Source organism: Lemur catta, chromosome 18 (assembly GCF_020740605.2).
Source record: "Lemur catta isolate mLemCat1 chromosome 18, mLemCat1.pri, whole genome shotgun sequence".
In the NCBI taxonomy this organism is placed as follows: Eukaryota; Metazoa; Chordata; class Mammalia; order Primates; family Lemuridae; genus Lemur; species Lemur catta.
In genome coordinates this window covers 8,661,988-8,801,376 of record NC_059145.1, presented here as the reverse complement: position 1 = coordinate 8,801,376, position 139,389 = coordinate 8,661,988, and the positions used below count along the sequence as shown (strand labels likewise).

Here is a 139,389-nt window from a genome sequence, read left to right as displayed (position 1 = left end):
GGGAAGACAGCGACGTGAAGGCAGGTTTGGAATAATGCATCCACAAGCTAAGGAATACCAAAGAATTTATAAGCTTTGGTTGTGGTTTTTAAAGAAAGAAGAAAAAAAGGAATAGCAAAGATTACCAGCAAACCACCTGAAGCAAAGAGGAGGCAAGGAAGAGTCCGTCTCCTACAGGTTTCAGAGGGAGCAGGGCCTTGCCAACACCTTGATTTCAAACCTCTAGCCTCCAGAATTTTGAGGCAATAAGTTCTGTTATTGTGAGCCTCTCCGTCTGTGGTCCTTAGTTGTGGCAGCCTGAGCAAGTTAATGCACCCCTAAAGCCCAGCTCAGACCCCGAGAGGATTCAAGGAACATAGCCTCACGACACACAGCCGAGACTCCAGTTGTAGTAAGGCTGGGCCAGCTAAAGGGAAGCAATTTTGCTTCCCGTATGTTTTCCGCTGGTCTGTCTTAAAAGTTTAGAATCAGCCTGCTGCTTGCTGACATAGCTTTGGGGCACAAGATTAGAAAATGGTGTTGAGGAAAAACAGATCAAGAGTCCAGAATAGGCCAACTGCAGACAGCTGATAACAAGACCCACCAGATGAGCTATTGTTTGCTGATAATCAGTGGGCAAGTCAGGATGACTGGCACAAAGCTTGCTGTCTGCCACAAGCAGGCTTTACCCCTTCCCTTTATAAGTTGCTTTGTAAGCAGAGGAGAGGAGATGGTCTTTGAGACAATACTCTGCCATCTTCTCAGGCTGCCAGCGCTTGAGTAAACCTCCTTTCCTTCACCAACACTCGCCTCTCGTGTTTGGTTCTTGAGTGGCGAGCAGCCAGACCTGCATTTGGCAACACAGGAGGGATGATCCCTTGTTATTACATAATGGTTTATCCTGAGTGGAAGATGAAAAACGTATAGTGAAAAACCTTCCTTTTATTCTTTTCTTTAAACTTCTTGTTAAGAAAATATTGTCATGCAGCTTAAACAACCACTATTGTTTCACTATACTTGTTTAATCTGTCATTCCCAGGCCTCCCCTTTTTATTTGCTAGAGTATTTGCAAATAAATCCCAGACAGCATGTCCTTTTATCCCCCAATATCTAAGGCTGCATCTTTAAAATAAGAACATTTTATATTCAGCTATCATCTAGCACATCTAACAAAATTAACCTAAATTCCTGAATGTCATTCCTAATATCCAGCCCATATCCTAGTGTCCTTGAGATAGTAGAAAGTGTCTCTCTACAGTTAGTTTGTTCAAATTTAAATAGGTGTCCTCATTATATTATGTTGTTCTATCATTGGTGCATATTTTAAGTCCCTTTTAATTTCCAGTAGCCCCCTCTCTTCATCCTGTCATTGAAGAATGAGATCGGTAGTCTTGTAAAATGTCTCGCTGTCTGGATTTGGCTGATCGTTTCCTCATCATGTCATTTAACCTGTTCCTCTATCCCCACATTTCTGTGGAGTGAAATATCTGAAGTCTTAGTTAGATTGAGATTCAATTTTTTGAAAGCCTGCTTCATAGGTGGTGCTGACTCTTATTGCATTATATCAGGAGGCGTGTATCATCTGATGTCTATATCTTGGCATTCTGGCAGTGAACAATAGTTGCCTGCACAATACCCATTCTCAGACAATATCTATTTTTCAGGAATAGAACCACAATTTTATCTTGGGAAGAAATGTGCCTGAAAAAAAGTCTGCCTTTATCAGCTTCAGTTGCAGAGAGAGAAGATCAATTTGATATGAGTGGAGTCACTGTGTTAGATTTACAGGAAAACCACTTCTGTCCTTCCTCCTCTTTCCTGTAGATGAGATACTGAAGTTTTAGAAGCCATCCTGGACCATGAGGCAACTTTGGGGATGGAAGCCAAGTGCTAAGGATGGTGAAACCATTAGATGAAAGGAGCCTGTGTCTCTGAGGACCAGGAAGTAACCATGCTGGTCTTGGACTGCCTGCTTTTCAACTACTTTTATATGAGAGAAAAAATAAACTTCTATCTTATTTAATGACTGGTTCCTCATTTCTGTTCTCTGTTACCAGCAGCAAACCCAATTTCTAACTAATATGTACCTTATAAAAAGAACATATGGATTGATTTACAGCTCTCTTTTGGGCTCCCCAAAACACATAGGTAGAGATGAATGTTTGGGCATAGGTAGTTTATTTTGAGAGGTGATCCCAGGAAATACAGAGAAGGAGGGGGCTGGAAGAAACAAATAGAGAAGAAGGAAAAATCAAAAAGTCAACCCAGAGTGCACTGCAGAGATGATTATCACTGTGGGAAAATGGACTCTATCCTGTTGGGAACCCCTGAGGAACCATGTACAATTTTCCCCCAAATTGTCTTCTCAAGACACAGGAAGAGAAAATATGTTTCCATTAGCTCCCATCCCCCATTGGTCAAGAGTTGGCCCAGGGTGTTCACTTCTGGGCACTTGTTGGTGTGTGCATGCACCATAAAGGCTGGTCAACTCCAGCAGGCATCCCCAGAAGAAGGGACAGAAAGGCCCCAGCACTCAGAACAAAAGAAACTGGACCCAGCTGGAGCAAAATGCGGGCAGGCTACATCAGCAAGCAGCTGGTTTCCACCAGAGCGGAAAGGAAGGCTGAGAGGACATGAGACAGAGCATAAAAAGTGTCTGACCTGGAGCCTGACAAAAAGAAGGAAACCCTAATTCAGATGCAATAAGACACCAGAGATGAAAGGATCCATGTTAGAGAGGAAATTCTAACGGAACAAGGAGGGGGACAAATCAAGGAAGACTCCCAGGGTTCTAGCTTGAGAACAAGTGGCTGATGACTCTATCTACTGAGGCAAGGAAGATAGGAAGAGAAGTTGCTTGAGTAGATAAAGAGAGATTGAGTGTTCATATTTAGTTCTGTTCAGTTTGAGATATCTGGAGGATATCCATGTGACCATGTCTACAGGCGGCTGAAAATCCAGTCCTGGTGTCAAAGGTTGAGGCTGGCCACAAAGGTCTGGAATCATCAGAGTGCAGCTGTCAGTTGAAGGAATTTCCCAGAGAGAGGAGGTAGCTCCTGGAGTGAAAGAGTAGGATGCGAGAATCTAGAGATGGCTCCCGTGGTGCACCTGAGACCCGAGAGACTCTCCAGCCCTATATTTGGTGACAGAGCTGAATAGCATGGAGAAGAAAGGCAGATTCTTGACCAGTCAGGACACTTGAAATCCAAAGCTCTTGAAGTTGAGAGATTGGCAAGATCAGGTCTTTTTTCTACACTCTTCATCTGCCATCTTCTCAGAGATGACACAGAGTCAATGCCACCATTAGCCACCTGGAGCCTTGAACCTTACAGTTCCACAGCTGTGACTCTGTCATGGATGGATGCATGGACACAGAAGTTCCTGGAAGGAATGTATGGGATTTTCAACCCAGAAGGAGATGTGGGGGAAGAGTTTGCCAAGCTGCTAGACTGCCATAGAGAAGGATATGATTTGCCACTGGCAAGAGATGCTGAGGGACTCAAGAATCAACTGGAAAGAACTCTGATGGACTCCAGACATGCTAAGATGGGGTAGAGTTACCCAGTCTCCTCTACATGCTGAGACTCTAAGAGGTGTGCAATTATTGTTCCTTTACTAGATATTGTTTTACTGATAATAATGCAACAATGATAGCAGCCATTTACTAGGGGTCAGAGCTGTGCAAGCATTATCTTGTTAAATCTTCACAGCAAGCCTCAGAGGTAGATATAATTTTTCCGCACTTGCAAATGGAAAAGCTAAGGCTTATACATAGGGCAACCAGCTGTCTTGGTTCTTTGCTACTAGAGGTAAAATGGCTTGCATAAGGTCATACCACTACTTACAGGTCAAATGAGTTGCATAGGGTCATACCTCTACTTAGAGGTGAGGTGACTTGCAAAGAGTCACACAACAAGTAACACATGGAGCCAGAATTTGAACTCAGGTCTGCATGATTCCTGGTAGTGTTTTTTTGTTTGTTTGTTTGTTTTTTTGAGACAGAGTCTCACTTTGTTGCCCAGGCTAGAGTGAGTGCCGTGGCGTCAGCCTAGCTCACAGCAACCTCAAACTCCTGGGCTTAAGCGATCCTACTGCCTCAGCCTCCCGAGTAGCTGGGACTACAGGCATGCACCACCATGCCCGGCTAATTTTTTCTATATATATTTTTAGTTGTCCAGATAATTTTTATTTCTATTTTTAGTAGAGACGGGGTCTCACTCAGGCTGGTCTCAAACTCCTGACCTTGAGCGATTCACCCGCCTTGGCCTCCCAGAGGGCTAGGATTACAGGCGTGAGCCACCGCGCCCGGCCCTGGTAGTGTTACTAGCCCCAGTAACGTGCAACCATTGTCAGTGAATTGGTTAATTTATGTACAAATGTATATATTTCTTTAAATCAATTTTATTGAACTTCAACCTCATAAAGAGTATCTAGAAAAAAACTACAGCTAACATCATACTTAGTGGTAAAAGTTTGAATGCTTTCCGTCTAAGTTTGGGAACAATGCAAAGATGTCCTCTCTCCCTACCCTTATTCAATATTGTATTGGAAGTGCTAGCCAGTGCAATAAGACAAGAAAAATAAATACAGTGCATACAGACTGGGCGGGGGGAGAAATAAAATTGTTTTGAGTTGCAGACAACATGATTGTCTACATTTTTTAAAAATCTCAAATAATCTACAAAAAATTGCTAGAACTATTAAGATATAAAAGATTACATACTGTATTACCATATGATTTCACCACCATTTTCTGTTATCTGTAGATTTTTTCAGATACTACTTATCAGATTTTAAAAGTTCCCTTTATTTCTAGTTTTATGAGCATTCTTATTATGAACAGTTATTAAATTGTGTTTGCTTTTTTTGCATCTATCAGGATGATCACAAAATTTTATTCCCTTTTTCTGTTAATGGAGGGAATTACATCAATTGATTTGTGGCTATTAAGTCAATATCATATTCCTGGGTTTAACCCATTTGGTCATGATGGGTTATACAACCGTTTTTGTATATTACTGGATTTTATTTGTTAATTTTTGTTTGGGATTTTTGCGTCTCTGTTCATGAGACTTTAACTTTTTTGAATGGGACTGTAATGTCCATGTTAGAAAAATATAGTTAATCATCTGTTTATAACTTTTCTTATTTTCTAACATAAACATTTAAAGCTACATACATTCAGCCCTCTGTATCCATGGGTTCCCCATCCATGGACTCAACCAACTGCAGACTGAACATATTCACCAAAAAAAAAAAAAAAGACAGTTGTATCTGTACTGAACATGTGCAGACATTTTTCCTTGTTGTTATTTCCTAAATGGTACAGTATAATAATTATTTACATAGCATTCACATTATATTAGGTACCATAAGTAACCTAGAGATGATTTAAAGTATACAGGAGGATGTGCATAGGTTATAGGCAAATACTAAGCCATTTTATACAAGGGACTTGAGCATCTGAGGATTTTGGCATCTGCAGGGCATCCTGGAACCAATCACCCACAGATACTGAGGGATGATTATTTTTCTCTAAACACTGCTTTAGCTTCATCTCAGAAATTTTGTTATTTTGTATTTTTATTTTCATTCAGTTCCAATTAATTTCTAATAACCATTGTGATTTCTTCATTGACTCATAAGTTATTTATTTAATTTCCAAACCTTTGGGGATTTTTAATTATTGTTCTATTTTAGTGGACTATGTTCTATTATTGCTATATTCTAATTATTGATTTCTAGTTTTTGTTTGTTTTTTGAGGGTCTCACTTTGATGCTGGGGTTAGAGCGCAGTGGCATCATCACAGGTCACTGCAACCTCATACTCCTGGGCTCAAGTGATCCTCCTGCCTTGGCCTCCCAAAATGCTAGGATTACAGACGTGAGCCACCATGCCCAGCCTGATTTCGAGTTTAATTCTGATCTGAATAATACCAATTCTACACAATTCATTCCAAAAAACAGAACAATTGGAAACCAAAATTAACAAAATAATACCATTTAAAATAACTCCAAAAAATGAAGTACTTATGTATAACTCTAACAAAACATATATAGGATCTGTGAACTAAAAATTTCAAAGCAGTTATGAAAGAAATCAAAGAAAATCTTTAAAAATGGGGACACATATTATGCTCATGAATTGGAAGACTCAACATAGTCACCACCAGACTAATCTATAGATTTAACACAATTCCAATCAAAATTTTAGCAGGCCTTTTTACAAATAGAGAGAAGTTGATTTTAAAATTTACATGGAAAGGCAAAGGAACTAGAATGGCCCAAATAAGATTGAAAAGGAAGAAAAAGTTGGTGGAATTACACTACCTAATTTTATAGTAGGGAAGAGAGTGTGATATTGGCAAACGGACAGACACATAGTTCAATGGAATAGAATGGAAAGTTCAAGAATTGACCTACACAAATATGGCCAATTAATTTTTGGCAAAGGGGCAAAGGCAATTCAATGGCATTGGAACAATTTTTCAACAAATGGTTTTAAGATAATTGATCCTCTATATCCAAAACAAACAAACTCAACCTAAAACTCATGCCTTATACAAAACCTAAGTTTAAAAAATGATCATAGATCTAAATGTAAAATGTAAAACTATGAAACAGATTAGAGAAAGATAAAATCTTTGTGACCTGAAGTCAGGTGTGAAGAGTTCTTAGACATGGCACTACCATAAAAGAAAAAAATTGACAAATTGAGGTTGGGCACAGTGGCTCACACCTGTTATCTTAGCACTTAGGGAGGCTGAGGCAGGAGGATAGTTTGAGGCCAAGAGTTCAAGACCAGCCTGAGCAACATAGTGAGACCCCATCTCTACAAAAAATTAAGAAATTAGCTAGGCATGGTGGCATGCACCTGTAGTCCCAGCTACTGGGGAGGCTGAGGCAGGAGGATCACTTGAGCCCAGGAGTTTGAGGTTTCAGTGAGCTATGATGACGCCACTGCACTCTAGCCCAGGCAACACAGTAAAACTTCGTCTCAAAAAAACTCCAAAAAAATCAACCAACAAACAAAAAAACCAAAACAGTAAAAATACAAACTCAATTTAAAAATGGGCAAAAGACTTGAATAGATACTTCACCAAAGAGGACATGCAGGTGGCAAATAAGCACATGATAAGATGTTTAACATCGTTAGTCATTAGGGAAATGAAAACTTTAAAACCACAGTGAGATACCACTGTACATCTACGGCAATGGCTAAAGTAAAAATTGTCAAAAACACCGACTGCTGGTCAGGGTGCAGGATGTGGAGTCAATGAAGTACTACTCAGCAGTAAAACGGACCAGACTACAGCCACATGCAACCCATGGATGAGTCTCAAAAACAGTATGCCACGTGCAAGAAACCAGATGTAAAAGGTACACACTGCGTGACTCCATTTACATGGTATTCTCACAAAGACAAACCTGCAGGGATGGAGAACAGGTCAGTGGTCACCTGGGGTTGGGGTTGGAGGAGGGTGTGACTACAAAGGGATTAGAGGGAGTTTTTTGGAGGTGGTGTTGATAAAACTATTCTGTCTGTCTCTCTCTCTTTTTTCTTTTTTTGAGACAGAGTTTCACTCTGTTGCCCAGGCTAGAGTGCAGTGGCGTCAGCCTAGCTCACAGCAACCTCAAACTCCTGGGCTCAAGTGACCCATCCTCCTGCCTCAGCCTCCCGAGTAGCTGGGACTACAGGTGCACACCACCACGCCCAGCTAATTCTGTATCTTGATTGTGGTGGTGGTTAAATGAATGTATACGGGTGTTAAAACTCAGACCTATGTGACAAAAAATAGTAACAATCAATTTTACTTCATGTACATTTTTTAAAAATATATACTCTGGTCAAACAATGCACCTTGTGTGATATTACTCCTTTGAAATTTGTTGAGACTTGCTTTGTGGCCCAGGATGCGGGTTATTTTGGTAATGTTCCCAGTGCACATGAAAACAATGTGTCTTATTTGTGTGTTGTGTTCTATAAATGTCAAGTAGGTCAAGTTGGAAAATAGTGTTGTATAACTCTTCTGTGTCTTCACTGAGCTATTTTGGCTGCTTATTCTACCAGTTGTTGAGAGAAGTGTGTTAAAATTCTGTCTATGATGGTGGCTTTATCTATTTCTCCTTTTATAATGGTGAAGTTTCATTTAACATATTTTGGACTTATTAGCTGCATGCAAGTTTAGGGTTTTTAAAAAATTATTCCTATTGAATCGACTCTTATGAAATATGCCCCACACCAGCTTTCTTTTCGTTGGCATTTACGTGGTGTGTCTTTTCATAAACTTTTATTTTCAACTTTTCATTTTCTTTATATTTAGAATGTGTCTCTTATAAACAGCATATAATTTAGGTTTTTTAAGTTAATTTTTCCTCTTGCGTCCCCACTACTTTCTGATTTCCATCAGCATAGATCACTTTTGTCTGTCTTTGGATTTTATCTAGACGGAGCCATGCAGTAAATACTCATTTATGCCTGCCTTCTTTCATTTAATATAACTGAGTTCTTTTTAGATATTTATGAGTATATCAATAGTTAATTCTTTTTTATTGTTAGGTGATATCCCATTGTATGAATATACCATGGTTTATTTACCCATTCTCCTTTTGATGAACATTTGCGTTATTTCCCTTTGGGGGCTATTTAAATAAAGTTGCTATAAACAGATTTGAGAAGTCTGTGTGTGGACATACACTTTCATTTCTATTGTATACATATCTAGGAATGAAATCACTAGGTCATAGGGTAGATGTACATTTAACCGTACAGACAATTCTCCAAAGTGGTGGTAACATTTAACATTCTCCCAGGGCAGTGTATGAGAGTTCTAGTTGTACATCCTTGCCAAGATTTAATGTTGCTTGTCTTTTCTTAGCCATTCTAGTAAGTGTGAAGTGGTATCTCCTTGCAGTTTACTTTGCACTTTGCTGATAATTAAAAATGTTAAGGCTGGGCATGGTGGCTCATGCCTGTCATCCCAGCTACTCATGAGGGTGAGGTGGGACCATCGCTTGAGCTCAGGAATTCGAATTAGTTAAGTATCTTTTCCATGTATTGGCTATTAATATATCTTCTTTTGTGATGTGTTTCCTTTAATTTTTGCCTATTATTCTTGGATTGTTCACTTTTTAATTGTTGACTTGTAGGAATACTTTATATATTAAGGTTACAAATACTTGTCAGATACATGAGTTGCAGGTATTTTTCGCAGTCTATGGCTGGTCTGTTCATTATTGTACTGCTGTATTTTGATGAGCAGAAATTTTTAACTTTGATGAAGTCCGACTTATCCATTTTTCTATATAGTTAGTGCTTTTCATATTCTCTCCAAGAAATCTTTGCCTCCCTCAGGGCCTTGTATTTTCTTCCAGAAGCTTTCTGATTCTGAATTGTATGTTTAGATCTGTGACCACTTCAAAGTTTTGTGTATAGAGTAAAATAGGGGTTCAGGTTTTGTTTTATTTCATACAGATGACCAATTGCTCCTGCAACATTTGTTAAAAAGACTTTCCTTTGTTTGTTCACATGTAGGAATAGAAAAAAAAAGACTTTCCTTTGCCTGTTAAATTAACTTGACACCTTGGTTGAAAAGTCAATTGACTGCATATGTGTTGGTCTACTTCTGGGCTCTGTATTCTGTTCCATTGATCTATTGCTCAATCCTTATACCACTACCACATTATTTTGTTTACTGTAGCTTTATATTCAGTTTGAAATCAGTATAGGTTTTTCCTTTTTTTTTTTTTTGAGATTGCTTTGGTTATTCCAGATCCTTTGGATTTCCATATAAATTTCAGAATCAGCTTGCCCATTTCTTCAAAAATGCCTGCTGGAATTTCATAGAGATAGGTTGAACCTGTAAATCAGTGTAGGGAGAATAGACATCCTATCCATAAACACAGAATATCTCACCCTTTATTGGCGTCTCTTTAATTTATCATCAATATTTTGTTGTTTCCTATGTGGAAGTCTTGCATATCTTGTTAGGTTGATTAGGAATACACCATTGACATTTAATATAATTAACAACAATAACTGTGTTGAAGACTACCATCTTGCCAGTCTGTTTTCTGCTTGTCCCATATGTCCTTTTTCCTTTATTCCTCTTTCTCATTTTCCTTTCATTTATCAATCACTTTTTACCATTCCTCTTTTCTATATTAGCTTTTTAGTTGTACTGTCTTTTACTATTCTTTTAGTACTTTTGTTATCAAAACTGTAAGAGGGGCTGGGCATGGTGGCTCACACCTGTAATCCTAGCAATCTGGGAGGCCAAGGTGGGAGGATCGCTCAAGGTCAGGAATTCAAAACCAGCCTGAGCAAGAGCGAGACCCTGTCTCTACTAAAATTAGAAAGAAATTAACTGGACAACTAAAAATATGTATAGAAAAAATTAGCTGGGCATGGTGGCACATGCCTGTAGTCCCAGCTACTTGGGAGGCTGAGGCAGGAGGATCGCTTAAGCCCAGGAGTTTGAGGTTGCTGTGAGCTAGGCTGACGCCATGGCACTCTAGGCCGAGCAACAGAGCCAGACTCTGTCTCAAAAAAAAAAACAAAACCGTAAGAGGGTTTTGGTCTAGGTCCAGTTGCTCATTGCACAAAGATCCCATTATCGAGACAATGAGGATTGCCAAAGAAGAAAGAAATTTTTTATATGACAGACATCTTACCAGAATCAATAAAGCTGCTTCAAATCTCTCTCCTACTAAGGGAGATCATGGGCTTTTTACCACATTAACTGCCATGTGAGCTGTATTTAACTCATGTTAGTTATGAGCCTGGGGCCTCAAGAAGCATCAGTAACTCACATGTCTCTTCACCTTGGGAGCTGAGAACTATTTTTCAAGTTGCATATAACTCACTTACAGAAAACAATAAAAAATAACATTTTTCATTAAATTAGAAAGGACGATTTTGTTTTAAACATTTGTATTCTATTTTTGTAATAAAACACCATGGCCCCAAGGAAAAAAATTTTTTTTCTAGTGTGGCAGTAAATGTGTTAAAGGAGTGGTTACATGCTGGGGCAGGTTGTTGTGTAACTAACAAGGGGCTACATGCATTGAGGGCTGGTTGTGCGGAATGGCGAACCTTGGCATCAGGAAGTCTGCCCAGGGGCCTTCAAAATCTGTGCTCCTTTGTCGTGCAGAAAATCCACCATTTCTGAGGAAACAACCCTAAAGGTCAAGTAGTAGTTAAGGGAGAGTATTATATAGGGGTCACTGAAATTTGTTCAATGTGTTACTGAAAGTTCGGTACTTGTCTCCGAGGCCAAATCAGCAAGAACAAGAACGAGAACAAGTGGTTTGAGGAAAAGGAAAGAGACATTTATTAACTTGCCAGCAAATGAGGAGGGTAGCAGACTAGCATCTCAAAAGACCACCATCCTGCCTTTAAGCAGAGATACAGAACTTTTTAAAGGGGCGGTTTTGGCAGTTGGGCTCTGGTCTATGTGACTGTGTCACATGTCATGGCTTTGGGCTATTGTTGTTTAACTATAATTGGTGGTTTCAGTTAACCTTATCTCCAGTGAAGACGGGACAATTCTGTTGAGATATCTCCTGTGGTTTAAGATATTAGCAAACAAGGCTGGGCGCGGTGGCTCACGCTAGTAATCCTAGCATTCTGGGAGGCTGAGATGGGTGGATTGCTCAAGGTCAGGAGTTCGAGACCAGCCTGAACAAGAGCGAGACCCCATCTCTACTAAAAATAGAAAGAAATTATCTGGCCAACTAAAATATATATATAGAAAAAATTAGCTGGACATGGTGGCAAATGCCTGTAGTCCCAGCTACTCGGGAGGCTGAGGCAGAAGGATTGCTTGAGCCCAGGAGTTTGAGGTTGCTGTGAGCTAGGCTGATGCCACGGCACTCACTCTAGCCTGGGCAACAGAGCAAGACTCTGTCTCAAAAAAAAAAAAAAAAAAAAAGATACTAGCAAACAAACAGCAAAGAACATATTCTTTTTTTTTTTTTTTTTTAAGACAGAATCTCGCCCGGTTGCTCAGGCTAGAGTGCCATGGCGTCAGCCTAGCTCACAGCAACCTCAAACTCCTGGGCTCAGGCAATCCTCCTGTGTCAGCCTCTCAAGCAGCTGGGACTACAGGCATGTGCCACCATGCCCGGCTAATTTTTTCTATATATTTTTAGTTGGCCAGATAATTTCTTTCTATTTTTAGTAGAGACGGGGGTCTCGCTCTTGCTCAGGCTGGTCTCGAACTCCTGACCTCAAGTGATTCTCCTGCCTCGGCCTCCCAGAGTACTAGGATTACAGACATGAGTCACCACGCCCAGCCAGCAAAGAACAATTTCCTGCCCCTTTGATTAATGGCCTCAGGCAGGAATGCAGGCTTTAATTCCCAAAAAGGGTGAGGGATTGTTATAGCCCACTGCATAGAGAAGAGCCCATAAACTGAGACAATCAGGCTTGCAATAGAGAAAGGGTTTAATTCCACATAGTGCTCAGTGGGGAGATGGGAGGAATTTCTGAAATCCACCCCCCCCGAGAATTTGGGAGATGGGGTTTTTAAAGACAGTTTGGTGGGCAAAGGATTAAGCAATTGTGTTTGTTAATTGGTTAGGTTAAGGGCAAAATTATAGGGGTGTAGAAATCATCGTCTTGTGTTGAGTTAGTTCCTGGGTTGGGGTCACAATTCCAGCTGAGTTGGTTTATTGGTATGGGCCGCTGGTCTGGGTGGGTCAGCCAGGCCGCTGGAATGTGGGGCCTGGGAGATAGCTCAGAAACTGCCTTTAGGTTTCAAAACAGTGATGTTATCCATAGAGACAGTTAATAATCTTTTTTTTTAAGATATAAAAGTAAAATTTATTTTATCCTTTAGAAAGAGAGAATGAGAAAAAGAGGGGGGGAGGGGCAGAGGGGAAGAGAGCTGGGAGACAGGGCGGCGTCCCATAGAAAGAGAAGGGGATGCCAGCAGTGAGGTGGACAAAGAGGAAATAGTCACTGTGTGGGGTCACTAGCAGGCAGTTGTGAGACGTCAAGTTGTCCATCTTTCTTGTTTCTTCTGTTCCTGGAGACTTGGTTATCTCTGAGATGCAGTCAGGCCTGTCACAGGGGATGTGGGTTTTGCCCCTGAGATGTGGTTTTGGGCAGGAAACTAAGACCTGGAGTTTACCCTGCTGGTGTCTATCCAGGAGAAAGTTAAGAATCTTTATGATCACCAGCTTTGTGGCTCCAGAGTAGCAACTATAGAGGATTACAGAGAACAAACAGGGGGACAGCGACTGATTATCATTATTTTCAGCTAGGCCTTCACCTTCATAGAGTTTTAGGCCCTTATCTCAGTTCTCACCTTGCACCTCTTTGTTGATTTGTAAAGGGTGGTTCCAGTTTTAAAGAGACAACTAGTAAAACATTTGCTTTCCCTTTTCCAGGCCTTTACCTCTGTTACTATGGGGGGGCACTTACACCTCCTCCAGGGATCACAACAGGACCCTTGATTTATTCCATTTATTTCAAATCTGTACTTCGCAATTCTTCATTCAATGTGAGAATCGGATAACAGTTTAACTCATTTAATGCTTTTCTCACTCTCTGTGTGACTTTGTCATATATTTTACTTGCACAAGTGTTAGAAATCCCACAAGATATTGTTATTATTGCTGTTGTTTTAAGCAATCAATCCTTGTTTCTTTTCATCCACCTATTTACCCTTTCTTATGCTTTTCAGTCCTTTCTGTAGTTTTATGCTTCCTTCTGGGATTCACTTTCCTGCAGCCTGTGAACTAAAATAAAATCTTAAGCCCCTCAGCCAACTGAATGGAACCACTGTTGGCCAAGGGGACCCCAGAAATACCCTAAAGCTGAGTTGCTGGCCCTTAGCAGGCAGGTCTGGCACGCTTCATCACGCCTATCCCTCCTTGGAGACGTCCTTCGTAGCTCGTTCACAGGCTAAGGCTGCGCAAGGCAAAGCTTGTGCCACACCTGCAGGTCACCCATTTGCTTACTGGATCACTGCAGTCTGGGTACATGTCAGGTGGCATGTCTCTGATTAACAGACTACCTTATCTTAATTTAAAACATTCCAAGCCTTTCGGGAACCGGGGCCTCCTGATTTCAAGATTGTTCTTTTTAAGCACCAGTGCAGGCAAGAAAAGCTTCATCTTTCCCTGTTGCATCTTTTTTAATAAAAGGATTTGTTCTGTAAAATTTGAACTCAGTCAAAAGACCTGAAAGGCCACAGATTCCCCACCCCCTGCTAGACAAAGCTTCATTTCTTTAACCAATTACAAATCAAAGAATCTTTAAATCCACCTATAACCTGTAATTCCCAGCTTCAAGATGTCCTACCTGATCAGGCAAAAACAATGTATGCCTTCCATGTACTGATTTATGATGCTAAGAAGCCAAACTCTGTAAAATAATTTAAAAGACATCTATTCCGAGCCAAATTCAAAGACCCTGACTTGGAGCCACGCCCAAGAAGCCTCGAGCAAGTGGACTTGCTGTGGCTGGGTTACAGTTTGGTTTTATACATTTCAGGGAAACAGGGGTTACAGATAAAGTCGTAAATCAATACGTGGGAGGCATACGTTGGTTTGGCCCAAAAAGGTGGGCCATCTCAAAGGGGGGAGGGGCTTGCAGGTTATAGGTGGCTTTAAAGATTCTTTGACTTGTAATTGGTTAAAGACATGAAGCTTTGGCCGGGCGTGGTGGCTCACGCCTGTAATCCTAGCACTCTGGGAGGCCGAGGCGGCCGGAGTGTTTGAGCTCAGGAGCTCCAGACCAGCCTGAGCAAGAGCGAGACCCCGTCTTTACTGAAAATAGAAAGAAATTATATGGACAGCTAAAAATATATATAGAAAAATTAGCTGGGCATGGTGGCGCATGCCTGTAGTCCCAGCTACTGGGGAGGCTGAGGCAGGAGGATCACTTGAGCCCAGGAGTTCGAGGTTGCTGTGAGCTAGGGTGACGCCACAGCACTCTAGCCCGGGCAACAGAGTGAGACTCTGTCTCAAAAAAAAAAAAAAAAAGACATGAAGCTTTGTCTAAAGGCTTGGAATATCTTAAGATAAGGAGGTCTGTTAATCAGAGACAAGCCACCAGACATATAATTTGTTGTGTAAATTGAGGACCTGCAGGTTTTTCTTGCATAGCTTTAGGCCTATTAATGAGTTGCAAAGGATGTCCCCAAGAAAGGAGGGGGCATGATGAGGCCTGTCTGACCTCTCCCCTTGTGGCAGGCAATTGAGTTTTAGGATATCCCCTTGGCCAAGAGGGGGCCCATTCAGTCAGCTGGTGGGGGGGAGCCTTAAGATTTTATTTATTTATTTTGGAGACAGAGTCTCACTCTTTTTGCCCGGGCTAGAGTGCCATGGCATCAGCCTAGCTCACAGCAACCTCAAACTCCTGGGCTCAAGCAATCCTTCTGCCTCAGCCTTCCAAGTAGCTGGGACTACAGGCATGCACCACCACCGTGCCCAGCTAATTTTTTCTATATATTTTTAGTTGTCCAGATCATTTCTTTCTATTTTTAGTAGAGACAGGGTCTCGCTCTTGCTCAGGCTGGTCTTGAGCTCCTGAGCTCAAGGGACCCGCCCACCTCAGCCTCCCAGAGTGCTAGGATTACAGGCGTGAGCCACCGCGCCCGGCCTAAGATTTTATTTTAGTTCACAATGATATTATGTGTAATTCCTGTCTCCCTGAAATGTATGAAACCAAACTGTAACCCAAGCACTGCAAAACCACGTGCTGAAGGCTTCTTGGGCCTGGCTGTCTGGGCCATGGTCACACATACTCAGCTCAGAATAAACCTTTTCAAACTATTTTACAGAGTTTGGGTTCTTTTCCACTGACGAGCCTGAAAAACTCCTTTAAATATTTCTTATGGTTCAAGATTGCTGGAAATTAATTCTCTCAGATTTTTCTGGTCAGAAAACATCTTTATTTTGTCTTCATTTCTTACACAGCTTCATTGGGATATTGTTCACATACCATACAATTCACTCATGTCAGTGTACAATTCAGTGGTGTTTAGTGTATTCACAAAATTGTGCAACACAACCAGCTTTGGAACATTTTCATCACCCCCCGCCCCCCAAAAAAACCCTCTTCAGCTGTCATCTGTCAGTCTTCCTATTCCTTGCCCCCCGGCCCTTTGCACTCTCTAATCTACTTTCTGACTCTATAGATTTGCCTACATTTTATACCAATGGAATTATACAATATTCAGTCTTTTGAGACTGGCTTCTTTCACTTAGCATAAAGTTTTCAAGTTTCATTGATATTGTTGCATGTATCAATACTTCGTTTCTTTTAATATATATATTTGAATTTTTATTGAGGCATAGAATCCTTATATTAAATTGAACAAATCTCAAGTGTACATCTTGATTATTTTTTCATAGGTATATAACTATGTAACCACCACTGAGATCAAGACATAAAACATGTCCACGACCCCAAAGGATTGCCATTCTTTCAGAGAAAACTCCTATTCTGACTTTTAACACCATAAATAAGTTTGTCTTTTTATAACAGCTTTATTGAGATATAATTCATATAATAGACAATTCACCTATTTAAAGTATACAATGTAACAGTTTTTAGTATATTCACAGAGTTGTGCAACCATTATCACAACTTTAGAACATTTTCACTAGCCCACTGAGACACCATCATTTCTTCTGTGTTCTGTTGGTTACACAGGGCAACCCTGACAGATGTGGGAGTGCGCTGCTCAAGTGCACGCACACCCTGAAACTCTGAGGCAGCCCTAGCAGACAGGGAGTGGAGGGGAAGGTCCTGAATTGAATGAGGTTTCATTTCATCTCTATAATAAAATGGAGACTTTTAGTAGAAATTGTATTTAGTAATTTCTTTGAGAATAAAGACCTTGACATTGATATTACAAAATAAGAACTATTCATTTACAGCAAAACTTGCTGAGAAGGTATTCAACAGAATGCTGTGTTTTTTCACAGCTGGTTCCAACCCTTTGCTACTCAAAATGTGAGCCATATGCCAAAAGCCATGCCATCATCTGGGAGTTTATAAGAAATTCAGGGCTGGGCATGGTGGCTCACGCCTGTAATCCTAGCACTTGGGAGGCCGAGGCAGGAGGATCATGTGAGTTCAGGAGTTCGAGACCAGCCTGAGCAAGAGTGAGACCCCGTCTCTACTAAAAATAGAAAGAAATTATACGGACAGCTAAAAATATATATAGAAAAATTAGCCGGGCATGGTGGCGCATGCCTGTAGTCCCAGCTACTCAGGAGGCTGAGGCAGTAGGATTGCTTGAGCCCAGGAGTTTGAGGTTGCTGTGAGCTAGGCTGACACCATGGCACTCTAGCCTGGGAAAGAGAGCGAGACTCTGTCAAAAAAAATAAATAAATAAGCGAAAAAAAAAAAAGAAATGCAGAAGCTCAGGTGCCATCCCAGACCTTATGAATCAAAATCTATTTTTTAAAGGATAATGCCATTATTTTTATTTAATTTGAGGCATGAAAAATTAAACACACCTGCATTTAAATTAAGGTGAAAAAAGGATAACAGTGCCTATAAAGTACTCTATGGTCATCACATTGATGGTGTTAACCGGGCCACAAGGTCTGGTGAGACACTTATCCTCTGCTACAGGGACAAGCACGCCAAGCAGATAGCACAGACATAGATAGACCAGTTTCCCCAAGTGCAGAAAAGAAACATGGCTAAGGTTCTATAATCCAATCACCCATTTTTCATGACTGCTGTCAACCTGCCCACAAGTGTGACTGCATCATCCTTTTCATCTAAAAAGGAAAAACTCTGTTTTCTTCTATACTATATTCACATAATACTTCTGACACTAAACGTGTGCAGTTTTTTCCCCATACCAACCAATTCTCCAACTCTGCGGACACCAACTGGGTATCCCACAAACAATTCAACTATGACACTAACTACCTGGAGTTAGTGCAGACCCCACAGGTTAAGGGCTCAGTCTCACAAGACTGCACCCCACTTCAAACACCAGTCACAACTAGTGGGTCCCCAGGTTACCAACACTTCTGTCCAACTTGGCTACAAATGGGGGTTCCCACAACCCACTCCTCAGGTTTGATAACTTGCTACGATGACACAGATGGGAGAGGGGCTGGCGGTTCAGTTAATAATCTACCATGCCATGTAGATTGAAATGCCAGTCTAGACCCTGGTGACCTTTGATTCCAAAGGGCCTCTGTATCCTTGACCATATTTTCTTGATCTTTTCTTTCCAGTATCACATCTGTACCCCTCTGATTGGGGTCTGTAGCATTGGGGTCTGCTAAACACAAAAACTAGATATGAGCATTTTTTAGTTTGATTATATGCCTAGTACACAGCCTTATATGGCAGGTGGCTAAATATTTGCTGAAAGGAAGTGAATCTTGAAAATATACAAGCTTTATTCAAAAAAGAAACAAAAATAGAAAATGAAAAAGCTAAAGAAATTATATACAAGAAAACTTTAGGAATAGCCTCTATACCCTATCATTGGTCTGTTCAAAAGCTCACAAGAGCCTCAGGTTGTAACATAACAGGTAAGTCCTCCCCCTCGGACCTCAGATAGTCTCCAGCAGTGTCATAAAATATTCAATAATAGGTGAAACTTCTTGTCAACTTTCAAAGTCATGAACTCCTTTATGTCAGCTTCCACTATAAAATAATGACCTTTGGTATCTTGTGTTTCTTCGTCAATAAATCTATGATAGAGATTTCTGGCCACCGAATTCATAGACTTTTTTGGTTGATATAGGATCTTATATTTATTAATTACTGCCTTATTGATTTCTTTAATAACATTAATTTGACAACAGGTTAATGGGATTTCATGTATGCAGGAATACCATTAAACTCATCACAGGTTATAAACGGCATTTCTTTAATACTTCTTTGTTCTTTTGGGGGCTTCTTTATGGGTGCAGGTTCCTCAACATTGACTGGTTCTTCAGGGTCAAGATCTGATGCCTTAACAGAGCTTTGGGTTATTGTTCTGGAGGCAAAGGGGAGGGAATGTTTTCTTTGAGATGTTCCAATCTTTGTAATCTTCTTCAGAGACTCACAGAGTTCCTTGAGTAAACTGTTGGTATGTCCCTGATACTGAATTTTCAATTCCAATTTATTTAGATGTTCATTTACTACAACAATCTCATCTCCGAATTTATTTAATATAGTCTTCAAGGTAGGTTCTTTGTTAGGTCCAGAGCCGAGAGGGAGACACACGAAGCCTGACGTATAGCAAAATGCTGTTTATTTGAGCATCTGGGTGCAGATGGGTAGAGGCCAAAAAGAACATCCACGCTGAGGGAAGGGAGAGCCTTGGGTTTTACAGAGGGTTTTTCTGAGGGGAGTGAGCAACTAGGTGAGAACAGCCGCTGTGATAAATTCTTTTCAAACAACTGGGAGGGATAAGCATCATCCTTATCAGGAGGGATAAGGAAAGTAAGTTCCCCTCTTGCATTCCATTCCTTTATCTTCTTAGGGGTCTAGCAAGGCTATGTGCCTAATACACACCTAGTAAGGGGAGAGTGGTGGGTTTTATGGGAGGTTTGGAAGGAAGTTTGGGGAGAGTGAATTCTTGAAGCCTAACATTCTTGACCACAGTTTCTTCCTTTTTTTTTTTTTTTTTTTTGAGACAGAGTCTCACTCTGTTGCCTGGGCTAGAGTGCTCACAGCAACCTCAAACTCCTGGGCTCGAGCAATCCTTCTGCCTCAGCCTCCCGAGTAGCTGGGACTACAGGCATGTGCCACCATGCCCAGCTAATTTTTTCTATATATTTTTAGTTGTCCAGATCATTTCTTTCTATTTTTAGTAGAGTCGGGGTCTCGCTCTTGCTCAGGCTGGTCTCAAACTCCTGAACTCAAACGATCCACCCGCCTCAGCCTCCCAGAGAGCTAGGATTACAGGCGTGAGCCACTGCGCCCGGTCCCTCACTGCCTTAAATACCTTGTTCAGGGGAGTCTGTGGCCTAATCAATTTCTCTAGGGTTTCTCTCCATGAGAAATAAACCTGGGAAAACAGAGAGTAAGATGGGAACATAGAACGAGTTTGTAGGAATGGGCTGAGAGAAAAGTAATCATAGGAGAACATGGCCTCAAAAACATAAGCTGAACTCTGAGCACCTGTCAGAAGACAGCACAGCCCTTTAGGTAGCTGCATATCCCCATCTGAGCTAAAAATAATTGAGATTCAGATGATTCTGGATATGTTTGGCATACTCTTTTGCCTGGAAAACCCAACAATCTTGCTCTTTTCACTACTCTACTACTATTTAGCCCCCTAAATGCTTAGAGTCTGGCAATCTGCAGTGGGGGTGTTAGTTGCCAATGAGTTCTCCGCCTTCAGAGTGTGTCAGAATCACCGGACTCCAGCAAGTTGAATCTGATTGGTTTGGCCTAGGGTGGGGTCTAGGAATCTGTCACATAAACAAACTCTCCAATCAGTTTGATATAAGCATCCATGTTTCAGAGAAAATTATTTTTCACTCATCAAGAATGTATTAAATCTGTACTGAGCACTAGGCCCTTCCCATAAGTCAGCTCATTAAGAGGAGGAAGAGGGTCTTATTGATCCCTGCATCCTGGCTCAAAACAAGACTTGTCACAGCATAGCACACTCGAGAATGTTTGCTAAGTAAATGAACCAAGGTTCCCACACAATTAACTACAACACCATAGCTACAACACTGCCCAGCCAGGAAGAATTATTTTTAAATGACTCTAAAACATAGAGATTTAATGGGACATCCTTAATGGTATATGGTCATGCGTCACGTATTAGTCCATTTTGCACTGCTGTAAAGAAATGCCTGGGTAATTTATACAGAAAAGAGGTTTATTCAGCTAACAGTTCCGCAGACTTCACAGGAAGCATGGCACTCAGGGAGCTTCCAATCAAGGTGGAAGGTGAAGGGGGAGCAGGCTTGTCACATGGTCAGAGTGGAACAAAAGAGGGAAGAGGTGGTGCCAGGCTCTTTTAAACAACCAGCTCTCATGACGGCACCACTGCACTCTATCCCAGGCAATAGAGTGAGATCCTGTCCAAAAAAAAACAAAAAACAAAACAAAAACACCCCAGCTCTCTAGTAAACTAAAAAAGTGAGAATTTGGGCCGGGCGCGGTGGCTCACGCCTGTAATCCTAGCCCTCTGGGAGGCCGAGGCAGATGGATCGCTCAAGGTCAGCAGTTCGAGACCAGCCTGAGCAAGAGCGAAACCCTGTCTCTACTAAAAATAGAAATAAAAATTATCTGGACAACTAAAAATATATATAGGAAAAAATTAGCCGGGCATGATGGCACATGCCTGTAGTCCCAGCTACTCGGGAGGCTGAGGCAGTAGGATCGCTTAAGCCCAGGAGTTTGAGGTTGCTGTGAGCTAGGCTGACGCCACGGCACTCACTCTAGCCCGGGCAACAAAGTGAGACTCTGTCTCAAAAAAAAAAAAAAAGTGAGAATTTGCCCATTATCGAGGGCACCAAATTGTTCGTGAGGATCTGCCCCCATAACCCAAACACCTCCCACCAGGCCCCACATTCAACACTGGGGATCAAATTTCAACATGAGGTTTGCAGGGGCCAAACATCCAAACCCCATCGTGTCACTTAATGATGGAGATGGGTTCTGAGAAACGTGTCATTAGCTGATTTGGTCATTGCGTGATATCATAGAGTGCGCTTACACAAACCTAGATGGTATAGCCTATTGCTTCTTGGCTATGAACCTGTACAGCATGTGACTATACTGAATACTATAGGCGATTGTAACACAAATCAATAGGCAATGGGAATTTTTCAATTCTGTTATAATTTAATGGGACCACCATCATATATTAGGTCAGTTGTTGACCAAAACATCGTTATGTGATGTATCTAAAGAAAACAAGTACAAAGCAAACAAAACTGAATTTAGTAATCATAATATTAGTAATAATCTTGGCGTTGTTATTTTAGAACTAGTGTTATAGTAAGATAAACTAAATAAGTACTATGTTAATGACCTTAGGACATGAGATTTTCAGGATAAGAGAAAATATAAATACAAAATCATACATTAACAAAAAACATCTTGAATTGGAAACATCAGTATAAACCCATGATGTAATTCTCTTTCAAAAACAAAACTATTTCTTAGATATGTCCCCTTAGAATGTATTTCTTAGCTATGTCCCCTGAAAAGGCCTAGAAACAAGGATCATCAATACAACGAGCACACCCAGCACCAAGCTTGTGGTCTCTGCATAACATTTCCTACTAAAAGGAATCCGGAATCAGGCCTCCTTAAGAAATGGCTGATTTCAGGTCTGAAAGAGGAAACGAGTAAGATGAACCTGGAACATCTTGTCATATCAGAAAGGAATAAAGCTATCAAAGACTACAGACGTCAAGACAGAAAGATATAAGCCAACTTGAAGGGGCTCCCTTGGAACTAATACGGGGCAATTTTTTAAAAAATGTTTATTGAAATGTAATCATATACCAGATGATTCATTCTTTTAAAATCTACAATGAAGTGGTTTTTAGTATATTCACAATGTTGTGCCACCATCATTATTATCTCATTTCAGGACATTTTCATCGCCAAATGGGGCAATTTTATCTATTTGTTTGCTTAACATTTTTTTTTTTTTTTTGAGACAGAGTCTCACTCTGTTGCCTGGGCTAGAGTGAGTGCCCAGGCGTCAGCCTAGCTCACAGCAACCTCAAACTCCTGGGCTCAAGCGATCCTTCTGCCTCAGCCTCCCAAGTAGCTGGGACCACGGGCATGTGCCACCATGCCCATCTAATTTTTTCTACATATATTTTTAGCTGTCCATATAATTTCTTTTCATTTTTAGTAGAGACGGGGTCTCGCTCTTGCTCAGGCTGGTCTCGAACTCCTGAGCTCAAACGATCCTCCCACCTCCACCTCCCAGAGTGCTAGGATTACAGGCGTGAGCCACCACGCCTGGCCTGTTTAACATTTTAACAGGAAAATTTTAATGTATGCAAAAGTAAGCAGAATAGTTTAATGAATATATGTATACCCATCACCCAACTTCACCATTACCAATTTAAGCATACCCCCACTTATGGTCTTGCCTCCTGTATGATTTTGAAGCAAGTTCCACCCCATTTACATTTCAGAAAGAATAATGATGGCAATGGATTGAAATACATAAAACACATTAAAATCTGAGTTCATTATGATGCTAAAAAAAAATCCTCCTTGGTCATATTGCAAGAATGAAGGGAAAGGATTAAGAGTTTAGCTTGCCTTGACAATACTCTGTATTTCAGAGTAATCAAATAGTTGACAAGGTTTTCTTTTCTTTTAAGAGATGGGGTCTGGAGAGCAGTGGTGCCATTATAGCACACTGCAGCCTCCAGGGCTCAAGCCATCCTCCTGCCTTAAGCCATCCTCCTGCCTCAGCCTCCCAAGTATCTAGGACTAGAGGTGTGCACCTCTATGCCCAGCTAATTTAAAAAAATTTTTTTTGTAGAGACAGGGTCTCACTGTGTTGCTCAGGCTAGTCTCAAACGTGTAGACCTTGTTTGGATCAAGAGTCTGAGACCAGCCTGGGCAAAATAGCGAGACCTCATCTCTACAATAAATAAAAAAGGCATGGTGGCTAGGTAGGTTAGGTATGTTTATAGCCTTGTGGGTTTTTTGGTTTTTGTGTTTTTTTAAGGACTAGCATCTGTTAGCGATAAATTCTTGAGTATTCACAGATGAAATAATGGGATGTCTGGGATTTGCTTTAAAATAATGCCCGGGATGTTGAGGGAATCATTGCACAAGATAGACTGGCAGGACCGATTGAGTGTTGTTGGAACCAGTTAATGGCTACGTGAGGGTTCTTTATACTACTGTCTCCATTTTGTCAATGTTTTAAATATTCTATTAAGAAAAAAGGAAAAAAAGTAAGGGCCTTTTCATAACAGAATTTCAAACCGGTCATTTTACCTCCCTGACTCTCTGTTTCTTCCTCGATAAAATAGTTCGATGATACAATGCATTATCCTGACAGGGACCTTGTGAGGAGCAGTGTGAGAAAAGTGCTTTATGAAATGCTCTTCTATTTATTAGATACTACTGTTATTATGGTTGCCAATACTAACATATTGTCCCCAAGCGTTCCCCAAGCTTTCCTCCTCCTCTCTCTGCAATGGTTTATCCCTCTCTTCTTCTGGTTCTTTCCAATGGTTCTTTCCTCCCAGTTCCGCACTACCCCCCCCGGGAGCCAATGGTTTAGCCCGGCTTCCCCAGGGGAAACCCCGTGAGGCGGAGCACGCTGTGTGTGAGAGTGGCGGGGACACCCATTCCGGAGACCACTTGGATCGCTCCGCGCCGGAGGTGGGCCGGGAATCGTGGGCAGTGCGTGAGTCCCGGGCTCCGATTGGCCAGGGCAGGAGTAAACATCCGGCGGGATGGGGCGGGGCCGGAAGTGGAAAAAGAAGGCGGTGGCTGAGGCGGTTCGCGAGGTTCCGGAGCTGGAGTCTGTCCCGCCAGGTGCCATGGGCCGGCCTGAGGTTCACTGAGGGGACGCGGGCTGGGCCATGGCCGGCACTCGGGCCGCTGCCTCGGTGGGGTCCTCGGCATCTTCCGGCAATCCGCCGCCGCAGGAGCCGGGGCTCGGGGAGCTGCTGGAGGAGTTCTCCCGGACTCAGTATCGGGCCAAGGACGGCAGTGGGACCGGCGGCTCTAAGGTGAACCGAGAGGCGCGGTGAGCTGGAGAAGGCCCCTGACAGAGGAAAGACTGAGGTCAAGGGTCGGAGGAGTGTAGGAGTAGGACTTTCCTGCTGAGGAAGGGGAGAGTTCCTGGAGAGGGGTGTTCTCCAGGTTCTGGAACCGGAGAGTAAGGGTCGGGCTTGAAGACCATAAAAGGAGGAACTAGGGACAGAGTGAGCCCAGCAAAGCGGCTCTTTTTGTTTGAGGCGGGGTGTTTGGAGGTCAGGGATCAGAGCTGAGGGGCCAGGTTCAAAGATTAGAAAGGAAGAACTAAGGAAGCGTTGTTCTCCTGCTTCAGTTGTTTTAGGAGGGGTCGTGTCTGGGCAAAAGCCCCCAAATCTAAGTAAAACTAGAGAGACGATTCCTCTGGGCCAGATGTCAGAATGGAGTCAAGAGATGAACCCAGTCCAGTGGATTGCCTCCTCATAAGGTTGCTGCATGACTTGGGCCCATCCTTTTCCTTCCCCTGTAGAACAGGAAGACAACCCACACTGCCTCTCAGTTCCTTATCAAAAGCAAGTTTCTGATCCTCTTTCCTCCCCGTGGGATTCCCCCTCAGTCGTCTTCTCGCCAGACCTGGAAGGCTTCTGGTGTGGTCAGACCACTCTCACCCTAAGCACTGGCTGGCAGTCCAGTGGGAATCGTAGTGACCCTGCCATTTCTTATTCCCCACATGGATTTGGGAGCTTTAGCATCAGGTTTTCCGGTGGGATTCTGCTCCATCCTGTGTCACAAAACTGATTTGGCTGCAGAGGTTACCTGTGCTGGAATATGCTATAGTTGGCATCTGCTAGTCTTTAGGTAATACAGGGAAGACTTCAGTAAGGCTGAAGGTCCCTCACTGTCCAAATGACCAAGTATTTTTCAGAGCGTCATCTGGGGTACTTTTTAAAAATAAAGATTCCTTAGTCCCACCCAGTCCTACTGAGTCAGAATTTCTGGGGGTGGAAACTTGGAATTTGCATTTCTAATAGGCTTCATAATGATACTCATGTGCCTTCAAATTTGAAGATTCCTAATTTAAGGCACTGTGAGTTTTATCCTCCCCATTGGTCTTTAGAGTACAGAAGGGCCTTTTGAGTCAGTGGTTTTTTTTTTCTTTCTTTTCTTTTTTTTTTTTTTTTTTTGAGACAGAGTCTCGCTCTGTTGCCAGGCTAGAGTGCTGTGGCGTCAGCCCAGCTCACAGCAACCTCAAACTCCTGGGCTCAAGCGATCCTCCTGCCTCAGCCTCACGAGTAGCTGGTATTACAGGCATGTGCCAGCATGCCCAGCTAATTTTTTCTATTTTAGTTGTCTGGTTAATTTCTTTTTATTTTTAGTAGAGATGGGGGGGGGTTTCTCGCTCTTGGTCAGGCTGGTCTCGAACTCCTGACCTCAAGTGATACTCCCACCTTGGCCTCCCAGAGAGCTAGGTTTACAGCTGTGAGCCACCATTCCCGGCTGAGTCAGTGGTTTTTCTGGACCCCTCTTTCATCTTATACATACTCCTAAAGATTAGGGTTGTCATAAGTTACACCTGATTTTCACTGAAGCTGGCCTTAATCCCTCTCCAGCCTCCTGATCTCTTGCAAACTTCTTGAGATGTTATAGGTCTTTTGCCTCTTTTCTAGTGGGTTTTCCTCTGAACTGTGAACAAAACAAGATCAATTTTAGGGGGAGTTGTTTTTTCTATTTATAAGCAAATGGTGGCATATAAAGAGACCGCTTTGTTTTCAGCTGTTACTGATTGCACTGACTGGAGTATCTAGGTACTAGTGTGTAGCTAGAGAATGGGGATGAATCTGGCACCAAGGAAAAATTATGGATTAATGCCAGTTACAGTAACCTAGAGCAAGAGTTCTTAACATTTTATGGGCTGTGGACCCCTTTCAATCTAATGAAAGCTGTAATCCTCTCCCCTGAGTGCTCAACACCCACAGTTTCAGATGCAGTGCTGAGGAGGTCAGAGTCCTTCCTGAAGCAGACCACGTATGGGTTAATGAACTGCATGTAGGACCTGGGACTCAGCATCATATGTCTTCTCAGCATTGAATAATAGTCATAGAGGCATGTCATTCCTAGGGACCTCTCCAGGTCATGCAGTGTCTAATTCTCACCCTCAGAACCCCAGAATCTTCTTTATGTTCAGGTCTCCTCCTCTGTGCAGGTTGAGCGCATTGAGAAGAGATGTCTGGAGCTGTTTGGCCGAGACTACTGTTTCAGCGTGATTCCAAACGTGAATGGAGATATCTGTGGCCACTACCCCCGGCACATCGTGTTCCTGGAGTATGAAAGTTCTGAGAAGGAGAAAGATACGTGAGCATCATGCGACCATAGTGTGCCTGTCTGGGGAGGCCTAACAGGGCAGACGCACTTTCCCCATTTGTTAAGTTTTATTGGCATCTTTATTTATTTCAGGATTGGACAAGTTAGGTTGGTAAAGTGGCACCTCATAGGATGAGGTGTTGAGAGTCACAGCCCTGGATTTCTCTGTCACTTCCACCCTAGAACTCATTGTCCTAAGACAGCTGACTTCACACTTCACCTTTCTGAATGAACATCAGTGTTCTTTTTTTAGAGTGTGGGTGAGAGGTATGCTGTGTTAAGACAGGCTTAAGAGTGGTTGCCACATGTATCACTTAAGAGCCCTAAGGTCTAGAATCCGGACTGCTTGAGTTTACATCTTGGCTGCCCCACTTACTGGCTGTGTAACTGATGCTGGACAAGTCATTTAACTTCTTTGTCCTTAGTCTTCTCATTGATAATTCTCTATTTCGTGTTAATTAGTCCTTTAAGGACTAATGAAAATTCTAGAATAATGTCTAGTGCAGTCCTGATGATAAATGTTGCTGATACAGGCCTGTGACATGTTAATTGTAAGAATTAGAAATAAAAGGTACCATGTATTGAGAGCCTACAAAGCCTGGTTGCTTTCTGTGGGATAACAGTTCATACCAGAGCAAACACCAAGCATCTGGTGCAGGGTGTGGCCCTTAGGTAGTTAGTAAATGGTGGTAGTTGTTTGACACTAATAGGTAATCACAGCATTGAGGCCCCAGGAAATACTTCATGTTGATCCCCAAGTTTGTTCCCCTAGTCTCTCTGCTTGCTGCTGATTTTTTTTTTTTTTTGGGACAGAGTCTCGCTTTGTTGCCCGGGCTAGAGTGAGTGCCGTGGCTTCAGCCTAGCTCACAGCAACCTCAAACTCCTGGGTTTCAGCGATCCTACTGCCTCAGCCTCCCGGGTAGCTGGGACTACAGGCATGTGCCACCATGCCTTGCTAATTTTTTCCATATATATTTTAGTTGGCCAGATAATTTCTTTCTATTTTTTTAGTAGAGACTGGGTCTCAGTCTTGCTCAGGCTGTTCTCAAACTCCTGACCTTGAGCGATCCACCGGCTTCGGCCTCCCAGAGGGCTAGGATTACAAGCGTGAGCCACCACGCCCCCGGCCCTTGCTGCTGATTTTAAGGAAATTCCAGGAGCTCTTGTCAACAATATCTGTGAAATCCTGGTCCTGTGGATGGAATGTTGTGATGAGTACTACAGCAGAGTCAGGCTGCAAAGTTCAGCAGCCCCTTGCTACTGCAAGGCTGTCAGTGCACCCAGTAACTTGTTAGCAACTCAGATTCTAAGGCTCCAGAGCCACTGAATTAGAGTCACAGTGTAACAAGATACCCAGGTGATTCCAGTGCACTTTAACTGCTGTAGGCAAACCAGGGAGAATAGTTAATTCCGCCTGGGGTGTGTGTGTCTTTTTACTTAAGTTAAAAGCCAGAGCCTTTTGACCTGGCATTGGAGGGATTAGAAGAGTTTCCCTGAAATGTCCTTAGGGACCAAGTATTAATAGTATAGGTTTTTTTTTTGTTTTTTTTTTTTGAGACAGAGTCTCTCTTTGTTGCCCAGGCTAGAGTGAGTGCCGTGGCATCAGCCTAACTCACACCAACCTCAAACTCCTCGGCTTAAGCGATCCTCCTGCCTCAGCCTCCCGAGTAGCTGGGACTACAGGCATGCGCCACCATGCCTGGCTAATATTTTCTATATATATATTTAGTTGGCCATATAATTTCTTTCTATTTTTAATAGAGATGGGGTCTCGCTCTTGCTCAGGCTGGTCTGGAACTCCTGAGCTTGAGAGATCCACCCGCCTGGGTCTCCCAGAGTGCTAGGATTACAGGTGTGAGCCACCGCACCCGGCCTTTTTAAAAATTTTTTTATAATACTTTTTTATACATTTATTTATTTATTTATTTATTTAAAAACATTTTTTTTTTTTTTTCTGAAGACAGATTCCTATAGTATAGGGTTTTTTTTTTTGAGACAGAGTCTTGCTCTGTTGCCCGGGCTAGAGTGCCATGGCGTCAACCTTGCTCACAGCAACCTCAAACTCCTGGGCTCAAGTGATCCTCCTGCCTCAGCCTCCCGAGTAGCCGGGACTACAGACATGCACCACCATGCCCAGCTAATTTTTTCTGTATATATTTTTAGCTGTCCGTATAATTTCTTTCTATTTTTAGTAGAGACGGGGTCTCGCTCTTGTTCAGGCTGGTCTCGAACTCCATAGCTCAAATGATCCACCCGCCTCGGCCTCCCAGAGTGCTAGGATTACAGGTGTGAGCCACCGCGCCTGGACTAGTACAGGGACTTGATCATCAGGCCAAGGAGTGTGGCCTTGTGGATTGTGTGTGGGTGTCAATGTGCCAGTATCCCCTGAGCACTTATTAAAATTATAGATTCTAGGGCCCCTCCTGGACCTTCTGAATCAGAATTTCTAGAATCTACATTCTCAGAGCGTTCCCTAGATGTCTTGCATATGCTATAGCTTAAGAACTGCTGTTGGCAGCCACTGGCAGCCAGAGAAGGCTTACAAGCAGGAACAACCAGATCAGAGGAGTTTGAGGACTGAGCCTTAGTTTCCTCATCTGTAAAGTGAGGAGTGCCCATCTCACAAGGTTATAATGGGGTTCCCTAAGAAAATGAATGCAATGACTCTTGTACGTGGGTCTTAAAAATTGTATGACATTTTCAGTTGTATAACCTAAGAACTCCAGGGCTTTCTAAGCCTAAAAAATTGAGCTTTTTTGTGACTCCATTATTTATAGTATTTATCTCTTCCTAACTTTTCCTTCCAGAGTTAGGTAAACTTACCTTCTGTAAATCTTTAAGCTAAAGTTTCTAAACAAAGAATTCTTTTTTTTGCCTTACCCTTCCTTTTCCACCCTCTTCAGTGCTGGCTGGTGGTGTTACCTCTGTGTCCGTATGGCATTCTGATATTAGGCTCAGTTGTAGTCACAGTAGTTCTTCTCTACCTTGACTTTGTAAGTGAATCATCTGGGATCTTGTTACAATGCAGAATCTGATTCAGTAGATCTGGGATGGGGCCCAAGATTCGGCATTTTCTAATAAGCTCCCAGCTGATGCCAACCACCCTTTAGTAACGGTACATTGAGGAACTCGGTCTTGGTTGCTTCACAGAAGCTTTTCCTGGAAGGAAACAAGTTCAGTGTTGATCCTTTAAAGAGAAGAAAACTAACATTTGTTGAGTGCCTGCCGTTTGGCAGGTGTTAGGGTTTCATCCACTAGTTTACTTAAGTCCTGCAACCCACTCAGTAAAGAAGACAGTATCACCCCCATTTTACAAAGTCAAAGCCCAGAGAAGTATCTTGCCTTTGCCCAAGATCACTGAGGGGTTCAGTGGAGTGGGGTTAAAAGCCCGGTTTCCTGACTCTATCCACCTGTCTGCCTTTTCTTCCTTCTACCACCACGGCTCCCCTGCCTTGTCTAGTAGGACCTCATATCTCAGGCCACTGTGGAACATCCTTAACCTTAGAGAAGTTATTGGAGTTTGTTTTTACTTTCACTCTTTGCAAGGCCTTGAAGTGGTATCGAAGTGATACTGAGTGGGTGATGCCTATTTGTTGAAGGAAAGGGAGCTTTGGTATGTTTGGGTGGGAAGCGATAGAATTTTTTGCCTCTTTACATAACTTTCTTGGGTGTTACTGATGACACTAATTGGACTGAGTTTAAAAAGGTAGAACTGGGGCTGTGAGTGGTGGCTCACGCCTGTAATCCTAGCACTCTGGGAGGCCAAGGTGGGTGTATCGTTTGAGCTCAGGAGTTCAAAACCAGCCTGAGCAAGAGCAAGACCCCGTCTCTACTAAAAAAATAAAAAGAAATTAGCTGGACAACTAAAAATATATATAGAAAAAACTAGCCGGGCATGGTGGTGCATGGCTGTAGCCCCAGCTACTTGGGAGGCTGAGGCAGTAGGATTGCTTGAGCCCAGGAGTTTGAGGTTGCTGTGAGCTAGGCTGACGCCACAGCACTCTAGCCCAGGCAACAAAGTGAGACTCTGTTTCAAAAAAAAAAAAGGTAGAACTGGATTCAGGAAGTGGTTTTGTCCTGTTAATGACCTCCCCAATTCTGCCCATCATCTGGGAATAGAAGCCTGGACAAGGATCAATGAACAGCAAGACATATTTGTCAACAAGTGTTCATTGACTTGTTGCTACGTGGTAGACCCCGGGGATCCGGGTGGAAGCCAGGTAAATGAAGTCTTCACCTTTAGTGGGTAACAGAGACTAATAAATAAGCTATAACAGTATAACAAAAGCCAGAATTAGGGGAAGTACAGTTGAGGCATTAGGAGACAGTGGTTTTAAACCATGGGCTCAGTGGCTGCCCACCAGGACTTAAAATCTCAACTGCCCTGCATACCTGTTCTGTGGCTTTGGGATAGTGATTTCTGTTTTGGGTTTTGTCATCTTTTTTTTTTTCCTCCCAGAAACAGGGTTTCAGCTTGCTATGCTGCCCAGGCTGGTCTTAAACTCCTGGCCTCAAGCGAGCTTCCCAAATAGCTGGGAGTATAGGTGCACACCACCACAGCCAGCTTGGGATAGTGATTTCATCTCACCTGCCTCATCTGTAAAATAGGGCTGATAAGGACTAACTGAGATAATGTGGCTGTTAGCCCTGCTTTGTCCCTCGTATCTGTTAAGTAGCAGCAGTAACATCTATCTCAGGAAGTTTTGGGCACACTTAGTATGAAAAACCAACCTAGTTTGGGAAGTGTAGGTGCTGGTCTGGGAAAGCTTCCCTTTGGAAGTTATGTGAGAATGGCATTTTCTTCTTTATTTGAAAATAGTTTTGTGTGTAATGCTCATAAAGATAAAATCCAGTCAAATAGTGCAATTAAATATCAAAGCAGGGTGCCATGGTACATGCCTATAGTCCTAGTTACTCAGGAGGCCAAGATGGGAGGATCACTTACACCCAGGAGTTCGAGACCAGCCTGGGCAACATAGGAAGACCCTGTCTCTAAAAAGAAAAAAAAATTAGCCGGATGCAGTAACTTGTGCCTGTAGTCCTAGCAACTTGGGAGGCTGAGGCAGGAGGATCACTTGAAGCCCAGGAGTTTGAGGCTGCAGTGAGCTGTGATTACACCAGTGCACTCCAGCCTGGATGACCATGTCTCTACAATAAATTAATTAAAATAAATATCAGAAGAACCTGATAACATCTTGCCAGAAATTTTCATGCATAAATTACAAACATAAATATGTAATCCAATGTTTATTCATACAAATATGAGTACCATGACAGACACAGTTCAGTGCTTAGAAGTGCAATAAAAGGATCATAAGGACAGGTAATAAAAATGGGAACTAGTGAGAGAATAGAAACTGAATTGGTTCTTTGAGTAGGGGGAACCAGAAAAGTAAACAACTACCAAGCCTAACAAGGAAAGGTGTGTCTTTACATTAAAAGACAGCTCAGAGCCCCTTGGAAGGAAATGTTGGCATGTTCTTCACCTTGCTTTTGAGGAGAGTTTGCCAAATAAAACGATTTAGGCTGAGAGAAGCATGCAGTTTTAAGGCATTTAGGGTCCACAGTGAGCTACTGGCTTGAAGCTAAGTGAGAGTTGGTTGCAACAGATGGTGCTGACCAGATGTGTGAAAATGGCCTGGGGCCACTAGTAGGTGGGGAAAAAGCTACTATATGTGTCCCCTATTTTATATTCTTGTGGAGTCTGAGTTTAATTGGGCATGATGGCATGCTCCTGTCGTCCCAGCTACTTGGGAAGCTGAGGCAGGAGGATTGCTTGAACCCAGGAGTACAAGTCCAGCCTGGTTAACATAGTGAGACCCCATCTCTTAAAGAAATGAAGTCAATTGTCTCATAATTAAGTGCCTTTTTATTTCCTAGAGAAACTGAAAAGGCAGCAGCACTCTGGTTCTCAGTGAGGTGTGTGTATTCAGGGCTGGCTGGTGGCCCTGCTATGGCCTTTTTATTTTTTTTATTTTTATTTTTTATTTTTTTGAGACAGACTCTCACTCTGTTGCCTGGGCTAGAGTGCCGTGGTGTCAGCCTAGCTCACAGCAACCTCAAACTCCTGACCTTAGGCGATCCTACTGCCTCAGCCTCCTGAGTAGCTGTGACTACAGGCATGCGCCACCATGCCTGGCTAATTTTTCTATATATATTTTTAGCTGTCCGTATAATTTCTTTCTATTTTTAGTAGAGATGGGGTCTCGCTTTTGCTCAGGCTGGTCTTTAACTGCTGAACTCAGATGATCCTTCTACCTCGGCCTCCCAGAGTGCTAGGATTATAGGTGTGAGCCACCATGCCTGGCAGAAAAAAATTTTAATTGCAAAAATTACATCTTAACAGAAAAATACACCTTGGGAAGCTTTTAAGTCCTTACCCCTTTGTTCTCTTTCCAAGATCATCAAACTATTGGTCCTAGTTTTTATTTGCAGACCCCTTTTTAACTTCAATTTCAGATACCCTTCTGGTAGTAGTTATTCTCAAAATGCATCTACTGACATTTATAGATATATTTTTACTAAGAATTCAGCAGTTTTTAAGCTTTGTACAGTTAACCCTTAAAATGCATTGAACTGTGAGGATCCACTTACACGTGGATTTTTTTTTTTTTAACCAGAAGCTGATTGAAGATACAGTACTGCAGGAATAAGGTGTTTTCTTTGTTGTATGACTCATTTAAAGCTGGTAGTTTAAGCCCTGAGGAAAGCTGTAGTGGGAGTGTTGGAAGATTTGCTTCGGTAGACCTTGTTTCCTGTTCTTGTCCCCAGTTCCCTGGTTTGGCATCGCATTTCATGGTTTCTCCTCCTTTTTGCTCCCCTATCATTAGCTATCCTCTTGTTACACTGTTGCTTTCGTCCTCTTCTCGGTCCTCCAAAGAACCATTGGCTCCAGAATGGCCCATGTGCAACTTCAGGTAGGACAGGCTTGGTTGCCTGTCACACAGTGTCAAGTGTGGCACTGGACCCAACTGGGAGAGTCTGAGGGAGTTTAGGGTCTCGGGGTCTTGCACACAATGGGGCAGAGTGAAAACATTACTGAACGTGGCTCACGGAGCACAGCTGGGTCTGGAGTTTTCGAGGTAGTCTGCCATTATATGTATGAAGACGGGGAGAATGTCATGAAATACAATAACTGAAAAACTGCTGTTAAACGTATAGAATCCAAGTTCTTCTAGAACTGGAATAGTATGTGCTGGACAGGGCTCCCTGTATCCACTTCTTTCTCCTTTTATTCTCCACTCTGCAGTCAGCAGCATAATCTTTTAACACCGTGAATTTGATTTAGTCACCTCCTGCTTAAAACCATTTTAAGTTTAAGAAGACAGTGTCTAGTAGCCTTTTTCTTTTGCAGCAGGAGTGGAGGAAGTGAAGTAGGGGAACGTGGCAAGATGGGCCATGTTGGAAACACACACGCCTAGGAGATGTAGTGAGAGTTTTATGGAAGTGCTTGACTAGCTGGGCTAGATGCAGGAACTCCATTGGTGAACAGGATGACGTCCTGGCTCTTAGAGATAGACATGGAGAAAGAATACTACAAGAAAGAAAAAGAGCTATGGAGGGGGACATTCAAAGGGGATCATTCTAGGCTACTATGGGGAATCTGGGAGGGCCTCTATGAGGAAATGTCATTTGAAACTGAAGGATGATTAGGGAGAAGAGGGGTTGGGCCTAGCTTTGGGGCAGAGGCAACAGCTTGTGCCAAGGCCTGGAAGTAGGGAAAGCACGTGTGGCTGGCGGGATGGAGAGTATGCCGGTGTGGCTGGACGTGAAGCTGACAAGGGTGGACAGGGCAGAGAATGCATTCTTTTCAACTTTATTCCTCCTGCTCCATGCCTGGTGCACAGTAGTCCTTGAATGTTTGTATGATTGGAGCACATGTGGGTGTGGACTGGGTGAGGAAGTGGTTGGGGCTGGGAGATGGCTGGTGGACTGTGTAGATGGAGGGAAGAAGCAAGGGCCCTGAGAGTCGCACACTTGGATGTCTCCAGAGACCAGCCAAGCTCTTTCCCTAACAGTGTCAGCTGCTGTTCAGCTTCATCTTATTGTTTCCATGTGGGAACATGGGATCACTTTTTCTCTCAGATATTTCCAGTTTTTAGGAGAAGCTGGAAGTTGAAATTTATGTGAACTCTCAAAATTTTTAAATGTTGACAGCTAATTCACAAAAATTTCAGTACATTCTCTGGGTGAAACAATATGTGTGGGCTGCCAGTTTGAGACCTGACCTTAGTAAGTTAAATCCACAGATTGGGTTATGTAGGAGATTCAGCATGAGTGGGGAAGGGCAAGTGGTAGAGGACAGAAGGCAGTCGTCAGGAAGGAGGATTCCAGAATGTGGAGATTTTTGAGCAAGGTGGCACAGCTTGGTTTCATTCCTGAGCTCCAGTTTCATTTGTTCAGCTACCTGCTGGGCATCTTCAGAGGAATATCCTGTGGTATTTGCTCGAAGATAAGCATCTAAAGTGAATGCTGCAATTTTTCTTAACCTGCTCCTCTTCAGGTGTTACTTAATTTCTCGTAGTAGTACTTTTTTCTTCCTGGGTACACTGGCTCAAAACAAAGAGCTATTTAAGAATTTTCCTACCGTAGTACTCTGTTTCCAATATATCATTGGGTCCTTTTGACCTTGTTTCTGTATTAAGTTTCATTCATCCTGTTCTCTTACAATTTTTTGCCCTCTTCCTAAGTTTATTACTATAGCTCCTACTACTTCCACAGTGCCTCCACTTCACTTGGCTGATCTCTGGAGACTTCTTGGTGTGACCTCTCAGGGCCCTCGTTTTTTCTTTCTATTTACATGGTCCCCTGGTTATCTCTTGGCCTCACCTGCCTCGCTGTTCAGACCCACGTGTGTTCTACTCATACAAACACTTAAAGACTTTTAAAAAAAAAGAAAGAAAATACAGTATTGGTAGGATGTGAAACTCGAATATATAGAGGGCCAACATTTCATATACACGTGTTCTACAGGGCCAACTGTGGGACTTGTGTATACTTGGATTTTGGTATACTCAGGGGTCTTGTATACCTATGTATACGAAGGGGTAACTATGTTTTTATTAACCCCAACAGCATCCGAGTACATTTAAAAAGGTACCACAGATGTGTGGGAGTTGCTGATTTATTCCTTCTGAAACACTATTTGTGTGCATGTGTACATGAGGAGCTGTACAGTAACACACAGATCCCTAGAAGGATTAGGATGTGGAAGGGATTAAATTGCCTCTAGGACTTGGCCTGAAAGCTCAACTCTTTTAAGGAAGGAACATTAGCGTCTTGCCTCTGTTCTACTCAGTTACCCTGCATAGTGGAGAAAGCTTCCTGCTCTAACTTTCCTGCCGCTTGTTTCTCCTGCTACCAGAGATTCTGACGGGCTAAGGTGAGGCCTTTGCTAGGAGTTGGGACGCGGGTCTGTGAGAGTAGACCCTTATTTTAGGGAAGCATGATTTGTTATGGGTGTGACTTGTTGGGCTCATTTTGAAACATGACTCTTTCATGTTCAAGGAGCTCCCTTACCGAATCTGGTGCTTTAACTACTGTGCTTCCCAGTGCCACAAGTAGCTTCTCTTTTACCTCCTTTGCCCCAGTGTTCCCTGCCCTGTTGGCTATTTGGACTGTGAAGATGGTTGGAATGTTCAGATATCAGAAACTTAGAGCCATGTAAACCATGAGACTTCATCTCATCTTGCCCCTAAAAGATAATAAAAATGGCCCTATTATTTCCAGAGGGTCTCCCCAAGGCAACAGGTCTTTCCCTGGGAGACCTGGATACCCTAGACATAATTGAAATTCAGTTCTATATATTCTGAGTTTTATATCCTATGTCTTCAGTTTAGCTTGCTTTTTTTCTATTTTAAATGTTCAGAAATCAGGGTGACTTAAATCTTAATACTTATAATTAGCCCTTTGATCTAGAATTTAGGAATTATAGCATTTATTAAATTTCAAATGAGTATTGTTACACATGTATACAGACCTAGAATGGGGTCTATGTGAAGAAACACATGTACACAAAATGCCCACTTAGAAGTCCGCCTGACCTGCCTCTCTTACCTATGTGTTAGGTTTGAGAGCACCGTGCAGGTGAGCAAGTTGCAAGACCTCATCAACCGAAGCAAGATGGCCAGGTGCAGAGGACGGTTTGTTTGCCCAGTAATCCTGTTCAAGGGCAAGGTAAGGCCCATACCATAGTCTCACACTCTGAGACTCTCTTCTAGGGTAACAGAATTAATGCAAAGTGTAGGGTCTTTTTGTTCTTGGCATTTACCAGGCAAGGGGTGGGTGGTTACTGGGTACCTGGTGCTATGGGAAACAGGCCAGAAAAACAGACTAATTCTGATTGAAGGATGATTGTAGGTAGGGAAGGGATAGTCACACCAGAGTACCACAGTATCTGTGTTCTGGAGCTAGACAGCCTGGGTTCAGATCCTAGCTCTGTTACGTCCTGCTTGTGCAGGGCCTCAGTTTCCTCTTCAATAAAAAGGGTATAATAGGCCAGGTGCCATGGCTCACGCCTGTAATCCTAGCACTCTGGGAGGCCGAGGTGGGAGGATCACTCGAGTTCAGGCGTTCAAGACCAGCTTGAGCCAGAGCAAGACCCTGTCTCTACTGAAAATAGAAAGCAATTAGCCAGACAACTAAAAATATATAGAAAAAAAAATTAGCCAGGCATGGTGGCACATGCCTGTAGTCCCAGCTACTCGAGAGGCTGAGGCAGAAGGATTGTTTGAGCCCAGGAGTTTGAGGTTGCTGTGAACTAGCCATGGCACTCTAGCCCAGGCAACAGAGCAAGACTCAGTCTCAAAAAAAATAAAATAAGTGAGGATAATAATCATACCTATTTCAAAGGTTTTTGGAGTAGATTAAATCAAGTGAGTTAATACACTGTTCTTTCAATCATATAATTCACCAAGTAATTACTGAGCATGTATTATATACCAGGCACGACTTCAGGCCTTGAGATACATCAGCATGCAAAGCACAAAAATACAAGCTCCATGTGGGTCAGGACAAAAATCCTTACCCTCACAGAGCAAATGGGGGCTATTGTTAATTAGGATCCCCAGTATGGCCTCATTTTTACCTGTCTTGTTTTCTTTTGGTGTAAAGGATGTTCCCATTTTATTGCAGATGAAATGAAGGCTCAAAGTGGTTAAATAACTGCCCCAAGTTTATTTTACATAGCAAGAGTGCTGGAATTTGAACCTTTCTGCACCATAATTTAGAGTTGCATGGTGTGGTGTAGGAGGAACTCACCAAAGAGAGCAATGGTGTGATTGACAGACTGACCAAAGGCCTCAAGAGAGCAGGACATGGCTTGAGAGTGTTGGAGGACAAGCAGGATGCTGATTGACAGGAAGGGGAGGAGAGTGTTCCAAGTAGGTGATACAGCATTGGAAAAGGCACCGAGGGGGGACGAAAGATGGCCAGGAGGCCTCCCTCACTGGAGCAGAGGGTACGAGTCAGGGCAGAGGATGGAGGGGGTTGAATGAAGGAGGCTGAACATCTATCAAGGAGTTTGTGTTTCCCATTGTGATTTTTGAGCAGAGAAACAAAGAATGCAAGTAGCATTTTGGAGAAAATTGGAACAGAAGTGGACTAAAGTACAGGGACCCCAGAAAAGGGGAGGAAAGCAGGGGTGCAGCTTCACCTTTAGCAGATCTCTGAGTGCCTTAGCAGTGGAGGAGAGGGCAGGGCAGAGTGGAGGCAAGTTTGAGTGTTGTCTCAGTTCCTGGTGTACCTTTCTTTTGTAAAGGTGGGAGAAGGGTAATTCAGAAAGGGAAGTAGGAAAGGAGACTCTGCCAAAGGCTTTCTTGGGCAGATCAGTTTTAGGGAAAAGTATGTATGGAAGTTAGGTCCCAGAAAATGATCTTCTTAAAGCAGTTTGATACCCCTTTGGAAAGTTTTCACATTCCTGGAAGTTATTGGAGTTCCAGTGTAAAGCACAGTGTTTGTCACTAGAAGTTGCATTGGAAATACTTCAAGCAATGTTTCCCAAAGTGTGTTCCATAGAACAGCTGTTTAAGGATGCACTTTTGAAAAGCATTCCCTGTCAAATAAGAATGAAAAGTACTGCATACTGGATTCAGCCTAACCTCCAATTCATAAAGTACACTAATGTGTATGTTAACATAGTTGAGGCTTTGAGAAGTCCTGTAGTAGAGAGGCCTGTGTAGCTTTGTCAAGTCTGGTGCTTCTCCTTTGTCTGTAGACCATGCATAAGGAACTTTGCTGAATGCATTTGGGAAATGCCACACTAAACAGCTTCAGATTCTTGGGGCTTAGTCTAGTAGGGAAGTTGTTCGGCAGATTGTTAGCTCATGCATCCTAGGCTGGCCTGTGAGGAAACAGCCCTGGGCCAACTGATTGCAAAGGGATGGTGATGAGTTGTTTCGAGGGGTTGGTGTGAGGAAGTTTTGGCATTTCTGAATGTTCAGGAGGGCTTTGCTGTTAATCCTGCTTTCTTCTCCCTTTGTGCCTTCCCTACCAGGTAGGTGATGCCGTTTCATACCTCTGGGCCTTCCCTGGCTCAGTCAGTGCTCACTCACTCAATACCTGCTTGCATACACTTTATTCTTATTGTGTATTTAAATGTCTGTCTGTCTCCTCTGCTGTCCTCCTGGCACCTAGCAGAGTGCCTGTCATGTAAATCCATGCTCAGGAGGAAGATGCTGCTCTGGATAAAAGCAGGAGTAGGCTGGCTGGCCACATGCTAGGTTCTGGGTGACAGATTTAGTACATGATAGTCCTTGCCCCCAAGGAGCTCAAGTAGTGGAGAAGGCAGATGTGTGACCAGGCAGTTGGACGGATATTAGGTAAAAAGGGCAGGAGAGGGGCTACTGTTGTGAACTGGGAGCCTGGTCCTCAAGCATGTGGCTCACAGCAGGCACTTGGGACCTAGTGAGACGGTGGCAGTCTTGTTACCAATATTGCTTTAGGGGCACCTACCTCTGCCAACTTGGGGAAGGGAGGAAGATGTGTTAAGAAATGCTTGGTTCCTGCATCCTTCAAAACTCAGTTCAGTGTGGCCAGTGCAACTGAGGAACTAAATGTAATGTTTTATTTCATTTCAATTTAAATTTTAAAGCTGAAACAATGTAAAAGTTTTTTTGTTAAAAATATTATTTTGAGACACAACTACATTTCTCTTTAAGAGCTGAAAATTTAGCATCCTACTTTAGATATGCTGTAAGTGTAAAATACACATCAGATTTTGAAGACAGTATAAATGTAAAATATTTTTGAAGTGATTATATGTTGATAAAATATTTAAATGTTAGGTTAAATAAAATATTAAATATTTTTTAAAAGTCAGTGTAAGAATTGAAGGGTAAGTTGTTCTCTCATACCATTGTCTCTCACAACACTTGTATCTGGCTTTTAGAGAATTAAAACAGTTCATCTTTCTTTTTGCTTTCTCCCTTAAGAGAGAGGAAGCAGAGGTTGGCCACTGTTATTCTCTGTGCTTGATTACTATACTAGCAAATCCTTCATATGCAGAATTGGGGGCCATTCCTCATTAGGTGATTGGAGAGCATTCAGGATATCTGCTTATTCAGTCAGGAGCTAGCTTAAAGTGCAGAAACAATGGATTATGAATTGGAGCCTTGAGGCTAAGGAGCAGGTGTCAAGGTGTCAGACTCTGCAATAGGGTGAGCCCTTCCCCCAGGCACCAGCTTGGGACCTTCCTAAAGAGTCTAGTGCACCACTTGGCCAAGAACTCACTTGTTCTTCTCCATCTGACTGTGGACGAGTCTTCCTGGGCCCAGGTCTGGCTGCCTTGATTTACCAAAAAGATAAGGACAGTAGAAGGGATTTGGAAGAAGAATTGGGAGCAGAAAGAGTGTCTCAAAGCTCAGCAGCTAAAGAGAAGGTTTGTATATGCTCTGAAAAGGTTCAACAGAACAAATGCAAAGGAAAATGAGGTCAGGTGCCATCAGCTTGAATGAATGGGGGAGGGTGGTTATGATATGTATGCCAGTGGAACCCCCTCTTGGGAATCAGACCTCCCCCTTCCCATCAGAATCTTAGGGGTCCTCACCCTTTTCTGCTAAAGCTCTCATTGTTCCTCACTATTTGGCCAGTCCCCTTAAAGCAAGAGCTCTTAACTGGGGCTGAGATGGGTTCACTGATGGACTTGGGAGAGTCTAAGAGCCCCTGGAAATATATATAAACGATGGTGTATGCATTTTTTTCTGGAGACAGTTGATAGTTTTCATCAGATTTTCAAAATGCTTTTAGACTCAGAGGAAGGTAAGTGGGCCCCGCTGGGAGTGCATCCTGCTTAGGCCGGCAGGAATGCCAGCCCTAATCCTTCTCCGTAGGCTTCCAGGACAACCTTCCCACAAACCCAACCCAGTCTTGCCCCAGCACCAAAAACACCCCGCCCCGCCCTGCCCCAGGCTATATCCAGGTTGCTTTTCTATTGCCTGCCTCACCTCCAGGCTGCTGCTGCCTCAGGGAGAGCCAGGTGACCTAATGGCCCACCTACACCCCTTGCCTGTTGCACAAAACTGTTTTCTTCTGATTATTTTGCAGACAGAGAAGGAGAAGCCTTCAGACAGTATTCTGCAGTCTTCCAGGAACCCACTTTATACTGCCGCCTTATGTGACCCATTCAAAAAGGCACTTCCCCACCTGGTCGTCTTGTAGCTTCCCCACTCTAGTATAATGAGGCTGTGTTCTCCCAGCCTTTAGTTGAACTCTGGGCTGGTTTGCTTCCTTGTTACCAGGTCTCCCCTTCCATTTCCCCCACCCTACTGCATCTCATCAAACACAATTTATTTGAATGTGTAGCCTTGGAATTAGATATTGAAGTTCATGCCGGTTGCCTGGTTTCTAGAATTCTAACTCTTAAAATGATCCCATCATTGAGGAGGAAAAGGGTAAAAGAATATTTAAGCACAGTTACTGCCCCTCACCCCACACACTAAACAGTTCTAAATAATGGTAAACATGTAGGCTTTGGAGGTAGATGGGTTTGGCTCAAATCCCAGCTTACCCCTCACTGTATGACCTTACAGGTTACTTAACCTCCCTGTGCCTGTTTTCTTTCTTTCGTCTGTGAAACAGCAACAGTGTATGCCACCTGCCACATCTTCCTCATGGGCTTGTGAAAATTCAGTGAGAAGATGGTGTGGATTTTTCATTATCATGCCCAGCACATGGTACACGTGCAACAACCATCAAATGTTATCTATTCCGGGTAGTGACGCTGGTGCGCCTCCTTTGGGAGAGAGACTCCCTTGATAGAGGCTGTGGATTAAGTTCTGGGCATCCTCAGACTGACTGTGGTAGCCTTGATGCTTATAAAGCTTTGGGGAGTGCTCCTGGACCCATTTTGCTGGCCTGGAAGAATCAGAGGAGTCCCAGGTGTTCCTTCAACTGTACGTGCTTCAGAAAACCATCTGACCCTGAAAAAACCATCTGACCCTGAAAATGCTGTTTCTCTCCCAGCACATTTGCAGGTCGGCCACACTGGCTGGATGGGGAGAGCTGTATGGACGCTCTGGCTACAACTATTTTTTCTCAGGTGAATGTTGAGCAGCATGCTCTAAGAACAAGAACCCAGTCTTAGAGAATAGCCACCCGTGGCCACAGTGGTATAAGTTGGGGGTCCTAGTGAGCTGGGTGGAGACCAGGGGCTTTCCTTTCATCAGGAACCAGGAGACAGCAGGAATTCACCTTAAGGGTAAAGAAGAGTACCAGGCAAATGGTGTCCTTGGTGGGGGAGCCAGATTGGCCCAGCCCACCCTTGGGGAAGGAGGCTGGGCAGGAACGCCCTTTGCAGAGCCCCGTGCCACCAGCCTCAGTACTGACAGACTGCTTTCTCTGGCAGGGGGTGCAGATGATGCCTGGGCAGATGTGGAGGACGTCACGGAGGAGGACTGTGCTCTTCGGTCAGTGCCAGGTTGCTGTGGTCAGGGGGTTGTTTGGGGGATGGGGTGTCTGGCCAGCAGTGACCATGTTCATACTGACAGTATATATTTGTCATTGGTCATGTGAGTGGATTGGCTCCTTTCTTCTCATCTGCCAAGGCCATGCCCCTGAAATAGGGCTGTTGAAGTCCGTCTGATAGCTTCATCCTAAATAGCTGAGCATCTGTCTCCATCCTGGCTGCACTCAGGATCTCAGGGAAAGGTCCCATTCCTGGGGTTCTTGGTACTACAGGTCTGAGATAGGGCCCAGACATGTGCATTTGTTTTAAAGCCCCACAGAGCTTTCAGTATGCAGCTAGGATGCTGATTACCAACCTGCCAGATCTCACACAGCACACCTGGTACTGAGGCACAGGGCAAGGGCTGCAGTCCCCACGTAGGAGACACGTAGGTCTAGCCTGGAAGACTCATGTAGAGACTAGAAATTCCACAGCTGCATAAGCGGTGTCATAAGAAGGCATTGGTATAGAACAGTGGTTTGAGCCCCCGTAAAGGGAGGAAATGGGCTGGTTCACACTCTTCCTATATCCTCTTTCCAAATGTTTTTAGAAAGTAGTACTATAGGATATTTTAGAAAAGCTCCTTTGCATGGTCTGTACCACGTGGAAAGTTTTTAACTGGTGTCAGGCATCTCTGGAATGCACACAAGCACCCTAGTAAGATCAGCTTCTCAAATCATGGCTCGGTGCATGAAAGGACGTCTTGCTATGCCCAAGTTCTGCCTGTTAGCTCTGAAAGCAGTGGCTCTGGCTTTTGCTCAAGAGCGTTTGGCTCTTCCCCCAAGATCAGGCAACTTAGGCCTCAGCCAGGTCATCTTCTACAGCAAACACTGTTCTTGGTGAGGAGACTGCTAGAGCAACAAAGCAATGAGCATTTTTTAAAAAAAGTACTGGTAACTTCATACTTTCTACTTTTGCCTATATCTGCATGGCTGATCAAAAGGCAGCCTGAGGATTGGAAAAAATTTATCTTTCTCCTTCATAGGCCTGCTAGGTAGAGAAAATTCACCTGCTGCTATTTTACAATCAGTTGATAGTTCTAAAAGCTCTTATCTCTACAAGAATTTCAATCTCTTACATTATGAGCAAGTCATGTGGCTAAAAATGGTCATTAATGGGGGATGAAGAGGGGACAGAGGGAGATCAACTCTAATGGAAGCTCATGGATTCTATCAGCCACCAGCTTTCTGCCTTTTAGAACTCAGATTATCTTGAGTCTTCTGGCTTAATGTCAAGCAGTGCTAGAAAGCCTTTTCCCATTTCCAGCTACAAATTGGTCCTCTTTGAAATATATCCCAGAGATTGGGTAATCTCTTAGAAATTCACCTTCCCTGCACCCTCTCTGGAATCAGTTGGCTTGTGTGCACTCTCTAACCACCCCACCATGCCCCTCTCGCCCAACTCCTGTAGAAGAGAAACACAGTTTTTGCTGGTGACATCCATACTTCCCTAAATGAGCTCCTGCCCTCAAACTCCTCTGAGCAAACACGCTGTGTAACTTTTCCCTCTGGCTCTTTATTTCAGAAGTGGTGACACTCATCTTTTTGATAAGGTCAGAGGCTATGATATCAGGCTGCTTCGGTACCTGTCGGTCAAATACATCTGTGACCTGATGGTGGAGAACAAGAAGGTGAAGTTTGGCATGAAGTAAGTACAGGGCACCCACCGTGAAATTGCTGGAGGCAGTGTGTACAGACTTGCAGGGCTGGCCTCCTGCCGAGGGCTTTTTGTGCATCCTCTCGCTCTGTCTTCAGACAGCCCTGCAGGGCAGGTGCTAGTGTCCCTTTTGCAGATACTGAACCAGAGAGATTAAGTAACTCGCTCGAGGTTGTATATAAAGTGACCAAGGGTGCTGTGATTCTCTAATCAGTGCTCTACTGCCTCTTTCTCTTTCACAACCTCTTATTTTTTTTTTTCCCCCTCCTGGCTCCAAGTTGTATGTTATCTCTGGTAGATTAGAATCTCTTTTAAAATGGAACAAAAATCAAATTTTGTTTCTGTGACTGCTGTTATAAAAACATACATGTATGGACCAAATCTACATATAATAACACAAAACTTTAAAAAATGGAAGCTGGGTTAGAATGATGACATTATTCTAAATTATTCTAAATTTTTCCAAAATTTTTGTTGTTGTTTTTTAATATTATCTTTTAATTATTCTAAAAGTCAGAGCTTAGCTATCTGCAGATATCTGAATGTTCCCTTATCCCTTCCCCACTTACCTGTCAGAATAGTCCCTAGTGTTTCTTTTCAGATACTGTTTTGTCACCCTGTTTAGAAGTGGCCTCGATGACTGTAAGAGAAGACAGTAGAGCAAAGAGACCCCAGAAAGGGTCTCTTTTAGATTATTTTATTTGGATTTCATCTCACTCCTCTCCCCGGGGCAGAGTGGCTGCACTGCGTGCATTTTGGAGCTTAGGTGGAAGGTGGTTCTGCAACTTCAGGTTCCAGTTGAGGCTTACTGCAATATTACAGGGGGAATGGCCCCTCCTGCTTGATATACTGGAGTAGGGGACAGAGAAGTTACTGTTCTTAATTGCTTACAGTAGGCACTGCTGAAGGAAATCGTTCTTAACTTTGGAGAATAGTTTTTTAACAGAAGGTTCATTTTAAGTTATTGTAATACTCACTTGGGGAATGGTGTGTGTGTGTGTGTGTATGTTTTGATGCAATAACACCTTATGTCCCTGTCTTGCAGTGTAACCTCCTCCGAGAAGGTGGACAAAGCCCAGCGCTATGCCGACTTCACTCTTCTCTCCATCCCATATCCAGGTAGGGAGCTCTTTTCCAGTCAGGTGACAGGCTTGCTAGAACTGGGGGCCTTCAGGTCCATGAGCGAGCCCTTTCTACTTAAGCACATCGGTGTCCTGGGAACTTTCCAGGATGTTTGTGTTAGCCAACATAGGACATTGTGGCCCCTAGTACAGGCCCTCGCACTGAGGTAGGGCCATGTCCTGGAAGGGACTTTCTACTCAAAAGGGGTCTGGGGATTGAGTCCTGGCACTGGTACTCACTGGCCACAGCCTGAGTGAGTTACTTCATTTCTCCAAGCCTCAGGTGTTCTCGGCTGACAGTTGGAACTTGGAAAGATTTAGTTCAGGGTTTTGTTGTGAAGATTAGATTGTGTATGCCAAAATGCAGTGAGCATGAAAGTACTATTTAAGTGTAAAATTACATTATTAGTACTGTGTCAGCAACTACACTTGCTGCTCTTGCCTGAGTAGTTGTCAGCCTTGGTGTTGAGCTATTTATGGATATCACCCCAGGTTCAACTGTTCTGGTGACAGAAGGAACACATAATTGCCCTGTCCCTAGTAACTGGATAGTGGCCACACTGTGTTGTAAAGCACTTTGGTCCACAAAGCTGCGTTTGTCTCTTGACACACAGGAGTGTGTGCAGGCCAAGGCTACATTCTCTGCACTAGATACTCAGGACTCTTAGTCTAGTTTGTAACATTCAGGCTTTCTAGCAGTACCTGCCTATCCCACAAGGGAGGCCAAGAAGCCCAACATCACTGCCAGACTTTGTGAGCAGACAATAGGGAATATACTCTTGCTCCTTGAAACCTCTCTCCTCTTTATCAGCACCAGCATCTGTCTTCAGTCTTCTGTCAGACCTCGTCTCCTCTGTCTTGGAGCCACGTGGCCAATAGCGATGGCGGGCAGGCTCATCTAGTGCCTTGTCAGGGGAGTGTCCTCATCAGACGCAAGCTGGCGGTATTCAAACTCCAAGCCCTGATAACTTGGCAGTTCGACAGAGGCCTTCACCTGAGTCTCTCTTCATTCTTCTCTCCCAGCGTAGTGTTCAGTGCCATACAGAACTGGGCACAAATCTCAGCCCTAGCACCACGTGTCCTTGAACAAGTCCCTTAATCCTTCTGAGCATCCGTTTCATCTGTTACAAAATGAGGATAATGGTGCTCATTTCGTAGTAAAGTGCCAGACCCATCCATAACAGGTTCCCTGTAAATAACAGGCCTAATGGTGAGTAGATGGAAGAGGGCTCAGGGAACCTCCTCTTCTCTTCCCTAAAAGTAACTTTGGACTGATGCAGATTATGATGATGGTGCAGTGGGCTTGGTAGGATCAGGCTCACAATGTAACAGAAGTATCCTACCCAAGGGTGTCCACACTGGAGCCATTGGGTAGCTCTACAGCTGGTTTTCCGACCCAGCTTCCGACTCTCAGGACATGCTTCAGGGGTTCCACAGACCGAAATACTCTCTGCTGAACAAAAGGTTTGCAGTGCCTGAGGAACCAGGCATCACTTTGTTTAAATTTAGGTTCCAAGTAGGACTTCTTTTGGAAAAAATAGTTTTGCTGGAAATATAAATACCACTGCTCTGAAATAGTAGCACAGTATCCTTTCTGCTGTAGTTTGGCAACTTGTTATGAGACTCCCAAAATGTTAACACCCTTTGACCTAGTTATTTTTCTAATAATCTGTCATTAGGCCATAATTCAGCTTTGGGGCCAAAGATGTTCAAGATGTCTATTTATAATAGCAAAACAGGAAATTTTTTTCATTAATCACAATAAAGAATAAGTACATGATGGTACATCTGTCGATGGAATGAAGTATTACATAGTCATAGAAAAATAGAAAATGCTTGAACTTTTGACATGGAAAAAGTCATGGAGCTTAAGATAAGCAGGATGCAGAATTATATAGTGCAGCCTCAACTATGGAAGGAAAAAGTGCTTACAAAAAAAGGGTTAGCAGGAAATATGCCAAAATGTTAAGATCTCTTAGAATTTTTTTCCCCATTTCCTAAAATTTCCGTGTCTTACATCTGATGGGGGTGTGTGTGTGTGTGTGTGTGTGTGTGTGTGTGTGTGTGTTGGGGAGGATAAGAGGGATCAATAACATAAAAAAGCCAGGGGTTGGGGGAGATACCATTGCATAGGAGAAGGAAGCACTTTTCACTTTATGATATGTTTATGTTCTTGAGGGTTTCTTTTACATACCTTCAAAATAAGGAAAAGTAATAAAATTACTGTCATCCAAACCAAGTCATGATTTGCACTTTGACGCTTTGAGATTTGAGGATTTAAAGAGTCTCAGTTGAGTCCTATGATGACTTTGAGGCCCAGATACTGCAGTGGTTTCAGTTCTAGCTGTGTCAAACTAACCTGGGCTTACACCGGCCCTTGAAAATGAGAAGTATTCTGGGAGCGGTTGTTTCAGGGCACCAAAATAGATGGGGGCAAAACTCTGCAGCACGAATCTAATTTGTTTTCTCCTTGAGGGAGTTGCTGTTCTCACCCCACTTTTGGTCCCTCCCCTCTTGCCTCCAGTGGGTTCAGAAGCCTATTCAGGTAGTGAACATCAGGCATTGCCCTGGGTGCTGAGTCTGTTTTAATTCTGTCAGTTTTGAACAAAAACTGCTTCTGCATCATAGGCTGGTCTGAGCTCAGCCTAGAGCCTGTAGCGTTGATTTGAGCGGCTGAAGTTTGGGAAAACAGCACTTCACAAGAGCTCTGAGAAATAATTGCTGTCTCTTCTACACCTGGCCTCATGAGCTCAGAGCCTCTGTCTGACATTTATAATTCTTCTTTCTCTCGGTGAGGCACCCGAGAACAGGCTGAAGTGTTGCGGCTGAGGATTGCTACCTGACTTCAGACTGCAGGGAGGCCTGGGGATTAGAGTGCAGAGCATGTGTGGAATGAAAGCCAGGTCTGGAAATCACAGGGTGGGTCTCCACGTCTTTTCCAGAGGAAGCCTTCCCGTCTTCCTTGGGACTGTCTCAGATAAGAACTTGGCCTAAGAATTGCTACAGAGTTCCATGTGAATTTTTTTGGCCTGTGGCCCCTTCTACAGAATTTGGGCAACTGTTTTGCTGCCTTCCAGGACCTCACCAGACTTGGGGCTGTGGCCAAAGTCACGGGCCCTCTGAAGTTTGTATAGAGGCCCTGGTTGAGGAACTGAGAATAACTGCAAGAAGCTGCTATCCAGGTCCCTTTTCCCACCCTGTGGCTTGAAGCCACCAGGAGCCCTTGGAGGTCCAGGTTGCTCACTGTGCTATGGTGTGGACAGACTCAGCCGGGGCAAGCCATAGCCCAGGGTGTGCCACCTCCTCTCTGGCCAAGGCAGCCACCCCAACTACAGAGCAGAGCAGTTAGGTTTAAGCTGTAGGCTGGCACAGTGGGCCCTTGTTGCAGCAGCAGCGTGGTGATAATAGTGATACGTTGCCATTTGAGTGGCACTTGTACTAGTGCTGTGCTCGGTGTTCTTTGTATTATTTCATCCTTAACCGTTTTACAAATAAGAAAATCGAGGCTTAGAGAAGTTAAACCACCTGTTCGCAGCCACAGAGCTAAGTGAAAAGCTGAGGTTTGAAGCTGGGAGTGTTGCCAGAGCTCTGTTCTCTCCACTGTTCCTCTCTATTCCTGAGGGTTTACCCTGGTGGAGTTTCAAGATTTTTGTAACAAATGATACAGAAAAGTATCTCTTTGCCTGCTTTGTTGGAGACATATCTCTTGAGCACCTGTTAGGTTTCCAGGGTTTCTTGGCACTGCAGAGACTTGGAGGATAAAGGGGACCTGCAGTGCAGTGGGGGCGGGGGGGGGGAGTGACCAATGAGCACAGACAGAGTTACAAAGAGGCATGAGGGCAGGTAGTACCTTGTGGAAAAGGCATGCAGCTAGAAAACCAGAGGGGTGCTAGAGGCTCACCCCCTGGCTCTTGCCCACCCGTTCCAGTCCTCACCCATATCAGCCTTGGCCTCTCTGGGGCCACCAGTGTGGAGAAGCGTGTGGGTTGGTGGGCCCTGGCTCCGCCAGGGGTGTCTCCGGAGACTTTGGACTGGGAGGGGAGGTGTCATAACTCTGCCCTTCTTTTCCAGGCTGTGAATTTTTCAAGGAATATAAGGATCGGGATTACATGGCTGAAGGGCTCATATTTAACTGGAAGCAGGTATGAGTAATAACATTCATCACTTGGGTCTTATCTCTTTGTAAAGGGATACCAAGGAGAACAGCTAGCGATCTTTTTGGGGAAAATAACTACCTTTTTCCTTTCTGTTTCTCCCTTGAATTAGTCTCATTTCTTTGTCCCCCTCTTCTCCTTATACATACATGTTAAATTTTCATCATATATGCTTTCTCTCCTTTTAATCTATTCCTTTCTTTAAAGGAATTTTTCAGGAATGAGGGAAAAGCCCTCACTCCACCCCTTACTGTCTGTGTGAAGCTGGATACAGCGTTCTGTTCCTTCTGCAGTCGGTAGGAGCAGGCCATGAAAGCCTGACAAAGGCTGAGTACAGATTGATCTCGTCTGTTTCAGCAGCAAACACTCCAATGTCTGACTGAAAAACCCTGCTTAGCTGCAGTGATCTGGTCACTTTGATTTTTAAGCTGTCACTCCTGGGGTGGCACAGGCATCTGGCCAGGAGGAAGCAAGCACTGTGGAGGGATGTCTTGCCTGTGATGGTCACAGCTTCAGGGCTGCGATCTGCCCGAGCACCACAGCCTCTTCTGGTGGCCAGCCCACGTCTCACAGATGTCTTTCTATCCGCAGGACTACGTTGATGCCCCGTTGAGTATCCCCGACTTCCTGACTCACTCTCTGAACATTGACTGGAGCCAGTATCAGGTGAGGGGCCTGACTCAAACAGGGCAAGATAAGAGAGTGGGGACCAAGGGGCACAAGAGCCCTGTGCAGATGTGCCTGATGGTTTGGCTTGTGCCCTCAGATGCCATGGGCCCTCTGACTTCTCAGAAAAGCCTAGGAGAGGAGGAACTGCTTATCTGTTTAACTCCGTCCCTCCTGATTTGATCTTGGCCCAGAAAATCAAAGCTTTCTGAACGTGACTCATTCAAAGATTTGCATCCACCAGGGGGTTCTGTTTCCAGAGGACCTCATAGAGTCTGCTTTTCCAGATCTGGGCTTTAGTGACTTTTTCATTTTTCCTTTTAAATGTGCATTCTGCCAGAGGAAGTACTGAGCTGCCTGACCTCATTTGATTATAGAAATGTTAAAATTACTTGCATTGTGTTCTTCTCTGTTACTGTGCACCATGGAAGGGGCCCCTAGTTTTTACTGGGTGGATTCATCTCTCTACCCTATTTAGCCCACACAGTCTAAAGGCTGCCAGCAGTCTCGCTTGCTTCTTGATTGAGACAGAACAAGTAGTCTTGTTCTTCCTGCGACCTTCCCCGTGTCCTGTTCCCTCTGCCTGGCTGCCATCTCTCAGCTTCCTCTTGTCTGGCTGACACACTGCCCTTCAGGATTTGGCTCGGGTGTCTACTTCAGGAAGACTTCCCTGATCTGCTGCCTCTTCCCCATCCCTGGCGGGTTGGATGCCTGCATCTACATTCCCATTAACCCCCTGGGTACATCTATCATGGAATTTTCCACTGAGCTGTAGTGACTGATTTAGAGATCTGCCTCCCTGAAATCCAGGAGGATGGGGGGGACCCCTGGCTTATGCAGCCCCAGCACAGAAACCAGCACAGAGCTTAGACCTTGAAAGACTAAGCCAGTGAATACTAGAAGATGTCCTGCCTCCCTCCTCGTTTCCTCTGTCCCCAAGTCTGGACAACTTCCACCTAGCCTTGAGGTCTCCATTTCTCAGAGAGGCTGCCCATGTGTGTTAGCAACTGGGTGCTTGCATGTCTCCTTGTACTCTTGTCCTCACAGCAGGGAGGTTGCTAAAGGCAGGGTTGTATTTATCTTGTTTTATCTCTCTATGTCCAGCCACTAATCACAAGATGGATGCTCAGCAGCTATTTGAATGAAGTAAGGTGATGTTAGGTGTTCCCTCATACAGGTGCAAGAAAGGGAGCAAGCCAGTTGTTTGTTACAGTCCAGAAGCCTGGAAAAGGAATAGGTGTGTGGAGAGCCTGTCCCCTGGTCTCAAGTCCCAGGCTGTGCCTAGACAGGTTGAGTGGCTAAAAGAACCTGCAGGCTTCTTTCTTAATTTAGTGCATGCAGAGGTCCTGAGCAAGCCCTGCCCCAAAACTACCCTTCTTCTGGTCTCTTCTGGCACGATTTTTGCTCCTTATGCATATACAAACTAGGTCTGATGAACTACTCACCAAATAAGGTGTGATTGTAAGGATTCCATGTATTGGTCCTACCAAGGATATTTGCCTCTTTAGGAAGGGGTCCTGTGCGTGTGAGGGGGTTTTCTCTTGAATAGAGGGCCTGGACGTAGGGCTCGGATTGCTTGGCCCTTCTATGGCTCTGTGGTCTTGAGCAAATGACCTCACATCCCTCTTAAAGTGGAGATGGCAACACCTGTTTCAGAGTTGTGCCAGGTTCAGATATGATCACTGCATGAAAGTGACCCCTGAACTGAAATGCAGACAAATTTTAATGAAGCAGGCTGCTAGCTCACTAACTCAAGGAAGTAAACAGTGATAAACTTCCAGGCATGAAGGCAGCAGGGCTAGAGTGGAGGAGGCAGGCTTCCTCCCATCATGCCACCTCTTTGGTGTTTCTCAGCCAGTTTGTCTCACTGAGCCTCCTGGCAGCCTCTTCCCTGGCCAGATATGGGTCCTGCCTTTTCTGTCCCCTTAAGCACTAGTGTCCCAGGACCCCATCACTTTGCATCATCTCCCCAGGTGATCTCATCCGTCACCCACACCATGAGCCCGCGGCCAGGCCTTTCTGATCCACACCAACACCACCTTGCACACATGTCAAGCTGTCCAAAGTAGACTTGGCCATAGCCAACCATTTACCCAGATGCTCAGACCTGGACGGTTCTTTGCTCCCCACATCCATCACCAGGTCCCATCAGTTCTCTAAAGCTCTGCTCTGGAGACACCCCAGTCCTTCTTGCCTCCATCTCTCATGCGCTGGCTAGTTCAGGCTGCCGTCATCTTGGCGCATCTCACTTCTGAGCTGTGGGGCCACGCTGAGGAGAACTAGAATAGTGAATATAAAGCACTTAGAATAGGTCCTGGCAGATAGCAAGCACTCAAATGATATAGCAGGGCCATCATTGTCACCCCTGCCTTAAAACCCACTACTGACTTCCCATTGTCCTCAGAGCACAGTCCAAGAACCCTTAGCTGGCCTCCCCAGCTCCGTGCAGTCTGGCCTTGCCTGTTGTGACTGACCAATCCTCTAGCCACGCTGGCCTCCTTTCAGCTCCTTAAAGGAAGAGCGCTCTCTCCAGGTTCACATGTGCTGCTCTTTCTGCCTGAGGCATGTCTCCGTTCCCCCTTGTATGTGCTCTTCTGAGTCACCACCTCTGATAGGCCTTCCCTGATGTCGCCAGAGACCAGGCTAGGCTCTCCAGGTACGTGGTCCCACAGCATCCTAGAGGTCTCTTTTTAGTTGTACACCTGCAGTGGTTCACTGTCTTCCCACTCCTGCCACCCTGTGAGGGCTGAAGCCGTCGTTTTTCCTGCTGTATCCCCAGTGCCAGGCCCTCAGGAGCCGCACAGTGTGGTGTTCCCTGAATGAATGAGGAGTAGGAGCAGTTGTAGCAGTACATGTGTGTCTTGCTGCCCTCCAGGTAACCAGTTGCATTCCTTAGAGGTATGTCCCTTTTTTCTATGCTGTAGTGCCCCTCCTGGGGGCTGAGTCTCCTCAAGCTGGCCCCTGACCGGGAATAGGCAGTGAGGAACATTCTTCAGGGACCTCTGGTCCCTGAACCTTAGAGATGCAGAGATGCCAAAATGGCCTCCACCCTCCCAAGGCTCAGTCTAGGAAAAGAGGCAATGTAACTGTCACCTACATAACAACCAGTGGCCGTAGAAGATCCCATAGAGAAGATAATTGGGCTGGGCCTTTGAAGCATGAGTAGGAGTTTGCAGAGCAGGAGAAAGCACTCCAGGCATAGAAACGTAAGCAGAGGCATGGCACTTGGCTCTTCTCCCAGAGACTGTCATGGCACACATAGTATGAGAATCAGAGGTAAGCCTCGGTTTTAACACATCTCCCAGGGCCTCCTCATTCAGCAGTCCCCTCAGACTTACTCTGGTATTGTAGGAAACGTCCCTATAGCGTAGCGTATGACTGAGAACATGAACTTTGAGTCTGGCGGGGCTGGCTTCATCCCTCAGCACAGCTGTAACCTTGGGCCTCTCCCAACTCAGCCTTCCCCAGCTATAGCTCCTGCTCCCGGCACTGGGAACTTGCTGCTCCTCCCTGGTTGTCAGGCATTTCCTTCAGAGAGCCACCATGGTTGCTGGTGGTCCGCAGCTCTCCAGTGCTTTGTGGGCCTCTGCCCTCCCTTGGCTGCTGCAGTCTTTGCCCAGCCCTCACAGGGCTTCATGTTGCATGGCCCTTACTCCCTCTCCCGCTCTTCCTCACCCCGTAAGAATCACAGCTCGCAGGAAATCTAGCGGCATGTTAAGCCAGATGAGTTGTGAGACCCCTTGTGCTACCACTAATAATGACTTTATTAGTGCAGCACTGCAGCAGCTGTCTCTGGAGCCACTGAAAGTGGGTCAGAACTCTCTGGGGGCCGTGCGAGGGTCAGGTAAATGAGCCTGTTTTAAATTCCTGGGAAAACCATTCCAATTACAGGTGCTGTCTTCCCTTTCCCCCGGGAAGTGCTCTCTTGCTGGCATGAGCCACCCTCTCTGCACAGCCCCAGACGCGGATAAGCAATTGTGTCTTAAGAGAACAGAGGCTGCCCCGAGCTAGGAAAAAGGGCACCACAGAACTAGGTCAGGCCCCTCCATGGAATTCCAGGTTCTGAGGGGGCTGTTTCTCAGAGTGTCTGGTCTAGACCTTTTACTTGGGCTAGAACAGAGATTCTAATCTCTTTATGACTTTTGCTTATTTTCCATCTCCTACCTCATGGGCCTCCTGTTTTAAGATTTTGTCTGCCAAACAGGCTTTATTTATTATTCATCAAAGGACAGTATACAGCGAATAGCAATAAAAAGCAAATGAAGTGTATTTGACAAGAAGGTTGATATTTGAGTTGGTTTCTGTGATACGATGGCAGGTGACAGAGTGATTCTTTCCAGTTGGCCATTTAGAGACATTAGCCACAGGTTCGGGGCACGTTGTTTACCTTCATTGACTCCCAGGACAGCCACACCAGGAGCCCAGGGCTTAGAGGGCTAACGTGCAGTTGCTTAACAGCTGCTGCTAAAGGCTATGGGTCGTCCAGGCCTCTGCATCCCTTGCCTTCCTCACCCTCACATGGGTGAGATCACACTGAGGGGGGGTCCACGGGTGGAGGGTGCAAGGAGAGGTAGAATGATTGTCAGAGCTGGAGGATGGCTATCTTGGATTATCTGGGATTTGAGACCTATGGCCTGTGATCAGGAGCCTTGTGTACTTGTCCTAGAATAACTCTTGGCATTTTAATTTTAAATACTTTAAATTTCAAGTCTGAGTTAATGTCTATTCCTGGATCCCTTTTTTTCCTGTCTTCTCCAACAGAGTTGGGACCTGGTGCAACAAACACAAAACTACCTGAAATTGCTGCTTTCCATAGTTAATAGCGATGGTGAGTCTGTCCCTTCTGGAACCCTCAAGCCACCGTACCTTCTGGGTGTTCCCAGTTTGTTACACCCTGACTGTGTATTTGTTGGGGTCACACATCTACATTTTACTCTGTGGGAGAGGGATTGGGGGAGTTCCTAGAATCCTACAGGCTGTGTGGGACTTGGTCCATTGGTAGGTTTATTCCATGTCCTCAAAACCCTGGAAACGAAAGTTAAGAACTCATCACCATCTGAGCCACACAGGGTGTTTCAGCACGGGCTCAGCTTTGCATGTCAGCATCGTGTGTGAGGCCAAGATGGGCCTCTGAATTCAGAAAGGTGACACTTGAGGTGAAGCAGTCCTGGCTGCTCCCACAGAGGGTGTGCGCTGGCACGTCGCCCAGTCAGTTTGCTGTTGTGACCGGATGGGCCTGTACTGCCCAGTATCTCTAGGGCGGCCTGACTCCTAACTCCTTGGTAGCAGTCAGGACTCCTGTGGGGTTGCACTTGCTCAAACAGGTGGAAATGTATTGGCTCAGGTACCAAGAGGACCTAAGAGCGGTAAGTCCCATGCTGGCCCCTGGAGCTAGGCATTGGTTCTCAAGCTGGGGCAGCACTGGCCTTCAAAGGCCTTTGGGAAATCTGTGTGTGGAGTGTTGGCTGTTGCAGGAATTAAGGAGGTGGGAAAGGTACTGCTAGCATATGGTGACTGTTGGCCAGGGATACTAAACGTCCTGCAATTCCTATAGCCCTGTGCAGTGAAGAATTTTCCCACCCCCAAAATACTTGCAGCGTCCCGCTGAGAAATAGAGTAGGGACATGTGGTCAGCCCCACCTAAATGACCTGGGCAGAGTGGAATGTCCAGGCTGGACTGCTTCCCCAGAAGTACCCTGAGAACTGTGTAGCCAGAAGAAAGAGGAGATGCTACAAAGACATGCTCACCACTCACCCCTTTCTGGGACTAGGTTGGAGAAAAGCCTTGGGGGGTCCCACTAGGAAAGAGGGAGGCTAGGGGTGGCCTGGCCCCCTCACACCAGGACAGGGTGGTGGCACTTCCTTGCTCATCAGCCTGTGTCTGGTTTTCTTCTGGGTGTTGTGTCCTGTGTGTCCGGCATAGATGACAGCGGGCTGCTGGTACACTGTATCTCAGGCTGGGATCGGACCCCGCTCTTCATCTCCCTGCTACGCCTTTCCTTGTGGGCTGTGAGTACCGGTGGGCTGGGCCGTGGGGTCAGGGAGCATTCAGAGGCCCCCACCAAACTCTATTCCTTGGATGCATTAGGATTTTCTCTAGAACACAGAGAAGGTTTGGGATGAGGGAACCAGACACTCAGAGCAGATGTTGTGTTTAACCCTCTTGTTGGGGTTGTTGGTCACCCTGCCTTGTCACTGGGTCTGGTTGTGGTTCAGCTCCTGGGGTGAGGAGAGGATTTTGTCATGGAGGAAGCAGCTTTCTGATCTTGCTGCATCTCCTGTGGTCTCTTCCAGGATGGGCTCATCCACACATCCCTGAAGCCTGCTGAGATCCTTTACCTAACTGTGGCCTACGACTGGTTCCTCTTTGGGTAAGCCTTTGAGGAATGTTAGGTTTTGGGGCAGGACCATGCCTTGGTAACTGTTTGTGTGAGTGGTGTGGTGGCTCTCACAGAGGTTGAAGGTCAGGATAGTCCCACCCTTTGGGAAGGACTGAAACTGCTGATCAGGCCCCACCTGATACACTGGCGCTGAGGACAGGACCTATCCCTGGTGACCCAGGCCCCCTTGGCCCTCTCGTCTTGCTGCTGCTCACTTTGACCTCCTTGCCTTCCTCTTTTCAGGCACATGTTGGTAGATCGGCTAAGCAAAGGAGAGGAGGTGAGTACTGCACAGTCTGTGAGCATACAACTCAGAGCTGACAAGAGGGACAGAGGGACAGTCTGTCTAGTTTCCATACGTTGGGGGCAGCTCCCTGCTTGGGACGTGCTGGGAAGCAGCTGCCTGTCCTGTCCTCCTCAGGCAGCATGTTGGGAAAAGCGCCAGGCTAGTCCCCGTATGGGCCTCAGGGTCCCATGCAGTAGAGAGAAAACGTGCCCACGTGCCTGTGCCAGCGGTTACGTGTCTGCCTTGGCTGCCTGTGACCCTCGTGTGTCAGTTCTCCCTTCTCATGGGTAGCCTTGTTTTCTGTGCTCAGCTCTGGAACCAATTTATAAGAAGTCCTTTTCTGTGCCCCTCATCCCTACAGCTAAAATGCTGAAGCACTTCCTATTCCCTCCTCCCATCACATCCACTCAGCCACTTTTCAACCCCAGGGCGAGAGCAGTAGAGTCCTGCCCTGAGGCTGCCTCAAGATCCTTTCCTTTCTGGGCACTGTTCAGGCTTGAACTTACATAGCTACAACTTAGCTCTAATTTACAAAGGCTTATAAACCCGTAACTTAGCCCTCCTGTCTGGACACTGATCCTGCTTACCCTGCACATATAGTCAGCATCCTCTTCCTCCTCCCCACTGCCTTCTCCACTCCCCCATCCCCTTTGGGGCTTTTCGCAGTCTTTGGTATGCCTGCTTCTCCGCAGGCACTTATTGCCTGGATGACCTTGGGTGATACATTTGACCTTGAGTCTCCTGGAGCAGCTGCCTCACAGAGAATGAGTCCAGATGCCCAGCACGGAAGCCGTCCCACAGCCTTAGCTCTCTCTTCTATCCCACCCCACCCCCCCATCTTCCTGAAGCATCTTTCTCATCTTTCTCACCCTCCTGAGGCTGCTTCCTTCCTGGGCATCTTATCTCGCGCCTCCTCCTTTTGTTCCTCCGTCTCAGCTGCTCCTCTCCCCCTCCAAATCTCTTCTTCTGAGCACTTATCGCATCTGCCAGGGCTGCAGAGCTCATAAGCCTGTTCCTCAGAGGCCTCCGTGAACTCCGTCAGAGGCGGCAACTTTGCATTGAAAACAGTGCGTAAAGCCTCTTTGTAGCCTCTCATTTTGGGACTTTGCTGGAGCTCCAGGACATTCTGCCCTCCCCACAGTTTCCCTCCTTCCCCAAAGCAGGTCAGACTCTGCCTTCCGACACTCAGGGCAAAGGATGGAGCTGAGAGTGGGCTCTGAGTTCAAGCCCTTGACATCTCTCAGTATAAACAAGAGGGTCTTCTCAGCTGCAGGGTTGGTCTTCAGGGAGTGGGCTTTTCTCTTACCCCCACCAGATGTTCCAGACACTGATGCTTTAAAAAAAAAAAAACATAGAAACTCCAGGCCTGGCCGGGCGCAGTGGCTCACGCCTGTAATCCTAGCACTCTGGGAGGCCAAGGCGGGTGGATTGTTTGAGCTCAGGAGTTCGAGACCAGCCTGAGCAAGAGCGAGACCCCATCTCTACTAAAAATAGAAAGAAATTAGCTGGCCAATCAAAAATATATATAGAAAAAAATTAGTCGGGCATGGTGGCACATGCCTGTAGTCCCAGCTACTTGGGAGGCTGAGGCAGGAAGATCGCTTGAGCCCAGGAGTTTGAGGAGGCCTATTAAACATCGCTCTGTCACCCCTCCCTTGCCTTTGAGGTTCGGAGAACACATTAGCATATTAAAAACTAAAAAGTCTGTGGTGAAAACACCTATTTAATTTTATGTAACAACATTTTCATATGACCTGACCTGGGCAACCCCCTCTTTCCTCTCCCACCCTGGATTTTTTTTTTTTTATTTCAGCATATTGTGGGGGCATAAAAGTTTAGGTTACATATATTGCCCTTGTCCCCCTCCCCCACCCCCGAGTCAGAGCTTCCCCCTCCTTTTTTGAGGGACTCTTCTGGGGCTCTGTGGGTCCGTGTGGGCGTTTTCTCTGGGGGAGGGGATCATGGACCAAACCTTTAGGAATCACTGGGGGGTTGGTTTACAAACTTCAGATACTGAAGCCCCAGGTGAACTTCGTGGAGGCCACTGGGATAGGGCTGGAAGGGAGAGAATTTGCTCATGGCGGTGGGGATGTGGCTGGAGGTCAGGAGCCTCCCGCCTGTGCCCGCCTCAGACTTAAGGTCCGACCTGCGTAGCTCCTGAGGAAGGCAGGCTCTGGGTCGGACCGTGGCTGCCCTGCCCCAGTTCTGAACCACTGTTTGTGGGCACCTCTCTCCCAAAATGTGATCCCTTTCCCTTCCACTGTGTTCCTGATTTGTCCATTAATCTCCCTGCCCCCAAACCATCTCTTTCCCAGCTGTCCTGTGTTAGCCGTGGGGTTCTTAGAAGAGGACTGGGGAAAAGGTACTGTTCTTTTTATCCTTTTAACAGCTCAGGAACACATCTTGAATTTGAAGATGGTTTGAAAAATCACTGGCTTAACCTCTTGCATTCCCGGAAGGAAACACACCCCTTCCTTCCATGCCCCAGCCCCAGTGCATCTGCCAGGCCCTGCCAAGCCTCTGCCTCCTGCGCCACTTACAGACACGAATGTCCCGCAGAGGGACTGACCAGAGCAGCTGGCGCCATCTCTCCCAGGGGTTCTGCCACCTCAGTCTTCTCCCTGGAGAAAGCCATCTTCTCATTGCACACTGCATTTTGGTCTCTCCTTCAGATTTTCTTCTTCTGCTTCAATTTTTTGAAGCATGTCACCTCCGAGGAGTTCTCTGCTCTGAAGATCCAGAGGTAAGCAGAGGCCTGCGGCTCTCGTGCTGGGGCAAGGGTGGCTCCACAGCAGACGGAGGCTCGCCACCTCGTTCCTGCCCTGCTTCCCTGCATGGTGGCAGGCTGGCACTCCTCCCTGCTTTCCCTCTGAGGCCAGAGTAGGGGTCCCTGGTGAGGGCTACTGCTGAAGGCCTTCTATGGAGGGGGAGTCCGTGTTGGGGTCAGCCTCGAGTTACGTTAGCAGAAAGGCTTTGGGATGGATGAGTGGTCTCTGATGACTAAGAGCAGAGTATGTTGCTGCAGGGAGAAGCCAACCCAAGGACAGGACTCCCAGCTCCCCATGCCCCCGAGCTGATTGTTGCCCTCCCTGGACTACTCCAGAAGGCATATCTGCATACCGTGCAGCCCACCACAGTGGAGCAGGAGTCTGCTTCCAGCCTGGGAATACAGGAGTTCTGGCTGGCAGCTGCCTTAGGACCCCTGTGAGAGTTAGTGTCTTTTCTGAGTTCATTTCCCATCGTAATCCAAGCTCCATGCATGTTGGGCCAGACTTGAACTCTCAGGGCACAAATTGATAAGGAGAAGGCAGGCTTTGCTAGCCTCAGAAATCTGCACCTATATATTAGACAGAACCAGGTGGGGTGGATCCCAGAAGTGGGTCTGGCATTTTGCAGCACTGTTTAGGTTGGACCTACCTCATGAGGTACCAGTGAGTTGGAGCTGCTTTCCAGGGCAGGTGGGGTTGGAGGGGAACAGTGGAGACACCAGCTAGATCTGGAATTCACGACTCTGGGTTCCGTTTACAGGAGGAAGAGTTTGCCAGCCCGGGATACAGGCTTCACCCTAGAAGATATCTGCATGCTGAGTGAGTACTGAACCCCAGCAGATTTCCTTTCCACTGCACATCTTTCTGAGTGTAGACTACATAGGAACTGTTTGTTCTAGAAGCTTCTTTTTCTAGCTTTATGGTATGGAAGAGGTGGGGGGCCAGTAGTGGGAGAAGTTAACATGCTGACCAAATGGTACTGTCTTCTTTCAGGACGAAAGGACCGTGGCAGCACTACCAGCCTTGGCAGTGATTTCTCCCTGGTCATGGAGAGCTCCCCAGGGGCTACGGGGAGCTTCACCTATGAGGCTGTGGAGCTGGTCCCAGCAGGAGCACAGACTCAGGCAGCTTGGTGAGGGGCCAGACTGGGACCAAGGTCACTCACAGCTCTGGCCCAGGGCCATCAGCACCAGGGAGCCAGGCTAGAGCCCCAAGAACAAAGGGGGCCCCTGCCAGAAGGCCTGAGAGCACAGCTCCATGCTCCTGCTGTCTCTCCTGGGCCTCGGAGGGCAGCCATCTGGTTGGTGAAGGGCACTGCCTGTGGTGGCCCGGGAGCATAAAGGGCTGGGGCTCCCTGTGGGACGAAGAAGTGCTGTGCAGACAGGGCGGGGGGTGGGGGAGGCTGGTATTAAAGAAGCTTCCTTATACTGTTTGGGTGGTAGGGGTCCAATTTGGAAAAAGAAAAAAAAGAAAAAAAGTGAATGTAAGATGATTAGGAATTGGGAACTTGTGTGAGGGTCAACCTCTTTGAAAATCTGATGAAATCTGAGACCCAGATGACCTCCCTAGATAAATGGCTCAAGATTTTGCATAACACATGGGGGGGTGCCTAGTTACTGAAATGTTAGTTAAGAGTCACTTTCTAGCATGTACTCTGAGGCCAGTAGGCCAGTGTAGTTTGGATGCCACAGTCCCTCCATAAAGATCCAGTCCTTGCTGTCCATGGCCCTGAGCCTGAGTGAGTACTGAGTGTGTGCCCACTCCCATGTGGCATTTTCACAGTTGAAGTAAGTAAAAGGCTGAGCCCTGAGATTCAGTAAGGGTGGGCAAAGGGCTTGCCTGGGGTGGCCCCTTGGCTGACAGCCCTACTCTTTTTGCTGCAGGAGGAAAAGTCACTCATCCTCTCCACAGAGTGTGCTCTGGAACCGGCCACAACCTTCAGAGGACCGCCTGCCTTCCCACCAGGGGCTGGTGGAAGCCAAGTCTTCCAGCTCCTCATCCTCAAACCATTCTGACAACTTTTTCAGGATGGGTAGCAGTCCCCTGGAGGTCCCCAAAGCCAGGTGAGGAGCTCCACACCCTTGCCCATGGAGGTGTTTAGCTCTCCTCCTTAACAAGGCTGGAGGGTGGGGTTCCAGCACCTGAGCTAGTGTGTCAGGATGGGGTTCCTTGGCATGTGTCCTGGTGGGCACTGTACCTAGGAGACCAGAGGAGATCAACCAGCTTGCAGGCCCACGTTTGGAGGGTGGGTTAGTGTTCAGGAACAAAGCAGGGCTGGTTTGTATAGTGGCTTGAAACTCCTTCCTGGAGCTCTTGCAGAATCCAGGGGAATCCAGAAAGTGTAGTGGTTATGATATGACGGGTGGGGAGTCGAGGCTGCCTCCACTTGTCACATCCCAGCCCCCTGTGGATCTCACATTGTGACTGAAGAGGCGGATCTGGATTCCGAGTCCCTTCTGGCTCTCACAGTCCATGTCCAAATTGGTAGGGCAGTGAGAACATATAATAGAGAGCTAGGCCAATGTGTGCAGCTGGGGCAAACCATGCGTGGCCCCACGCACCTTGAAAAGGAGCAGCTCAGCCAGGATGGATGTGCCAGGAGCATGGCGGAGTGTGCTGCAGGAATAGTGTTCCCTAGAGCAGGTTAAAGCTGAGCACTGGGCTGGAGGCTTAGGATTGGAAGGTGGTCTGCCACTTGGGGAAAGCAATTCCTAGCTGCTGTACCACTTTTTCCATTTTGTACCCCCAAGGAAAGAATCCTCTGACTTGCTTTGTTTTCTAAAGGTTTGATAATGTCTGACCGTTCTAGAGAGAACAAAGCAGTGTGTGACTCACAAGGGCCTTAGTAAGTTCCAGGGAGAAAAGGGCATTTAAAAGAATGGGCATGAGTTTTGGAGTCTATCCCAGATTCCAGCTCAGCTCTGCCACATGTCCACATGCTTTGGGACTCAGTTTCCTCCTTGGTAACAGGCCTGTCACAAGGAAAAACCTTTTGAAACTTCTGGAAACAACCTCCCATCATCATCCTCTGGTTTTTCTCTGGGCAAAGCAGGCAATGGAGGAAGATGAGAAGAGCATCCCCTGCACGTAGGCAGAGCAGATAAGCTGTGGGTGTGTAGGAGCTTCAGACTGCACTGTCCAGAGGGGTCCCGTGCACTCACCTCTACAGGTGACCCCTCCAACTCAGAACACTGTCTTTGAGTGCCAGCGCTGAGTCTGTTAACCAAGACCACAAGCCCTCGGTCCCCAGGGGAGGTTTGGTGGATGTGGCTAGGCAGAGACGGTGCCAGGGAGACAAGCCATGTGCCTCTGCTTGTTCCCGTTTTCTGGGTGGAGCTGGCGTGCATGCCAATGCCGTGCCACCCTTGTCTGCACTTGGTTATCTCCAGGGCTGCAGTGGCTCTGCGTGACCCTTGCGCTTCTGGGCTGTGGCTCTCGCTCTTGGTCTTTGCCTCTTTTTCTGCCCATGCAGAGTTGCTGACAGCTAGGAAGGAAACCAGAAGATTCCTCTTGTCCTCTGGGTTTTACCTTTCCACACTGCTGGGAGCTCCTATGCTGAGGCAGCACTCCATCACCCTTCCTACACCCTGGCTTTCTGTCGTCCCCTTCCACCCGCCAAAAGACCCCACTTTCTGGTCTTGTGATAGTTTCCCTCAATCTCACGGGTGAATTTCTGCCTGCATCAGGTGGCTCAGATTCTTAATAGCTGGTCCAGGGTGGCCACCAAGGCCTCTCTCTCAGGAGGATAGGGAGAGTTGGGGGTGTGCCCCTGGCCTCAAAGCCCTGCGTGCTGGGGCCTGGCCAAGGCTGAGATAGCTGGACCAAAGTGGGTGCGAGGTGAGCTGCTGTGGGGTGTTAGATCCTTCTGCTAGTCTGTTCTGGGGATGCCTGCCTGGAGCCAGGCTGGGCTAGCCAGGGGACAGGGTTCTTCTGAAGTGGATGCCTGTTTGCCAGGGTTTTAAAAGTCTAGATTATTCAGATTTGGAACATTCTAATTATGCATTTCCATTAACATTGAAATTAATTTAGTCTCTTTTATTTTAAAGTGCCTGAGGGATCCTGTCATTACCATCCCTGCCTCTTAGGTAACAATAGCCAATCAGGTCTTTAATGTGGAAGGAGAAACTATGAAAAAAAACCCTTTAGTAAAGCTATCTGTGGCAGCCAAAATTCCCCTCATAATATGAATTCTCTGGGTTTAATATGCTCCAAATTCTACAAGCATAACACTTTTAAAGCCAGACTTCCCTGTGAAAGGGATCCATGAAGCTTTGTTCAAAGTTAAGTAGAAGGTGTTGGCAGGTTAGGAAGAAAGTTCTGTGGGGTGCTGATTCTTACCAGTCCCATACCTCTCACTGGGCAGACTCGTGGCCTTCTAGCATTATTAGCTATTACTGCAGCTGCTTTGGATTGAGCTGTGTTTCTGGACCATTAGTATATCTCTTAGCAGCTCAGGGCTGAGGGTTGGGAAGGGGGAGGACCAATGCTTTAAGCTCACTTGCCTTCCCAAGCCCTGTTCAGTGTGTTGGTCAGCTCTGCATGGCCTTGGTCTCTGCTCTGGAGTCAGACAGCGTTTAGGGGTAGGGGGGTTGCTAGCACAGCATTGTCCGTGCCTAAGGAAGGATGGTGCCACCATGAGCCCAGCTTGAAGCCAACCTGCCTGAAGAGCAGATGAACTTGGCTGAGGGATACCTAGCAGCCTGGTTGAATAGCTAAGTAGCAACACAGGAACCAACCTCTGCCGTTTAATTAGCTGCTCTTGCCCTAACCACCACCACCTGCCAACTGCTTGTTATGAGCAGTGATCTCTGTTCCAAGCCGTCTTTATGAGGCAGAGAAGCTAAACTATTTTCCGCAGCACAGGGGGTTTCCATCCCATGTTTGATATATTCTTGCGTGGGGCCACAGCTCCAGAGCTGGCATGAGTGGTGAGAAGTCTAAAGGCACTGCCAGCCTGAGACCTGGAAGAGAAAACATGGAGCCCTGAAAGACTTCTCTTGGGGCTGCCACAAGAACACAGAGGTCCCTGGTTGAGTTACGTGCACACCCATGCAGTGTTTAAAAGGCCAGGCTGAGGGAGGCCCCATTCCTGATGGTGGTCACTCAAGCAGAGGCCATGGGGCCATCATGTGGAAGCGTTCGAGGTAGGCTTGGGGATGGGAGGTGGGGTAAGTTTGGATTAGGTGACATCTAGGCCCCCTCAAAACCTAGGATGCTAAGTAGTGGCTCAAACACTAACTACCTGTGTGATCTCAGGCATGTCACTTGATGACTCTGGGTTTCCATTTTCTTATCTGTGTGATCAGAGGCAACTCCAAGGTCCTTCCTAGCTGTGCACCTTCAAGCTTTCTATGTCAGCCTTGTCAGATGCTTTCAAGTGAAAGTAACAGAAAACACATCTCAAACTGGTTTAAACAATAAAGGAAAACTATTTACAGTCAGCCCTCAGTATCTGTATGTTTCCTATCTGTGGATTCAACCAACTGTGGATCGAAAAAATATTCAAAATAACAGTACAACAGTAAAAAGTGATACAAATTTTAAAATACAGTATATCAACTATTTACATAGCATTACTTTGTATTAGGTTATCTAGCCACGGGTTAAAGTATATGGGAGGTTGTGTGTGGGTTATGTACAAATACAGTTCACCCTTGAAGAACATGGGACTTAGGGGCGTCAAACCCCATGTGGTAAAAAATCCACATACAAGTTTTGACTCCCCCAAAACTTACAGCCTACTGTTGACCTGTTGACCAGAAGCCTTACTGATAACATAAACAGTCGATTAACACATTTTGTATGTTATATGGGTTACAGGCTACATTTCACAATAAGCTAGAGAAAAGACAATATTAAAGAGAATATATTTACCGCTCGTTAAGTGGAAATGGATCATCATTAAGGTCTTCATCCTCATATTCATGTTAAGTAGGCAGAGAAGGAAGAAAAGGGGTTGGTCTTGCTGTCACAGGGGTGGCAGAGGTGGAAGAAAATCCACATGTAAGTGGACCGGTGTAGTTCAAACCAATATTCAAGGATCAGCTGCACTACACCATTTTATATAAGGGACTTGAGCATCTGGGGATTTTGTTATCTGCGAGGGAGTCCTGGAGCCAATCCCCTGTGGATTCTGAGGGATAGTATGGAAAAGTCCAGTGGAAAATCAGCCTTCAGGTGCAGCCTGAGCAAGATTCTAGCTCCATTTCCCTGTGGCTCCTTCCACATGCCTGCTTTGTTCTCTGGCCAGCTTCCCTGATAGTGGCAGAATGGCTGACAGCAGCTCCTGGATGACAGGCTGCTTCCTTGCATGGATTGGAAGCCTTGTGCTTTACTCCATTTGGAGGTTATGTGCCCTTCCATGAGGCCCCCACCACTTATCAGGCAGGAAGATCAGTGCACTATTAGCTGGGGCCTTGGTCTAACCTGGGTTTCAGTCACAGTTTTGCTACTTCTAGCTATGTGACTGGAAAAAATCATTTCCCTTCTGAGCTCAGTTATTTTATCCTATTTTTAAAGTGGGAATAATGATTCTGGCCCCCCATAAGTTTGGGTTCAGTCGTTTATCTGAGGGCCTGTGGACCACGTCAGGGCACTAGAAGCTGGGTAGTAGAAGGCCAGGCCAGGTAACCCCACTCAGACTTGTTAATTCTTTTCTGGGTTCAGCCACCTCTGCTTGAATCAGAATTCTTGTACTGATTGAGAAAGGACTAGCTAAAGATGCTTGTTCTGAGTCGGTCCTCAGCAGGGTGTCTGGCAGGAGGTGGCAGCCAGTGGGAGTTGCAGCTCTCCCAGCGCTGCGCAGAGGGGCCTGGGCAGGATCCAGCTAAGGAAGTGAAACATTGTGGGAGTCCCAGCCCCTACCCAGGATGTGGACAGGTGACCTTTAAAATGTCAGCTCTGCTGCTCTCCATGTTTGGAGGGTTGCTTGGTCACGTGTTCTTTCCAGTCCTGTTAGTAGATGAGCATAGGAGGTGAAGCTCAGACCTCTATTTTTGCCGCTCTGTTTGCACCTAGGAGTACAGGGCAGAAGAGTTTGGGATCTTATTAAAGCTGGTTGAATTACCTGTCACCATAGACTGGAAGCTTTTTCCTTCCTTTCAATATGCAGTTGCAGGTCCTTACTCCTGGTGACTCTTACCTGTAGGTGTCCCCTCTAGCCAGCTAACCCAGGCTGGTATTTCTGATACCTCTCTGCCTAGCATGGCACCTTGCTCTCAAACCCAGGAACTGAATGGTCACTGTGACCTGTTCTTTGACAAAGGCTTCAACTAGAAAGACTCAATTTGTAGACCATGTGCTCACTCATCATACATCATACCCCACCTTGAAAAATTCCAGGGTGCACAAAAGATGGCTATTCGCTGAGGTGCTTTCTGTGCCCTGGGATAATATACCCTGCTGCTATCTGTGTTTTCTCTTCCATCTGACAGCTATTTTCTGGTTGCTCCAAATGTGTTTCTTGCCTGGTGTTACCTGCTGAGACACTGGGGAAGTAAGAGGAAATGCCTGGCCTAGGGAACCTGGAATCCTTGAGGGGAAGCCACCAGTAACTGCATCCCATTTGTCCTTTTCCCCTCAGTAATGTTATTCTTTGGCAGCCCTACGGGAGTGGGTTTGGGGCATGAGAAGCTTCCCCATGTTCCTGGCCCCAGGAATGCCTCATCCTACCCAGCCTCCTCTAGTCAAGTACCCCTTCCATTCCCTCGACATTCTGATTTTTAGCTGTTGTTTTCCCACAAACTGCTAAAACTGGAAAAGACATTTTACCCTACCGTTTGAACAATAGATGAGATTTGTGGGGCCAGGTTGCTCTGGTTGAAGGCCTGGCATGAGCTGGAGGAAGCACAGGGCAGCTTCTCCTGGGAAGATTTGTAGACTTTGATTTATAGACTGCCTGGGCCCAACCAAGTTTCTCCATCTAGAAACAAGGCAGTCCTGCTTTATTGGGCCCTAGGGGCTTCCATCAGACCACATCCTGTTCTCATCCCTAGTGCCTCCCATCATATACTTTCTAGAGTTTAGCAGGAATGATGAATGTGGCAAGCCTCTGTGTTGCAGGGGGTTCCGATTCATGGCAGCCTTAACATAGAAAGCCATCTGTTTCCCTGGTCTCAAGGTGGCTCCGTTTCAGGACAAATCTGCAGTCATGCTTGGGTTTAAAAAATCTTGCACTCCTGATGTGGGATGTCAGGCAAGCATCTTAACCTGTCTGGGCTCTGCCATTTCCCCATCTGTAAGAGAGGGATCCTTAAAGATCATCAGAGCTGCAGTGCCTGGCCAGCTACACTCAGGTGGCAGCTGCTTGGGGATAAGACTGGCACAGTGACTAGTGGAGCTGGCACCTCAGACTAGGAGCCCTTGACACGAGCCAGCTGAGTGGGCCAGGGTCAGTGAGCATTTTTCTCTGCTCCCCATCACCCACTCTTCACGCCTATTTCTGGGTCCAGAACACCTTCCACTGTTCTTGAACTAAAGAATAAAGGGTGAAGCATCAAAGATGTGACACCTCTGGTGACTGGGACCTGGGGTAGCTGATGGAAGGGCCTTGATGGATGTCTCCCTACCTCCACTGGCTAGGCTACTGCCCAGGACAGGGCAGGAGGTGGCAGCAGTAGCTTGCCGGCACAGCTTTCCTCCCTCCACCCCACAAACCTCCATCTGAGAAAGGCCTGATGAAGCTGTCGGGTTGCCTGCCTTCCCTCTGGGCATAGCTAGTGAGTTTGCTGGGTTGATGCTTCTGAATACAAACTATGGCGCCTTCCAGCCTCTGCAGAGGAAAGAGGGACCTCAGGGCTCTCAACCCCTCACTTTTCAATCTAGGTCACCACCCTCCACAGTCCTCAAGATGCCTGTTCTGTCTTTTCTGTGACAGGACCTCCGTGGCACCTGGGTTCTGCATTGCTCACCTTGCAAATCTGCATGCTGTGGGAGCATGTGGGTGATCCTGGCTGGGGGGGCCGGGCAGCCTTGCTTCCTTTCTTTTGGTGCTGTTTGAGGTTGTCCTTCCAGCAGTAGCCACCAGGACAGGCACACCCTTTGGTTCTGACTGGCATCTTATCGCCATGCTCTGCTCTTGTTCTTTTGCTCCTATCTGTGTGCACAAAGCACTGTCCTCACAGCTGAGCCTACCTCTTCTTTCTCAGTCACTAGTTTTCCAGCTTTCTTTTTCTTTTCTATTCTTTTTACTTTTGGAGAAAGGGGTTGACAGCAGAACCTTATGGCTCTGACCCAGGGCCACTGTAACGCCCCTGCCCACCAGCCTCCCTGTCAGGCGTATGACTGACTGCATCATCTCCCCTCTCTCTCCTCTCTGACCCAGATCAGTGGACCATTCCCTGCCCGGATCCTCTCTCTCCACAGACTTTGGCAGCTGGCAGATGGTAACGGGCTGTGGCAGTATTCAGGAACGGGCTGTCCTGCACACAGACTCCTCTCTCCCTTTCAGCTTCCCGGATGAGCTCCCTAACAGTTGTCTGTAAGTGTCTTGCTTGAGAAGGCAGGATGCTCCCCTGCCCATACGAAAAGCTGGTGCGCACTCAGGAGTGCTGGTTAGGAATGAGGCAGGAGCTGGCCTGGGATCCCCGCCCCTCCCCTCTCAGCTCTGGACCACTGCTGTATGAAGCGGGCCTGTGGGCTGGTCAGGAAGTCCGTTGGAGTGTGTTCATTCTCCCCAGTCTCTAAAACCTGTCCATGGGTGTCTCGGGTGTACCCTAAGGGAAAGCTGGCTGGATTATAACTATAGAAGATTCTATTTCTGTACAAGCCTTTGCCTGACATGAGAATCCTTTGAAAGCAGAACAGTGGGATAGTGAAGGTGGGTGTATGGTGGAGGCCAGAGCCAGAATGGTGCTGGGTTAGCCTGAAGCTATGCTCCTTCTGAATAGAACCAAGGGCTACTTGCTATCCCCGCCTCCCTTGTCTTCTGCTTTTGCCTCTGGGCAGGAGCGAGAATTGGATGGGAAAACTAAATCCATACCTATGAAACCCTCTTCTTCTAAGGCTCCAATGCTGGGCTTCCAGCTCTTGTAGTACATCTGCCTGACTTAAGCAGCTGCCTCTGGGGAAGCAGCTGCCCCCTGTCTGCTCTGCCACTTCATGGATGTCAGGCAGGGAAGAGCCTCCGATTGCCTGGGAAGGAGGGCCTGTTCCTCAGATGATGTGCCTGAGGGAGCCCCTCAGCAAGCCTTCCTTTCACCTCCACACCATGGGCTAGATGAACTTCAGATGCTGGGGACTCATCCCCGCCACCAGCACCAGAATCCAGCTCATACCCACCAACACTGACAGGTTGAAGGCAAGGTGCCTGGGGGAGTTGGGAAGAAAAGAGAGCCCTGGATTCCCAGCTGAGGGCAGACAGGGGCGGGCCAGACCTTGGAATTCCAGGATGGCACAGGCTGATGGCACAGGTCCTGTTCCTGCAGCTGGAAAGTCACCAAAAGGCTTCTGAAGCCACTGTGTCCAGCACAGCCTCTTCTGCAGCCAAACCCCTAGGCCAGAAATAAGATCTGTTAGATTATTGAAGGATAAAAAGAAATTATACCTGTCTGTGGGGACTTCCTACTTCAGCCAAACTTGCCAAAGAGCCCTCAGTGGAAGAAGCACAGACTTTCTTGCCCCTGCTTGATGGCTCCCCTCACTCATCTGGGGTCAGCCACTGGAACAGGCAACTCCAGCCCCAGGTCACCCAGCCCAGAACCTACAATTTAGGCCCCACGCAGCACTCTGAGCTCCTATCCAGCCCTCCAGTTCTGGGTGGTCCCCAGAGAAGGGCTGGATTCTGTATGATCTCAAGGCCTCCAAGATTGCAGGATGGGGTCAGGATTAATTCCTGGTGAAGTCTCACAGCATGTGGGTGTAGCACTTGGACTTCGTTATCAGAGAAACCAGTCTAAATCCTAGCTGCTTTGCTCACCAGGTGTGTCTTGGGGTGTCAGCCTTGACTTTTCTGAGCCTGTTGTCTCTTGAGAAAGAGTGGCACTACAGTAGCTCCATTGCCTGCTGTGTGTCCTCAAATGGATCATGTATCTTCTCTGGGCTCCAGTTTTCTTGTCTCCAGATAGGTTGTGGTCTCTGCCCCTTCTGCCTCTCAGAAATGGGGGGTTGAGGGGAGTGAGAATCGTGTGTGGACCTTTGGATGTTCCCTGTGAATACAAACTACCTGTCTGCTTTTCCCACTTGTGCTATAATGAGAAGCAGAGGGAAGTACACATGGCCTTTGGCCTATGTGAAACCTAATTAGAAAGTAAAGACCTAGGGCCACACGTCTCCCAAATGCCAGGAAAGACTTCAGGGTTGTTCATAGTATTGCAGGAATCCAATATCACCTCCATTTTCTTAGTGCTGCTGCGAGAGTATTTGACTTTGCTTGGCCCCGGAGCCTGCTGCTGGTTTCTCACATGTAGCACTCCCGCCAGTCTACTTCACTGGGGTCCTGTCTGTCCTGCCCATACTTGCCCTGGGACTGTCATTTATCATCAGACCTCCATCTGCTCCTCCGAGCCCTGGGTGCAAGTCATCTGGGTGTGGGAATTGGGTATACTTGTGCTGCCTCTGATGAATTCTGGGGAGAGAGAGATTGCCCAGGGATTGGTTACTTGGGAGGAAATTTGGAGTAAGTTAGTGGTCACGGCTAGTCTCAGTGCTTAGGTGGATGGGAATGTGAGGGCTCATGTCATGTAGGTCTGTGACCCCTGGAGAAGGGCCCTCTAGGGGACTATCAGAGGAAACAACACCATGTGAGTAGCTGACCTTTGAGTACAGAGGTTGGGTATAACCAACATCTTGGGCCTCTTCTATTGAAGGCCCTTTGGGATGTCAAACAGCTATGGAATTCGCACTTCGATAGGCCCAAGTTTGTATACTTGTTCCCCTTCTTGACTTGTAATTCCAGGGTGAGGAGAGAAGGGGGGCTTCCATCTGTGCTCGGTATCCATATAGGCCAGGGGAGGGGAGATGGAATCAGAACTCAAATCCTGTTGGAAAAGCCAACACCCTTTCAGCCATTTACCTGGAGACCACAGTGACTAGAGGTGCAGCTAGAGCCCTCGAGGATTCCAGTGGGGGATCCTGGCCTTGCCAGGGTAGTCAGTGGGTTCTTCTAGGGCAAGAGTTTCCTCCCAATCTGCATCAAGTCCTGGCCTCAAGATTGAGGCCTTTCAACAGCCAAAGGCTGCTGCCCAATCCTAGGGGGTCTCCTTACTGTTAGGTATAAGACTTACGCCTCAGCTTATTCTTACAGAGGAATGGAAGCTGACAGCTATTGGGGCAGATTCCCTCCTTCTTAGCTTCTCTCCTCCCCAGTCATCATAAAGATAGCTATTTTCCCAACAGAACGGTCAGTGCCCTAATAACAGTTGATGCTCTGGGGGGAAGCAGCCTGAGGCCTGAAAGGAATAGTTTTAAGAGGGGTATAGTGCCAAATATTTGGGGCCTGAACCAGAAGGATAGTATGACCACAAGACAGATGCCGGCCTTCTGCAGTCAGAAGCACAAGGATAGGAAGTGCGGAGTGAGGATGAGGATGCTGGATCCTATCCCAGGATAATGTCTTCATTGTTTTTCTCCCTCCACACAGGATTGCAGCCCTGAGCAATCGAGAGACTCGGCTCCAAGAGGTTCGCTCAGCCTTCTTGGCCACGTACAGCAGCACAGTGGGGCTTCGGGCAGTAGCTCCCAGTCCCTCTGGTGCCATCGGGGGTCTGCTGGAGCAATTCGCCCGTGGTGTTGGGCTCCGGGGCACCAGCAGTGGCACCTTGTGAAGCAGCCAGTGCATGATGGTTTCCTGTTCCTCTCTCACCTGAGCCTTTAGTAGAATCAAAGCCATGGCTGGCCAAGGGGTACTCCAAGTCGGGGGAGATCTCACTCCCCTGCCATGCACATGGCAGTCCCAAAGCTGAGCAAGGACAAGGACAGGGTTTTCCAACCCCCAGCCTCTTGATTGGTGACCACCACCCCGTCTCGTGGCTGTCTCCTCCCACCCACCCCAGTCTTTGCCGGGATTCCCATCAACTCTCAGAACTGTGTGGAGTTTCCCTTGGGACTGTGTGGAGGCCATGATTTCACAAAAGACCCTACCTCCTAATTCTTGTTTCCTGAGGAGGAGGGGTCATCTGCACTGAGAATGAGGCAGTTTGACACAGATCACAAAATAAAATCAGTCCTTTTGAACAGCCACTCTCTTGCATCCTCATTTGGTTGCTATCTTTCTGGATCAATTTGGAAATTTCTCAATTGTCCTTTGTGGTGGACAAAGGGATTGTGGGGGGAGGGGTGAAACAGGAAGCAAACTGGAGACTTGGTTGTGTCTCTCAACTCTTGAGCTATGGTAGCTCCCTCAGTGAGATGGGAACAGGTACTTACAAAGCTTAGGGGTATTGGTTCTCAGGCATGAATGGGTCCTAGTTACCCAGGGAGCCTGTTTGTGCAAATTACCAGGACTGCCTGAAATTTAGGCTTAGAGTTGCAAGGATCCTCCTTTGGCTGGGATTGGGGTTGAGACCTGCATCTTTAACAAATTTTGCAGGCAGCACAATCCTGGCACAGGTGACCTGCAGCCCTGCCCAGGGTGAAGGGCCTGGTTTCTGAAGCTTCGGAGGTAGCAGTTGGTGTACATGTGTGCTGGGGGAGGGCCTGGCTGAGCACCACCCTCTTCTACAGTATGACCTGGAGTAGATTCTATCATGAGAGTGTGTCCTCTGTCTCACACCGTGAAGTCATGAGAGTTCATGGGCAGAGGGCTTTACACAGTGCTTTAACAGCTACCACTTACTGATTTGATTTTCACACAAAAGAGGTCATCAGTGTGAATACCCAGAGGACAGAAATAATACCAGTGAACACTTATTGAGCACTTGCTGTGTGCTAATTCCTTTACTTGAGTTATCCCCATAAAATTTTACAGTACCCTGAGTAGCTGCTATTATGGGCTGTCAATGAGACTGAGCCACAGAAATGTTGAGTAACTTGTCCAAGGTCACACAGCTAGTAAGAACAAATGTAACTTTTCCTATTCAGAGACCTAGACAGGCTGGGAATGAGAAGGGTAGAAACAACGTTGTTGAGAGCTGCTCAGTGAGAAACAAGGACCCCGGTGCCCGCTAGTTGCTGCCCGCTAGTTGCCCAAAATCCTTCGGCACCACCAACAGCACCAGGGGGCTTGGGTTTCCACCCGGGAGAGTCGCTCGGGGCACACTCCACCAAGATGTGGGTTGGAGTTCGGGGTCTGGGTGAGGTTCCCCGCCAGCTCGAGGCTGTCCAATGGGGCGGGGGCCGCCTGCAGGGCCGGGCGGGGCTGTGCTGCCATCTGGAGCAGCTGCTGCTGGCGGCCACTGTTAGGGCGCAAGCGGCGGGAGCGCACGCAGAGCTGGAGGGAGTGCAGCCGCCGCCGCCGCCACCACCGCCACCGCCGCCGCAGCAGCAGCAGCACATGGGCTGGCCCCGCCACTGCCACCGCCCCTAGCCCTAGGGCCCGGGTCTCGCAGCCTCCTGCGGCTCCAGTTGCCCGACCAGCCATGTCTCTCGGCGGAGCCTCCGAGCGCAGCGTCCCAGCCACCAAGATTGAAATTACCGTGTCCTGCCGGTGAGCGGGCCGCGCTGGGGAGGGCTTAGGCACTGGCTGCCCCAGCCCCAACCGGCGCCGGGGCTCAGCCTGAACAGGGTCTGGACCCCGCGGGGAGAGGTATCGGGGGCTGGAAAATCACAGCTGAAGACAAGGGAGTCGCTAGTGGGATCGAGGAGGGCCTCCTTGGGCAGTCCCACCCCGCAAAAGAGGACTCAGCCTGCAGGTTCAAGGGGTGGGTCGCGAGGATCTACTAGGAGCTGGGCCCCAAAAGGACAAAGTTCTGGGGTGAACCCTCTTTCCTGGGCCTTGGGAGGCAGTGTGGGCGCGTATGCATCGAGTCCGCAGAGACACGGTTCCTGGACAGATTTCCGGTGCTGTCCAGAGTGCTAACAGCGCGGACCCCGGCTCGGGGTAGTAATGGGGGAAAGAGGTTCGACTTGAGCCCCATGCCTCCCTCCTCTCCGCCGCCCCCCGCCGCCCCCGGTGCCTGACTTAGGGCAGCATCGCGGCGGTGGGTTCCAGGATGATCCCCTCTGTCTGTCTGTTGCTTTTCTCTAGGAACCTGCTAGACCTCGATACCTTCTCCAAGTCCGACCCCAGTAGGAGGCTCCAGGACCGGGAGGGGGAACTTGGGGTCTGGGCGCGACTGAGGGGAGGGTAGGGTGGGGAGGAGGGTTCAGGCCGGGCTGACGTCCTTCCCTCCTCCGCCCCCCACCCGCAGTGGTGGTGCTTTACACGCAAAGCCGGGCCAGCCAGGAGTGGCGGGAGGTGAGTGAGAGCCCCCTCGCAGCCCCGAGCCGCTCCCGGAAATCGCCTGTCCCCTGCACGGCCCGCGCTGACCCTCCGCCCCCTTGCCCAGTTCGGACGGACCGAAGTGATCGACAACACGCTGAACCCAGACTTCGTGCGCAAATTCGTCCTCGACTATTTCTTTGAGGAAAAGCAAAACCTGCGCTTCGATGTGTGAGGCCCCGCCCAGAATTCTGGCTTGGCCCGCCCCCCGACCTGGATCTGCCCGGAATTCCGGCTGGCCCCGCCCCGCCTCCCGGCCCGGCTCCGCCCCCACGGCCGGCTCCGCCCGCTCGGGAGGCTCCACCCAGTCTCAGCCCCGCCCCTGGGTCAGATCCGGTCCCGTTCCCGCCCCAGGCCGGGCCCTACCCACAACTCTGCTCCCTCCCTCAGCTCCACCTCAGTCCCCGCCCTCTCCCACGTGACCCCACCCCCAGCAAGCCCCCCGACTTGGCCTCGCCCCAGGCCTGACCCTCTCCGACCCTGACTCCTTCCAAAACAGGACCTAACTTGAATTTGGGTTCAAGGCCGCCCCTCCCTCCACCCACAATTTTTAACCGAGGCTCGGAGCCCGACCCCTTTTCAGCCCCACCACACGCCTGTGCCACTCTCTTCCTAGGTACAACGTTGACTCCAAAACCAACATCTCCAAACCGGTGAGCAAGCGTCCCCTCGCGGACTGGCTGGGCACACAAGGAGACGCTTAGATGTCTTAAACCACCCTCCTTAGAACTCCTCCTACCCCTCGACCCTGACCCCACCCTCTTCAGGCCCCCAACCCGCCTTCCCGGCCCTGTCCTGCTCCTGCCTGGTTTTCCTGCCTGCGCCCCTTACTCACTGCTCCTCTTCGTTCTCGGCCGCCGCTGGGATCCACAGAAGGTGAGGCTGAACCGGGCTGGGCGGGAGGGTGTGGGGTGGGACCATATTACGGAGAGCAGGCTTGGACTTAGGACCGACCAAGAAGCAGACTTGCCTGCAGACCCGTTCTCCCCGATTCCCTCCATTAAAGCGCAAGCCAGGCGATGGGAACATTCTGCCGCCTGGGAACTGCCCTGGTGCAGCCGCATCACCAGGGTTGGGCTGGGACTTCGTGCCCACAGGCCCTCCTGGTCTTGCTGATTCCGTGTCCTGGCACAGGATTTCCTGGGACAAGCGTTCCTGGCCCTGGGAGAGGTGATCGGAGGCCAGGGCAGCCGCGTAGAGCGACCCCTCACGTGAGCTGAACGGGAAGGGGTGCAGGAGAGGGGTGGGAGCTTCCAAATTCTCCCTTCTAAGGAAGCTGCTGACTGCCAACAGTGAAGGGTGGGATTGCCCCTGGTCAGGAGCCTTCACTGGCTCCCATCACCCTTGTGAGAAATCCCAGTTTCCAGGGCTGCTGTGCTCAAGTCAGTCTCAGGCCTGATATTCTCTCTCTCGCTCTCTCCCTCTCTCCCCCCTAACTCTTTTTCTAAGTCTGATTCAACCTTTAAGGTCCATTTCCAAGCCCCTCTCCACCAGAAGCTTCCCCTGACTAAAGCAAATCCTCAGGAACTTCCATTTGTATTCACTCACTATATATACATTACCATGTTTTGTATGTCACACCGTGTTCTAGGCACCAGGGATTCATCCATTCCACGAATACCACTGTGCACATACTCTGTTAGCCACCGTTCAAGGGGCTTGGATTGCAATGGTGACAAAACAAATGTTCCTGCCTTCAGGGAGCTATACTCTAGTTGGGAGAGGCAGTACAAAATAGATGTAATAAGTAAGTTACATATTAGAAGATATTAAGTGCTATGGGAAAAGAGAAAAAGTAAAGCAGAATAAGGGGGATTAGAAATGCTCGGCGGGTAGCTGAGTAGGCCTCACGGACAGGTAACTTTGGAGCAACAGTCTGAAGGTGAGAGAGTAAGCACTGCAGACATGTGGAGGAAGAATGTCCCAGGCAGAGGAAACTGCCAGTACAAAAGCCTGGTGTGTTCAAAGAACAGCAGGGAGGCCAGGGTGGCTGGAGCCCAGTAAGTGAGGGGGAAGGCAGGGGGAGGTAAAGTTAGAGAGTTAACAGGGCCTTGTAGCTGCTGTAAGGACTTTAGCTTTTACTCTGACACAGGAGTCCCAGGTTCTGAGCCTAGGAGTGACATGATCTGACTATGCTTTCAAAGGATGGTACTGGCTACTGGGTTAAGTATAAACCGTGGGTGGCCAAAGGTAGAAGGAGGGAGCCAATGAGAGGGCTGTGACAGTGTGCTAGCAGTGAAAAGGGGAGAAATGGTCAGATTCTGGATATATTTTGGAGGTGGAGCCAACAGGTTCCTGCAGACTGAATATAGATGTAAGAGGAAAAGAGGAGTCAAGGACAATGTCAAGGCCTTTCGATTAAACAACTGGAAAGACAGAATTGCCACCAACCGAGACGGTGAAAAAAAAGTGAAGGAGAGGCGAGGTGAGGGGAGGAAATCAATCAGGAGCTGAGTCTGACATGTTAACTTCCATATATTTTATTAGACATCCAAGTGGAGGTGTCAAATAGGCAATATGATACATGAGTCTCAGGTGTTCTTTAAGGCCATGATACTAGATGAAATCACCAAGGGAGTGACAGGTGGAGGGTATGAGAGCAAGAAAGGGTGAAAGAGCCAAAGATTGAGACTCCATGAGGATCTAGAAAAGGAGACTGAGAAAAAGCAATTGATGAAGTAGGAGGAGCACCAAGAGAAGGTGGTGTTATCCTGGAAGCAAAGTGAAGAAAGTATATATCAAAAAGGGAAAGAGTGACCAACCACATCAAATGTTGCTGCAGGTCTAATGAGATGAAGATTGGGAACTGGCCGTTGGATTTGGCAAGATGGAGATCCCTGGTGACTCTTACAAGCATAGTTTTTTGGTTTGGGGGTTTTTTTAGAGACAGGCTCTTGCTCTGTTGCCCAGGCAAGAGTGCAGTGGTGCAATCATAGCTCACTGCAGCCTCAAACTCCTGGGCTCAAGGGATCCTCCTGCCTCAGCCTCCTGAGTAGCTGGGACTATAGGCATGTACCACAATGCCTGGCTAATTTTTTAACTTTTTGTAGAGATGGGGTCTTGCCATGTTGCCCAGGCTGGTCTCAAACTCCTGGCCTCAAGTGATTATCCCACCATGGCCTCCCACAGTGCTGGGATTATAGGCATAAGCCACTACACCCAACCAACAAGCATAGTTTTGAAGAAGAGGTGAAGGTTGAAGAGGTTTAGAAGAGAACAGAAGCAGGGAATGGGAGTCAAGTGATCTTTCAAGGAGTTTTGCTGCAAAGGGGAAAAGAGAAAAGAAGATATAGCTGGAGCAGGAAGTGAGGTCAAGAATAGGTTTATAATTTTTTTCATGACCTTTTGTGAATCCAGAGGCTTATAATTTTTTTTTGCCAGAGGCTTCCACTTGAAGAATATAATTTTTTTAACATGAGAAAAATTATAGCACATTTGTATGTTGATGGGAATGACCAAGTAGGAACTGAAAATTTAATGTAATAAAAAGAGGTGAAGTGATGTCCTTGTGCAGACAAGATGGTATGAAATATAGTACACAGCGGAGGGATAAATAGGCACATGGACTGTACATTTATAGCAACCGTAGGAGTCTTAGTTGTGTGGGTGAAGATACTGGTGGCAGGGTAGGTGTGTGGGGGGGGTGGACATTCTCTTCTGGTTGCTTTAGTTTTGTCAGTGAGTAGGAAACAAGGTCATTGCCTGTGAGTGAGGATGGGGGAGGAGGCTTTGGGGGTTTGAGGACAGAGGAGGAGTGAAACTGCCATTTAGCAGAACTGGAGAGTGAAGGGCCTTGGGATGTACAGTATGATTACCAAGCATCATTAGGGACCCTCTTGAGGTTTGTGGTCATGCATTTAAAATGAGATCAGTTAGCATAATTGTGTGGTTTTTTCTGGCCATTTCAGTTTTACAGGTGCAGTATGGGTTAGGCAGAGAGTTGGACTTAACTAGGGCTATGGTTCTGCCAAGTAATAAGTATATCAAAGTGAGAGAAGGCCAAAGAAGAAGGCAGGAAGCAAGGGAGTGATTATTATAATCATTGGCTGGAATCACACTAGGTGAGGGGTAAAGGAAACATCCCGGAGGCGAAGAACAGTGAGGAGGCAATAGGATCAATAATTTGTCCCTGTCCTCGTCACACGCCCTCTAGTTAAAGCATGGAGAGTCAGAGGTTGAAAGAGTCAAAGAAATAGTTCGTTTTAAATATGGGGACAATCACATAGCAAGTTAGAGCCAGGACTGAACCTAGGACCCTCCTGACCTAGTTTTCTCTCTGCCACACTTTGGATCCCTTTGGGAATCATGGTTCACAGGCCCCTGTCAACAAGGTCTCTTACCACTGGGTGTGGGGATCCTTGTACGTACCCTTCAAGCACATGGAATTGTCTCTTCTAGGATCAGGAGAGATAAAGCTTCTCTTGTATTTTTTTTTTCTCACTCTTCACAGTCTTCAGAAAGAACATCAAGTTTGACCTAAGGAACCAGCCCTTTTGCCCCTGGGTCTGGATAGAAATTCCTGTCCCTCATTCAGAATTGCTTCATCACATTCCACTTGCATACTGGCTTTGATATTCCACCTCCCCTAGAATGTCCCTGAGGGCAGAGTCTAGCAGAGCTGGAGAGTACCAACTGGCCAATTCATATCTAGGATAGCACCTGGCATATGATAGGTAGGAGGGTCTGCTTTGAAGAATACAACCATTTCATATCTGTAAAGCTTGCAAGTTGCTTTTCCTTCCATGCACTTATTCGTATCTCTTCATTACCTGACAGTTAGTCATGAGTCCCTTTTCATAGAGGAGAAAACTACGGCACAGAAAGGGGAAATGACTTGCCCAGGGTCACACACCTTGAAAATCATAAAATTCACCCTGAGTCCACTGACTCTAAATTCCATGTCTTTCTTATACTACCTTATGAGATGTTCACCTAAGCTAGTCTAACCCCCTCCTGCCAGACTGCAGATCCCTCCCCAGCCAAAGTCAGGTCCTTCCCTACCAGGAGCCACCCAGCACAGAAGTGGACACACTCAAGGGACTGTTAGTAAATGGCAAATTGAATCCCCTGGCCCACCCAATCCCAGACTGGCCACCCCAATCTTTGTTGTCTACCCTCCTTCCTCTCACTAATAGGCTTTTTCTGCTTCCAGGGGTGTACCTGGCAAGAAGTGTGGGACCATATTGCTGACTGCAGAGGAGCTTAGCAATTGTCGGGTCAGTAAGGGCCATGTGTAAGACCCAGGAGTGCCCTTCTCTCCCCATACTCCCTTCAGAGGACTGTCTGAAGGCTATGGGCAATTGGAGTGTCAACAGCCCAACTTCATCCATCCCTAGGACATTGCCACCATGCAGCTATGTGCAAACAAACTGGACAAGAAGGACTTCTTTGGGAAATCAGACCCCTTCCTCGTGTTCTACAGGAGCAATGAGGATGGCACGTGAGTCACTGCCATCAGGGCTCTCAGGCTGGGTGTGGGGCATGTGCTTAATAAGTGGAGTATTTTAGGAATCTGTAAGAGATTTGGTCCTACCCTCAGGGCAGGTTCCAAACCTCCTGCTCCCCCTCCAGGTTCACTATCTGCCACAAGACAGAAGTTGTGAAAAACACGCTGAATCCTGTATGGCAGCCATTCAGCATCCCTGTGCGGGCACTGTGCAATGGAGACTATGATAGGTCTGCTTCAGCATAAGCTGGGGAGTAAGGGGCCAAGGACATGACAGTGGGGTTTCCAGAATCATGGTAGAAGTATCACAGTAGTGTTGGAGGGTCCTGCTCAGTGAGACAGAGTTTTTGGGCATGAAGATGGGTGGATGGGGAGGTGGATGGCTAGCCACATAGATGGATAGATGGACTATCCATGGATGGATGGGTGGATGGGTAGACTGGTAGGTCGATTGAAGATGAAAGTGCAGATGAACAAACAAATGAGCAGATACATGGATGGATGGTCAGATGGAGGAATAAACTGGTGAATGGTTGGATGGGTATGTGGACTGATGTATAAGAAGATTGGTGGGTGGTTAGAGGGGACATAAATGAATGGATAGCAGATGAATGGATAATTGGACTGATGGGTAGATTAGTGGATGGACAGATGATGGATGGATTAACGGATGAGTAAATGGATGCACTGATAGATGAGTAGTTGGGTGATAGATAGGTAAATGAGAGTTTGATGGATGACAGGAGAGGCAGATGCATGAATGGAAAAGCAGGTGGAATAGAAAAGGGTAGGTAGAGTGACAGGTAGATCAATGGACAGACAGATGAATGGATGGCAGACTGATGAACTGATGGATTAGTGGGTGAATTAGTTGATGAATGGGTATAAAGTAGATGGATAAGTTGACCTAATGAATGAATAAATGGTGTATAAAGTATAAAGATAGGTGGATAGGGATAAGTGGGAGGATGGAAGGATGGATGGGCACATAGATGGATGAGTAGTTGGATGGTTATGCAGATGAATGGATGACCAGATGGACTGATGTTATATAGTTGGGTGTTTGGTTGGGCAGATGAATGGACAGACAGATGGATGTTTATATGCATCAGTGAGTCAGTCGGTGGCTGCATGTATAGTTCGACAGGTAGATAAAGAGATGAATTAGTAAGTAATAGATTGGCAAATGTATGGGTAAATGGGTGATTAGATGGATAGATAGTTAAATGGACTGATACAATGATAGATAGACATATGGGATGAGTTAGGCATGATAGTTAGGAACAAGGTCTTTGGAACCAGAATGTCTGAGTTTAAATCTGAGCTCAGTCACTTACTAGCTATGGGATCTTAGCAAGGTTACTTTTTTTTGTATTTCAATTTCCTTATCCAAAAATAAGAATAATAGTACTTATTTTATATAGGGCAGTTGTTAAATTAAATGAGACAATCTGTGAAAGTACTGAGAACAATGCCTGGAATACAGTAAGACTCAGTAAGTGGTAAAAGAATAGTAATAGTGGTACTAATAGCAGCAGTAGCAGTAGTAACAGTGGTAGATGGTTGGGTACATGTAAGGACTGATGAATGAATAGATAGGTTGGGAAGTGGATTAAAGATGAATAGGCTGATGGATGCACAGATGAGTGGATGGGAAGATGATTTGCTTATGGTTAAGTGGATGAGATTGTCATACACACCTAGCCTGTTTACCTCTTGCATTTCAGAACAGTGAAGATTGATGTGTATGACTGGGACCGCAATGGAAGGTAGAACTGCCCCACGTAGTCTCTTTTCCTGTGCTTAACTCTCTATAAAAAGTTCTCTATAACATGTGATACATTCACCAGGAACCCCAAAGTACCCTTGGGAGCCAGGAAGGGTAATGAGAGACACCGGGGTCTTGGATACAACTGATCCCCTGAGTTGTCTCTCTGGTATACTGTCTCTTCCCTTTTCTTCCCCATAGTTTGGCCCCACTTCCGGCCCCAGCCCTAGTGCCCTGCCAAGTAGGAGCTTAGGATGGGAAAAATGAAAAGATTAGGTTTAGGCCTGGCTCCAAACCTGCAGCTACTGCTACTCACCTGCCCCTGGCCTTATTGCAGCCACGATTTCATCGGTGAGTTTACCACCAGCTACCGGGAGCTGAGCAAGGCCCAGAACCAGTTCACAGTGTATGAGGTGAGAGTTCCCGCCCTGCTCAGGTTACCCAAGCCCTCTATCTTAGTATGCTCAGTCTGGAGCTCCCTTCCTTTGTTTCCCACCATCACTGTTACCTTCCCCCTCTTAGGTGCTTAACCCTCGGAAGAAATGTAAGAAGAAGAAATACGTCAACTCAGGAACTGTGAGTGCTCCCTGGAGCTCTGGCCCTTCCTGGATCCTTCTGTTTCTGTCCCCACTGACACAGCATGACAAATATTGGGGGTGGGGAAAGACAGTGGGCACAGATTACTTGGATATAGTAATGTTGGGCACAAGGTGCACCACTTAAGGTTCTGTTTTGGTTTTGGTTTTTTCTCACCCAGGAAAATTTACTCTTTTGCAGAATAAAAGGAAAAACATCCTAAGTTGCATTTCCTTCCTTCCTTTCTCCCTTATTTATTTATCTATCTAGCCATTTATTTATTTATTTATTTATTTATTGAGGCAGGACTCCCTCTGTCACCCAGGCTGGAGTGCAGTGGCATGATCATAGCCCACTGCAGCCTCCAACTCCTGGGCTCAAGGGATCTTCCTGCCTTGGCCTCCTGAGTAGCTGGGAATACAGGTGCATGCTGCCATGCCCAGCTAATTTTTTTATTATTATTATTTTGGAGAGACTGGGTCTCACTATGTTGCCCAGGCTGGTCTTGAACTCTTGCCCTCAAAAGATCCTCCCACCTTGGTTTCCCAAAGTGCTGGGATTGCAGGCGTGGGTCACTATGCCCAGAATCCCAATTTAATATACTTTTGGAAATCCAACAATGTATCTGACATCTACCCCTTTTTTTCCTTTCATAAATTGAACAGGGTGAGACAGGTTGGGGCAGGGGGTGGAATCATGTGCCTCCCCTCATATGCCTCTCTCCAAAGCCCTACTATGCCTCTCTCCTTTCTACCACCCGTTCCAAAGTGTCAGGGCTGCCTCTTCTGTCCCACAGGTGACGCTGCTCTCCTTCTCTGTGGACTCTGAATTCACATTTGTTGATTACATCAAGGGAGGGTGAGTCACAGGCCAAGCTCTGGGCTGAAAGCCCAGCAATAAGTCACTCCCTGTTCTGAGCCCCAGTTTTCTTATTTATGGATGGTCAGGGCCAATGAGATCATGAAGATAAACTTTAAAACACTTGGCAAACTATGAAGTGCTCTGTAAAATGCAAAATGTTTCCCCTCTTAGCTCTCGTCATGAGGCTGCATTTCATTCTTAGCTTCCAGTACCCCCTGGGAAGATGGTTGCCAGACCAGTGGTCTTCAGTGGCAGCCCCAGTAACCTGACTGGGGCCCAGACAAAAGTTATAGCCAGGCAAGAGGGAGAGGCCGAGGGAGGGAAAACCCAAGCAGACTGTAGGGGACATTCTGTTTGGTTTGGTGGAGGCAGGCCGGCCTGGGAAAGGTACTTTGCTTTTCTACACCTCATTTTTCTCCTGCATAAAATGGAGATATTAATTACTACTTCAGGGCTATAGTAAGGCTTAAATTAAATTACATATAATGCACTTGTCACACAGTAGATATTGAATTCTGCTACCCGTGTGGTCCATGAGCCAGTAGTAGCAGCATCACTTGGGAATTTGTTAGGCTCTACCCTCAACCATGAGCCCCAGGTGATCCATATGCACACTAATATTTGAGAAACACTGGTGTAATAAGTATTAGTTCCTCACTTCTCAACTCGTCTACTTCCCCAACAGGACACAGCTGAACTTCACAGTAGCTATTGACTTCACAGCTTCCAATGGTGAGGCATGGATGGGGGATTGGTGGTGGGGGGCTGGAATTCTAAGGGAGTCACTAGGGATTGGCCTGGATTCCTAGCTTGGAATAAGAGTTCACCTACCCAAGAAGCCCAGACTTAAGTAAAAACCCAGCCAGGATGGTACTGGAGTAGGAGTGTTGGAGGGAGATTATTGGGTACAAGGGTGCCAGAGGATATAGGCAAATAGGTGAATGGATGGATCAAAGAAAGTTGAGATGATAGATAGCTCAACAGGTGGATGAGTAAATGGATAGACGGGAGAGAACGGGGGTATAAGGAGAGACGGATAGATGAATAGGTAATAAGTGATGAGTGGATGGGTACATCGATGAACAGAGTGGGTAGACGGGTTGGTGATTGAGTAAAATAGGTACAAGCAGATGTAGGGATGGGTAGGTGGGTGGACAAATGGACAGATGTTTAAGTTGAGAAAATAACAGATAAGTAGATAGGGGAATGGATGAGTGGATGGATCCATATGAAAATAGACAAGTGAATGAATAAAATGGGGAGGGACAGCTGGATGGATAGATGGATAAAATAATCTTACGGATGGATGGATGGAAAAGAAAGAAAAATGGCAGGTGAACAAGTGAATGGATGGATGGATGGATGGATAGCTGTATAAGAAAATGGAGAGGTGGGTGGATAGAATGGATAAGGAGATTGTAAGATGGATGTATGGTCAGGTAGATGGGTGGATGGATGTATGGGTAGGGGGATAAATGAATGGATAGATATAGAGATGATTGGGGTGGATAGATGGATAAATGAACAGATGTATGATTGGGTAAAATAATAAGGGAGTACATGGGTAGAGGGTGGATAAATGGATATAAGTAGATAGATGCATATAAGGATAAGCAGATGAACAAAAGGATGGTCCAGGTAACCATGAGGCTGGGGCTCCTGTGTCCCTACAGGGAATCCCCTGCAGCCTACCTCCCTGCACTACATGAGTCCCTACCAGCTCAGCGCCTATGCCATGGCCCTGAAGGCAGTGGGAGAGATCATCCAGGACTATGACAGTGACAAGCTCTTTCCAGCTTATGGCTTTGGGGCTAAGCTGCCCCCAGAGGGACGGATCTCCCACCAGTTTCCCCTGGTATGGTATGGGCCAGAGCCTATATTCCATGCCTGGCATCTGGCACACCCACGTTGATGAATTTCTTCCATTTACATTTCTTCAAAGGGCAAGGGCCTGCAGAGGAGCAGGAAGCTATGAGAGGGTGGCAAAGCAGGGAGGGGAGCAGGCCTGGGTTTGGAGGGGAGCATGAAAGGCATTGATGGAAAAAGGAAGGAGTGAGCTGCGATCAGAGCACTCCTGGGTATACCCTGCATGGGCTCAGCTGGCAGGGCATATTCTTTGACAGAACAACAATGATGAGGACCCCAACTGTGTGGGCATCGAGGGTGTGCTGGAGAGCTATTTCCAGAGCCTGCGCACAGTGCAGCTCTATGGGCCCACCTACTTTGCTCCTGTCATCAACCAGGTGGCCAGGTAAGGGAACTGGGTAGAGGTTGGGGGAAATGAGGGCAGCCAGATAGGGAACTGATCCCCCCAAGGATAGTCAGGACCACTCTTGTGTGAACTTGGGCATTGGGGAGAAAGGGAAAGGCTCGGTGTTGGCTCTGGTACAAAGAGGTTATATAACACATTCAGCCCTCCATATCCGTGGGTTCTGCATGTATGGACTCAATCAACTGCAGATAAAAAATACCTGGGGGGAAAAACCCAACAGTAAAAAAATACAAATTTAAAAACAATATTGTATAACAACTATTTACACAGTATTTGAGTATTATAAGTAATCTGGAGATGATTTAAAGTATATGGGAGGATGTGCGTAGGTTATAGGCAAATACTATGCCATTTTATATAATGGACTTGAGCATCTGCCGATTTTGGTATCCATGGGTACTAACCGCCCCATGGACACCAAGGGCTGATTGTACTTTATTGTGGGGCAGAGAGGGTGTCAACAAACTACCCCAGCCCCACTCTCTGGGAACGACAACGCAGGCCTTGAGTTAGGGTAAGAGAGAGAAGAGCCTATAGCACAATGGTGAAGGCACAAACTTTGGCATCAGACCTGGTTGTGATCCTGGCTCCACCACTCACTAACCACGTGACCTTGCATTCCTATAAGGTGGTGTAATAATGGACGACAATAAGCAGCTGCTGCTGCTACTACTTCTTCTTTTTTTTTTTTTTTTTTTTTGAGACAGAGTCTTGCTCTGTCAACCTGGCTAGAGTGCAGTGGTGTCATCATAACTCACTGCAACCTCAAACTCCTGAGCTCAGGCTCTTGCTCAGGCTGGTCTTGAATTCCTGACCTCAAGCAATCCTCCCCCTTCGGCCTCCCAGAGGATCACTTGAGCCCAGGAGCTGGAGGCTGTAGTGAGCTATGATTGTGCCAGTGCACTTCAGCCTGGGAAACAGAGTGAGACAACACTCTAAGAAAACAAATATATGTATACACACACATATATATTTACATTTATACAAACACACACACACAAGGAAAAAAACCCAGATCATGTATCAAATGATTTAAAAAAACAAAGAGGGCCAGGTGTGGAGGCTCACACCTGTAATCTTAGCACTTTGGGGGGCTGAGGCTGGAGGATCTCTGGAGCCTAGGAGTTTTAGGTTTCAGTGAGCTATGAACACGCCACTGCACTCCAGCCTAAGCAACAGAGTTAAGACCCTACCCTATCTCTTAAAAAAAGAAAAAAAAGAGGGTATTAAAAATAAATTTAAAACAAATTTGAAATAAAATGACGGAACCAAACATACATCAATAAATAGGATAAGTTCTCACTGAGCTTAAAAAGTAAAAAGATTCTCTGATTGAATAAAAAAATAAGTAAACCCCACTATATGCTGAATAAAAGAGACCCAGTTAAAACAAAGTATCTCAGAAAGCCTGGAAGCAAAAAGATGAAACAAAAAAAGAACAAATATAGATGGATTTCAAGGAGATTTATATGTGTCCATAGACTTCCTTTTTCCCTAATAAAGATTTATTTTTTAATTCATAATGATGACAGTAGTTTTTAAATTATAAAAATAACATAACATTGCTGTGGAAAATCTCAAGGATAGAGAAGTGAAGTAAGAAGTCACCCTGATATTGCCCATGGGAATGTGGATGTGTAGATAGTTCTTGACAGTCTTTTCCATACACATCCATAATTATAGTCAAATTACATATAACATTTCACTACATATAATATGGCTACATCTAACATTTCACTATGTTTTTTCACTAATACTGGAGCCTAAGCATATTTTTTGTTGTTATTAAGCAGACTTCCTAAATACCATCTTGGGCGACTACACTGATTGATTTATTCATTCATTTAGTAAACATTCAGGAAAGGGGCACTGTAGCATGAGTGTAGGCTCTGGAGCCAGACTAGCTAAGTTAAGACACCAGCTATATCACTTACAAGCTTTGTGGCTTCGGTCAAGACTCTTAACCTTTCTGTAAAATAATTTGTAAAATAATAATAATATCTACATCACAGGGTTGTCATGAGGACTAATTAATAGATGTCAAGCACGTAGAACAGTGCCTGCCACATCATAAGTACTATAAGTGTTAGCTATTACTGTTACTATTATTATCGTTATTACTATTCAAAGGGCATCTGCTGTGTGCTCAGTTCTCTGCTGGGGCACTAGAGACTCACAGATGAATCAGATGTAGTCCCTGCCCTTGGGAGCTCCCACCTTGGTGCAAGAGACAGAAATATAAATAAATCATTACCTTCTGTAGGCCAGAGCTTCCCAGACTTTTCTAGTGAGTTGTCTGTCTGCAAAGGCAAGCGACTGCATCCCCCTGGGGGAATCTAGGGGCACAGCTGAAGGCAGCCAGGCTGAGAATGTCTTTGAAGTCTCCATATTTCATCTTAAAAATTCATGCAAATTTTATATTCTCACATTGCATCCATGTTCAATTTAGAAAAAAGAAAGGGTGTTTTAAATGTACTTACAGTCATCTAGCTTTATCCACCAGATCATGCAGTAAGGACCCACTTGGAGGAGCAGACAGCCCATCTTTGTGGGCTGGGCAGAGGGAGAGGAAGGGAGAGGGTATAGGCCTACTGTAGAGGGGACTGCTCAGCTGGGTCTAGAGGGCAAAGTGGACTTTATTAGAGAAAGAGGAGCAGAGTAGGCCTGGTAGAAGGAATGGCATGTGAAAAGCACAGAGACATGAAGGGGTAAGTTTAGGAAACAATGATCATTTTAGTATGACTGGAGTGTGCAGTATATATGGAGAAGTATCCACAGAGCAGACTGGGAATGGAGAGTGATGGAATCAAGAGCTTGAGCTTTAGGCTATTACTATTATGTGCTTGGACCCCAGCTTCCTCAGCTCTTGGAGATGCTACTTTTTTTTTTTCTGAGACAGGGTCTCACTCTGCTATCTAGGCTAGAGTCCAGTGGCGTCATCATAGCTCACTGTAATCTCAAACTCCTGGGCTCAAGTGATCCTCCTGCTTCAGCCTGTCAGGTAGCTGGGACTACAGGCATGCACCACCACCCTTGGCTAATTTTCAAAATTTTTTGTAGACATGGGGTCTAGCTCTTGCTCAGGCTGGTCTCGAACTCCTGACCTCAAGCAATCCTCCCGCCTTGTCCTCCCAAAGCGCTAGGATTATAGGTATGAGCCACTGTGCCAGCCAAGAATGCTACTTAATGTCTCTAAACTTTAGTTTTCTCATTTTAAAAATAGGAATAAAAAAGGTGCCTACCTCATAGAATGGCAGTGAGGATTGAATTAAATCACATATGTCAAGTGCGCAGCTGTGATTTTGATGATGTCAAAGGACAATTTGTTATTTCCCACCCTACAGCCAAGTGAGGCTGGGACTGCCTTCCCGGCCAGTCACCCATTTCCTCTGCCAACTTCCAGATCAAAATGGCCTTGGAATGCAAGGCATCTACAGGGAACCAAAGATATACCTCCCATGCCTCCAAACTAAAGGGTGATGCCTGCTGCCGCCAGCTCACAAATCTCTTCATGAGTGGGCCCTCGCCTACTGCTCCAGCCTCATTTCTCCTTTGTAGGTCTACATGCAACTCCTAGAACATACTCTCTTGGTTTTCACTTGCCATTCTCTCTCTCTGGAACACTTTTCCTCTACTTTCTCATCCCTACCACCCTGCCCCACCCCACCATCACCTGGCTAAACCCTACTCATTTTTCAGGTCTTAAGTTAGATGTTAGGTCCTCAAAGCCTTAACCTCAATGCATTCTAGTAGTTTAAGCATCTCCCCTAAGACAATATCCTATTCTGTGCTGCATGCTCAGCACTGAGCTTGGTGACCAACACATAGCAGGTATGCAATGACTATTCGTGAAATGAGTGAATGACAGAAGATACCAGGCCAGGCCTATGCGGAGGCTGGGGCCAGACTTCAGGAAGGGGGCAGGGATTATTACAGAGGATCATGGCACACCCCCACTCTGGGCCCTGGGCAAAGTTAGCCAAAGCTATTTTAATTCTATACTCTATAATCATGCCTTTCTGCTGACTTTTTGAGATCAGGTTTAAATACCAGCACTATCCAATAGAACTTCCTAAAATGATGGAAATGTTCTGTATCTGTGTTGTCCAATGTGGTATTCACCAGCCACATATGGATACTGAGCGCTTGAAAGGTAGCTAGGCGCCGGGTGCAGTGGCTCATGCCTATAATCCTAGCACTTTGGGAGGCCGAGGCAGGAGGATCACTTGAGGCCAAGAGTTTGAGGTTGCAGTGAGCTGTGACAATATGATGCCACTGCACTGTAGCCTGGGTGACAGAGCGAGACCCTGTCTCAGAAAAAAAAAAAAAAGAAAGGAAGGTAGCTAGGTGACCAAGGAACTGAATGTTTAATTCTGTTTAATTTAATTTAAATTTCAATAGCCACATGTAGCCAGGGCTATGTTATTGGACAGCATAGCTCCATCCTTTCCAATGCACACAGGATTTGAGACTAGAAGTAAAGAGACCAGGGTCTGCCACTGCCTTTGTGCCCTCTCTATGTTTCGTTTTTCTTTTATGTAAAATAAGGGCTCTGGACTCAATGACTTCTGAAGTCCTTTTCAGAGGGAAAAATCTTGGATTCAAAGATTGGCGAGAGAAGGAAAAGCAGCTCTGGGAACAGCTATTAGTCTGTCTGAGGGAGGACTGCAGGACCCAGCAGCCCAGGCAAGGGGATGTGGCCAGCAGAGGGGAAAAGAGAGAAAAGAAATGAGTGAGAGAGGGAAGCAAGGAAACCTTTAGTCTTTGTTCTTGCTCTTATATAAACATCAAAATCTTTCCAGGGGTTGATAAAGCCCAGCGTGACCAGGCCTCTATGCTCCCCCGGCCACATGGTCCACTCTGCTTCCCTCACTTTCTGACCTCCAGAGAGGATGGGCTTCCTTCAGACCCACCAGAGGGCCTCTGTCCATTCTGTTCCCTCTACTTAGAATGATTTCCCCTGCCCACTTTACTTAGCCTCTCCTCCATCCTCAAACATCACTTCCTTAAAGAAACCTTCACTAGGCCAGGCGGGTCATGCCTGTCATCGTAGCACTCTGGGAGGCCGAGGTGGGAGGATCGCTTGAGCCCAGGAGTTTAAGGTTGCAGTGAGCTACAGTGACACCATTGCACTCTACCCAGGGCAACAGAGCAAGACTCTGTCTCGAAAACAAAAAAAAAATGAAGAAGAAGCATTCACTGAGCTTGACCTTCTAGACCAGGTCAGGATCCCCTATTGTACACTGTCATAGCAGTGTCCCCTTCCCTTACAGCAGTCATCCCAGTAGTAATCTTATACCTCTTTGTGTGATTCATGGATTAATGTCTGCCTCACTCCAGAGGGCTGGGATGGATTTGTTTTTCTTCCTTGTGTATCTCCAGTTCCTACCATATTAAGTGCTAAATAAATATTTCTGGAGGGATGGCAGGCAGGGGTAGGCTGCCAGGTCTGGTTAAGGAACATGAGCTTCAGAAACCCCAGTCCTTATCTTTTGCTCACATGCTGGCTGTGGAAGCTTCGGAGGTAGGAGGTTCCTTTGGCCTGCCTGGCTTTCAGCTGGATTCTGATTTTGGCTTCTCACTCAGGGCTGCAGCCAAGATCTCTGACGGTTCCCAGTACTATGTTCTGCTCATCATCACTGATGGAGTCATCTCTGACATGACACAGACCAAGGAGGCCATTGTCAGTGTGAGTCTGAGGAGGAGGCTTGGCAGGGAGGGGTAATGGCAATACTGCGAAGGGGCTGAGATTTTACCCTACTTGCGAGCTAACAAGTTAGCCTGCCAGTTTCATGGGTGCTGGCAATAGACACGAGACTCTTGGATCAGAGACAAAGGACTTTGTTTATTCCCAGCATAAAACAATAGCTGGAGTATCAGCACTTACTCTGACTCTCTAAGTCCCAGTGCCCACAAGATGATGTGAAGAGGGCAAGATGACACTTGCACCTGCTGTGTCAGAAAAGGAACTCTAAGTTTAGGGAACCTGAATCTTTTATAATGAGCAGTAAGCATGCCTGCCCATCGTTCCAGTAGGAGACCTTTTTTAATGATACTGGACAGTAAATAAACCTACCCTTGCTCTAGAGGAAAACAATATATCTTTCAAGGCTGCTGATATATAAACATCCTTTTAAAAACAGTCTGGACAAGAGAATCAGTGCGTCTGCTCACAAGATGTGCAGAAACGTGACACACACAGAGAAAACTGTCTCCCAACAGTCAACTCCCCGGTTATGGCTGCTCACCTCAACCATTCACCCTCTCTCCCCCACAGGCCTCCTCACTTCCCATGTCTATCATTATTGTTGGTGTGGGACCAGCCATGTTTGAGGGTAAGTAGGATGGAGGTACCCATGAGTGGGACTAAGAACTGGGGAGAAAAGTGGAGGTGGGTAGATGGATCTGGACACTAAGGCCTGCGTCACAGAAAAGACAGGGTGCTTACCCTTGGGGAACCCTGGCCAAGTCATAGGCCTTCTCTGAACCTGTTTCCTCATCATAACTAAGGCTAATGATACTAAGACTTCCTCCCAGGGGTTCTTGGGAGGACGGAATGTGTGGGAAGGCATAATAATGGTAGTAACAATGTTTAATATTAACACAATCATTAGGCATTCTCATGATGACTCTGAAGGGGAGCTAAGAGGGAGGGCGCAGCACGGGTTGGGGTTGGAGAATCCAATCAGCTGAGGGGTGTCTTTCTGCAGCAATGGAAGAGTTGGATGGTGATGATGTGCGCGTGTCCTCTAGGGGACGCTACGCAGAACGGGACATCGTTCAGGTAGACCTGACTCAGAAGAGGTGGTGGAACTGAGAGGCACAGTGGGAAGAAGAGGCTAAGTTGGGAGCCACTCTCCCTTACTGCCTTCTCAATCACCTACCCTTCTGCCCCTCACTCTTTCATCCTCATTCATTGAATACGTTGTTTTGACAAACAGGAAGGTTGCTGTAGGCTTGATAGATCCATGGTGTAGGAGATCCCCAAGGTCCTCGCTCTCTAGTGGAGGCAACCAACAATAAATAATCACACAGCTATGTAGCTATATATCTCATTAGATTGTGGCAAGTACTCCAGAGGAATATCAAATGCCACTATGAAAGCCTGAAACAGGGGATCTCACTTAGGTACCATACTCAGAAAAGGGTTCTATTTGAAAACAACGTTTTTGCTGAGACCTAAAGGAGGGTATAAGCATTACAAGGAGAGGAGCAGCATGTGAGGAGGACCTGAGGCTCAGAAGAATTAGCCTAATCAAGGAAACAGTAGAGCCCAGGGTAGCAGGATCACACTGAGTGAGAAGAGGGAGCCAAAATTGGGGTTTTGTTCTTAAAGAATTGGAAAGCTCTTGGAAGATTTTATATAGGAGAGTGAATGAGAGGGTCAGACTTGCATTTTTAAAGGATCTCTCTGGCTGCTACAGGGAACGTGGACTATAGCAGGGCAAGAAAGAAGGCAGACAGACCCATTAGTGAGGAAGCCTTTGAAGTAGTAAAAGGAAGGTGATAAGGATCTTGGTGGAAGCAGTGGGGATGGTTCAAAAGATATGTAAGAAGAAAATGTTACAAGACTTGATTTGATTAGATGGTGATGGGGAGTGAAGGGGCTTCAAGGATGACTTGCACTCTTCTAGCTTGAGCAGCAGAGTGAGTGATGGTCCCATTTGCTGTGAAGGGGAAAGCTACAAGAGGAGATATGGCAGAAAGAGCTAGAATTCAGTTATGGACACATTGGGTTTGAGGCATCTGTGACAACTGAATGGTGAGGTAGTATGTGTAACCAAATGTGTGGTTCTAGACCTTTAAAAAAGGCTCAGGGATGGATATATAAATTTGGGAGTCATCAGGGAATGGTTTTCTTCTCCTCCTTCTCCTTCTTCTTTCTACTTCTCTTTTCCCTTATCAGACCCCCTCCCCCAGCAACCCCTTCCTTCCTCTTCTCTCCCCAACCCCCTTTCCTGGCCTCCTCCCATTCCCAGCCCCCTTCTCACAGACCCCTCCCTCTTTTTGCCACAACTCCATTCTCTGGCCACCTCCCCTTCTCAGGTTCCCCTCCTCCCAGGTACCTGTCCCTTCTCTCCCCTGGCTCCTCTTCCTTCCCATACCCCCTTTCCTCCTCCTGCCCCCCTCTACTTCCGTCCAGGGAACAACTTTCATGGAAGTGTAGGAAATCCCCCAGGAAGAGGGCTGAGAGAGAGAAGAGACCAGGTTTAGAGAGCAGGCTGACCCAGAGGAATGAGGGGGTAGGGGGAGCTTCCAGAAAGTAAGAGAAAAACCAGAAAAGTGTGGCATCTAGAGTGGGATGTGCCCAGAAGGATTATGGTCAAATGTAATGGAAGGCTAAAGTGAAGTCCAGCAAGATGAGGACTGAAAACTATTGCCCACTGGACTGATTTAGCAACGTGGGAGTATTGATGACATTAGTAAGAGCAGTTTCAATGGACTGCGTGAAGGCAAATTGGAGTGGGTTGAGGGTGAATAGAAGATGAAAAAAAAGTGGGTGGAGAGAAAGCAAATGTAGAAAACTATTCAAGATGGAGGGGAGAGAGATGGTGATATTTTGAAAGAGATGCTGGGGGTCAAAGAAGAATCCTCCCTGCTGCACCCCCATCCCCTCTTTCCAGGCCACAGCCCACACCTTCTTGTCTGTGCCTGTCCCAGTTTGTCCCATTCCGAGACTATGTTGACCGGTCGGGGAACCAGGTGCTGAGCATGGCCCGACTGGCCAAGGACGTGCTGGCCGAGATCCCGGAGCAGCTGCTGTCCTATATGCGTACTAGAGACATCCAGCCTCGGCCCCCACCCGCTGCTAACTCCAGTCCAACCCCAGCTCCAGAGCAGCTCTGAGGAGTCCACATATCCAATGCCTAGCAGTCTGCTCACCTGCTCACCCACTGCTTCTGCTGAAAGCCAGAGGCACCTGGAGCCCTGGACCTCACTGGGAGGGCCAGCTTGGAGGATTGGTGCTGGCTGGCAAGCCCTCTGCTCCCTCACCTGCAGAAGGGCCTGGCACTATCACCACCTCCCTGCCTCATGCCAATAATAAAGCTAATCTTTACTCCCCCTCTGTCTCACGGGTCTTGGAGAGAGAAGACTAGGGGACCCAGGGCCTGGAGGGAGGGAGCAAGAATGGCTTGGGCTCATCCCTATCCTAACACACATTCATCCAATCACTTCTTCATACATTCTTCAAACACTTTAAGAAATAAGTGAAATGTGTGTGTGTGTGTACACATGTGTGTTTTTTTCTCAGGAGAGAAACTCATAGCTTTCATCAGATTCTCAAACAGATTCCTGATATCTAAAGGGGATGGCTTTAAGATGACTCTGTGTAATTCTGCTTTGATTTATTTATTGTGAAATTTTTGATTAAGGAGGATAACAACAGCTAATATTTTCTTTTCACATTCACTACATATCAAACACTGTGCTAGGTGATTTAGAAAGCACCATCTCATTTAATTCTCACAACAGCCCTGTAGGAGTAGGTACTATATAATATTTCCATTTTAAACACGAGGAAACTGAGGTTCTGAAAGGATAAATCACTTCTTTATGAGAACTCATCAGTTTGACTTCAGATCCCACAATCTTAACCAGTAAACATCTTCCTGGAGTGTCAATTTTATTGGGATGCTTTTTGGGAAACACCATGTATGAAAACATACATTTTAGGGGGTCACATGCAAAGTTTGCATTAAGATAAAATAGAAGCTTTCAGATGCTTTGGGCTTTGCCCCAGAACCCTGGAAGACCCTTTCATGCTCCTCTTTCATGACAAAGCATTGTTTAACAAGGATGTCTCCCTGGCATCCAAGTTCCCTGAAGCCCCCAAGAACAACAGAGTTTTCGAGCTCCGTTTTAAAATAAGGAACTTGAGGAAGAATTTAACAACTTGCCCACATTCACACTGCTAGGAAATGGCCCAGTCACAATAAATTAGCTATTCATGTTTTGACACCATCTTCCAACCAGCAACCTGTAGCCATGCAGCATATCTCTGCCAACCCACAGGGTTCCCAGCACCTGAATCCCACTTTACCATACTCACCCACCAGCCCCCTGCACGACCTCAAACCCAGCCCCTTCCTTCAGAGCCACCCCTTCCCTCCAGCCCCTCTCCTTTACCTTTCCCGAGCTCCTTCCCTTGGTCACACCCTGTTATCCCTAATCGGTCCCGCCTTTTCCACTTTACCCCCGCCCCTTTGCTTTCCCAAGCCCCGCCCTTTCCTTCAGCCTCGCGTCGTTTTTTCCCAGCTCTAGCCTTCATCCCCAGTCCAGCCCCACCGTCCAGCCCCACCCCAAACTCCGCCCTGTCTTTCCGGAGGCCCCCTCTTCTGTTTCGCCCCACTCTTGACTCCGCTATTCTCCTGACTGGGCCCAGCTTTCCAAATAGCCCCGCCCCTCTCGGCAAACCCCGCCCCACAGACTGGTCTATCCTTCCAGCCCCGCCCCGCCCTACCCATAACTCCAGGCCCACGTTCCCGTGGCTCCCAGCCCTGCCCCCCAGCCCCGCCCCGTGGCTCTGGCCCCGCCCTGCCGCCTTCCTCCGAGACCAAGGCCAGGTCCCTAACGCAGCCGCGGCGCCAGCAAGAGGGAGGGAGCAGGGAAGGAGGAGGCTGAGGGGGAGGGGAGAAGGGCGGGCTCCTCACGCCCAGCCCCGCGCTCACAGTCTGTGGCCGCAGATTCGCCACAAACGGCCCAACGACCTCAGATTCCAAGTACAGCGACTTCAGTCTCCAGAAGTTCAACTCTAAGATGGAGGCGCTAGAGGAGCCCTGTGGGGTGTCCGGGGCCCTTTCCGAGCCCCAGAGAACGGCCTCTCGAACCTCAGAGGGCGGGTGGGGATCCGTGACGAAAGTGCAGGTCAGCAGCGCCGCGGCGCCACATTTACCCTGCGCAGACGCCGTCGCCGCCGCTGCTGCCGCCGCCGCTGCCACTGCCTTTGCCGCCACGGTCTCCGCCGTCGCTATCCCCGCGCTGCCTCCGGGAGCTTCCATTGTTCCAGCGGCACCGCGTCCCGAGGCCGGGCAACCGAGGGGCTTGCGAAACGGGCGGCGGCCGACGGAGTTGAAACACCGGGGCGGCGGCGGGACCGGGAGCAGCAGGGGTCAGCGCGGGAATCCCGGGCAGCCGGGGCCAGAGTGTGTGGCTGCAGGGAGCCGGGGTGGCGAGGTCTACGGTCTCCGGAGTTGGGGCCACCCCTTCCTGGCCCGACTTTCCCCGCCGGCTTCCCCAAGTGGGGGTCGGAGCCCCGGCGGGCGCGCCCGGCAATGAGCCCGGACTCGAGGTGGCCGGTGAGTGCGGGCCTGGGACCGGGGCGGGAGTGGCCAGCGGGGAAGGGTGAGGCTACTTTCACAGGGCGCGCACTGAGCTGCCTGGCCCGGAGACCTCTTGGGCTACTCCAGGTGGGAGAACTGACAGTGCATTCTCTCCCAGCCAGCATCCCGGGGCAACCGTGTGTCCTTCTTGGCTGCCTGGGCCAATGGCAGGAGAGCCTTGTTTAACTTGTTATACTTCGACAAAGGGGAAACGCCGCCGCCGCCGCCGCATCCGGGAGAGAGGGCTGCGGGCACTGCCGGGGCCGGGCCCTGTCCCTCTGGCCCCCGCCCCCTACTTCCTCCAGCCGCCATACCCCTGGGCCCCAGGCCGTCCCCGCGGGCTTTGAGGTCTATCTAAGCTCCCTCTCGCCTGTGCCTCTGCCGCCGGGTCCCAACGGGACATTGTGAGTGAGCTGTGCTACTTCTGAAGCTAGGGCAACAGAGCCACAGCATTCAGCTGGGACCTAGCTTGGAAAGAAGAGAGCTTGTTTGTGCCTCTGGTTGGTTTGTGTTTAAAGACACAGCTGCAGGTAGGAACTAGAAGCTGGGTGGAATTGAACGTGTAGATTTAGTGATGTGGAAGTCAGGGGCTGTTGACAGAGCAGCTGGAGTAGTCCACTTGCCTGGTTAATAAGCACAGGAGGAGAGAGGCCATAGGGGTCACCGTCAGGGAGCTCAGGGTGGCTATGCCTAGCTGGGATTTTGCCAAGCCCCCAGCTGAATTGTTGAACTCAACTAGGCGGAGAGAAATTGGGACAGTGTCTGACCAAGCTGGAATTCCTGGGGGCTGGTGCCATCTGCTGTCTCCAGGAACATTGGAGAGGGGGAAGGGAGAGCCCCTGAGGACCAGCATGGAGCTGAGCATTCCTAGATTGTCATGTTCCTGTTTGTACCCTTAGGGCCTGGCACTTGGTAGGCCTTCAGTTGATGTTGCATGAATGGGTGAATGAGGAGCTCAAATGTAATACCTACTGATATCACTGACTAAATGACCTCAGTTTTCACTTGGCTCCACAATACATCTCCCTACCCAGTCCCTGAGCCTCCCTATAAAGACCTCAGAAATAAACTAATTCTTTATATAATCCAGTGATTTCTGCTGGAGTCCAGAACCAAATCATTGGCCACCATTCAGGCTTCTACGTGAGCTAAAACTAGTCGTCATCCCATCTTTCTCAGCTCCAAATCTGGTGATCCCCTCATTCAGCTATTTATGCATTTTCCAAAAACTAAGTGTCCAATGCACGCTAGGTACAGGGGATATAGAGGTGGATAGGCTTTGTTGTTTATACTGCACAACTCCCAGTCTGGTGGGAGGAGAAAAAGAATTTCCAATATGGCAAGTACTGTGGTAGAGGTGAGAATGGAATGCTGTGGAAACACAGCTTCCCATGGGAGAATCAAAGAAATTATAACAGAAGTGACATTTGAGCTGGGTTTTGAAGAATGGGTAGGAGCTTACCAATCAGAGAGGATGGAGGGCATTCCAAGGAGAGATCATTTTGTAGGAATGAGAGGTTAAAATATTCAGGGAATGGCAAGTTGTCCTGTGTGGACAGAAACAGCTGTAACTGGGAAAAAGAATCTAGAAAGGAGCTCCTTAAATGTCACCATAGACAACTTGGATATTATCCTGAAGAAACAGGGGAGCATCAGGATTCTTTTAGTCAAGAGATTGGCCTGATCATTGCTACTTGGTAGAAAGATCACTCTGGCCACATATGTAAGATTGGGCTAGAGGAGTTGAGACATAGGGCAGGGTGACCAGGCAAGTGGTGATGAGGGCCCAGATCAGGGCCATGGTGGAGGAGATGGCATTTGGAGACACTGTCGAGGTATGCTGGCCAGGACTTGGTGACCCCTGGGGAGAGAGAGAACTGGGAGACAGTGGGGCCTCTGATACATGTGGCCAGGAACTCTTCCCGGGCCTATGCTAACTGATCTGTATATTCTAGATGTGACAGCATGGGGGTGGACTTTGACGTGAAGACTTTCTGCCACAACTTGCGGGCGACTAAGCCACCATACGAGTGCCCCATAGAGACCTGCCGCAAGGTCTACAAGAGTTACAGTGGTATTGAGTACCACCTGTACCACTATGATCACGACAATCCACCACCCCCGCAGCAGACTCCGCTCCGCAAGCACAAGAAGAAGGGGCGCCAGTCACGCCCAGCCAACAAGCAGTCACCCAGCCCCTCAGAGGTATCACAGTCACCAGGCCGTGAGGTGATGAGCTACGCACAGGCCCAGCGCATGGTAGAGGTGGACCTGCACGGCCGTGTCCACCGCATCAGCATCTTTGACAACCTGGATGTGGTGTCAGAGGATGAAGAAGCCCCTGAGGAGGCCCCTGAGAATGGTAGCAACAAGGAGAACACTGAAACGCCAGCTGCTACTCCCAAGTCAGGCAAGCATAAGAATAAAGAGAAGCGTAAGGACTCTAACCATCACCACCACCATAATGCTTCTGCAAGCACCACTCCCAAGCTGCCAGAGGTGGTATATCGAGAGCTGGAGCAGGACACCCCTGATGCCCCACCCCGGCCAACTTCCTATTACCGGTAAGGCCACCTCTACCTCCCAACTCTGGAAGACTGTTCAAGGAGGGCTCAGGAGCCAGAGAGAGGTGACAGGCACAGATAGCAGAGTAGCAGGCATAAAGAATAGTGAAAGAGTACTGACCCTGCCAGGGCAGTAAGTGGAATGGTACCCTTGCTAATGGTGGCACTTGCTCTACACTGCCACATGCCAAGCCCTGCATTCAGTGCTTTGTAGCCACTGCTTTATTTTATTCTCAAAACTCTCTCAGGTAGATATTGTTCTCATTTCACAGATAAGGAAACCATGGTCATGAAAGGTTGCCAGACTTATCTAAAGTCACATGCCAATAGACAGCTGAACTGGGATTCAAAACCCAGGTCCCTCTAACTCCAAAGCTGCACTATTTCCACTGTACCAAAAAATACTGTTTCTGATTCCTCACCCCCTTCACTCCGTCACTGTATGGCTTTGAGAATGCATCCAGCTTCTGATGTTCTAGTGACCCCATCTGCAGAGCAGATATAGTATTCCTCTGCCAGTCTACAGGTGGAAGGCTAGGGTCACTTATTTCATAAGGTCCTAAAAGCAGTTTGTAAATCTGCTTTCCTTTTTTTCTATTTTTGTCATTCATCCTTTAGCACTGTGGTCCCCAACCCCCAGGCCACAGACCGGTACCGGTATCAGTCTGTGGCCTGTTAGGAACTGGGCTGCAGAGCTCTGCCTCCCCCCACCCCACCCACCCATCCATGGAAAAATTGTCATCCATGAAACTTAGGAATCAAGCCGCACAGCATGAGGTGAGCGAGTGAAGCTTCCTCTGTATTTATATCTGCTCCTCATCACTTACATCACTGCGTGAACTCCCCACAACCCTGCGTACCCCCCCTCCTCCCACCACCAACCGTGGAAAAATTGTCTTCCATGAAACTGGTCCCTGGTGCCAAAAAGGTTGGGGACCGCTGCTTTAGTATGTTTAAGCAGTATTTTCATTGTCTATGTTTTGTACTCCTCCAGTGGCCCTTTTATTTATTTCATTTAATTGTTTCTTTGTACCCTACACCTTCCAAAGTTAGTCACAGTGGCTCCTACTGAAGTCTAGGTATAATAAGGCTAAATTTCTTTAACATGAAGTAAAAGATGAAGGGATGGGAGCAGTGAAAATCCTTGCAGCAATCCTTGCTGAAGGATGGTACAAAAACCAAGTGTAAAACTCTGAGTCTTGGCACCCAAGGCAAAGAGGGCATTCTGATGAGTTAGTTAAGCAGCAGTCTTTGTTGTCAGCTAATCAGAAGGCCTAATCTCTGAAAACGATTTGTCATAAAGAATTTTAAATGAAAAGCAGTTTTTACCAAAAGTGCAGTCTGCATGGTGTTATGTTAAATCTCAATTCTTTAAAAGCAAATCTGCGGGAACACAAGCAATATGGCCCAGTATGCCAATTTCTTTTCTTTCCAGTTCGAGTTTTAGCCAGTCTCCCTCTTTTCTCTCTTCCATTCTTTCATCTTGTTAGCCTAGCTCTACTTCCTTCTGGCTTTACACTCTTAGCCCTGACTGTCATGCCCACTCCCACCCTACCTTCCACCCCCACCCCCAACACACAGGCTCTCTCTGGGCCTTCCCTCCCTCCCAGTGGCTCTTTATCTCTCTCGCTGCTCTAACAGGCAGCCCAGTTCAGCTCCTTTTCTTCTTCCCTCCACTCAGATTCACTCTTTCCTCCTGGGGATCAGATCTGTTCCCCAGGGGAGCAGTTCTCAGCTGATGCACTATGATCAGTTGGGTGGTATGTTGCATGTAATTTGTTACCACTGTTAGTGAAACTGTCCAAATTTTGGAAATGATTTACTTTTTTTTTTTTGAGACAGAGTCTCACTCTCTTGCCCAAGCTAGAGTGCCATGGCGTCAGGCTCACAGCAACCTCAAATTCCTAGGCTCAAGCAATCCTCCTGCCTCAGCCTCCTGAGTAGCTGGGACTACAGGAATGCGCCACCATGCCCGGCTAATTTTTTCGATATATATTTTTAGCTGTCCAGATCATTTCTTTCTATTTTTAGTAGAGATGGGGTCTCACTCTTGCTCAGGCTGGTCTCGAACTCCTGAGCTCAAACAATCTGTCCGCCTTGGCCTCCCAGAGTGCTAGGATTATAGGCGTGAGCCACCGCGCCCGGCCTATGATTTACTTTTTATATGAATTTGATAAGCTTTGAGGTCATCTCTCTAATACCATCACTTTTTCTTTCTTGCTTTCTGATACGCTTCCTTGAGGGGGTGAGATAGCGTGGCGTGTTAGCTGGTATGCCAGGAATTAACATGACATGCAGCCTACCTTATCTATACTACAGCCTGTAATCTTGGTGCCTGTGGGAGTATGTTATGCACCATCACATAATGTCACGTGTGTCATAGCAGAGAAAAGGGTGAGAATTGGTGCTTGAGAACTGATGCCAAGGCCTGGAAGTAGCCAGGTGGTTCACACTAGCCCTGAGTCGTACCCTTGTTCAAAGATGGGGAGGTTGCAGTCACCTTGGGGAAGAGGTAAAGGGCTAAGGAAAAAGCTGCTTCTTCCTACAGACAATGTTTTAGTCTCTCCCTCCCTTCTACCCCCAAAATGTTTTTCAAGTGAACACCGAATGCTTACATCTGTGTAGTGGATCAGACGTGATCCCTGCCTCTATCCTGTAGTGGAGGAGTTAGACACATAAACAACTATGATGCAAGGAACGTGGATAAGAGCTATACGAAAGCTAATGAGTTAACAATTATTGAGTATTTGCTCCACACCAGGCACTGTTACAAGCACTTTACCAATATTAACTCATTTAATGCCCCTAATAGCTGTGTGAAATGGGTTCTCATTAGCATGGTCGCTTTACAGAGGAGGAAACCAAAGCCCAGGGAGCTTAGCTCATGTACCCACTGTCATACAGGGCCTGGCAGTATGGCCCCAGAGCCTGTGGGCACCTGCCCTGCTCTGGCAGCCAGAACTCCATTTCCCACATGAAAAGAGGAGAGGAGAGATAAGAACCAATGTTTTTCTAGGGCTCTCTATGTGCCACTTGATTTAGCCTGTTAATTTTTGTAATTCCATACAATCCTGACAGAGTCTTTGCGAGAAGGTAGTAGTAGTATCCTCATTCGGTGATCAAGAAAACCGAGATTCAGAGAAGAGCAGTGATGTCCTAAAGGTCACAAAGTGACAGAAGCAAGATTTATTAATAGAACCATTTTTGTGAGAAGCTGAAGCCCCATTTTTTCCTTTGTACTACAATGCCAGAGTTCAGGCCACTTAGGGCATGGCAAGAGCATGGGGCACCTTCTCTGTGTCACAAGCACTTGGAGCAGCCCTTCACTCCAGGCCTGTCGGCCCAGTGAGTACTATAGGGTGGAGGTTAAGAGCACCAGGGCTGGAAGTTGAATGCATCCAGCTCTGCCACTCCTTGGTTATGTGACCTATCTGTGTTGGAGAGTTAATTAACCTCTCGAAGCTTCCATTCCCTTATCTACAAAATGAGAACAGTAAGAACATTGACCGTATGGCTGTGGTGAGAATAACTTAGCACAATGCCTGGCTCATAGTAAATGCTCAGTAAATCTTAGCTGTTATGATTGTTCTCTCTCCAGGCTATCCAGAGAACATAGTACCTAGAGTTTGATGGATCTCTGAACTGATGATGGCACCAGCTGAGAAAAGACCTATTGCAGCTTTAGTCAAGGCCCTGACAGCTGGTGCTAAAATAACTTAAATTATAATTTGCCAGTGACATCCTTCTTCTCCAGATTCTTTGCACCATATCCAGACCATCCCAAGGAGTCCTAGCTGCCTCACCCTCCTCCCTTTAGAGCAGTCTAGCTGAGCTTCTGCAACCCAGGGAGGTAGTGTCATATAGCAGCTAGGACACAAGCTTTGGAGTAGCAGGCCTGGGTTCATATTCCAGCTCTATAAGTGGGCTAGGGCAGGTGCATTAACCTCCCCAAGTCTTAGGTTTCCTTTTCTGCAAAATAGGAATAATTATAGTATTTGTAGTACCTGGGGTTAAGGTGAGGATGGAACGAGATAACACATGTAAAGGCACAGGCACAGAATAAGTGCTCAGTGGCAAATATGACTCATTGTCATTAAGGGAGGGAAATCTCAACCATGTGATGCTGAGCTCCCTGTGTGCACCACAGGTACATTGAGAAGTCTGCAGAGGAGCTGGATGAGGAAGTAGAGTATGACATGGACGAGGAGGACTACATCTGGCTGGATATCATGAATGAGCGTCGGAAGACAGAGGGTGTGAGTCCCATCCCACAGGAGATCTTTGAGTACTTAATGGACCGGCTGGAAAAGGAGTCCTACTTTGAGAGTCACAATAAAGGCGACCCCAATGCACTAGTGGACGAGGATGCTGTTTGCTGTATCTGCAATGATGGTGAGTGCCAGAACAGCAATGTCATCCTCTTCTGTGACATGTGCAACCTGGCTGTGCACCAGGAGTGCTACGGTGTCCCCTATATCCCTGAGGGCCAGTGGCTGTGCCGCCGTTGCCTACAGTCACCCTCCCGTGCTGTGGACTGTGCCCTGTGCCCCAACAAGGGTGGTGCCTTCAAGCAGACAGACGACGGGCGCTGGGCCCATGTGGTGTGTGCCTTGTGGATCCCTGAGGTCTGCTTTGCCAACACGGTCTTCCTAGAGCCTATTGACAGCATTGAGCACATCCCACCAGCTCGCTGGAAGCTCACCTGCTACATTTGCAAACAGCGGGGTTCAGGGGCCTGCATCCAGTGCCACAAGGCCAACTGCTACACAGCCTTCCATGTGACATGCGCCCAGCAGGCTGGCCTTTATATGAAGATGGAGCCTGTGCGGGAGACAGGTGCCAATGGCACGTCCTTCAGTGTCCGAAAGACAGCATACTGCGACATCCACACACCCCCAGGTTCAGCACGCCGCCTGCCCGCCCTGTCCCACAGTGAAGGTGAGGAAGATGAGGATGAAGAGGAGGATGAGGGTAAGGGCTGGAGCTCAGAGAAAGTCAAGAAGGCCAAGGCTAAGTCCCGGATCAAGATGAAGAAGGCACGGAAGATCCTGGCAGAGAAGCGGGCAGCAGCACCTGTGGTGTCAGTGCCCTGTATCCCACCACACAGGTATGTGGGAAGCAGATGGACAGGCAGGTGAGGGAAGAAGCAGCCCTCCTCAAGAGGAACTGACAGCCCCCTGAGTGAAATGGCAGTGCTAGGTTTCCTTCTTCCTATCAGGAGCTGCATAGAAGTAAAAAAAAAGAAAAGAAAAGAAAAAAACCCCACCAGATTCCAAAAGAGGTTATCTTTAGCAGGTCACTTGACTTTTCACATTAAGAGCCAGAAATGTCAATCTTTGTCTGGTATACCTAACATATTTTAAATTCTCCTTCCTTTTTTTGATAGAGGATGGAACAGCCACAATGGAAAAAATGATCTGACTATGAAAAGAGAGAAATAGAATGAAGAGAGGGGAAGGGAACACTTACGTTGTGAAGTGATTACTGCCACTAATTTGGGCTGTGATCGCCTATTATTTTTAACTCTTCTTGTGCTATTTATTTAATTTACTATAGGTTTCTGCTATACAATTGTACTTTATCTAAAACCCTTCAAAGGCTCAGTCTGAGTGGGGCTCCCAGGGTCAATTAGTACTGTGGGCTGCAGTGACTAAAGCAGTCTTATGGGCAGAACTCCCTGACCCGCTGGTGTACAGGGTTAGGGAGCTGGCGTTGTTCTGGGAGCTTGGTTTCCTGTCTGCTGCAGTGGCATTGATGGTACCACTCACTCTTCTTTCCCTTAAGCCCAGAGTCCCAGGCCTTTTTGACAAGAGGTGTATTTCCCCTTTTCCCCATTCAGGACTCTGACTGGCCAGAGACTCCTGTTCTGCTTAAGAGAATCATGGCCCAACAGGTTTTCTCTTTGTTCCCTGCCTCCCAGGCTCAGTAAAATCACCAACCGCCTCACCATCCAAAGGAAGAGCCAGTTCATGCAGAGGCTGCACAGCTACTGGACACTGAAGCGGCAGTCACGGAACGGGGTCCCACTGCTACGTCGCCTGCAGACACACCTGCAGTCTCAGAGGAACTGCGACCAAGTTGGGGTACTGTGTCCAATTCCCTGTGGAACTAGGGCCGAGGAGACAAGGACTGAGATTTTCAACTGTAGCTTCCAGTGTCGGGACGTAGGCTGTTTCCTTCTTTAAATTAGCCCTCAAACCAGGCTCAGCATGAAATCCTTATAGGTTATCAGCTCATTGGAAAGTTGTTCCTTTGTGTTCATTTATTCATTCAACAAACACATACTGAGCATCTTCTCTATGCCAGGCTCTGGGGACACAGGTTGAGGAGCTACCAATAAATTACTGTGCTCCCTCCTTTGGCTTGGCCTGCCCTTGACCCGTTTCCTCGGCTCTCTCCTCCCCTCAGGCCTTTCCTCTGGCTCTCTTATCATCCCCTGATCCTCCTTTTGCTTCTACAGAGAGATTCTGAGGATAAGAACTGGGCCCTCAAAGAACAGCTCAAGTCCTGGCAGCGGCTCCGGCATGACCTGGAGCGAGCTCGGCTGCTGGTGGAATTGATCCGCAAGCGGGAGAAACTCAAAAGGGAGACGGTGAGTGTTAGTGGGCCAGCTCTATTTTACAAAGGAGAAAACAGACAAAGGAAAAGTGTGTGTCCCCCAGCCAGGAAGCAACAGGGACAATGCTAGAGTCAGATCTTCTGGGGCTCAGTGTGCTCTCAAGCCTACTAGAAACACAGGGGAGTATGAACAGAATCCTAAATTATGTGATACAGGTAGCTGGTGGTGGGAGTTCAAGGAAGGTGAAGGCCACAGTAGTTGGAGCAAGTTTTATTGAGTGGGGTCTTGTAGAAGGTAGACTTGAGTGAGTACACCCAGCTGTGGGTGTGGGAAGGAAGGCAAGTTCCCAAGCCAGCTGGGATCATCTCCTCAGACCTCTGTGCCATGGGACTGGTCTGAGCCTGGCTGATCGGGCCTTTTTTCTGTCAGATCAAGGTCCAACAGATTGCCATGGAGATGCAGCTGACCCCTTTCCTCATCCTCCTTCGCAAAACCTTAGAACAGCTCCAAGAGAAGGACACAGGCAACATCTTCAGCGAGCCGGTCCCTCTGTCTGAGGTAACCGAATTGGACGAAGTAAGAATCCCTTCCCCTCACTCCACCTTCTTTCTGTTCCTCTCCCAGTTGGACCCCTGCTGCAGGTCTGGGCCAGCGACTAAGTGGGAACCTTGAAGAGAGGGGCTGGTGGCTCTGGGGCAGGATAAACTAAAGCCACATGTATCACCTAGACTCTGTCTTGTCTCTGTCACACCCCAAGGGCCCATAATGGGAGGCATTCTGCACCGTTTCCTCAGAGGCAGGGACTGAGTTTTGCCAAATGAATAATCCTAGGGCAGGAAGACACTTTTGGGGTGCTGAACCCTAGAACGGAGACTTTAGAAGGCTCAGCACCTAAAGAACCAGCTCTGAAGCCCTAGGTCCTGACTGGCAGACTCTTCTATCTAAAAGGTATAAAATGAGAGGCCTGAAGCAGCAGCTTCTCTGTATAAAGTCTTACTAATAAGTGAAAAAAGAGCTATAGGAATGCAAGGTCGTGTTTTTTCCAGAGGATTCCCCTAGTCATTTTCTTAGTGAAGCCTCATGCAGCTCTAGGAGGTAGATATGGCTGTACTTTCATCATTATTTTCCAGGAGGAGAAAGGCCTAGAGAGGTTAAGAGACTTGCCAAGGTCACACAGCTTGTGACTGGTAAAGTCAGGACTGGAATCCAGCTTTCCTTTCCCCTGTGCTATATGCTTGCCTCTAACTGTGGTGGGAGGAGGTTGCTGGATGCATTTCGTGGGGGCTTGTTAGGAGCAGGGTTTGGGGGATTGAGGAACATATCTCCACTTAGACACACCTGCCCTGCTCCCCAGGTACCTGACTACCTAGACCACATCAAAAAGCCCATGGACTTTTTCACCATGAAGCAGAACTTGGAGGCTTACCGCTACCTGAACTTTGATGATTTTGAGGAGGACTTCAACCTTATCGTCAGCAACTGCCTCAAGTATAACGCCAAGGACACCATCTTCTACCGGGCGGCAGTGCGGCTCCGTGAGCAGGGTGGTGCTGTGCTCCGCCAGGCCCGGCGCCAGGCAGAAAAAATGGGCATTGACTTTGAGACGGGCATGCATATCCCCCACAGCCTGGCTGGAGATGAGGCCCCACACCACACTGAAGATGGTGGGTGATATGTCACACACACACTTAAGAGGCCAATGCCAGGGATGGACAGCTTTCCAAAGTCCCCTCCTGGGAACAGGCAGTGTAGGCAGAAAGGAGCTAGGCTGAGCAGTGGCAAGCTATCCCCAGGAATGCTCCCCAAGAAGCCACACTGGGAATGGATAGCAGTGCCCGCCATTCCACATCGTGGTGCTGCTATTTTACAGCTGTTCCTGGTGAGAAGCCGAGGGGGGAAGAGTGGGTTTCTTGCTGCCTGCCCAGGTTCTAGGGGCCCAGAGGGCTGCCCTGAGCCTGAGCTTTTCCTCCCAACCCTACCCTTAGCAGCAGAGGAAGAACAGCTGGTCCTCCTGGAGAACCAGAAGCACCTGCCCATGGAAGAGCAGCTGAAGTTGCTGCTGGAGCGGCTGGATGAGGTGAATGCCAGCAAGCAGAGCGTGGGCCGCTCACGGCGTGCAAAGATGATCAAGAAAGAGATGACAGCGCTGCGGCGGAAGCTTGCCCACCAGCGGGAGACTGGACGGGATGGGCCTGAGCGGCATGGCCCCTCAAGCAGGGGTAGTCTGACACCCCACCCAGCAGCCTGTGACAAGGATGGGCAGACAGACAGTGCCGCGGAGGAGAGCAGCAGCCAGGAGACAAGCAAAGGTCTGAATCCTATAGCAAGGTGGACCCCAAAGCAAGTCAGACTTTGGCTCTGCTGCACATACTCAGCCCCTGCCATCCCCCAGGCAGAGGTCCCTCCTGCACAGCTAGCTGTACTTTCTTTCTTATTCCCCAACCAGGGGTCTCTCAACTGCCTCTCTGGCTATTTGTATGAGAGTATAATGTTAAAAATTCCATGCCCCCAAAATCATTTCCCGAACTCTAGCAGGAGTAATGACCCTGGATATCTACACTTCTCACATCAGGCCCTTCACCAACTCTCCTTCTCTCTTTCTCTGCTCCAGGCCTGGGTCCCAACATGTCCTCAACCCCCGCACATGAGGTGGGCAGGAGAACCTCAGTTCTGTTCTCCAAAAAGAACCCGAAGACAGCTGGACCGCCCAAGAGGCCGGGCCGGCCCCCCAAAAACCGGGAGAGCCAGATGACCCCCAGCCACGGAGGCAGTCCTGTGGGGCCCCCCCAGCTCCCCATCATGGGCTCCCTGCGTCAGCGCAAGCGGGGTAGGAGCCCCCGGCCCAGTTCGAGCTCAGACAGCGACAGTGATAAGTCCACAGAAGACCCCCCAATGGGTGAGCGTCACCATCACCCAGCCCCGCAAGAGAGTGAGCAAAAAGCTGCCATTCTTCCCAGCTATCCCTTTATATGCCCATAAAAGATAGAGCTATGAGGGTCCTTAGGAATCCTTTAATCCCAATCCACTCATTTTACAGTCGGGAAAACTGAAGCCCAGAGACACTGACCCAGCTAGATTCCCACCCAGGGTGCCCCCTCCAACTCCCATTGTATCACTTCACCTTTTCTCTTCTCACCTACCTTGGGGATCTTCCTGCCCTTTAAGCCATTTGTGTCCTAAGGCTGATAACTGCCAAGGGAAGCAAGGGTTGGGCAGGGCTGTGTCCAACTGTGGTAGACACTGCCCAGAGCTAGATCTGCTGGCCAAGCGTGGAGGAATTTTCCAGCACAGAAGGGGAACCCAAGCTCTAAGTCCCTCTTACCCTGTGTCATCTCTGATCTATACCTTCCTGACCGGTTCCTTCCCTCCTCCTCATCCCCTCAACCAAGACTTACCAGCCAATGGCTTCAGCGGTGGAAACCAGCCAGTGAAGAAGAGTTTCTTGGTATACCGTAATGACTGCAGCCTCCCCCGGAGCAGCTCAGACTCTGAGTCCAGCAGCAGTAGCAGCAGCAGCGCTGCCTCAGACCGGACCAGGTACCAGCTTTCCAGATCAAGGCCAGCCTCTGTGGATGCCCTTCCAGTGCTCTTGGGCTTTCCCAGGATTCCCTATTGGAAGTGGGGTGGCTGCCATCTCAGCATAGATTAAGATGGTTCAAACCCAACAGTTCTCTGCAAAATAAATGGGATAGATCAGTTTCACCATAATGGAACAGACGGAACCATCCTGGGTTAAGGTGATGGTTTAGAGCTGAGGGCATAAACTAGTGCCTTGTGGCCTGGATTTGGCCTATAAACATATTTTGTTTGGCCAGCATGGTGTTTTTAAAAGATGAATCCAGAAATTCCACATAAAATTCCTAGGCTCTGTATTCTCTTGAAAAATCAGAAGATCTGTCAAATCTGGCCAGTACTGCTTTTAGACAGTGCATGCATTCTTCCCCACCACTGCTCAATCCAGCCCACCTCAGTCAGATCACCAGCCTAGTCCCCGAGGGCATTTGAGTTTGAAATTTCTCATTTAGCCTCTGCTTTCCAAAAGTCTCAGACCCTGGGAACGTAACATGGAGAGGACACCTACCATGTCATTCCCCATTCTTCTCCTCCTCTGAGCTGTGCTCTCCATTGTCTTGTCCACAGCACAACACCCTCAAAACAAGGCCGGGGCAAGCCCTCTTTCTCTCGGGGAACATTCCCAGAGGACAGCAGTGAGGATACCTCAGGCACTGAGAATGAGGCCTACTCCGTGGGCACTGGCCGCGGCGTGGGCCACAGCAGTAAGTACCCTCGCCCAAGGCCAGGGATGCTGGGAACCCATTGTCAAGGCCTTGCCAGTCCCCCAGCTGCTGATCCACCTTCTCTCTCCCATTCCTGTGAAGTGGTAAGGAAGAGTCTGGGCCGGGGAGCTGGCTGGCTGTCAGAGGATGAGGACTCCCCCCTGGACGCTCTGGACCTTGTGTGGGCCAAATGCCGAGGGTATCCATCATACCCAGCTCTGGTAGGTTTCCACTACTCTCGTCATACCCCAGAACACAGACTTAAAATTAGCAGATGTCTCTTACTCTCTACTGAGCTGTGGGACACAAGGTTCCTTGGCAGATAGACTGGTGGGCAGCTAGTTTCTCTGTCTCTTCCTTTCCCTTATCTTTGCCCCTTGAGCTCTGAAATAATTGAGCATGGGAAGAAGGTAAGGGTCAGCACTGCAGCCCTAGTAGCATGATAACTTTTCTCTGTCCCTACTTCAGATGTAGTCTCCAAATTCTTGGGTAGGACAAGCCTTAGGAAGTGGACTGAACTAAACTGTGTTCTTATTATACCCTCAGATCATTGATCCAAAGATGCCCCGAGAAGGTATGTTCCACCATGGGGTTCCCATTCCTGTGCCCCCCCTGGAGGTGCTGAAACTTGGGGAGCAGATGACCCAGGAAGCCCGAGAGCATCTCTACCTCGTCCTCTTCTTTGACAACAAACGAACCTGGTAAGAAAGGAAGAGAGCATTTGGGGACTCACAGCCACAGATGCAGGCCTGTGTGGTATTGGGGCAGATTGCCAGGAAATGCCAGCAACAGACAGACTGGGCTATCACGTATCAGTGGGGGAGGGACTTACAACAGATTTTGAGCAAAAGGGTTGTATTGACCATGAGTCTGCGAGGCTGAGTGGGCAGTAGCTGACAAACAGCTGCAGCTAGAAACCAAAGGACCATCGGTGACTATAACAAATACGGGGGTGCCTCCCCACCCAGACTCAGATGGCTTCTAGACTTAGTTTTCCCATCTCTGGCTCCACAATGACAAGATGAGGGTAAAGCAGGAATAAACATTCAGACTCTGAATCCTTTTTTACATATGCAGTCTTTTTGTTAGTTGTCTGTAGAGGATATTCAATTTCAGTAAAGTCTGCCTGGAGCCTATAGAACAGGGTACCTATTTCTGGTTAGGGCAGGGCTCCTCCTTTTGTACCTATAAATGCCCTCTGATTACCTACCCTCCCTGCCACCCCCCAATATATCTGTTGACTGGGCTCTTTCATCACTAGACTATGAGCAGACCCTTGAAGGCAGGGACTGTGTATATTAGTCTCTGTAACCCCAGTACTCACCACAGAGTCTGGCCAGAGTAGGCACTCAGGAACTGTGTTTGAGTGAATAGAAGGAGGAAGCCTGGTGCTTGTTGTTCTCCCTGAGATGATTTATTTGATCTTTACCTTGTCCTATAGGCAGTGGCTGCCCAGGACCAAGCTGGTTCCTTTGGGTGTGAACCAGGACCTAGACAAGGAGAAGATGCTGGAGGGCCGCAAGTCCAACATCCGCAAGTCCGTACAGATCGCCTACCACCGGGCTCTGCAACACCGCAGCAAGGTGCAAGGCGAGCAGAGCAGTGAGACCAGCGATAGTGATTGATACTGCCCAACACAGCCCAACCTGCAGTGCCCTATGACCTCTCTCCTCCCCTTAGCTCACTGTCCTGGAGTGGCATCGGCCTCTGCACTGACTCATTCCTGGTCTTGGGGCCAGTCTCAGGGGAAGCTGGGTAGGGGAGGTCCCTCCTGCCCTGAGTGCAGCTGGACTGTACAGAACACTCCAAGGGCCCATGGTGGTTCAGCGCAAGGAGAGGGGAGGTCCCACAGGTCAGAAAGAGCTCCAGAGACCTCACGGTATTGTAGGGCAGGGTGGTGGGCCAAGGTTAGGACACTGCATAAAACAGGCCATCCCACCACCTCTGCCTGCTCATGCCAGGAGAATCTGCAACTGCCTAGAGGCCTGAGGCCCCTACAGGTGGTGAGGTGAGCGGGCATCTGCCCAGCCTAGCAGTGGGATTGATGTCTGTCCAGCCCGGAAGAGGGGCACTAGGTGACCCCCTCCCCTGCTGCTGTAAATACTGTAATTATCGGAGAATTTAAATTATTCTCATTTGTAACTGCGTTTCCGGGTCGCGCCAGAGTCATTTGGTACTAAAAAACGACTGGGGCCTGTCCCCATTTCCCTTCTCTTTCCCATAGATTCCCCCCACCTTTCAAACTGGTTTGTATTTATTTCAAAGGAAGAAAATATATTGATTCTTAGAAAATAAACTGTCTATTTAGAATTCTTTGTTCTTGCCTTTTGCCAGAGCAAAGGGATACAAAGGGAAGTTCTGTGCCCCAGGTATGGTACCTAATTGGGTCCAGTGGTTGCTGACTGCTGTGCATGCTACATTTATAAGACAACAACAGAGGCAATATGAGAGCTCCCATTTCTCATGCACTTACTGAGTGGCAGGCCCTGTGCTACACACCATTAGATACACAGTTTTATGTAATCCTTGTAGAAACTATGGGGTACTTTAATCATAGGCTAATTATCTCCACAAAGATGCTGAGGTTTAGAAAATTAAGTAACTTGCCAAGGTTTCCACAACTAGGAAGTCATAGAGCTAGGATTTGAACTCTGGTCTAGTTGTCTGCAAAGTAGGCTCTTCAACTAGTATGCTGAAGTGCCGGAGGAAGAGTCAACTGCTGAATACTTCGTGGACTTCAGAAGCCTCAAATCTTTCGCCAGCAGTGTGGCTCAAGTGCTTCAGAGTCACTACAGCTGAGACCTTCCCCTCTGCTTAACTGGGGACAGAGCAGGGATGTGGAGGGTTGATCTTCATTCATCTGCAACATTTTCCGACTCAGCCAATATTTATTGAAGGAATGAATGTCTTCCAAGCGCTAGGCACCTGTGGGATGCCATGCCTATAAGAGATAATGACAGGAAGAAGTGGCTGCCTGAGGCCTTGCCGCCACTGAGTAGAACTGAGATAAAGACCACACTGGTCGGATGTTGATACCATGCTCGTGGTGCACCCTGCTAGGTACTGTGGGTGGGACACAAAGATCAATCAGCTGCAGATCTTGCCCTTCAAGAACTTGTAGTCTAATTATTCAGAGACAACCAAAATTACTATGCAAGAAGGTGAAAAAATGGCCCGGATAAAGTTCATGGCTCCTAGCTCCTTGTTTTTGCATGTTTTCCTCCAGGAGGGCAGAAGTTACATAATACATCTTTCCTGGGTCCAGGTGGCTGGCAGTTAGGCTGCCCCACGGCCACACACCTGTACTTGGACTCAACCTAATGAGCTGCCCTGCGGGCCCACCCAGAAAAAGCCCCTACACAGGCCCCATTCGGTGGCGCAGGGGTGTAAACGGATGGAGCTTCGTTGAAGGAATGCCCAGGACTGAAGGGAGAGCTGTGGCTGAGACGGAACAGTCCCGAAGACGCAGGCCTCCGGGGCACGAAGTCTGTGAGGACGCCTAACTGCAGAGTGGAGGCCTCGTCAGAGGGCCTTGGAGGGGACAAGCTTAGCGGGCGAACGCTGAAGAGAATCCTCTGGAGACGCATTGGAGGCACTTCCCGAGGGCTGAGGGCCCAGGGCTGTGTCTGGTCCGATTCTTGGCGAAGAGAGGGTTCATGGGAGGCGGCCCAAGGAGGGCGAATATCTGAGACTCTGAAGAGACTCGGTGGAGAAAGGCTCCCTGAGGACGGGCTGGGGAAGGGTGTGGTTCTGAGGACGGACAGCCCTGATGAGTCCAAGGGCTCAGAAATCAGTCTGGGGGATTGGGCCCTGAGGGCGCGCTCTGCGCCGGGTCCGCAGGCGCGGGGAGGGGACACAGTAGCGTGCGGAGTGCGGCGAATCCCGAGAGAGGAAAGGCCAATGGCCCGCAAGGAGCTCAGCGCGCGCCAACCGCTCCGGCGCCTCGGAGAGCCCCGCCCACCCGCCGCCACGCCCGATTTTTTTCATTGGACCCTCCCACTTCCTCGGATTGGCTACCTCTGGCTCAAATAAACGACGCTTGAGCTGTATTTCCGGTGATGGCGAGGTCGGCCCCCAGAGACCGGAAGAACACGTTTGCGCGCGCTTCCGAAAGTCTAGGCAGCTGAGGGAAGAGATGTGAGCGCCCAGAAGCCCCGGAGGATACGCTAGGAGGAGCGGGCGGGACCTGCACCTCAGGAAAGCAGGAGGATTGGGGCAGGAAGTTGGGACAGAGTGAGAGGAGCGGGACTTTGGTGAAGCGCAAAGGGAGGGGCCTGCAGGGAGTGGAGGAATTAAATGAAATCTGGCGGGGCCTTAAAGTGAGGCTAAAAAGCCAGGACCCAGTGGGCGAGGCCTTAAGGGGCGTGGTCTTTGGGCGGGGGCTTTGGGCTCGGAGTTAATCGGCTTCTGAGTGGGCGGGGCCATTATGGGCCGAAGCTTGGCGTGGAAGTGTTAGCCCGGTAGCATGGGGCATCGTACTCTAGCCTCCACCCCAGCCCTGTGGGCCTCCATTCCGTGTCCACTCTCTGAGCTGCGCCTGGACCTGGTTCTGGCTTCTGGACAGTCCTTCCGGTGAGTGACTGCACCTGGGAGGCCCCTCCCCTGGAACCCTGGCTCCTGACTCCTCAGCACTGCCGGCAGTGGGTGCAAAAGAATTTTGGGGGTGATAGAAGAAACTCCAGGGTACGAAAGAGGAAACAGGCATGGATAGCCAGCCTGTTATCTCCTATATACAGTAGAGGTAATATGTGCAGTGGTGTGGACCAAGCGGTATAACCCATGTAAAAAATAGCTCTTTTACTTTGCAATTAAATCAGTTTTGTAAATGGAATGGTTATAGGATGGGAGAGACCCCAAAGGGTGCAGGAAGGGAAACTGAGTGCTAAGGCTGTTGTGTACTTACGGGCTTAGGTGGAGGGAGCATAGCCCTGCACACTGGAGTGGTGTACTAGCGGACCAAGTATGGACACTGACTCAAACTGAAGAGAAGCTCTACTGCACTGTGTACCGGGGGGACAAGGGCTGGGTTGGCAGGCCCACCCTAGAGGAGCTGGAGGCTGTCCGTGGTTACTTCCAGCTGGATGTCAGCCTGGCTCAACTGTATCGCCATTGGGGTTCCGTGGACTCCCACTTCCAAGAGGTGGCTCAGAAGTTCCAAGGTGAGTACAGGGCCTGGGGCCGGGATTAGGGGGTTCTTGGACATTGGCTAAGTTACTTCTCTGTGACTCAGTTTTATCATCTGTAAGATGAAGACTGTATCTACTTCATATAATTTTATGAGGATTAAAGGAGCTAACATATAAACTACTTAGAATAGTGCCCGGCACGTAGTAATTATTATTAGTATTTATTTAATTTTTTTGTGTGTTAGAGATAGGGTCTCACTCTGTCACCCAGGCTGGAATGCAGTGGTGTGATCATAGCTCACTGTAACCTCAAACTCCTGGGTTCAAGCGATGCTGCTGCCTCAGCCTCCTAAGTAGCTAGGACTGCAGGTGCGCACCACCACACCTGGCTAATCTTTTTATTTTTTGTACAGTTGAGAGTCTTGCTATGTTGCTCAGGCTGGTCTTGAACTCCTGGCCTCAAGCAATCCTCAGCCTCCCAAAATGCTAGGATTACTACACATGTGAGCCACCATGTGTGGCCTATTATTACTATTATTATTATCCTACTCATCACCATAGTGAAGTGACAAGGATATTGAGCCCATTCCTGGCTGTGTGACCTGGAAAAAGTTACTTCATTCATTTTATAAATATATACAGGGCTGTGTGACTGGGGATACAGCAACAAACAAAATGGACACAAATACTTGCCCTCATGGTGATTACATTGTGGCCTCTTTATCTGCAGAATGAGATGGTAACTCAAATCTCACAAGATGCTATGAGGAATGAGAAAAGGTCTGGTGTTGCTTTTTTTGTTTTTGTTTTTTTTTTAACTGAGACGAGTCTCACTGTGTTGCCCAGGCTAGTATTGAACTCCTGGCCTCAAGTGATCCTCCAGCCTTGGCCTCCCAAAGTACTAGGATTACAGGTGTGAGACACCACACCCAGCTGGTATTGCTTTCTCTAACAATGCTATCCTTCATTCTCACTTGAAGCCTTGATACCTAGGATCTGATCTGAGGGTGAGAGGATGCCACTATTGACAGCAAGTGCTTCTCCTCCCTGCCTTTCGGGTCCTCAGGTGTGCGACTGCTGCGACAGGACCCTATCGAATGCCTTTTCTCTTTCATCTGTTCCTCCAACAACAACATCACCCGCATCACTGGCATGGTGGAGCGGCTGTGCCAGGCCTTTGGACCACGGCTCACACAGCTTGATGATGTCACCTACCATGGCTTCCCTAGCCTGCAGGCTCTGGCTGGTGAGTAAGTGGGTCTCCTACCCCTAGGCTTTCGATTAGCTTTCAGGATCTGTTCAGTTCTTCTTTGGTTAGTATATCTCAAGGCTTCCTGCCTTCCCCAAAACTGCCCCTATCTAGAACCACCCTGCCTGATCTGATCGGCTCCAATTACTCTTCATTTTCCCTATTCATCCCTGAAAAGTCAGCACCTCGCTAGTCTGTGCTTTTTGCCCAGTGGTTTCAATGACTTATCAGAAAAACATCTGTATGCAGTATACAGTAGTTTGGGATCAGGAGCATGCCTTCTAGAGACAGACTTCCTGGATCTCAATCACAGCTCTATCACTTGGGCACATTATTTAACATCTCTGTACTTCAGTTTCTTTATCTGTGTAATGAGATAATAATAGCACTTACCTATCAGAGCTGTCATGAGGATTGAATAAAGGAATACACATACTGCACCTAGCCCAGTGTTTGGCACTCAGGAAGTACGTGTAAAATTCAAATTGCCATCACTACAGTGACCCGAACAATTTTGCATCCAAGAACACGTGCTCTTCACAGCAGCCCTGTGTGGCAAGTATTTTACAGAGGCAAGTATACCACTTGGCAGATGTGAGAAGAAAGCTATGGGAAGTGCTTGGGAACTACATAGCAAGGAGGTAGCCTGCCTCAAGAAAAGAGAATGTGACTCACACTTGTAATCCTAGCACTCTGGGAGGTTGAGGCAGGAGGATCACTGGAGCTCAGAAGTTCGAGACCAGCCTGAGCAAGAGCAAGACCTCATATCTACTAAAAACATAAAAAATTAGCCAGCGTGGTGGTGTGCGCCTGTAGTCCCAGCTACTTGGGAGGCTGAGGCAGGAGGATTGCTTGAGCCCAGGAGTTTGAGGTTGCTGTGAATTAGGCTGATACCATGGCACTCTAGCCCAGGTGACAGAGAGAGACTCTGTCTCAAAAAAAAAAGAATAAGAAAAAAAAGAAAAGAATGTTTTTAGTGCTTAGAAACCTGATCTTGAATCTTAGCTGCTTGCTTAATTGTCATAAGACCTCAAGAAATTCATTCACCTCTCTAGGCTTATCTTAACTTGTTTGTAGAATAGGAATAACAGTTTCTATCTAGAAGGGTTTGGGAGATGAATAAAGTAGTCATGAGGGAGTATACAGTAAGCCAAGGGATTAAGAGCACAAGATCCCATCTCCTCCGTGTCCTTTCTTAACCAAGTTACTTATGTATTTATTTATTTATTTGAGACAGAGTCTCACTCTGTTGCCCAGGCTAGAGTGCCGTGGCATCAGCCTAGCTCACAGCAACCTCAAACTCCTGGGCTCAAGCAATCCTCCTGCCTCAACCTCCTGAGTAGCTGGGACTACAGGCATGCACCACCATGCCTGGCTAATTTTTTCTATATATATTTTTAGTTGTCCATATAATTTCTTTCTATTTTTTTAGTAGAGACGAGGTCTCGCTTTTGCTCAGGCTGATCTCGAACTCCTGAGCTCAAACGATCCACCCACCTCGGCCTCCCAGAATGCTAGGATTACAGGTGTGAGCCACTGTGCCTGGCCTTAAGCAGGTTACTTAACCTCTTCTAAACCCTCATTTCTCCTGCCTGTGAAATGGGGAAAACAATAGTACTGTCCGTTGAGATTCTTGAGAAAAGTCAGCGTGATAATATACCTAAAGCACTTTGCTAGTGTGTGATATCTAGCACTTGATAATAGAAGTTGTTGCTATTACTATGATTATTTTTTTAGATCATGGTGTGAACGCTCTTTGGAAAGGTTAAGGAACTCAAATGGGGAGCTGAGAAAGGCAGCAAGTCCTTCCTAGTCCCCTGACTGAGAGTTGGGCCCCAGTGCATAATAGGTATGCAGAAAACATTTGTAGAGCGACAGAACCCAAGCTTTAACCATTTCCTTTGCACATAAAAGTGGCCACTGTCTCCTAGGCAGTGAAGTGGGAGGGGGTATTTAAGAAAACCATTCCTGTGGGGTGGGGGGCTCACACACCAGCCTGAGGACAGGAAAGACTTGACTCCTGCTTTCCTCCTGACTCCCCACAGGGCCAGAGGTGGAGGCTCATCTCAGGAAGCTGGGCCTGGGCTACCGTGCCCGCTACGTGAGTGCCAGTGCCCGAGCCATCCTGGAAAAACAGGGCGGGCTGGCCTGGCTGCAGCAGCTGCGAGAGGCCCCCTACGAGGAGGCCCACAAGGCCCTCTGTGCACTGCCTGGGGTGGGCACCAAGGTGAGGCTGCCCTCTCCACTCACACTGAGAGTAGGAGAGTAGGAAATGAGGCAAGCCTGAGAGCTGGGTGGAGGGTTGGCTTCTAGGGGTAGAGCAGGAAGGAGAAAGGTTATAAACAGATGTTTTATGAGTGCAGAAAGAGTATAAAGGATATTGCCTTTGAATGAATTTCTAGAAAGACCATTTGTTCAGGTGGATATATGTGCTGCTATGTGTATGCAGAAATTTCCAAAAGGAATTGGAGGGGGAAACTTAATAGTGGTTCCCTAGGGGAAACAAATAGGAAGATGTTTCTATTTTTGTTTTTTTCTTTTGTTAAAATTATATGTACAGGGTTAACTAGCAGTAAGATGATAGAGAATTAGACTTTTGTCTTTTTCTTCTTTATACTTCTGTATAGTTTAAAAAATGATTTTTTGTTTGTTTGTTTAAGACAGAGTCTCACTCTGTTGCCCAAGTTAGAGTACCGTGGTGTCAGCCTAGCTCACAGCAACCTCAAACTCCTGACCTCAAGTGATCCTCCCATCTCAGCGTTCCAGAGTGCTAGGATTCAGGCATGAGCCACGGTGCCTGGCCAAAAATAAATTTTTATTTAAAGAATTTTTTTAATAGGCTCTAGACTTAAGCTTAACATAAATCTTGGTTCTGTCTGTTCCTAGCTGTGTGACTTTGGCCAAGTCACTTCACCTTTCAGAGCCTCAGTTTTCTTGTCTGTAAAATGAGTACGGCAATACCTTCTTCCTATGTTATGATGAGAACCTGGCCTACACAGGTGTTCATGCAGTAGCAGTTTTTATTACACCTATTTTTAAAATTATTAATAGATAGTATATGTTGATTGAAAATCTAGAACAGTAGTAACCTCAGAGGGGAGGAGGAAGCAACTGGTTTTGGGGCTAGAAGCAGGATGCTGCCAGGTCTACCATTCCTTGTCAAGGACTCTGTGTCTGTCAAAGGTGGCTGACTGCATCTGCCTGATGGCCCTAGACAAGCCCCAGGCTGTGCCTGTGGATGCCCATGTGTGGCAGATTGCCCAGCGTGACTACAGTTGGCGCCCCACCACATCCGAGGCGAAGGGCCTGAGCCCCCAGACCAACAAGGAGCTGGGTGAGAAAAGAGTGGGATGCTGGGGCTGGCAGCGGGCTGAGATAGTAGAAACTTCTCACTCTCATAGTCACCTCTCTCTCAGACCCTACCTCTGTTGATCAGGAGCAGAAGAGGGCAATTAATTTAACTTCCTCGCCTCTGATTTAGGAAACTTTTTCCGGAGCCTGTGGGGACCTTATGCTGGCTGGGCCCAAGCGGTGAGTGTACCTAGGTTCCTAGGTTTCCCCTCTTTCTGCAGCCCAAACCCCATAGGACTTCTACGCAAGCCCTGACCCAGTGGACTCTTCCAGAAACCTATCACCATGGACTCTGCCATTACCACTGCTGCCCCAGGTGACCCTAAAGAACTCTCCTGCCAGCCCAGCTCTAGCCCCAGTAAACTCTTGTTGCCCCTGCCTCTGCTCCCCATGGACTCTTCCACCTACCCACATTGTCACCAGCCCTGACCCCAGTGTACCCTCCTCCACACACAGATGCCCCCTCATCCCCTACAGGTGCTGTTCAGTGCTGACCTGCGCCAATCCCACCGTGCTCAGGAGCCACCAGCAAAGCGCAGAAAGTGGTGCAAAGGGCCTGAAGACTAGGTGGGAGGGCACTGGGCAAAGGAATTCCCCAAAGATCTGTCCCCTCCGTTCCCCACTTCTCTATCCCCATCCGCATCCAGTCTCATGTTGGGGAGGGGGCTTCCTGCAACTACCTCAGGTGCCAGGCACCCCCAAATCAAGCAGTTTGCACAACAAGGTAGGGTAGGGGCTATTTGGAGAGACAGCTATCTATGGTTTTATCATCTTCCCTTTATTATAAGAAGGAACAATAAAATAGAAACATTTGTATGGAAAATGCAGTGAGCAGTGGTAGGGAAGTGGGTGGGGAGGGTATGGGACAGGGTAACTCCCTAGTTCAGAGAGGGAAGGGGAGCAGGCTGCCTCCAACCCCTCCCATGCAGGGGTTCCTGACTCTAAATCCAGGGCTCTAGAGCTGGGGGGGCAGTGTGGGGGACAGTTCTGGGCCCGGCTCCACACAGCAGTCTCGACAGCAGCAGCCAGCCACCGGCCCTACATAGAAAGAGAGAACAGAGTTGGCTGTTGGGGCAGACTCTCCACTCCAGCCTGGCACCTCTTCGTGGACCACCTGTGCCCTTCCAGAGAGCCGTGCTCCTCACCCCCAGCTGCTGGCGTCAGCAGGTCCCCGTGGCTCGCCGTCTGTCCCTGCCCCTCCTGGCTGGTGCCCAGCTGCAGCTTCCTCATGTGCCGCACCACAGCTGTGGCATTGAAGGCTTGCTGTAGGAAGAGGGGGGAAGGGACTTCTGAGAGAGTGAGAGGTTATGGGGCAGGGGCTGGCAGTGGGATTCTTGCAGTGGTTCTGTTTTCATTCAGTTGTTTGTTGATTCCCCTAAAACCCTCCAAACCTCTACAAGGCTTTATTAAGTTATATTCAGTCACATTATATATTTATATATACACGCATGCATATATAAAAAATATATATGTATAAACTTGTATATATAACTATATAATTAATTCCTTTTCATATGTACGTAAAACACTATGTAGCATTATATATTAATATCAGGCATTGCTCTAAGCACTTTACATAATTTATTTAATCTTCACAAAACTCTTTGAGGTAGGCACTATTAATATCACCATTTTCAAAGGCGGAAACTGAGGTGCAGAAAAGTTAAGTAACTTGCTCAGGTGTGTGTGTGATTCTTTATTCAACATATCCACCTAGATGTCCCACACACCCCTCAAATTCACCATATTCAAAACTAAAACTATCTCCCTCCAAAGATGTTTCTGCCCTTGTGATCACCACCTCAGTGATGGTACCACTGTCTACTCTGTCCCTAGCCAGAATCTTGGGCTAGCTCTTGACATCTGTTTTTTCTTCCAACATCTATTCTATCATCACTTCTTGTTGATTCTATCTCCTAAATGACTCGTGGCTCAATGACAGCTCTCTCCTCCTGTTGCTACTGCTCTGGTCCAAGCCAGTCACTGTCTCCTGCTTGCATCTCTCCCACAGCCTCCTCATGGGTTTCCCTGTCTTAATGTCATTTTCTGCATCCTGAGAGCACTTTCTAAAGGCTAGACTTCTGCTTAAAATCTTCCTGGGGCTCCTCAGCACCCTCAGGATTAATTCAGTGTTCCACTGTGGCATTCAAGGCCTTGAGTGGCCTAGCCCCTACCTGCTCCTGCTTCTCAGTCCCCTCAGCTCCTGCAGTCCAGCCAGGCTCAGCACTTGCACTTCCCTGAATGCACCACTCTTTCTTTGCACACCTGTTCCCTCTGCCTTAGACATTAATCTACTGTGCCTGGCTAATCCCTACCCACCTGACAAGTCTGTCAGGTCATCACCACCTTCATGATCCTTCGTGGACCCCATAGGGTGGGGATCAGATGCCTCCTGAGGAATTATAGACAGTTCTTCCTCTAGACTTGGAGGTCAGAGGGAGTGTTTGTTTAATGAATGAATGAATGTGATCCTTCAGTAAGCATCCCTGAGCAGTTACTGTGTGCCCAACTTGGTGGTAGGTGCTGTGGGAGATGAGCCCCGATGAGGGTGGAGAGGAGTCCTGGGGAGGCTGGGACGCAGGATTAGGGACGTGGGCTCACCTTCCACTTGCTCTTGGCAAAGTTCTTCTTGATCTGCTCACTCACTGACTGGTGGATATTCTTATCTAGAGCCGTATCTCCTGCAATCCTAGGATAGGGGTACGTGGAGGGTTGCCTGTGAAGGCAGAGGCAGGCCTGGTGCCCCCAGACTCCACCCCAGCCTGCAGCCTATGGGAGCTCTCACCATGGGTGCTGCAAGGCCTGCTCACAGGTGAACCTCTTCTCTGGATCCTTCTCCATCAAATGCCGGATGAAGTCTTTGGCTGAACCCCCAAGAGAAAAGCAAAGACAGCATGGTAGTGCCTGTGGATCCCCCAAGATAGTACCCACTTCCCTCAGGTCTGGCCTGGCATCAAATTAAGATAGGCCAGATGTGTCCATGCACCACCCCATCCAACCTGTGTTCTTCCAAACCCCAAAGCACACCCCAAGTCTTCTAGCTCTCTCCTTTCTCTCTGAAGAAAAACTTGTTCTTAAAGAAGAATCTACTCAGTGTGTTCACACTGATGCATAAATGATAGTGACTTCATGGGTTTGCTTCTTAATAGAGGGCACAAAAGGAGGGATGAAAATGTTCATGGTGGTATTTCAGACTTAGGATGTCAGTAGGGGAGAGGTATTTTCAAAATACTATGTTTGAAGACTGAATGAATGCCTACAAGTTTCTCAGACAGGGGGCCAAGCAGAGGGAACACCCAGGGTAGGGTGTCTGGTCTCAAAGACAGCTCTTAGTCTGGGGCTGAAGAATCTGACAGAAGGAAGGCAGTAGGGAGAGCCCCCAAGAAAGAGATGAGGATGTCACCAGAGGCAGGGCCCAGGGAAAGAAGGCAAAGCCGTAAATACCAGAGTCAGAGATGTCGTCCCAGTAAGGAGAGTCAAACTCATACTCGGCCTTCAAAATCTGTTCAAAGAGTTTGGCATCATTCTCGTCATAGAAGGGTGGGTAGCCGCAGAGCCTGGCGAGGAGAAAGTCATCCTCATTTTCACATTCAGTGCACCCATTGGCTCTGGGGTGGAACTTTGGGGCAGTCCCAGGAGTCAGGCAGGACCCACAAGAAGGAGTCCCCCGCAACCTTGTAAACTCCACTCCTCTCTGCCTGCTCATTCCTGTCTAGTTCCACTGGCCTTTCTGTCCCTTGAACATGCCCCCATCTTGCCCTCCTCAGAGCCTTTGCACTTTCTGTTCCCTCTGCCTGCACCATTCTTCCCCCACACTTTAAATGTGTGGCTCCCTCACCTCGCTCAGAGGTCACCTCCACAGCAAGCCCTTCTCTGACCTCCCTCCCTGAAATGGCATCATCCCCATCTCCCTATCCCTGCTTGATTTCTCCACAGCATTTTTTATAGATCTATTTACTTGTTGATTATCTGCCTTCCCTACTAGGTCAGCTCCCTGAGGGCAGGCACTTTGGTTTGTTCTCTGCTAAATCCCCAGTGCTTGGCACTGTGCCTGAAACATAGTATCTATTGAATGAAGTGATATTAGTAATTAATGGAAAGAAGGAAGGAATAAGCAGAGGAAGGAAGATTGGAAAGCAGGGAGAGGACAACTCTCTGCCACATCCTGCCATGGCCAAGTCCCCACTTACAGGATGTAGGCAATGACTCCTATAGACCAGCAATCCACAGCCTTGCTGTAGGGCTTCTGGGCCAGGACTTCAGGGGCTATGGAGGCAAGGGGATATGGTGGTGACAAATCTCTGCCCTGTAGCTCCTGGTCCTCCTCCACCCACAGCCCCAGCCCAGGGCCCTCCGCACCCACGTATCCCGGGGTCCCGCAGGCGGTGGAGAGCACACTGCCCGGGTCCTCCATCTTGGAGAGGCCAAAGTCGGAGATCATGATCTTGGAGTCTTCGTCCAGGCTGTAGTACAACAGATTCTCTGGCTTGGAGGGTGACAAGGAGGGGATGGGCAATCAGAGATGGCTATAGGCTGGCAGAACCTTCTGCCTTCCCAAGCACCCCCTGAGAAACAGCAGACTTCCCAAAAGCCACTGTGGCTTCATGGCTGCCATCTTGGCTGGAGGCATAAGAAACTCAAGGAAGTTCTCAAGAAAGCCAAAAGTTCCAGAAAGGACATAGGCCAAGGAGATGTGGGAGGGAATTTTCCGTAAACCTCAGGTGTGTATTGTGCAGCCCTAAAGAAATTTTTGAGCATCTACTGTGCCAGGCCCTAGGTTTCTGCTTGATTTCATGTCATCCTTACCACGTCCCTGCTGGTCCAGTCTGGATAATCCCACTTTACAGATGAGGAAACTGATACCTTCAGAGGCAAAATGACATGCCTAAGAACCCACTTAGGGAGTAGCAAGACCAGAATTCAAACCCAGATCTGTCACCCCAGCACTCTTCTAGACCGGAATGAAATGTACTACAAAACATGAGCCCCATCGTTATCTCAGAGGAGTAGGAATTCAGGGATTTCTGGCTTTCTTCTTTATGCTTTGCTGTCCCATCTAAGTTTTCTACAAAGAGCAAATGGGACTTTTATTATCAGGAAAAGACATGGGTGGGGGATCGAAGGGGGGTGGATGATGTGTATTGCTTCAGTGATGTATGTACTGAAGGCCCTGAGTTCACCACAGTGCACCATATTGACGCAACAAAATGGCACTTGTACCCCATGAATATATACAAATTAAAAAATAAATGGAGAAAAAAAGAAATAGACACAAAACATTATTTGGATAAAATAACAGCATAATTCACTTTTGTGTCCCTTTCAGTATCTGAACTGGAATGAAAAGAGACAGTTTAAGGGTTACAAGGTCCTTTTTGCAGATGGGAAGCTGAAGCTCAGTAAGGGTGTGAGGGTTCCCCAAGGTCAGACAGTGAGGATTTTGTAAAGGCCCCACCCCTGGGTGTCCCAGGTCACCACACTCCCTTGAGCCCCACCTTGAGATCCCGGTGTACGATGCCCAGGTCATGCAGGTACTTGACAGCGTCTAGCACTTGAAAGATGAGGCGGCTGGCATCCCGCTCTGTGTAGAAGCCTTTTTCCACGATGCGGTCAAACAGCTCCCCGCCGGACACCCTGCAGCAGGGCATAGAGCAGTCAGGCCAAAATAAGGGGGCAGAGGGAGAGGTGTGAGGAAGGGGCAGAAGTGGGGTCACTCACAGCTGCATGATGAGGTAGAGGTGGCCCCCACTCTCATAGATATCATCCAGGGCTACAATGTTGGGGTGCTTGATCCTGAAAGGAGAAACAAGGTGGTTTAGCTGGGCGTGGTGGTACGCACCTGTAGTCCCAGCTACTCAGGAGTCTAAGGCAGGAGGATCGCTTGAGCCCAGGAGTTCACACTGTGATCGCGCCTGTGAATAGCCACTGCACTCTAGCCTGGGCAACGTAGCAAGACCCTATCACTTAAAAAAAAAAATGAGGTAGTTCAGAGTCCTAATGACAGCTCATCAGCTACCTCCCAACCACCTGCAAACCTGGGCAGGACAAACCAAGGATCTGGGTCCCAAAGGAAAAGCTGATTTACCATGATTTATTGTAATTTCTTGGAAGGTAAGAGAGCAGAGGGGTAAACACTGGGCTCTGGCATCACCCAGACTTGGGTCCAAATCCTGCCTCTACTTCTTGCTATTTGTAAGTCTTTTTACATCATAGCACTGATTGATATATGGTTTTTTTTTTCTTTTTTTAAGAGATGAGGCCGCCTATGTTGCCCAGGCTGGAATGCAGTGATAGCTGTGGCACAATATAGCCTTGAACTCCTGGGCTCAAGCAATCCTCCGGCCTCAGCCTCCTGAGTAGCTGGGACTAGAGGTGTGCACTACTGTGCCCAGTTGATATATAACGTCTATGAGTTTTCTGTGTTTACATGTTTGTCAGCCTCCCCGACCAGAATGTCAGCTCCACAAGTCTAGGGACTTTGTCTTGCTCACCACTGTTCCTCAAGTATCTGGTGCAAAGTAGTGCTCAATAATACTTGTTTGAAGGAATGTAACCTCCCCAAGCCTCAGTTTCTTCATCTGTAAAATGAAGCCAATGACAGGACATCCCTCAAAGAGTTGGGGTGAGGATCACATGAGACAATGCAGGTAAGGTACTTGGCACAGTACCTGGCACACAGTAAACACTCAAATTAACCAATAATGGTGATGGATCTTGATAAGGAGGAAGATTCAGCTCTGCCACAAACTTTCTGTGTGACTGTGGGCAAGTCCCTTGTCCTCTCTGGGTCTCATTCCCCCACCCTCAGCCCCTGATAGTAGAAATGATCATTTCTTTCCTGCCCAGGGTGGTTAGGAAGCTCAGGGGGAGACCATAAGTAAAGATTCTCTATAAGCTTTCCAGTGAGGGCAGGTTTCGTATCAGCATGAGCAATTGATAGGCCAGTCAGTTGTTGACTTAGTCAGGGGGTCAGAAAACAGGCATTTTTAAACTTGCTGGATGGCATTAATATGTGAGGGGAACTTGAGGTAGGTCCAGAGATAACACCAGGTGAGATATGTAGGTTCAAGTCATGTTCAAAGATTGACCTTGAGAACTGATTGAACAGATTAAAATGCTGTGAATAAGCACTGGCATCTCAATCACATCTGTCACGTTTGCAGTTGTCCCAGGCACTGGAAATACAGGACCTCTAATGTCCCCACAACCCTGCCAAGTAGAAATTATTATCCCCATTTTACAGATGAGCAACTTGAGGCTCAGAGAGTTTAAATAATTTGTTCAAAGCAGGGAAGGAGGAGGGTGGGAGGGTCAAGGCAGGGTCAGCCTGGGGCAGGGACAAGCTGTAGCCTACGCACTTGTGCAGGACAGCAATCTCATTCTCCATGCTGCCCTCCTTGCCCTCCAGGGCCTTCTTGGCAATGCATTTGATGGCCACCAGCTTCTGTGTCCTCTTATCTTCTGCCAGGATTACCTCTGAGAAGGCCCCCCTATGGGGAGAGATTTACAAGGTGAGGAACAGGAAGCCCAGTTTCCCTCTAGCGTTTCCTCTACCCCCTATAGGTTATGTGACCACCACCTCTGGACCAAAGGAGGTGGGATGAGCTCCCCCTATCACTCATCCACACCCTGGCCAGTCAGAATGGTCTATCCCCTGGCCACAGTAGTTGGTCATGTGATACAAGCCAGGTTACTGGCACTTTTGAGAATGAGGCACTCTTTCCTGCTAAGCTGGTAGGATGTAAGCTTGGAGCTAATGGTGATCATCCCTGCTACCATTTGGGGAAAGAATGCTTGAGAATGAAGCCAACACAAAGGAAGTCAGACCTGAGAAATTATTTCCTGATAACATCATGTGGGTCCCTAAATCCAGCCATGCCTGGATTCAGTCTATGCCCTGAACTTCTTAATTATGTGCCCAGTTGATTGATTATTTTTTCTGCTAAAGCCAATTTGAGTTATGGCTAGTTTAACACCTTTTAGAATTTTGGAGAACCATCAGCGTCACCTGGGAACTTTTTAGAAATACAGAATCTCAGGCCCCATCCCAGACTTACTAAATCAGAATCTACATTTTAACAAAATGCTCAGGTGAATTGTATGCTCACTGAAGTTTAAGAAGCAGTGCTTTAGAACAGGCTCTCAGAAAAGAACAAATAAATTCATTTATATTAAAGTTCACTGATTAAGGAGGATTTACTAGGGTATTCTTTCCACATTTGTTTGCTTCCCTGGGAGAATAAGAAGTCATAAGTCAAAGAAAAGCATCTCTCATGGTGAAATTTCAATCATCAGGGATAAGTAGTGATTATAGTAGTCTCATCACTCATTTCCAGTCTTGTCCCTCTCCAATGTGTCCTCTATGCTGTGGCCGGAGTGACTAACCTGAATTGCAAACCTGCCCGTATGTCTTTTTTTTTTTTTTTTGAGACAGAGTCTCGCTTTGTTGCCCAGGCTAGAGTGAGTGCCGTGGCGTCAGCCTAGCTCACAGCAACCTCAAACTCCTGGGCTTAAGCAATCCTACTGCCTCAGCCTCCCGAGTAGCTGGGACTACAGGCATGTGCCACCATGCCCGGCTAATTTTTTCTATATATATTTTTAGTTGTCCAGATAATTTCTTTCTATTTTTAGTAGAGACGGGGTCTCGCTCTTGCTCAGGCTGGTCTCGAACTCCTGACCTTGAGCGATCCACCCGCCTTGGCCTCCCAGAGTGCTAGGATTACAGGCGTGCGCCACCGCGCCCAGCCTATTTTTTTCAAGACAGAGTCTCACTCTGTTGCCCGGGCTAGAGTGCCATGGCGTCAGCCTAGGTCACAGCAACCGCAAACTCCCAACTCCCAGGCTCAAGTGATCCTCCTGCCTCAGCCTCCCAAGTAGCTGGGACTACAGGCATGCGCCACCATGCCTGGCTAATTTTTTCTATATATTTTTAGTTGGCCAGCTAATTTCGTTCTATTTTTAGTAGAGACGGGGTCTCGCTCCTCCTCAGGCTGGTCTCAAACTCCTGACCTCAAACGATCCACCCGCCTTGGCCTCCCAGAGTGCTAGGATTACAGGCGTGAGCCATCGCACCCAGCCCTGCCCCAAAGTCTTAAATGTCTTCCTATGGCCTGTGGGATGATATCCAGCCTTCTTGGCCTGGCATTCAAGGCCCTACATGAACTGTTCCACTATCATCTCCAGCATCTTCGTCCACTCTTCTCTTAGCCTCTGATTTTAAGCTTCACCAAACTCTACCTCTTTCCATGTATACCATGACTCTGAGCCTTTGGTTATGCTATTCCTTCTGCTGGAATGCCCTTCTTCCTCTATGACAAGTGCACAACTACTCATCCTTCAGTCCCGGGCTCCAGTGGCTCCTTCTCCAGATAATTTTTCCCCAGGTGGAAGCCACAACTTTCTCTGGGCTCTACAAAGCCCTCATTCCAGACCTTCACTAGAACACAGTGCACACCCTGTTGCCATTTTCTGTGAGTCTGTCTCCCCTACATAGCTGGGATCAACTTGAGGGGCAGAGACCAGGTTTGAGTTATTTCTGGATTCCTAGCACCAAGAACAGAGCCATGCCCAGCTTCAGTTCCCAAACCTAGGCCAGAACACCCAGCTCTTGGCAGCAAATTAGATAAACTGGCCCCTTCATTCTCCTCCACTTCTTTCTCTTCAGCAGAAGCCCAGAGCTATGGGAAGAGCAGCACCTGTCCCACCCACTGGCAGCCAGAAGTGAAAAGCTGAGGCCAGTCTAGGCCAAGGCAAGGCTGCCACAGGGCCTGGGCTGTAAGAAACAGGAAGCATTGATCAACTGACCAGAGGAAGCACCACCCTGGACTCAGCCTCCCCCAACTATCCAGCTCCCAATCCCCCACTCGGAGACTCACGTGCCCAGAACGTCTCGGAAGTCATAAATGTCCCTAATGTCCTCTGCCTGCTTCCAGCTGGGGCTTTCCACTGCCCCCGGCATGGCCCACTGCCCTCTGGCCACAGCCAGGGCTCCTGAGAAGGGGAATAGAGGGAGGAAGCTCAGTGGGGCCCAGCCTTCTGTATGGAAATTCACTGCAGGCCCCATTCAGTCATTGAACCTGCATTTATTCATTCCTTGATCCATTCATTTGACAAAATCATTCAACACACATTCATTCACCAGTCATTTGTTTATTCAACAACATCCATTCAGCAAATGCTTATGCATAGAGAAAAACCTTTATGGTGGTAGCAAAATTCTTTATCCAATAAAGTCATGCATTCATTCATTCATTTATTCAAGTTCACTTCCCAGTTTCTCCCTCTCCAAATCCAAACTCCCAGGAAAACCCTGACTTCTGGCAATACAACAGATAAAACCCCAGAGTGGCTTGTAGAAGTGCACAGCCCTGGAAGATCCCCCTGTCCCCAGATCCAGCGATGTCCCAGCCCCACCCTGGAAATTGCTGGGGTGTCTCCTCTCCCTCCTCCTTTTTCTCCCCACCCTGGCCTCTTGGAAATCAAGTTTCCGGCAGCCTGGGCTTCCAGCAATATCTCAGCCACGTTTTTAAATAGCTCTTTCTGCACTGTTACCACAGCAACAGCAGTCACAGCTGGAGCTCCCCAGGCCTCTCCCTCCTGACTCCTCATCTGGGTCCCAGCAGCCTGAGGAATGGTCCTACCCAAGCTATCCCCTGCTGGTGCCAACTCACCCTGACCCAGCCTGGCCCTTCCCCTGCTGAGGCCTCTGTCTCATCTCTCTCATCCAGCAGGAGAAGCTGGGAGTTCTCTGCCCATTTTTCAGATGGAGAATTGAGAGACCAAGGTTGGAGATGGGCAGGGGCCGGGTCCAGAGGCTTAAATGACACCCAGCTGGGCCTCCAGCTAAGCTTGCTGAGAGCAAAGGCCATGGAGGACCTGCCCTCAGCTGGGCCTTCTAATATGAAGCCAGACTGGAGCCCATTCAGAGAACACAGCCTCTCAACCCCATCCCAGGCCCACACAAGGTGAGGCCAAAACAGAGCCAGCACGCTGTGTGACCCCACGGAGAGCACTTTCCTTGTCTGTTCTCTGTGAGAGAATGAGGAGAAAGTGCCCTGACTAGAGTCCCTGGTGTGAGATTCCACTCCTTCAATGGGACCTTGTTCCCAGGGGACCCTGGCCATACATCCCAGGGGCAGAAACTTCTAGGAAAGGAGACTTGATGGTAATCTCCAGAGGCAGAGTCTTAATACCATCTGGAGGCCTGGCACATATGACTCTCATAGTTCCACACACATCCCTGCAGCAGACATCCCACACCAAGCCCCATCCACAGCCTGAACCCAAACATGTGCCTCCCAGATCCAGCACACCTCGGATCCAGATACCACAACAGCTGATCATACGTGGATACCCAGACATCAGCATGCATGTCCACACACACACTCCCCAGACATCTTTACACCTGGACACCTGCTGTGCATCCAAACATCTCTCACCCAGACCCCTCTTACACCGCAAAACACACATCCACACACACTTGGACAAGATGACAGCCAAGCGCACACACACACCCCAACTCCCATATTTCAGACATCCCAGATTTACTCATACCCTACACCCTCCTGCTCCTCTACCCCATACCCTAGAAGCTCCTATACCCCAAACCAAACCCCAACTCCTTCCACATCTAACTCCAACCATCCTCAGTACACAGTTGTACACCCCTTTCCAACTCTGACTTACTACCCTCAGAGCCAGGTGCCAGCACACACAACACCTGGACACCCACCTGCAACGAAAAGCACACTGATTCCCAGACATCCCCACCCATAAGGATACCCTTACACACCAAGGCACAGCAACCCCATGTCCCATTCACATGCCTGTCCTAAGACATTAGGACATTCCACAGCGCCCCCCCGCCCCCCACCCCGGCCTCCATCTATACGTCCAAATGCCCACGCCCTTCTACATCGCGGCCCAGCCGAACGCGCACACACACGCACACAGGCCCCCTCCCCACCCTCCTCTATGACCCGCTCAATTTTCCATGGGCCTGCCTGGCACCTGCTGGGCCTGGGCTTGGTGGGCCCTGCCCGGCCCATCAGGGTCCAGCCCGCCAGGGAGGACACCCAGCGACCCTTCCTTGGGGGACGGTAACCGGTGGCTGGGGGTTCCCGCCGCCCCTCCGCAGCGCCCGGGGGCGCGGACGCGGTGCCCCCCGGCTGTACCTGCGGCTGCCCCGCCGCGAGGCTGGCTGGGGGGCCCGAGGTGGCTGGCGCCGAGCTCCGGCCGCCGTCCGCAACCGCTGCGCGCCTGGCCCGCTCGCCCGCTCCCTCGCCGGGGCTCGGCCTGGCTCGGCTGCCGCTCTCCGCCCTGCGGCTCTGATGTCAGCGGAGGAGGAGCCTCGGGCGCGGGGACCTGGGGTTGGGAGGCGCCGCGCCGGGCTGGGGCAGGGACGCGGGTGGCGGGGACTTCATGGGCTCAGGCCAGAGAGCCCCTGCTGGACGCTTCCCAGCCTTCGTCTCCAGCAGGGCTCCGTCTCACCGAGGGGACAACCGAGACCCAGAGAGATGAAGGTTTCAAAACCAGCAGATCAGAGGTAGAGCAGGATTCGAACCCACACTCGCCTGACGCCAGAGGCTGACCGGTTTCACCCTGTCGCCTTGTGGATTTTCTCTCAGACCAGTTCTGCGACCTGCCTCAGGGCTCCCGGACTCTCCCTCCCCTCCCCTGTCCGCCCAGCCTCCCGTGCCCGGAAGGGCATTCAGTCCTCAGAATTGCTCCGGAGACTGGTGGGAGCGGGCGGCGGCGGAGGGAAAGGACAGGGCGAGAGCAGGCAGTGATAGAGTTGCGGCGGTCGTAGGGTCGGGGCCCCACTTAACAGGCAGGAAAACTGAGGCCAGAGGTCCCTCAGCGAGACAGGCCCCGACACTTGCTCCTCAGAGCGGGTGTGGTACCCACAGGGACTGAGGCAGAGGGGAAGGGGGAGGAGGCAGTTAAATCAGGATCCTGAAGGAAGCCGACCAAAGAGGACCGAGGTGCCACGTGACTGGCCCGGCGCCAGGGCCGATGGCTGGGGGCCAGGTCGGGGGGGTGGGGCACGAAGCCCGCTGCTGGGCCGCAGGCAAGGGGCCAAGGGACCGCACCGAGGTCGGCTTGCGCAAGGCCTTCCTTGGGAAGACATTCGGCGCGGGTTGGGAAGAGTCTTCGCCGCAAGAGTCGGGGTGGGGCCGGGCAGGGCCAGCCAGAGGCCAGAGGCCAGCTCTGTGGCTTGGGACCCCCCACTCCGCCTCCTGCAGCCTCCCGGCGCCGCTCCCACTCCTCACCCCTGAATCACTGCATCTGCCCACTGGAGACGAGAGACCACGGTGCCTACCCCAGCTCCTGTCAGCTGACTCCTCTCCCTGCAGTCGGCGAGTGATTTACTGTGCCCATTCTACCAGCGAGACAGGGGACGGCTGCGGCTCCTAGGAAGGCTCGAGTCTGGCTGATCCTAGCCACAGAGTGTCTCTCAGCCTCGGTTTCTTCCTCTGGAATATGCGAATATTGATGGCTGACTCAGAATTCTCTTGAGAATTCTATGAGATAATGGATGTGAAGTGCCTAGAACACTGTAGTTAAAAATATGAGGGCTAGACTCGGTGTAAACGGAGCTCAGACAATGGACCTCATCTGGGGAGGGACAGAAGGCTAAGGGATAATTTCCTTCTTCCAAATCTCAGTATCACAGACTCGCTAGCCCATGGAAAAACAGACTTTCTGCCCAGGGCTAAGCCCTTACTCTCCCCTACACCCGCCCAAGCACACCACTGATGGGGGGGAGGCGTTGTTTCACCACAAATTCCTGTTCATCTTAATGACAACACTCCCTAGGAGATAAAATGGCCTCCGTCCTTTTGAGGACTTGCACAACTTTTATGCTGTTTTACATTTTGCCTGCTTTTGAGCATTTCAGAGGGCACTTAAGTTTTCTTTCTTTTTTTAAACAAATGCATTATGTTTCTTTTCAAAATATTTCTGCTAAACAAGTAGTGCATGGTCATTGCAGGAAAATTACATAAAATATTAAATACACACAAAGACTATCCTCACTACCATTTACTCCTCTTTCACTTGAGGAGTAATAGAATTCCAACCTAAACCAGTTTCATCAGACAGCAGTCTATGTATGGTTCACAATAGCTGCTACAAGACCAAAGGACAAACGCCAAAGATACAGTGCTCATAGGATTTGCTTTCCCTCTCTTCTCTCCTCTCCTTGTCTTGACTTCTCTTCGCACATTGGCCTCTTTTCCTCTGCAGAGAAACATGGAGTGAGGCAGCCCAAGCTTTTCCAACTAAATCCAGCAGGAGAGCTACCCCGAGATTCATATATCGGTCCCAGGGAAGGACTCTGGCTCTGTGCAAGTGATTGAGTAAAATGTTCACCCCTTGGCCTCCAAAACTGTTACTAGGGGAATGAGGCACTATATTGAACAAGTGGACTGCGATGAGCAGCCACAAGGAATGGAAGAGATCTCTTGCCCAAAGGAAATAGGGGTCTTCGCAGGCAAGAACAACAAATCCATCTCAGTCCTGCTCTCATCAAACAGAGATAACCAGTGTTAATATTTTGGGTATATAGTCTTCCAGATTTTTTGGATGCATATACATACATATATACTTCCTCCTGCAGCCCCTACTCCCAATAAGCACATTTCAAGGTACTAATCAAAAAGTGAGTCAAGGCCGGGCGGAGTGGCTCACGCCTGTAATCCTAGCACTCTGGGAGGCCGAGGCGGGTGGATCATTTGAGCTCAGGAGTTCGAGACCAGCCTGAGCAAGAGCAAGACCCTGTCTCTACTAAAAATTGAAAGAAATTATCTGGCCAACTAAAAATACATAGAAAAAATTAGCCGGGCATGGTGGCGCATGCCTGTAGTCCCAGCTACTTGGGAGGCTGAGGCAGTAGGATCCCTTAAGCCCAGGAGTTTAAGGTTGCTGTGAGCTAGGCTGACGCCATGGCACTCAATCTAGCCAGGGCAACACAGCGAGACTCTGTCTCAAAAAAAAAAAAAAAGTGAGTCAAGAAAAATCCTTTCTTCTCCCTTGCTTTTAAAAAGATGACAAAATAGCTCAGACATCTCCATCGATTCTATTTTTTTCAAAAGATTAAAAGGGGGTACAAGTGTTTTTGTTACATGGATACACTGTGTAATGCTGGAGTTAGGACTGTCAGTGTGCCCACCACCAGGACAGTGTCCATTGTACTTGATAGGGAAGTTTTTATTCCATCAATTCTTGAACCTGATAGAAAATGAGCTATTGAGGAGTGAATGGTTTTATAATAGTAGAGAAAATGCAAAAAATACCTAGGAAAAGATGGGCAGGTTTATTTATAAAACATAATAAAAACATTTTTTAACTTCTGTTGCTTAAAAAAACCTACCCTACTATGAAATCGTAGCCAAGAGTGAAAGGTGAACTTCAGACTGGGGAGATGTTTTACAGACAGTGGGATAATATTTTTATTATATAAACAACACATAAAATTGATAACAAACAGCCTAAGAACTCAATAAATGGTCAAAGGACACAGATGATACACAATAAACATGGGACATTTTCTATCTTACTAGATAAAAGAAGTACAAATTTTGAAACAAGCTTATTTGTAGCCTTTCAAATTAGAAATTTAAAAAGCTGGTGACACCTAAGGCTGAGGTTGATGTGAAGAATGAGCATACCTACATTCTGGTGGGGAAATGACTTGCTAAGATCTTCCGTAAAACAATTTGGCAATATGCATCAAAGGCTTAAATAATGTGCAGGCCTTTTGACCCAGGAATTCCTCTTCTGGGGATCAATTTCAGGGAAATAATCTTAAATTAGGACTAAGCTATATGCTCCAAGATGTTTGAAGAAATATTTCTATAACAGCAAAATTTAGAATAAATCACCAAGAAGGGAATGATTAAAAACATAAGGTATGCCAGGCTCAGTAGCTCGAGTCTGGAATCCCAGCTACTTGGGAGGCTGAGGCAGGGGGATCGCTTGAGCCCAGGAGTTGAGGCTTCAGTGAGCTGTGATTGTGCCACTGCACTCCAGCCTGGGCAACAGAAGGAGACCCCATTGCTCAAAAACAAACAAATAAAACCCACAAAAACAAAAAAATGTAAGTTACACCTACTGGATAGGGTATTTCACAACTTGTAATTGATGGTAATGCAACTATTTAGTAAAAGGAATAAATGCTTGTAAGGTGAAGCAGTTATGCAGTATGATAACTTTAATGTAAAAAACAAAACACAATTTATTCATAGCAAAGAGGGAAGAGTAACACCACAAATCTTAACAATGGTCGAAAATTATCTGATTTGATTTTGTTTCTTTTACTTCTCTCTACATGTCTGTATTTGCCAAACTTTCTTTCGTGAGTAATACTAACTTTATGATAAAAAATCTACTTTTTATTTTTTTAGTCTTTTTTTTATACAGTGTTTCACTCTGTTGCCCAGGCTAGAGTGCAGTGGCATCATCATAGCTCGCTGCAAACTTTAACTCCTGGGCTCAAAAGATCCTCCCGCCTCAGCCTCCCAAATAGCTGGGACTATAGACACTCACCACCATGCTTGCTAATTATTTTATTTTTTATAGGAATGGGGTCTCACTGTGTTGCTCAGGCTCATCTCAAACTCCTGGGCTCGAGTGATCCTCCTGCCTTGGCCTTCCAAAATGCTGGGACTACAGATGTGAACTACCACATGTAGCTGAAACGCTACTTTTAAAAAATTATCCCAAAAGATGATGAGTGTGTACAAATTTGGTGTTCAAATTTAAAAAATTTTTATTTTAAAAACAATGAGAAGTAAAAGGGATTCAAATGTCATATCCATCACACTTTTTCTCTCCTACTATTGAAACAGTGGGTGGCACATTAAAAGAAGCTTTGGAGTCAGAAAGACCTGGGTTCAAACTCCGGCTCCACTCATAAGTTACCCATAAGGTGTAACTTATGTTTTTTTGTTTTTGTGGGGTTTTTTTTTGTGTGTTTGTTTTTTAGCAATGGGGTCTCCTTCTGTTGCCCAGGCTGGAGTGCAGTGGCACAATCACAGCTCACTGAAGCCTCAACTCCTGGGCTCAAGCGATCCCCCTGCCTCAGCCTCCCAAGTAGCTGGGACTACAGACTTGAGCTACTGAGCCTGAATCAGAATCAACTATGGGAACTTGGGTAAATCATTCCACAGTTCTGAGCTTCAGTTTCCTCATCTATATATTTTTTCAGCAAAAATATCAACATTTTCATTTTTTTTTTTTTTTTTTGAGACAGAGTCTCGTTGTGTTGCCCGGGCTAGAGTGAGTGCCGTGGCGTCAGCCTAGCTCACAGCAACCTCAAAATCCTGGGCTTAAGCGATCCTCCTGCCTCAGCCTCCCCAGTAGCTGGGACTACAGGCATGCGCCACCATGCCCGGCTAATTTTTTGTATATATATATTTTAGTTGGCCAGATAATTTCTTTCTATTTTTAGTAGAGACGGGGTCTCGCTCTTGCTGAGGCTGGTCTTGAACTCCTGACCTCGAGCGATCCACCTGCCTCGGCCTCCCAGAGTGCTGGGATTACGGGCGTGAGCCACCGCGCCCGGCCAGTTTTCATTTTTTTCTTTTTCTCAAACAGATACTTTAGATGGCCTAAAGGCTGGCCCCTCCACTGGGGCTACACCTCTTTACTCTGGTATGATGGACCCAAGGTTTCACTTCTGACAATTTTAACGAGGTGTGAGTTGTTAGAGGCACTTCATAGGGTCCCTTCCACTTCTCTGCTTCCAACTGGGGAGGGACCTGAAAGAGGCAAACTCATGCGTAGTGGTTAGCACCTGACCCGCTCACCTGACATATTGTTTTACTCTATTTTCTTTTACTCATGGTCATATTACCATACTTACCTCAGGGTGCTAGAAAGGGTCTCTCATAAACTATTTCTTAAGGGCTTAACTGAAGCCTGTTTCTAAAGGGCTACCCTTATCCAGAGGAGGACAAGCAGCAATATCTTATCCCACTTTAGATGGACTCCCTCGGCCGGGCGAGGTGGCTCATGCCTGTAATCCTAGCACTCTGGGAGGCCGAGGCAGGAGGATCACTCAAGGTCAGGAGTTCAAGACTAGCCTGAGCAAGAGTGAGACCCCGTCTCTACTAAAAATAGAAAGAAATTATCTGGACAGCTAAAATATATACAGAAAAAAATTATCCAGGCATGGTGGCGCATGCCTGTAGTCCCAGCTACTCGGGAGGCTGAGGCAGTAGGATCACTGGAGCCCAGGAGTTTGAGGTTGCTGTGAGCTAGGCTGATGCCACGGCACTCTAGCCCCGGCAACAGAGCAAGACTCTGTTTCAAAAAAAAAAATAGTTAGGCCGGGCGCGGTGGCTCATGCCTGTAATCCTAGCCCTCTGGGAGGCCAAGGCAGGTGGATCGCTCGAGGTCGGGAGTTCGAGACCAGCCTGAGCAAGAGCGAGACCCCGTCTCTACTAAAAATAGAAAGAAATTGTCTGGCCAACTAAAAAATATATATATAGAAAAAATTAGCCGGGCATGGTGGCACATGCCTATAGTCCCGCTACTCAGGAGGCTGAGGCAGTAGGATCGCTTGAGCCCAGGAGTTTGAGGTTGCTGTGAGCTAGGCTGACGCCATGGCACTCACTCTAGCCCGGGCAACACAGCGAGACTCTGTCTCAAAAAAAAAAAAAAAAAAATAGATGGACTTCCTGTATCAGTTCCAGAATGCATGCAATTTCTATTCCAGG

At 47.6% G+C, this 139,389-nt stretch overlaps 5 protein-coding genes, 1 long non-coding RNA gene and 1 pseudogene across 30 annotated transcripts; 4 read left to right on the top strand and 3 right to left on the bottom strand.

Moving 5' to 3' along the window:
* Positions 1-18,482: 18,482 nt before the first annotated feature.
* LOC123623631 lies at positions 18,483-21,553 on the bottom strand (annotated as a pseudogene).
* Positions 21,554-24,352: 2,799 nt separating this feature from the next.
* Positions 24,353-73,118, top strand: MTMR14 (myotubularin related protein 14). Of its 3 annotated transcripts, XM_045529797.1 has the most exons (19): positions 24,353-24,645; positions 26,814-26,962; positions 37,039-37,147; positions 42,431-42,506; positions 42,813-42,873; positions 44,436-44,558; positions 45,613-45,686; positions 49,760-49,830; positions 50,434-50,508; positions 55,270-55,336; positions 56,432-56,517; positions 56,803-56,879; positions 57,132-57,168; positions 59,847-59,917; positions 60,703-60,761; positions 60,936-61,074; positions 61,826-62,005; positions 69,265-69,420; positions 72,520-73,118. In XM_045529797.1, the coding sequence occupies exons 1-19, from the start codon at positions 24,496-24,498 to the stop codon at positions 72,701-72,703; spliced, it is 1,944 nt and encodes a 647-aa protein (XP_045385753.1). In that variant the 5' UTR covers positions 24,353-24,495; the 3' UTR covers positions 72,704-73,118. The 3 variants fall into 3 exon arrangements, with proteins under 3 accessions (XP_045385753.1, XP_045385754.1, XP_045385755.1); XM_045529798.1 differs by lacking the exon at positions 69,265-69,420 and having other exon boundaries at positions 24,369-24,645; XM_045529799.1 differs by lacking the exon at positions 72,520-73,118 and having other exon boundaries at positions 24,392-24,645; positions 69,306-69,415.
* On the bottom strand, positions 66,846-76,185 carry LOC123623083. The gene is made up of 3 exons (XR_006729776.1): positions 76,133-76,185; positions 70,316-70,432; positions 66,846-66,955 (listed from the first exon to the last, which is right to left on the bottom strand). It is a non-coding gene; the product is annotated as an uncharacterized LOC123623083 (long non-coding RNA).
* CPNE9 (copine family member 9) lies at positions 74,441-95,283 on the top strand. Of its 4 annotated transcripts, XM_045529801.1 has the most exons (21): positions 74,441-74,523; positions 75,064-75,104; positions 75,227-75,273; positions 75,365-75,468; positions 75,914-75,950; positions 76,171-76,173; positions 76,432-76,508; positions 80,450-80,513; positions 80,634-80,737; positions 80,869-80,973; positions 82,471-82,512; positions 82,849-82,924; positions 83,034-83,087; positions 83,884-83,945; positions 84,634-84,680; positions 85,622-85,803; positions 86,072-86,199; positions 91,807-91,909; positions 92,498-92,555; positions 92,931-93,004; positions 94,882-95,283. In XM_045529801.1, exons 1-21 carry the CDS (start codon positions 74,456-74,458, stop codon positions 95,065-95,067), a joined length of 1,662 nt encoding a protein of 553 aa, XP_045385757.1. In that variant the 5' UTR covers positions 74,441-74,455; the 3' UTR covers positions 95,068-95,283. The 4 variants fall into 4 exon arrangements, with proteins under 4 accessions (XP_045385757.1, XP_045385758.1, XP_045385759.1 ...); XM_045529802.1 differs by lacking the exon at positions 76,171-76,173; XM_045529803.1 differs by lacking the exons at positions 76,171-76,173; positions 80,869-80,973.
* Positions 95,284-97,111: 1,828 nt separating this feature from the next.
* BRPF1 (bromodomain and PHD finger containing 1) lies at positions 97,112-113,251 on the top strand. Of its 12 annotated transcripts, none has more exons than XM_045529792.1 (14): positions 97,112-97,517; positions 99,497-100,105; positions 104,253-105,212; positions 106,026-106,188; positions 106,566-106,697; positions 107,094-107,222; positions 108,019-108,328; positions 108,653-108,973; positions 109,276-109,560; positions 110,054-110,201; positions 110,805-110,941; positions 111,044-111,162; positions 111,488-111,642; positions 112,383-113,251. In XM_045529792.1, the coding sequence occupies exons 2-14, from the start codon at positions 99,507-99,509 to the stop codon at positions 112,564-112,566; spliced, it is 3,642 nt and encodes a 1,213-aa protein (XP_045385748.1). In that variant the 5' UTR covers positions 97,112-97,517; positions 99,497-99,506; the 3' UTR covers positions 112,567-113,251. The 12 variants fall into 12 exon arrangements, with proteins under 12 accessions (XP_045385748.1, XP_045385747.1, XP_045385746.1 ...); XM_045529791.1 differs by having other exon boundaries at positions 108,650-108,973; XM_045529790.1 differs by having other exon boundaries at positions 107,094-107,240.
* Positions 113,252-115,018: 1,767 nt separating this feature from the next.
* OGG1 (8-oxoguanine DNA glycosylase) lies at positions 115,019-121,490 on the top strand. Of its 3 annotated transcripts, none has more exons than XR_006729775.1 (7): positions 115,019-115,513; positions 115,853-116,100; positions 117,134-117,313; positions 119,362-119,543; positions 120,500-120,650; positions 120,798-120,983; positions 121,145-121,226. XR_006729775.1 is itself a non-coding variant. In XM_045529781.1 (7 exons), the coding sequence occupies exons 1-7, from the start codon at positions 115,407-115,409 to the stop codon at positions 121,232-121,234; spliced, it is 1,008 nt and encodes a 335-aa protein (XP_045385737.1). In that variant the 5' UTR covers positions 115,019-115,406; the 3' UTR covers positions 121,235-121,490. The 3 variants fall into 3 exon arrangements, 2 of the variants coding, with proteins under 2 accessions (XP_045385737.1, XP_045385738.1); XM_045529781.1 differs by having other exon boundaries at positions 120,798-120,847; positions 121,145-121,490; XM_045529782.1 differs by lacking the exons at positions 120,798-120,983; positions 121,145-121,226 and having other exon boundaries at positions 120,481-120,593.
* CAMK1 (calcium/calmodulin dependent protein kinase I) lies at positions 121,425-134,007 on the bottom strand. Of its 7 annotated transcripts, XM_045529776.1 has the most exons (13): positions 132,841-133,570; positions 130,543-130,657; positions 128,026-128,157; positions 126,386-126,460; positions 126,163-126,301; positions 125,474-125,530; positions 125,027-125,153; positions 124,858-124,933; positions 124,112-124,224; positions 123,453-123,531; positions 123,269-123,356; positions 121,813-121,930; positions 121,425-121,705 (listed from the first exon to the last, which is right to left on the bottom strand). In XM_045529776.1, exons 2-13 carry the CDS (start codon positions 130,623-130,625, stop codon positions 121,623-121,625), a joined length of 1,170 nt encoding a protein of 389 aa, XP_045385732.1. In that variant the 5' UTR covers positions 130,626-130,657; positions 132,841-133,570; the 3' UTR covers positions 121,425-121,622. The 7 variants fall into 7 exon arrangements, with proteins under 7 accessions (XP_045385732.1, XP_045385731.1, XP_045385730.1 ...); XM_045529775.1 differs by lacking the exon at positions 132,841-133,570 and adding an exon at positions 133,989-134,007 and having other exon boundaries at positions 121,425-121,930; XM_045529774.1 differs by having other exon boundaries at positions 121,425-121,930; positions 132,841-133,573.
* Between the last annotated feature and the right edge of the window lie 5,382 nt (positions 134,008-139,389).

Excerpts from the sequence above, each read along its gene's own strand:
- OGG1 (XM_045529781.1), top strand. The coding sequence starts at position 115,407 with ATGGGGCATCGTACTCTAGCCTCCACCCCAGCCCTGTGGGCCTCCATT. Across the intron at positions 115,514-115,852 it reads GCTTCTGGACAGTCCTTCCG|GTGGAGGGAGCATAGCCCTG; the intron begins GTGAGTGACTGC and ends TTACGGGCTTAG. Across the intron at positions 120,651-120,797 it reads CCAGACCAACAAGGAGCTGG|GAAACTTTTTCCGGAGCCTG; the intron begins GTGAGAAAAGAG and ends CCTCTGATTTAG.
- CAMK1 (XM_045529775.1), bottom strand. The coding sequence starts at position 130,625 with ATGCCGGGGGCAGTGGAAAGCCCCAGCTGGAAGCAGGCAGAGGACATT. Across the intron at positions 126,461-128,025 it reads GAGATTGCTGTCCTGCACAA|GATCAAGCACCCCAACATTG; the intron begins GTGCGTAGGCTA and ends TTCTCCTTTCAG. Across the intron at positions 124,934-125,026 it reads CGGGACCCCGGGATACGTGG|CCCCTGAAGTCCTGGCCCAG; the intron begins GTGCGGAGGGCC and ends TTGCCTCCATAG.
- MTMR14 (XM_045529797.1), top strand. The coding sequence starts at position 24,496 with ATGGCCGGCACTCGGGCCGCTGCCTCGGTGGGGTCCTCGGCATCTTCC. Across the intron at positions 60,762-60,935 it reads AGAAGATATCTGCATGCTGA|GACGAAAGGACCGTGGCAGC; the intron begins GTGAGTACTGAA and ends GTCTTCTTTCAG. Across the intron at positions 69,421-72,519 it reads GAGCTCCCTAACAGTTGTCT|GATTGCAGCCCTGAGCAATC; the intron begins GTAAGTGTCTTG and ends CCCTCCACACAG.
- CPNE9 (XM_045529801.1), top strand. The coding sequence starts at position 74,456 with ATGTCTCTCGGCGGAGCCTCCGAGCGCAGCGTCCCAGCCACCAAGATT. Across the intron at positions 75,274-75,364 it reads CCAGCCAGGAGTGGCGGGAG|TTCGGACGGACCGAAGTGAT; the intron begins GTGAGTGAGAGC and ends CCCCTTGCCCAG. Across the intron at positions 92,556-92,930 it reads GGGACCAGCCATGTTTGAGG|CAATGGAAGAGTTGGATGGT; the intron begins GTAAGTAGGATG and ends GTCTTTCTGCAG.
- BRPF1 (XM_045529784.1), top strand. The coding sequence starts at position 99,507 with ATGGGGGTGGACTTTGACGTGAAGACTTTCTGCCACAACTTGCGGGCG. Across the intron at positions 106,698-107,093 it reads AGAAACTCAAAAGGGAGACG|ATCAAGGTCCAACAGATTGC; the intron begins GTGAGTGTTAGT and ends TTTTTCTGTCAG. Across the intron at positions 110,202-110,804 it reads GCTGCCTCAGACCGGACCAG|CACAACACCCTCAAAACAAG; the intron begins GTACCAGCTTTC and ends TCTTGTCCACAG.